Source organism: Emydura macquarii, unplaced genomic scaffold, assembly GCF_026122565.2.
Source record: "Emydura macquarii macquarii isolate MOO-44397 ecotype Brisbane River unplaced genomic scaffold, CSIRO-AGI_Emac_v2 contig_3372, whole genome shotgun sequence".
Taxonomy (NCBI): Eukaryota; Metazoa; Chordata; order Testudines; family Chelidae; genus Emydura; species Emydura macquarii.
In genome coordinates this window covers 739,967-865,425 of record NW_027133509.1, presented here as the reverse complement: position 1 = coordinate 865,425, position 125,459 = coordinate 739,967, and the positions used below count along the sequence as shown (strand labels likewise).

The window sequence follows — 125,459 nt, the reverse complement described above, 5'->3', positions numbered from 1 at the left end:
GCACAGCAGAGGATCTGGACAGTGGGAAAGACACAACCAGGAGTGTAGGGGCCTAACGCTTCCCCCCACCCACATTCCCTGGGGATGGAAAATAGCTGGACACTAGGAAGGGAGCTGGGGAATGCTTATTTGGCTGACTGAGCTGTTGAGAGTGAGAGCTCCCTGCTGGGGACCAGGGGGCTATGAGCACCCCCCAAACTGAAAGAGCTGAGGGAGGTAGGAAGCAGTCCAGGGGCGGTTGGCCAGATGGACCAGGAAGAGCAACCGAGTCATTCCATGGCTCTCCCTCTAGGTCCCTGGGCTGGGACTCAGTGGAGAGGGAGGGCCCGGTACCCACTACCTTCCCTCCACCTCAGTCCAGGAGAACCCCTGCACCGGGAATTGATGGGCAGCAGTTTCACTGTTAGGCCTGCTGATTTCCAGGCGGCTTGCCCCCGTGTCATTCCAAGTACAGTCATTCTCCCACACACATTTTGTGTCGACCAGTGACCACACATGCACAGGGGACTAAAGGGGTGAAAGGACTGTCGGGTCAAGGCCTACCAGCCTGTGAGTGAAACCGGTTACAGGTGGATTGAGGTAGTTTTGTGGATGCTTAGAACTTTTCCCAAGCATAAGGGACTGCATGGGAGTACGGTGCTTGTTTGGAAATGTAACAAGTCGGTGATGGAGGCTGGTCACATGGGCCGCTCAGAAGCTGGAGTCAACTTTTCAATACTGAATGAGGACCCAAGGAATTCTAGACCAGTCAGCCTACCTTCAATCCTGGAGAGTTGCTGGAACAACCCATTAAGCAATTTGTTTGTAAGCAATAGGGTTATAAGTAATAACCAGCATGGATTTGTCAAGACGTGGTCATGCCAAACCAATCAAATTTTCTTCTTTGATGGGGTTATTGGCCTGGAGCATGAGGGGAAGCTGTACACGTGATACGTCTTGATTTTAGTAAGGCTACTGGTGCAGTCCCATGTGACATTCTCTTAAGCAAACTAGGGAAATGTGGTCTAGATGAAATTGCTATGAGGTGGGTGCAGCACTGGTTGAAGGACCGACTCAAAGAATAGTTTTCAGTAGTTTACCCGTAGCTGTCAAACTGAGAGGATGTTTGAGTGAGGTCCCACAACGGTTAGTTATTAGTTGGCATTTTCATTAATGACTTGGATAATGGAGTGGAGAGCATGCTTATAAAATGTGCGGATGATGCAAAGCTGGGATGGTTTGCTAGCACCTGGAGGATAACATTAGAATTAATAACAGCCCCGACACATTGGAGATTGGTCTGCATTCAACAAGATGAAATTCAATAAAGACAGTTACAGAGTACTTCGCTTACAAAGAAGAAAATGAAACGCACAACTACAAAATGGGGCATCACCCGTGAGACAGGACCAGACCTGATGGCTATAGAAGGATGCCAGAAGACACATATATTAGCCCCAGGCTCATTAAATCCTTATTCCTGGGTGATTCAGCTGGGGTTACTCCGGGGCAATTAGGCCAGCTGAGGCCAATTAAGGAGCTTGCCCCAGCAGTTAAAAGCCTCCATTTCAGGCAGACAGGGGCAGCTGAGAGGGAGTTGGGTGAATGAGCAGAGCAGCTACAACACTTGGAGCTAGTGTTGGTGTTGCGACAGCACCAAGCCACGGGAGTTAAGGAGAAGTCTGTCCAGGCAGGGCCGGGGGATGCAGGCCCCAAAAGCCTAAAGGAGGACCAGAACTGCTCAAGCAACTGGACAGAGAGTCTCGAGGGGGGGGAAGAAGGAAACCCGCCTACCCGATTCCAGGCAGTGGACTGCAAGCAGAGGGGCCACGAACAAGCAACCCAAAGAAGGTAGTATAGCTGATGAACTAAGCCGTTTGAGGCTACTCCTCGCAGGGTCCCTGGGTCGAGGCCAGGGGTAGAGGGTGGGACTGGGCCCCTCCTGTTCCCACCCAGTTTCCACCCAGCCACACCACCGGCGTAGCCGAAGGGAGCGTAGACCCACGGGGCCGAATAGGCCTACCTCGCCACACCAGTGAGACAGTAGTACTGCTGAAAAAGATCTGGGGGTTATAGTAGTTCAGAAATTGAAGATGAGTCAAGAGTGTGATGCAGTTGTGAAAAAGGCTAATATCATTCTGGGATGTATTAACAGGAGTGTCGTATGTAAGAGACCGGAGGTAATTGTCTTGCTCTGCTCTGCACTGATGAGGCCTCAGATGTTGACAAACTGTAGAGAGTTCAGAGAAGAACAATAAAAAAGATTCTGAACATCTGACCTGTGAGGAAAGATTAAAAATAACTGGTATGTTTAATCTGGAGAAAAGAAGCCTGAGGGGGACTAGCATTGCAGTTGAGGGCCTGAGAGGCCACCTGGGATGAATTCCCAGCTCAGGCTGACTCCTTGGGCAAGCCACTCAAGATGAGATTTTTAAAGGTGCCTAAGGCATTTGGACACCCAATTCTCATTGCAATTAAAGTTTGGCATTTTTGAAGATCTCAGCCTGAATCTCTCTCTCCTTCAGTCCCCATCTGTAAAGAGAGATGATAACACTTCCTTTTTCCTACTTCTTTCCATTAATTTCTATTCAGACTGAAAGCTCTTCGACCGAGACTTTCTTGTATTCTATTCCATATTGGTGCATTATACCTCGCTTGTCACCGTAGTATATGAGCATCTTCCAGTAGTGCATTAAGCAACATAACTGTACATCTGTCACATGATGTTTGTTCTCTCATCGTCTCCCCAGAGGGAGACGTGTATGGAATGGAATGACTTGCTTTGGTAGGGGTTTTTATTATTATTATTTGTTCAGCCTACCTATTGCTGCAGAGAAGGCAAGGCCAAGGAAGTGCGTTTTGCACTTGAAACAGAAAGTGGTGAAATTTGTTATGGTCGTCCGTTCTCTTGGGGGAGTTCATTCCACAACCTCGGACCACCCCTGGAGAAAGTTCTGTTTCCTGCACAGACAAGCTTTGCTTGTGTTGTCGAGCGTTCCATTGTGCAAGAGGAGCGAAGTTACCAACCACGGTCTTCGTCACAGAGCTTTAGATGCTCTTTTAGGTATCCTGGGCCCAGGTCATGGTGCGTCTTGAAGATAAGGACTGAGACCTTAAACTTGACACTAGCTTCTATGGGAACATAATGTAGGGAACAGAGGACAGGTGTGATGATGTGCTGCAGCATTTTGTACTAGTTGGAGTGTCCTAAGTGCTGAAGGTTTCATGGCCTGCTTTATTGCATTCCTGTGTCCAGCCAAGAAGAGATGAAGGCATGGAGTCAAATTAAGTAAAGATCTTAAATGAACCAAACTGTGCTGTAGAATCTTTATGGATAGTAATTCCATGCTTGAATAATAAGAATATAGCAGTAGGGATATACTACCGACCACCTGACCAGATTGGTGATAGTGACTGTGAAATGCTCAGGGAGATTAGAGAGGCTATAAAAATAAAAAACTCAGTGATAATGGGGGATTTCAACTCTTCCCATATTGACTGGGTGCATGTCACATCAGGACTGGATGCAGAGAGAAAGTTTCTTTACACCTTCAATGACTGTTTCTTGGAGCAGCTAGTCCTGGATCCCATGAAAGGAGAGGCAATTCTTTATTCAGTCCTTGTGTGGAGCACGGGATCTGGTCCAAGAGGTGAATCTAGTTGAATCGCTTGGTAATAGTGATAATAAGTAATAGTAATAATAGTAATAATAATAATAAATAATAATAACCCTAAAATAAATAGGGTTAAATAAAATAATAATAATAATAATAATAAAGTAATAATAGTAATAATGAGCTGTTCTTATGTTCATATGAATAACTGTGGCCAGGTCTTAATATGTATACAGCACCTAGCACAGTCCCGGCCTCTACCAGTACTGTAATGCAAATAACAGTGATGGATTTATACCCATAAGTGGATCAGTGTCTTCTCATGCCATCTGTACTGAACCTCAGGTCATTAGCGAGCCTTGTAACCTATGTCCATCTCTAATGTGATTGTGCTAACGAGGACGCCTCTTTAACCTGAAAAGGTGCCGAGTGGGAAGATATAAATGCACCATCATCTGCCAAGAAAAAGAGGAAGTTGGACAAGTATCGAGCATTCGAGTTGGAGGAGCAAGAGTCCCTGAAAACCTGTAAGTATGAAAACTGCCAGCCCCTGCTGACAGTGGGGAGCTGTGCCTGCAATACTCAGGGCTTTGGGGAGAGGGCAAAACTGGACCCAGCCCTGGCTGTGGTGGAGGCACAGAAGCCATTTTCCCTCCCCAGGGGTCGGGTGCAAGGCTGCACAGCCCATATTCATGGGGCTGCTCTGTGGCACTTGCAGCAGGGGGCATCAGGGCCGCGGCATTCCATCGAAGGTGTGAGGCTTCTCGGGTCACCCAGCGCTGTGAGCTGGGCGTTGGCCCTGGAATACAACCAGCCTGTCAGCTGCCCAAGCACCCGCCTCTGGGCTACACCAGTCTGCCCTGCCCTGCAGACTGACCATATACGCATGCCAGCCCCCGAGTGCCTTCAAAGTGTCCCCACTCTGGTATCCAGCCCCTGGTCACTGGACCCCCACAGAAATCCCAGACCCTCTGTTCCCAGCCCAGTTTTACCTTAGCCCAGCTCTCCATCTCCTCACACAGCACTTCAGTTCAATCCTAGCAAAACAAAAGGGAATTAGTTTAAGAAAGCCTGGAGATTCCACTGGAAACAAGTGTGAGGGATGGAAACAAATGGTGACATAAAAGAAAGTCGTAAGACACGAACTAGGGCCTGTAGGCAGTTGTTCTTTGTGCTACATTGGCTCTGTGCAGATAGCCAGCCCAGCAAACCTTGCTCGAACTGCCCAAAGAGATGACAGATCCCTTTCATTAACAAAGGCACATTGGCAGGTTAATTATCGATGAAGCAGAATCTTAGTATCCCGTAGACTCAACAGGAACACTGACACGTATGCCCGTAGCAATGGACCAGCTCAGTGAATGGCAGGACTTTCCATTCCCCCCTCGGCCGGACAAAGACATCCCCTTTGAGATTCCGCTTATATACATTGGTACAAATAAATTACGTATTGCCCCTCTGACGTGGTGAGTGACCACTCTGTACCTTGTACCTGTCGATTTGATCAAAACATCTCTATCCATCCCCCTGTCATCCTGACCTTATCTTTAAGAGGGGTCAGTGTGTCCTTGTGTCACCTTCGGGGAGTGTGTTCACACCATAGCCGTATATCGGAGTGTTCTGGTACCACCCTTCTGGAACGTGTTTCTGTGAATACTTAGTGCCCAGAAGTCCTGGTGTTTTTGCAACACCAGCCCTGTTCTTGCCAAGTTCATGTAGTGGGTAGTGAATCTGACAGCAGACATCTGCTTTGTAACAGGGCAGGGCCTGACTTTTGCTAACTCTTCTTTGTATTAGCAGGGCTTGACTTGAGTTCAGCCTTAGGCCTCATACCAAGCCTTGTGTCTCAGGCTCTCTTTGTACTACAGGGCCTGCACTTATTAATAGCTGCCACTTTCCTAGCTACTAGAGTACAGTCTCACCCCAAAGTTCAGTCTTTCGCAGTGCTTGCTAGTCCCAGGTAGCCAGGACCAAGTCTTCCATGACCCACCCCCACTCATCCTGTGATCTATGGAATCAGTCTTTTGTCTTTATTCACAGGCCGGGCCATCCCCTCACTGCCCTGTTGTTCCTTTTTACTGCCAAGTGGTTTCAAGGTTTACAGTTTGTCTTTGGTTTTTCCATTGACTTTTCTGAGTTTAGGGAAAGGTAGACAATTAAGTAACGCATTACATAATTGGCTAGCCTGGGAAAGGTGACAACTCCCTCCTGCTTGACGGGGCCATCGCTGAGACATATGGTTCATTTTCACTCGAAGACCCAAGGGCACCAATGTTCAATATACCAACATTATTCATTAAATATCACTCGAACACATCATCTCAATATGATGATAAGTATCGATAAGTTACAAACGTCCAGTAGAGATCTCACATGTTACCATTTGTGGATAAATACCATGAAAGTGGGGTATTAGATGCAGTGAGTTGTCAGGTTACTTGTAAAGAACAGCGAATCCTTTGCCAATTGGCCCCAGTGGGCCTCACTCTTAAAGCTCACCTGAAATAGCCTCTAGCACATTAGTCCTCAACCTACTTACCATTGTGAGCCACATACGCAGCTCTCTATTTGTTATGTGGGCCAGATCCACACAATATATATATACTGCCTGTATGGGCCTGAGGATCTAGTATGAGCCACAGCTGTGTGCTGGTTGGGCCTCAAGCAGCCCGCAGGCGGCAGGTTGAGAACTACTGCACTAGCAGAACAGCACCTGCTAGCATCATGCTGGGACATTGGCTCAGGGGGATAAAGGGCCATCTATTGAATCACCACTGCCATCTCACCCTGGGTTTTCCCAGGAGTTCTCCCCTTCTTGCTCTGAGTTGGTACAATGCAGCGTAGCTGGTGAGAGCTGACTCTAACCCTAGCATGTAATTGTATCCTCCTTCCAGATGAAAATATGGAATCCAGGATCAGGAAAGTTGTGAACATCATGTACGAGAAGCTGACCGCCTCTCTGCCCCAGGAAAATATGTCGGACGAGATTAAATATCTCATGTGAGTCTGCAGCCCAGTTTCTCCCTTAAAGACTAATGATTTAGACACCATAGCCTGTGCTCACACAGGCCTCTGCTTACCTGCTCTATGGACAGACCCACCTCACAATGTGCAGATCTAGGTCTGAACTCCTCGTGCATTCGAAGGGTTTGGGTACAGACCTGTCTCTTGATAGCACCATTGGAAATGACACATGGACTGGATCATGGTCCCTCTTCAGGAAGGAGAGACAGGGGCGAAAGGGTGGAGGAGTTGCACTGTATGTAAGAGAGCACTATGACTGCTCTGAGCTCCAGTATGAAACTGGAGATAAGCCAGTTGAGAGTCTCTGGGTTAAGCTTAAAAACAAGAACAATAAGGTTGATGTCGTGGTGGGTGTCTGTTACAGACCAGGAGGACGCGGTAGATGAGGCTTTCTTCAGTCAGCTAGGGAAAGTTTCCAGTTCACAGAACCTGATTCTCCTGGGGGACTTCAGTCACCCTGACATCTGCTGGAAGAGCAATACAGCAGAGCACAGACAATCCAGGAAGTTTTTGGAGAGTGTTGCGGACAACTTCCTGGTGCAAGTGTTGGAGCAACCAGCTTGGGACTGTGCTCCTCTTGACCTGCTGCTCACAAACAGGGAAGATTTGGTGGGGAAGTAGAAGTGGGTGGCAACCTAGGCAGCAGTGACCATGAGATGGTCGAGTTCAGGATCCTGACAAAAGGGAGAAAGGAGAACAGCAGGATATGGACCCTGGACTTCAGAAAAGTAGAGTTTGACTCCCTCAGGGAGCAGATGGGCAGGATGCCCTGGGAGGCTAATATGAGGGGGAAAGGAATCCAAGAGAGCTGGCTGTATTTTAAAGAAACCTTCTTGAGGGCACAGGAACAAACCATCCCGATGTGCAGGAAGAATAGCAAATATGGTAGGCGCCCAGCTTGGCTTAACAAAGAAGTCTTTGGTGAGCTTAAACACAAAAAAGAAGCTTACAAGAAGTGGAAGCTTGGTCAGGTGACTAGGGAGGAGTATAAAAATACTGCTCGTACATGCAGGAATGAAATCAGGAAGGTAAAAGCACAATTGAAATTGCAACTAGCAAGGGATGTGAAAGGGAACAAGAAGGATTTCTACAGGTATGTTGCCAAGAAGAGGAAGATTAGGGAAAGTGTGGGCCCCTTACAGAATGGGGGAAGCAACGTAGTGACAGAGGGTGTAGAGAAAGCTGAGGTACTCAATGCCTTTTTTGCCTCTGTCTTCACACACAAGGTCAGCTTCTAGACTACTGCACTGAGCAGCACAGAATGGGAAGAAGGTGAACATCCCGCTGAAGGAACAGGGTCAGGACTATTTAGAAAGATTGGCCATACACAAGTCCATGGGGCGAAATACAACGCACCCAAGGTTGCTGAGGGATTTGGCTGATGTGATTTCAGAGCCATTGGCTATTATCTTTGGAAGCTCGTTTCAATTGAGGGAGGTCCCTGATTGGAAAAAGGCAAATCTAGTGCCCATCTTCAAGAAAGGGAGGAAAGAGGATCCAGGGAACTACAGACCAGTCAGTCTCACCTCAATCCCTGGAAAAATCATGGAGCAGGATCTCAAAGAATCCAAGTTAAGGCACTTAGAAGAGAGGAAGGTGATCAGGAACAGTCAACATGGATTCACCCAGGGTAAATCATGCCTGACCAACCTGATTGCTTTCTATGAAGAGGTGACTGGCTCTGTGGACGTGGGGAAAGCGGTGGGCGTGATATACCTTGACTTTAGCATGTTCTTTAGCAAAACTTTTGATACTGTCTCTCACAGTATTCTTATCAGCAAGTTAAAGAAGTATGGGTTGGATGAATGGACTATAAAATGGATAGAGAGCTTGGCTAGATCATTGGGCTCAATGGGTAGTGATCAATGGCTCCATGTCTAGCTGACAGCCGGTCACAAGCAAAGTGCCCCAGGGCTTGGTTTTGTTCAACATCTTCATTAATGATCTGGAGGATGGGGTATATTGCACCCTTAGCAAGTTTGCAGATGACACTAAGCTCTGGGGAGTGGTAGATACTGTGGAGGGCAGGGATAGGATACAGAGTGACCTAGACAAATTAGAGGATTGGTCCAAAAGAAATCTGATGTTCAACAAGGACAAGTGCAGAGTCCTGCACTTGGGACGGAAGAATCCCATGCACAGCTACAGACTGGGGACCGAGGGGCTAGGCAATAGTTCTGCAGAAAAGGACCTGGGGGTTACAGTGAATAAGAAGCTGGATATGAGTCAGCAGTGTGCCCTGGTTGTCAAGAAGGCTAATAGCATATTGGGCTGCATTAGTAGGAGAATTGACAGTAGGTCGAGGGAAGTGATTATTCCCCTCTATTCAGCATTGGTGAGGCCGCATTTGTAGTATTGTGTCCAGTTTTGGGCCCCCCACTACAAAAAGGATGTGGACAAGTTGGAGAGAGTCCAGCGGAGGGCAACAAAAATGATGAGGGGGCTGGAGCACATGACTTATGAGCAGAGGCTGAGGGAACTGGGCTTGTTTAGTCTGCAAAAGAGAAGAGTGAGGGGGGATTTGATAGCGGCCTTTAACTACCTGAAAGGGGGTTCCAGGGAGGATGGAGCTAGGCTGTTCTCAGTGGTGGCAGATGACAGAACAAGGAGTAACGGTCTCAAGTTGCAGTGGGGGAGGTCTAGGTTGGACATTAGGAAAATGTTTTTCACTAGGAGAGTGGTGAAGCACTGGAATAGGTTACCTAGGGAGGTGGGGGAATCTCCATCCTTAGAGGTTTTTAAGCTTTGGCTTGACACAGCCCTGGCTGGGATGATTTAGCTGAGGTTGGTCCTGCTTTGTGCAGGGGGTTGGACTAGATACTTCCTGAGGTCCCTTCCAACTCTCATCTTCTATGATTCTATCATTCCCACTAGCCCAGGGTCCAGTCTCTGATCCAGTGTTCATTGAAATCAGTTGGGGAGGGAGAAGGGGGGCATCTTTCCACTGACTGCAATGGGTCTCTGTTTGTGAGGCAGGGAGCTGCCTGGCCCTTCCCAAATACATGAGTCTGTCTAACCCTTCCTCCTTCTCTCCTTCTTCTCAGGAACCGTCTCCTCACTTTGAAGACCAAGTCTTCCTTGGACCCTATTTATATCGGGCTCTTTGGCAGTACTGGGGCCGGGAAGAGCACGCTGTTCAATGCCATCATCGATCAGCAATTCTTCCTGCCAGTGTCAGGGAGTGAAGCCTGCACCTCATGCATTGTGCAAGTCAACAACACCCGGGGTGAAAACTACGAGGCAAAAATTCACCTTCTCTCACTAGAGGCAAGGCTGATTCCTCTGCATGGCACAGGGGATGGGACAGATGTGTTCTTTAGCAGAGTATCCTGGCTGCTCGGTGTGTAACCCTGCCCCCTCCACAGTGAATCTCTGTCTTATGGAGAGGGCGGCTGGCTGCCTGGCCCACATGGCCCCTGCTGGCTGCTTCTTACACTGAGGCTCATTCCTGCCTGATGATGGCTGTGGGCTCCAGGAAGGAAGTCATGTGCTCTAAGGACAGGGCTGAGGCTGGTTCTCTGCTGCTTAGGAGGCCCAGAATGGACAAGAGGAAGCAACAGCACTTCCCTCCCTGCTTTGCTTGCAGTTGGCCAGAGGGGATTCCCACTGCTGGAACCACAGCTGGTTTGTCTGCTGCATAATCCAGGGAATCACTTGTGCTGCTTCTGCAGTACTGCTCCCCACACCTTCTCCTGCAGCACTGAGCCACTTCTCAGCTCCCCTACCACACCCTCTGCTCAGCATTCAAACAGCTCTTCAGTCACTTTAGTTGGACTGCTGTTACACCACTCCCACCCAGCCCGAGTTCCAGGCACCCCCATCGCTACTGACATCCACGACCGCTGTCTGTACAACCCTAATCAAATCCAGCCCAAGCACCTGCATTATCCCATAATAACAACCTGGATCACCTCCCAGCCCAGCGCCCAAATGCCCAAGATAATAATGGCCTGTTTGCCCTGCTCTGCCCTGGCAGGAATGGAAGGAGGAACTGAAGAATCTGGTGGAGCTTGTGAAGAAACCCGAGGAGGAGGAGGAAGAAGGGGAGGAAGAGGGTGATGTAGGTGAAGCTGTCCAAAAGATTCAAGCGCTCTATGGGAAAGATGCTGAAACCAGACCTTATGGAGATCTGTTGAGAGCGAAGCTACTAGTAAATATCCCTGCCAAAAAATTTATTCTCCTCAAAGCAGCGCAGGTGAGTGACTGTCTGCTCATAAAATCCAAATCCATTGTGGGTTCAAAAAAGAATTAGATAAATTCACGGAGGACAGGTCAATCAATGGCTATTAGCCAAGGTGATCAGGGACAAACCCCATGCTCTGGGTTTCCCTAAACCTCTGACTGCCAGAAATTGGGAGTGGATGACAGGGGATGAATCACTAGATAAAGAGCCTTGTTCCATTCACTCCCTCTGAAGCACCTGGCCCTGGGCCACTCTTAGAAGACAGGATACTGGGCTAGATGGACCATTGGTCTGACCCAATATGGCAGTTCTTATGTGGGGGGAATGGGTGAAGAGGGTGGGGCCAGAGCAGAAGGAGGCTGGGGAGGGGAGGGGATAGGTGGGGTCCAGACAGGGGTGGGATGGGGAGGGAGGTGCTAGAGCAGGGGGAGGAATGGGTGGGAAGGGGGGTTCTGGAGCAGCAGGACTAAGTGAGTACGGCCCAGTCTCAGACAGTGAAGGTGGGTGCGGAGAAGGCGGGGAGGAGAAGCAGGGAAATATTGCTTCTTGTCATCAGCTAAATGAACTCCACATTGTTTTTCTTGTTACATCACTTATATGAAGTCAACAATGCTGAACAATTCTACAAGTTCTACATGCGAGTGTGAATCATGCTGCATGAATTAGGGCAGTGGTTCTCAAACTATTTACCATCCAGTCGTTCTTTTATCAGAGAAACAAAAGTAGGAGGGGAGAGATTCAAGACAGTGATAGGAAATGGGTGATTGTGCAGTGGGGGATGAATAGTGTGGGATGAAACTTGGTCTCACAACACCCCCCGTGGAAGGTTGTTCAGTTCATTACTGTTCACAGAGGACTTCAAGGTCCTATCACCATAGAGGGGCAGAGTTTGATTTATTTATTGTGTCCCAGGCAAAAGAACTCTCTGACAAACTGGACTCTTTTATCCGGTGTCACAATGACAAGGATGTGGAGGAACCAGCACAGGATGACGTGAGAACCAAGATGCGACTCTGGCCACTAATCAAATACGTGGAAGTGACGATTCCGAAGTCAGATGTGATTCCGGAAGGTGTCGTGTTTATGGATATTCCCGGGACAGGAGATTACAACAGCAAAAGGGATGAAATGTGGAAAGAGGTGACTTGCCAGCTCTGCGCTGTGTGGGAGGAAATGCTGAGACATTATTTGGCTGGAGAGTGTTTAAACACTGATTGTAACATCACCATTCCAGTGTAACGAAGGGAGCAAAGCTCTGGAGAGGGCAATGTGCTCTTGGGTCTGGGGAAGGCTTTAGTGGTATGGACAGAATCAGCACCTGAGGGTGCACCCCTGCTATTAGCTAAAGGTGCTTCCCAGCTGGGATCATTGCTGCTGCTGGATTCCCATAGCATCACAGGCCCATAGCACCTCCGCACGTGCCTGGGGGACTGATGGTTTTCTTCTGAAGTGCAGACCCTGCAGAGATCACATGCTCCTTTATCTTCTCTCCCCTAGGGCTATCCCACTGAATGTCTGCACAGCAATTACACGCCCGCAGCTGGCCCAGGTCAGCTGACTCCAGCTCGGGACATGGGGCTGTAAATTGCTGTGTAGACGTTCACTGCAGCCCAGACCCCGGGACCCCGCCCCCCTCCTGTGGGGTCTAGAGCTCAGGCTGTGGTCCAAATGCAAATGTCTATACAGATATTTTATAGCCCAAGCCAGCTGACTCAGGCCAGCCACGGGTGTCTAATTGCTGTGTAGACATATCCCTAGAGGTGAACTTCGAACTCCTGCTAGTGCTGTCCTGAATGGCACAGTTGCATCATAGCTGGGGGACTGGAACGAGGGGCTCAAATTACTAGCACAATCCTGCAGAGACTGAGCGCTCCTCATTGCCATGGCCGTCAGTGGGGAATCGAGGGTGCTCCACTTATTGCAGGATGGCACCTGGCTGCCTTTTCCCTTCCAGATATAATTCTCTCTCTCACGCTCTCTCTCTGTTGTTCTCCTTAAGAGCATCAATAAATGTTCAGTCATCTGGGTTATCAGCGACATCGAACGAGTTGTGGGGGACAAAGTGCATGAAGTGCTGCTGACTGAGAGCATCAAAGCTTACCAAGGCGGGATGTGCAGCGACATCGCCCTGGTGGTCACCAAGTCTGATAAGCTGCATCTGAAGGAATACCTGAGGTAGTGGAATAGTCTATCCCCGGGCTTCAGGAAGTGCAAAAGTCCTTCCTTCAGATATGTACAGTCTGTCTGCCCGTCTTCCTCCTGCAGCCCCTCCTTCTAGCTACCGGCCAGTCCATGTTCACCCATCGGCTTCTGAAGCATCTGGCGTTTGTTCTGGCAGGTGTTTTCAGTGTCTAACAACAGTCTTGGTCTAGACCAGTGGTTCTCAAATGTATTTGATAACGCCTCCCTTCTTTGCGTCTAGTAATAGTTTACACCCACCCTTCTGCCACACAAGTGCATGTACAGGGAAAAAATAAATCAACATGCAAATCTCACTAAACATGACATTCAGTAAGGCATTGATTCAGCCAGACCCAACGATCCATTGCAATAAGAGCAAAAGCAAAACTGCGAGTTTGCTTACAATTAAATGTGCACACTGCATCGCAGCAAATGGATTAACGGGCAGATGGCAACGACTTTGTATAACGCTATGCAAACGTAACAGAAATCCATCAGAATGCACAGCGCCATCTAGAGTCAGATGCACAGCACCATCTGAGGACTTTATATGTCTGGAGGAATCAGCTTTGCTAGTTATTCATCACTGTGGGTAAAATGTGCGCAGGAAGTTTATTTTTTCCTAAAGCTTCTCATGGCCTCACTAGAATATATTCCACACCCCCAGTTCAGGGGGGCCCTCCTGTAGTTTGAGAACCTCTGGTCTAGACAGGATGAAAGTGTAGGTATCTGTGTGTATAACACTGTGCCCCTGGGAGAGTCGGCAGCAGGAACTGAACGTGAGAGCTGAGGATTGAAAAGCATCCTCTACTTTGCAATTAAACTATGTGAAATCTGCCATCGCAGTCTTTTCATTTGAATGTACCCAATGTCTCACCACCCAACACTTCACCAATGTCACCTGCCCAGCTGCAGTAACCACCCAGAACGTCACAGCAGTAGCAGGGATAGAACTCTGATCCTCTTCTTCCGAAAATAACACTGGAGCTATAGGAGAATCAGTGTGTCAGGGGGAGCCAGTATGTCAGGCTGACGAGAGCTGTGAACCACCAATTCACCTCTGTGTCACAGGCATTAGGAAGAAACAGGTCATTCTGTAATTGTCCTCTACAGGGATTCTTGCACCTTCCACTGAAGCACCTGGTGCTGGTCACTGCTAGGGACAGGATGCTGGGCTAGGTGGACTTTGGGTCTGATCCAGGCTGGCAATGTCTATGAACACACTAAAGCCCACTTTCCAGACTGTGTATTTTCACCTTCCAATAAACCCTTGCACAGATTTATGTGCAAGGGGCATGACAGGATATTTGTCAAACCTGGTTAAATGTGTCCTCTTCATTTTTTTCCAGGGAAAGAAAAGTGAATAACGTGAGTATTTGCAGACTTAAAAAAAAAAAAAAAAAAAAAAAAAAAAAAGGTAGTCTTAAAATTGAAGACACTCCATGAACAAAACTGAGAGGTAACTGATTTGTCTTCTGAAGATGGTGTTATCCCCTAGGCTCCTAAATACAAAGGGCTGCACCAGCAAGACTCCTGCTTACTGTAAGAGGAGCTGCAGGGCTAATTTTTTTTTTAAATTAGGCATTTATAGCATCCATGGGGCCCAGTCTAGGTATCGCCTGCTCACGCTCCACACATGAGCACCCCCATTCGCCTTGTGTGGCTAAGAAAAATGCAGTTTAGCCCACAGTCAGGATAAAATTACAAGAACTATCAGCATTTGTAGTTCAGAAAGGAAGTAGATCATCAGCTGGAATCAGGTAAATATCCTAAGAGCAGCCTGGTCCAGTGGTGTGAAAGCCAGGCAGTCCCTTGTTCTTATCCCATCTCACAGATTCGTAGTGTATTCCTTGGCATGTCTCTGTGCCTTAGCTTCTCCATCTGTAAAATGGGAACAATAGGGTTGTTCCTAAACATGTGAACCCTGAGGAATGCAAAACGTTAGAATTTAGGCAGCCTTCATAACAAAGTTAAGTGAACTCAGCCATATGGGTTTATTTATTTATAGTCATAATCCTAGTAGTCTCTGAGCATGTCACAAACATTATTCAATTTATCCCCTCACCCCTGTGAGGCAGGGCTGTTATTCCCAACTTACCTAGGGTGGGATGGTTACTTAGTCAGTCTTGATGTAAAGACTCCATCTTTCAAAGGGCTTGTCTACACAGAGCAATAATGTGGACTATGGGGTTGTGTGTGATTCCTAAAGTGCACTAACATGCTACTCATTAATTGGTCCATGTGCATCCTGCCAGCATGCACTAGAAGTTCCCTGTGGGCTTCAACATAGAATCCTATAAGTGTAGGACAAGCAGGGACCTCGAGAGGTCATCGAGTGCAGTCCCCTGCACTCAAGGCAGGACTGAGTAATAACTAGATCATCCGTGACAGGTGTTTGTCTAACCTGTTCTTCAAAACCTCCAATGATGGAGACTCCACAACCTCTCTAGGCAATTTGTTCCAGTGCTTAGCTACCCTATAGGAAGTTTTTCCTAATGTCCGTCCTAAGCCTCCCTTGCTGCAATTTAAGCCATTGCTACTTTCCTGTCCTCAGACATTAAGGAGAACAACTTTTCTCCTTCTTCCTTGTAACAACTTTTTATGCACTTGAACTGTTATGTCCTTCCTCAGTCTTCTATTTTCTAGACTAAACAAACCCAATTTTTTCACTTTTTCCTCATGTCATGTTTTCTAGACCTTGAATCATTTCTGTTGCTTTTCTCTGGACTTTCTCCAATTTGTCCACATCTTTCCTGAAATGTGGCACCCATATTGGACCCAATACTCCATTTGAGGCCTTATCAGTGCTGAGTAGAGCAGAATTACTTCTCGTGTCTTGCTTACAATACTCCTGCTAATACATCCTAGGATGATGTTCGCTTTTTTTGCAACACTGTTGATTCAAATTTAGCTTGTGATCCACGACAACCCCAGATCCCTTTCTGCACTACTTCTTCCTAGGCAGTCATTTCCCATTTTGTACGTGTGCAATTGATTGATCCTTCTTAAGTGGATACTTTGCATTTCTCCTTATTGAATTTCATCCTATTTACCTCAGATCATTTCTCCAGTTTGTCCAGATCATTTTGAATTTTACTCCTATTCTCCAAAGCACTGGAAACCCCTCCCAGCTTGGTATCGTCTGCAGACTTTAAGTGTACTCTCTATGCCATTATCTTCATCATTTATGAATATATTGAAGAGAACTGGACCACGGACCCCACTCGATATGCCCTTCCATCTTAACTGTGAACCGCTGATAACCATTCTCTGGGAACAATTTTCCAACCAGTTATGCACCCACCTTATAGTAGAACCATCTAGACTGTTTTCCTGGTTTGTTTATGAGAAGGTCATGTGAGACAGTATCAAAAACCGAACTAAAGTCAAGATGAACCACATCTACCACTTCTCCCCATCCACAAGGCTTCTTCCCCTGTCAGAGAATGCTATTAAATTCGGCTGATGTGACTTGTTTTTGACAAATTCATTCTGACTCTTACTAACGTAGTACTGTTTCAAACAGCAATATGTTAAATCACACTAGGGAATTTCTAGTCCAGGCCGGCAGAGTCCACAAGGACTAATTCATGTGCAACATGTTAGTAGGCTCTAGAAATCACATCCCTTTAGTTGACATTACTGCTTCATGTAGACAAGCCCTAAAACATCTGCTCTAGCTCAAACAGAAGTTCTGGGCTTGATGTAGAAATTGGTGGGTAAAGATTGTCCTGTGTTTTGTTGGAAACCAGATTAGATGGGGTCAGCTGGCTTCAAAACCTGTGGGAACATTTTGGGGTACTACCTATAGTAACTTCATTACCTTTCCAAATGTAGATACCTATCGAAACCAAACATGATGCCATTTTAGAGAGGAACACAACCGTGAAAGTGAAGAAAAGCCGTGGAATGAAGAAAAAACTCGAGGTAAAATATATAGCAGTGGGTTTTCCAGTTATTGGAAACCTATTCCTATTATATTTCAATAGCAAATGTGATGGTCCTTGGACTAATATTTATTACCAAGTGTTTTCCCATGAGATGTGATGACTTCTAGATGGTCTCAATTATAGTATAAAAACCTCAATGTTAACATACAAAGTTCCAAGTCCTAATGAATTCTGGGGCCAGATCTATCTCGGTCTTCACTGCCTAATTCCCACAAACTTTCAATGGATTTAGTTGCCTAACCTTGTTAGATGCTTCTGAAAACTCCATCAGGGATCTCTTCTTTACCTCAAGTGATGAAAACCTGTGTGTTTGGAACTGACCATCCTTTCTGATTTGATTCTGAGTCATAAATAAGGGATCGAGGCACTAAAGTCAATGCATAGACAAAGATGAGCCTCAATTCAGTCTTTGCTCAATGAAAAATTGACAACCCACATCAAATCGCTCCACAGTAATACAGAATTAGGAATTGAAGATGCAATGTTTGTCTGCAGCACAAAGCATTCCTTAAACAAAGCCAGTAACGTAGGGAGAGAGGAAAGAAGACCTCAGAAAGGAAGATAGATGAGCTGGGACACTAATGAGGCAGAGATGTTCACGAAACTGTTCTTAGTGGCAGAAGATGCAGAGGAAGAGGCTCTTGCACCAACAATGGTGAGATTGTGTGATGAGACAGAGGAGTATGCTGCTAAAGGGAGTGAGGGAGTGCAGTTTTGAACTGGACCGTGATGTGAATGGGTAGGTTGAGGATTGTGGAAGAATCCAAACTCAGGGGTCCTTACTAATATGTCCATTGCCTTAGCGGATGGTTCAGAATTAGCCAAAGAACAGATTAGCAAAATCAAAGTTTATTCTTTACGTAAAGAAAGTGGTCCCTTCAAATGTAAGGAATGACAGCTTAAAACTAAATTCTAACAGCTTATATAGTTCCACAGAAATTTTTATACGTCACAACTTCCATGGTCATACACACTAAACAAACTACCCATTCAGGAATTTTTTTAGCTCAGTACTTGCAACTTTCCTTATCTAAGTTACAAGGTCTTTCTCTGCATTCCATTCCTGCTGGCGTCTAAGTTCTATAACTATCTTGTTAACCCTTAACATGCTAAGATTTAAACTTCTGCTAGAAAGGCACTTTCAATCTCAGGCTTTTGCAGCCATTTCTAAAAATCAGTTCTCAGCAGAAACAGAGACCCCATCTTCTTTTCCCTTCACAGGATGCACAACTGATTAAATTAACACTCATTGCATCACTTATTGCGCTAACTGGGGTGCAATTAGACAGTGACAATAGGGTTTTTCTAAAGCTGATTCAATAACCCCACTTTTTAAATAGTCTCTCTCTGTTTTTTTTAGAAAACACTGCCGAGTGATTCAGAAATTCTGCATAAGCCTGATCTAGTTTACACAGTCAGTGCCAAAGAATACTGGCGAGAGAAGTATCTCACTAAGGAAGAGACAGGTAACATGCAAATGTTCTTTCAACATGAATTGCTAAGATTTCATTGTGTAAGGCACTTACTCTGCATCTCCCATGTGCACCTCTTACTGGTGATGGGCGAACTTCACAGGTGCAGGAATTTGGTTCCAAGCAGCCTCTAAATGTGCAGAAGTTTTTCCCCAAACTGTGGGGATTACATTTATTATTATTATTTGTATTACAATTGCACCTGGCGGCCACAACCACAATCAGGGCTCTGTGCTGCTAGGTGCTCTATATGCACATAAGAGACAGTCCCTGCCACATTGTCTCTGCCCTTACAGAATGGGGGAGGCAACCTAGTGACAGATGTCGAAAAAGCTGAAGTATTCAATTATTTTTTGCCTCTGTCTTCGCATACAAGGTCAGCTCCCAGACTACTGCACTCGGCAGCACAGAATGGGGCAGAGGTGAGCAGCTCTCAGTGCTGAAAGAACTGGTTCAAGACTATTTAGAAAGGCTGGATATGCACAAATCCATGGGGATGGATGCAATGCATCCGAGGGTGCTGAGGGAATTGGCTGATGTGATTGCAGAGCCATTGGCCATTATCTTTGAAACCTCGTGGCGATTGGGGAATGTCCCAGATGATTGGAAAAAGGCAAATATAGTGCACGTCTTCCAAAAAGGGAAGGAGGAGGATCTCAGGAACTACAGGCCAATTAGGCTGACCTCAGTCCCTGGAAAAATAATGGAGCAGATCCTCAAGGACTCCATTTTGAAGACATGGAAGAGAGGAAGGTAATCAGGAACAGTCAGCATGGATTCACCAAGGACAAGTCATGTCTGACCAACCTGATTGCCTTCTATGATGAGATGACTGGCTCTGTGGATGTGGGGAAAGCAGTGGGTGTGATGTTCCTTGACTTTAGCAAAGTCTCCCACAGTATTCTTATCAGCAAGTTAAAGAAATATGGATTGGATGAATGGACTATAAGATGGATAGAAAGCTGCCTAGATTGTCGGGCTCAACGGGTGATGATCAACAACTCGATGTCTAGTTGGCAGCCGGTAATAAGTAGAGTGCCCCAGGGGTCAGTGCTGGGACTGATTTTCATTTAAAGTTGAAGTAGGGGAGGTCTAGGTTGGATATTAGGAAAATCTTTTTCACTAGGAGGGTGGTGAAACACTGGAATAGGTTACTGTTATATTAAATCCTTGGAAAGTACTTGTATTTAGAGAGAAATCAGTACGGAACACAGAGAGATGCAAACCCATGAAAAGTCTTTATTGAACTACATTAAAACCAGCCAGGACTGGCTGAGCTATCCCCTAATAGTTGCACTCTATTGCTATGGCAATAAGCTAAACTCTGTTGCTACAGAAACCTAGGGAATAAGGCAAGACACAAAATACACAATATATTCCTCCTCCCCTAATGAAAACGGCCATTTAACAGAACAACCACTAAACTAGGGAATGTGGGTAGCCTGCCTCATATTCTGGTTACACCCCAGGGATTATTCTGCCCCATAATGTGGGTTTACCCTAGCTAAAGATCCAGCCACTGAGGAGGCCTTCTCTCTCTAGGTGGATTACGGCAGACTTCTGGTCTTCTTGCATCGTAAGGTGTTATTGGTGCAAGTCTAACAATGGGCTCAGGACTCGTAGCTCGAACAGGGGAGGATGTTGTATCTGCTCGAACAGGGGAGGGGGCTGAATCTGCTGCAGAGGTGGATGGAGAAGGGTAGTCGAGAATGGATTACTCTCAGCTTGATATCTCACCTGTAATGGTGAGATCAGGCAGTTCAACTGGAGATGTGTCTTTGGGACATGTATGACCTGGCAACAATTGATCTACATGCCGCTGACAGGTGAGATCATCTGCAGTCGGACAATGTAGGAAACTGGTCCTGTTTGGGCCATGACTGTCGCAGAGACCCACTGAGCTCCAGAAGCAGAGTTACAAGCTAGGACAGGCTGTCCAGGACTGAAGATTCGGTCTTTTGCTCTGTGTGCACCTCTGATGACTTGGGTTTGCTGTTGACGTTGCACAACTTGTTGTGCTTTGGCCGGTTTCAGCAGATCAAAGAATGTGCGCAGCTGTCGTCCCATCATTAGAAAGGCCGGGGACACTTTAGTCGTAGCATGAGGTGTGTTTCTATAAGAAGGTGTCCAGACGCTTTTGAATGGAGGAATGTCCCCTTGCAGAACTTAAAGCTGGATTCATGGTCTGCACAAACCTTTCTGCTAATCCATTGGTGGGTGGATGATACGGTGCTGAAGTGATGTGAGGTATCCCATTTTCTTTCATAAAATTTTCAAACTCCTGAGAGCCGAACCGTGGTCCGTTGTCGCTTGCAAGTTGTTCCGGCAGACTGAAACAACTAAAGATTTCACATAGTTTCTGGATAGTACTTTCAGCAGTAGTGGACGGCATTACAGAGACTTCTGGCCATTTAGAGTGGGTGTCTAAAACAACCAGGAACATGCTTCCTTCAAATGGGCCAGCAAATTCAGCGTGAATACACTGCCATGAGTTTTCAGGCCAGTCCTCAGGGTGTAGGGGCACCAACTGAAGCACGTTCCTCACACTCTGACATGAAGTACAAGCTCTTGCCTTCGCTTCAATGGCACTGTCCAGGCCAGGCCACCAAAAGTAGCTTTGTGCAATTTCTTTCATGCGCACTACTCCACAGTGACCTGAATGTACTGTTCTAATATCTGTGATCTCAGTAGTGGTAGAATAATGACGCACAACAACAAGCAACAAGAATGGATTGATAACTCCATCCTCCTGGACATGTAGGGAAGAAGGTCGGGTGAGACCTGAGGGTCCTGAAGAGATGTTCCATGCATCAGTAGGTCATTACTTGGGGTAGTACTGAATCAACACAAATTGCCTTCTTTACTTGAGTAGCAGTGATGGGTGTGTTCTCTACCTGTTCAAAGTAGATTTCTTTCTGGCTAATATCTTGATGTTTAACTGGTAAAGGTAACCTTGAGAGACCATCTGCATTGCAGTGCAGAGTGGATTTCGATATTTGATCTTGTGTGTGTGTAAAGCAACAATACCCATCGTTGCATATGACTAGCAGCCATTGGTGAAATGCCTGTGCATGGTCCAAAAATTTGTTAGAGGTCGATGGTCAGTGAGAAATGTGAATTCCATCCAAACAGGTACTGGTGAAATTTCCGAGTTCTGAAAACGATTCCCAGTGCTTCACTTTCAATTTGAGCATAGTTAGTTTCTGCTTTGCTTAAGATTCATGAGGCAAAATGTGTGACATGACCACTCCCACTCCAAAAGGGGAGGCATCTCAGGCCAGAAGTAGAGGTAAGGACAGATCAAAATGCCTCAGAACCTCTGAATTTAGCTATGCGTATTTAGCCTTGTTAAATGCAACATCACAGGCTTCAGTCCACTTCCAGACCTTGTTCTGGTCAAGGAGTTCATGTAGTGGTTTTAATAGTGTTGCTAACTATGGAATAAACTTTCCATAATAGTTCAATAGTCCTAAAAAAGAGTGAAGCTGGCTTACATTTTGAGGAGGTGGAGCTTCCACAATAGCCTTTACTTTTGCAGGAGCCTTATGGAGGCCAGTAGCATCTATGATATGTCCCAAATATTCCACAGAGTGCTGGAAGAATTCACATTTGTCTTTGCGGACTCGTAGGCCATACTCTTCCAGTCTTTGAAGGGCAGCCTCCAAGTTCTTAAGGTGATCCTCCTCATTCTTGCCAGTGACCGGTGACCAGAATGTCATCAAGATAGCACTGGACTTCTGGCAAACCACTAAGATCTGGTCCATAGTCCTCTGGAACAAAGCTGGAGCAGACATTATTTGAAAGGGAAAGCGACAGTATCGGTACAGCTCTTTATATGTCACGATAGTCAACAGCTCTTGGGACTTCTCATCGATGTGCATCTGTAAATACGCCTGACTCAGATCAATCTTGCTGAATTTTTGGCTGCCAGCGAAGAGGTCATCAATGGGGGGAAGAGGGTATTGCTCTGCATCCAACACCCGGTTAACAATGACCTTAAAATCCCCACAAATCCGAAAGGAGCCATCTTTCTTCAATATTGGAATGATTGAGGTTGCCCATTGGCTGTGAGTAACTGTTACTGGGCTCCATTTTTGACCAGGAACTCCAGGTCCGCTTCAACTTTTGGCCTGATGGCATATGGCACAGTTCTGCCTTTCAGACATTTTGGTTGGCTCTCAGGCTTAATGTTCAATTTCACAGTGATTCCCTTCATACTTCCCAGGTCCTCTCCAAAAACAGCAGTATGTTTCTTTAATACAGCTGCCAGACCTGTTTCTTCTTTATCCATCCTGTGCACTTCTGCCCAGTTCAGCTGGATCTTCTTAAGCCATGACCTTCCATTAAGGCTGGGTAACTGCCTTCCACCACAAACAGTGGCAATTTAGCCGTCTGTCCATTGAGCTCCACCTTAACATCAGTAGTGCCCTACATGGGTACAGCTTCTCCAGTGTACGTCTTCAGAACAATTTTTTGTCGGTTTAAGCGGGAGATGCTTTAGCTTCTACTTATACACCGTGTCTGAGACCAGCGATACTGCTGAGCCGGTGGCCCTGGCTGGCGCTCTGGAGCTGGGGTGGGCATTGGGCCAGTGCTGGGGTGGTCAGGCCTGGCACTCCAAGGCTGCCTGATCTGGCCCAGAACTGTGGGCCTGGAGCCGACCTGGGCTGTCGGCCTGGGCGGGAGTGGGGCCCGGGACTCAGGCCATCTGGGGCGGGGCTTCTCTGGCCACCACAGGGGCCTCGACACGGTCCGGCAGGAAGAGGGCGGGGCCTCGGTCAGAAGCGGGGAGATGGGCAGTTCTTGTGCCCCACCCAGGGCTGTCAACCTAGCCGTGTCTACAGTGAGGGTTAGGTCGACCTCACTACATCACTCAGGGTGTGAAAATGTTCACAGCCCTGAGTGCTGTATCTAGGTCATCCTAGCTATAAACCAGGCCTAACTCTGCCTATCTGTGCTATTCCAGAGATCCCCAAGCTGAGAGAGTACGTCAGGAATATTTATCTGAAAGAGAAGAAGCAGCTGCTAATGGATTATGTGACACAGGCTCTCGGCATTGTCCTGCTGGCTGAGAATTTCAACTCCACACAAGACATGGTGGTACGGCTGGGACAGCGTTGGGTGCTACGATCTGCCTCACTGCTAGCATAGCGATGGTGCAGTGGATATTCCCCTCGCTTCCCACAGCAGCAGTTTCTCTGCACGCTGCCTTCTCCCCATTCCATCCCTGATCCTTTGAACCAGGCCACATGCCCCATGGTTCCTCACAGGAAAGAAATGCAAATCTGCTCCAAAAATCTAGCAATGAGCTGGTTAGAGTATAAATACACTATAGCCCCGTGGAGCTTCTCAACTGTGTGTCATAGTCCCCATACTCTTCACCACTAATGGGCTTAGTTCTGTACTCAAACTAGGCAGAGGGACTATAGTTTGTGATGCATGAGAATCTGAGTTCGAGCTCCAGAGCAGGACTAGATGACGAGGGGTAGAAATCTCTGCATCCTTTCTAAACTACAACTTATTCTGTGGGAAGCATCAGTGAAGCTGTGTCAGAGCTGAAACTTGCAGTTTTCCCTCATGTAGACATGCCCATGTTGTCCAAGGCCATGTTCTCATTGGCCGGTTGGGTTTTTTTATATGATCACACCAGGTACTACCTCCCAATTGCTCACTGCTAGACCCGTATCGCTGGAGGATAAGACGTATCACTGTGCCCATTGTGTTCTGTGGGGGGTTAAAACAGTGAAAGGAGGAAAAAAATACAGAGATTCTCTTCTTTTCTCCTTATCTGTAATTGACATTAAAAGCATGACTGGCTTTACCTGCAAAGGAAGCCACACCCTGGAACCTATCCTGTAGCCCAGCTGTCACTTACTCCCCTCCTTCCTGCAGCCTCCAGCATCAGGCCACGCTAGGGCTTTGGTTCAGTACTGACTCAGAGCACCACCAGCTGGACTGGTGACACCGCCTCTTCCAGCACAGTGTTCTTTAGATGCCTCCTGTCCAGGTGCTGACCTGACCCAAGCCTGCGCTGCATTTTCTAGCCAGAAGAAATCTTGGCGTGTATATATATTTTGCCTCCAGCATCAGCTGCCCAATGAGGTGTCCTGTGCTCTTCTGCCATTCCAGAATCACTATCGGCAGAATGACTTGGAGACCTTTGTGGAAGAGAGGATCAAGGCTCTGGAGAAGGAGATTGAGAAATGTTTTGCCCAGCTGGAACAGCCTCTTAATGAAGGCGTGAAGAAAGCAAAATCATCTCACCAGAACGTGTACTCTCAGCTCCTTACAGTGAGTAGCAAGCTCTTGATTTAGACCTAATGTGCAGCTTTCACTCTCTGGCCAGCAGCTGTCCCACCTTTGCTTCCCTGTTGCTTATTAACTTTTGAAAAGTGTTTTGAGAACCAGGGGGGAAAGTCCTTACCATCTAAGACTTTAAGGCTCCTGAAGTGTTAAGTTTAGTTTAGAATGTGATTTGCTTTTACTTCTTCTAGATCAAATCTGATTTATATTCTTCTGGCTTATAATCACTTAAAATCTTTCTGTACTTAATAAAATTATTTGTTTGTTTTATCTAAAGCAGTGCATGTGGTTTGAGTGTATGTAAAGAGCTCGTTTGGAGTGACAGAGCTGGTTCATATCAATTTCTTTGATACATTGACTAACCAATGAGCTTGCAGAGTCAGTGGGCAGCACTGAACTCTGTAAAACAGCAGTTCCTTGGGTTGCATCTGGGACTGGGGATGGTGACTGGGGGTCACACCACTGCATCATAATCCCATGAGTGGCTGACCAGAAACACTCATTCACTAGATCAGAGACCGCTTGCTTGCAGGTGGATGGGTGTGGGTTGCCACAGGAGTGGGAGGGTTCACACAGTATGTCTAGTGCAAGATGGGCCCCAGGAGAGAGGGTATTGGGATGACACAGCAATATACCAGTTCAGATTGAAAAGAGGAAAGTCACAGGCAGCCCGGGTGGGGTGGGGATGTGGAGTTAGCTGCCCGAAGTACATACCATGGGTCTTGGACAGGTCAGAGTTAGTGTGGATATGTCTGTTTGAGCGGAAATTACACCTTCCAGCTCCGTGTAGACATATGTTTGTACAGATCACAGCACAATGGGGCCCTAGGCTCAGCTGAGGCCTATAGGTTCTCCTGTAATACAAATTGTAAGTGATGTATCCCATACCCACTTCATTACAACTGTGTTTCCAATTATCCAGCGAGACACCGGCTACCAAGGCTTCCACAGGACCCTGAAAGCTGTATGCCAGAACAATGGCGTATACGCGTCCCGGATCTTCGCCCGCATAGACCTCAACAGTGCCCTCGCTCAGCCCATCTATGACAAAATCAACCCCATGTTCGCAAACATATTCAGGTGAGAGGAGCCCTGCCCCATGCAGGCTGCAGAGATGCTGGGCCTTCTTTGGTAGGGCAGCCTGGGCTCCCCACTGGCCCCACGTTCCTGTAGAACCCAGTTCGCTGGCACTCCTGGGTAACCCAGCCTGGTGGAGTCCCCCACCAGCTCCCCTAGCTCGACTGCAGCTGGAGCATGATGTGAAGTTCTGTGTGAACTAGAACGCTACGCGGCAGCAATGGTAGGGCCGCATGCGTTATTACAGAGATCCTGGGGAGATAAACACCACAGGAAGTACCACCCTGCAAAGTCAGACTGACAGTTTCCATTGTGGTCCCTGATTGGTGTAGGCGCTCCATTTAAGCCCGGGAATTTGTGCCAGGAAGTGTCTGTGTCTGTGCAACAAGATGAGCTCCACAGCTGTAGTGATAGTCCTGTCTCTTGGCTCACTCTTGGACTCAGACCCAGGCTCTGACCCTTGGCTCTGAATCCTGGCCTCCGACTGCCCCTGCTCTGACTGCTAGGCCTGACCACCCACGCCCCAGCTGGCACACATTATTATGACTTTAGAAAAGGATATTGGCCCTGATTCTCATCTAGTTTACACCACTTGTCATTGTTGTGGTAGAACCTTGGAAGTCCAGTGAAGTATCCTGGCTCCCGCTGTGCTAGGCACTGTGTGGACATGTTAAGAAGACAGGCCCTGTCTAGAGTCTGGGCGTCAGACAAACGGTGGGAATGGCTAGGAAGAAGAGTAAAAAAATGAACAGGGTTGAGCAAAAAGCAGAAGTCTGAACCACCACTAACCTGGCACAGGCCAGAGGGGTGATGTGCAGGTCCCAGCAGAGGTGGGTTTAAGGACGGATTAAAAAGAGAATAAGGTAACACCTTGATGAATTTTCAGCCCCAGTTGTTTTCAGTGGGGCTGCTCCCACCTGCCATTCACCTGGAGGATCAGGCCCGTTGCACTTCCATTGGTTGCACTGTCCGTAAGTAACTTAGAGAAAGGTCACCTTGTGCCCCTTTGGGGTTTAAATGGCTTTGGATACTGGCACACAAGGAAATGAAGAGAGCCTGGTTCAGTTCGGGGCTGACTGGCAAAGCGGCAGGAGCTAGCTGTCTCCCTGCCTGAAAGGACGGAGCACTAGCCTGCCAGGCAGGGCAGCCACCTGGAAGTCAGCACTGGCTCCCCAGCCAAGAGAAACTGCGAAAGAATCTCTTGCACTGGAGGTAATTGACTGAGCGAATTCCAGAGACATTGTGGGGCTCGCCCTCATCATCTTGCGGCTGTCCTGCCTGAAGGAGCCTGGACCACAGCAAGGTGGAACCCAGGACCCAACAGGGCATCCTACGGGAAACAAACCGCCCAGCAAATTGCACTAAAGGCGTCATGCCCAAACTGAACAGACTGATAGGAAGTAGCCCAGGGCAGCAGATTCTGACTCCCTGCTGGGAGGAACCCCCTGTTCAGGGGTTGACATACCCAGGGCCCTGAGCTGGAACCTAGTGGAGAGGGAGGACCCAGGTCCCCTTACCCACCCAGCCTTAAAGACTGCAGGGGGCTGAGAGCAAGATTTTATAATCAGTAGGCTTCCTGGCCATCCAAGCTGCCTGTTCAATATTGATGGAGACTGTGGACAGATGCCGTGGGGGGGGGGAGGGGGAGACAGAGAGAGAGGAAGAAACTCTCAAGCAATTAGTGCTTGAACCCCACCCGCTAAATAGAGCTGGGACAGCCACTAAAATGGATGGCCGAACAAAAAACCCATCAGCAGCAGCAGCAACTGCTTCAGCAAATGACCAACCAGCAGCAGCAGCCGATCCTGAGCGAGTGGCCCAGCAGCAACAACAACAGCAACAGCTGGTCCATCAGGTGGTCATGATATTAGGGCCACACACTCCAGCGGAGGCAGTAATCCCTGCCCCAGCTGTGGCTGTCTCCCTATCAGGCTTACCGAGATCGGGCCCAATGATAATCCTGAGACCTTACTTGAAAACTTCCTTGAATCCGTAGCCCTCTGGCCCGGAGCCCAATAGGCCATGGTGTGGGCCCCATTCTTAACCGGGGTAGCACAAACCGTATATTGTGCATTAGAACCCAGTGAGGCCCAAGATGATACATGTGTCAAGGCAGCCATTCTCAATACTTTGGACATCTCAGAAGAGACATTCTGGCAGTGTTTCTGTAACGAGCAGCACCCGGTGGGGACAAGACCCTGTTTGGTCACCCAGAAGTTACAGGACATACGCTGGAGGTGGCTCAAACCTGAAATAAAAATGGGGGTGCGGGTAGTAGAGCTGGTCTTACTTTAGCAGGTCACCTAGATACTGCCCCCTGGAAAAATGAAGTGGGTATTACAGCACAATCCCAAGACAATAGCTGACACCATTTGGATCGTTGAAAACTACCTGGCTGCCCAGACCCCCATTATGACACCACACCAATAATCTGAGAGGATTAAGAGCCGCACACCACCAAAGGAGGGAATAACCAATGGAAACCAGGATCTCGATAGGCTGAAATCTACTCCCACTTCACCAGGACACTGGAGGGTCTTCTGACACAGAAACCTGGGGTTATCAACTCACAACCCAGTTTCAGAGACCACTGATCCACCAGAAGTGAAGAGGAGGGTATTGCTAGAGCCTGAATTCGGGGGATCCATAAGAGATAGGACTGCTCAAATATTTGGGGGTGGGGCTGTTTACCACAGTTAAGACCAAGACCGGTGTTTCGCTTCTGGCCATCCTGGGCACTGGCTCCAAGATGGACCCTACATGTATTGCAGCTTTGGGGAGATCTAGACCCCAGAGGCCGGAGCTCAACAAGGCAGACTTGCAAAGTTGACCATCCCTGTACGAGTGAATGGGATAGAAATAGTGGGACTTATTGACTCAGGGTGTGCCCAGACCATCATCCAGACCTTGGTGATTCCTAAACCAGGACCTACCCAGGGCTCCATCCCTGTTACAAGGTGTGCATGGGATTATGAAACCATACCCATACATCCAAGTCACTCTAACAGTGGGGGAACACACAGTCCTAGATGGTCGGCCTGGCACCGCTGCTCACCTATCCTGTTATTGTCAGCTGAGAGTGGAACTATTGTGGGGAGCTGCTAAAGGAGCTTGTGGGACCCCTTCCAGACAGCAGGACCTCCCTGCCTCCAGCCACAGGTCCATCTAAGCCAATGATCCTTGTAGGCACGGGCGAGAGCCCCAGTCTGGAGGAGGGGACATCACACGCATCTGGGCCAACCCAGCAAAACCAGGCCCCGTCCCAGCCCCTCCATTACCTAAGTCAGAGGTTCTGACCCAGTTCTCCATCTTTGTAGTGGAACAACAGGCGGACAACGAGTGTACACCCAAGTGGTGGTAGTAAATAGGGAGATCATCAAGCCCCATCAAGCAGGAGGGTTCTCACATTTCAAAATTGAGGGAGACTGCCTATACCGCATTGAGTAGTACCAGTAGAATGGAGAAGTTCAGAATCAGCTTCTGATACCCCGCTTCTGTCAGAGGGAGATGATACGGCTCATCCATGCCATGACGTTCGTGGGGCACTTAGAGAAGGAGAAGACATTAGCCCAGATTCTAGCTTGTTTTTCTTGACCTGGGGTCTACAAAGATGTTCAGATTTCTGTGCCTCATGCCCAGAGTGTCAGTTCATAGCCCCTCAGCCCACAAAGAGAGCTCCCTTGATCCCTCTCCCACCAGTAGGTATGCCCTTCAAGCGGATTGGAATGGACATACTTAGCCCCATGGAGAAGAGTGCCTTAGGCTACTGGTTCATTTTACTTATAGTAGACTATGCAATCAAGTACCTTGAAGCGGTATCATTACGTTGTATGAATGCGAAAACGTTGGCCACTGAACTCATGAAAATCTTCACTTGGGTTGAGGTGCCGTAGGAGATTTTAACGGATAAGGGAACGAACATTATGTCCCAGACAATCAAGCAATCGTGCCAATTGCTGAAAATCAAGGCTCTCAGGACATTTATTCAGCACCCCCTATCAGACAGTCTGGTGGAAAGATTCAACAGAACACGAAAGAAGATGCTCTGGAAGTTTGTCCTTATGGATCAGTTACTCCCTCCTCTGCTGTTCGCCATGCGAGAAGTCCACCAGTTCTCCACTAGCTTCTCAGCATTTGAGCTGTTATATGGGAGACAACCCCAAGGGAATTTAGATCTTGTTTGAGAAATGTGTGAGGAATAACCATCTCAGGCCAGTAACGTCGTACAATACATCCTGGATCTATGGGAGAAGCTTGACGCCCTGGGTTCATTCACCAGGGAGAACCTCCTACACGCTTTCAGCACACAGGAAACAGCTTATAATAAAAGTGCTCGCCTCCGGGAGTTCCAACCTGGTGATTGGGTTCTGCTGTTATTACCTAGCTCAAAATCAAAACTCCTAGCCCACTGGTACGGGCCCTATGAGGTGATGCGATGAACGAGGCCAGTAAACTATGAAATTTGACAACCAGACAAACTAAAGGTACACCAAATCTACCATGTAAACCTGTTAAAGTCTTGTGGAAAACCCACGGAAATCTCCTAATTTCCCCTAACCCTCCTGACCCTGAATTAGGCCTACAGGTTGCTGAGGCCTTAGAGCCAATGATGGTCAAGATTGGAAACAATCTCACCCCAGATCAGAGAGCCCAGGCTCAACGGATGATCATCACCTTCTCTTACATGTTTTCTACTCAACCTGAACAGACCTATTTAATAACCCATAACATCCAGACAGATGATGCATAATGTTGACAAATGCAAAATGGCTCAGCTTCCTGGAGGTCTTCATGCCTTGAATACCATTGATAAGTATGCTGTGGATTGGCTTGACTGGATTGCGTAGGCCAAATAATAAATCTAGACAGAAACAGGGCACAAAGTCAGAGAAAATCCTCGACTCCTTCCCCAGAACTTGAAGGAAACCATGAAGCGAGAACTCCAATCAATGCTAGAAATAGGAGTAAATGAGGAATCATTCAGTAATTGGAAAAGCCCCATAGTCTTGGTCCCTACGCCTGTTGGGATTACCCAGTTTTGTATTGACTTCCAAAAGGTAAACATAGTCTCAAAATCTGATGTGTGCCTGATGCCTCACATTGATGAATTACTTGACCAGCTAGGGGAAGCAGAATACATCACCACTCTGGATCTAATGGAGAGATATTGGCAGATCCTCCTCACACTAGAATCCAGGGACAAGACAGCTTTCTCTACTCCCTTTGGGCTCTTCAATTCTGGACAATGCCCTTCGTGTTCAATGGGGCCCCAACCATGTTCCAATGGCTAATGAACCAGATCCTCCAACTCCATAGACAATATGCTGCTGAGTACCTAGATGATATCATAATCTGCAGTCAAAATTGACAGAACCACCTAAGACATGTGATGACTATGTTACAATCTCTCCAGGAAGGTGGCCCGACTGCAAATCCTGCTAAATGTCACCTGGGCAAGGATGAAACAACCTACCTTGGGTACATTTTAGGAAAAGACACAGTGTGACCCTTGGTTAATAAGGTCTAGGACCTCCAGACTTGCCCCACACCATTGTGAAGGACACAAAAAGTCAGTTTTTAGGACTGACTGGGTACTACTGCCAATTTATTCTGGGTTTCTCAACCATCGCGGCACCTCTCACTGATCTTCTCAAGAATGGTAGCCCCCCAAAATTCCAGTGGACCAAAGATTTTGAGGAGGATTTTCAAGCCCAGAAGACATAGCTCTGCCAAGAACCCGATTTATATACAACCCTGACTTCACCAAGGAGTTCCTGCTAAAGATGGATGCATCGTACGTGGGTCTGGGAGTCGTTTTCTCCCACGTATCATAGAATCATAAAAGATTAGGGTTGGAAGGAACCTCAGGAGGTCATCTAGTCCAACCACCTACTCAAAGCAGGACCAACCCCAACTAAACCATCCCAGCCAGGGCTTTTTCCAGCTGCATCTTAAAAACCTCTAAGGATGGAGATTCTACCACCTTCCCAGATAACTCATTCCCATGCTTAACCACCTTCCTAGTGAAAAAGTTTTTCCTAATATCCAACCTAGACCTCCCCTATTGCAACTTGAGACCATTGCTCCTTGTTCTGTCATCTGCCTCCCCTGAGAACAGCCTAGCTCTTTCCTCCCTGGAACCCCCTTCAGGTAGTTAAAGGCTGCTGTCAAATCTCCCCTCATTCTTCTCTTCTGCAGACTAAACAAGCCTAGTTCCCTCAGCCTCCATTCATAAGTTTTGTGCTCCAGCCCCCTAATAATTTTTGTTGCCCTCCTCTGGACTCTTTCCAACTTCTCCACATCCTTCTGTAGTGGGGGTCCCAAAACTGGACACAATACTCTAAATGCAGCCTCACCAGTGCTGAATAGAGGGGAATAATCACTTTCCTCGATCTGCTGGCAATGCTCCTATTAATGCAGCCCAATGTGTCATTAGCCTTCTTGGCAATAGGGGTGCAATGTTGACTCACATTCAGCTTCTTGTCCACTGTAACCCTCAGGTCCTTTTCTGCCAAACTGCGGCCTAATCAGTCAGTCCCCAGTCTGTAGCTGTGCATGGGATTCTTCCGTCCCAAGTGCAGGACTGTGCACTTGTCCTTGTTGAACCTCATCAGATTTCTTTTGGACCAATTCTCTAATTTGTCTAGGTCACTCTGAACCCTAACCCTACCCTCCAGTTTATCTACCACTCCCCCCAGCTTAGTGTCATCTGCAAACTTGCTGAGGGTGCATCCACCCCATCCTCCAGAGCACTAATGAAGATGTTGAACAATACCGGCCCCTGTACAACCCCTGGGGCACTCCGCTTAGGACTCATAGCTCGAACAGGTGAGGATGTTGTATCTGCATGGCCCATGTCCCCCTACCCACCCAGCCTTAAAGACTGAGGCTACACAACCCAGCAGGGGGCTCAGAGCCAGGCACTCTAAGTACTAGGCTGCCTGACCATCCAAGCTGCCTGTTGCTGAGAGGTTATAGGCACGTGTGTGCACTGGGGTCATGTGATCCTGAGCTGACAGAACAGTTCTTCAGGGATCAGTCCAGATAGCATATTTTAGAGCAGCTCTGTGACTGCTCTAGCTTATGCCAGGGTCAGTGTGGCACCTGGCCAGCCCTGGGATTTGGGGGGGAAATACAGATGGCTTAAAGCCACCTTTGTCTCTCCTCCTACCTCCCCCTCAGCTGTTTCGAGTATGGGAGGAATTGAGCCCATTTGTTTTTTTAATGATTCATATTTTATTATCCAACTAGGATCCAAAGGGGCACCAGATCCTCACTGAAACCCTGCCTCGATATGTTCAAAGACTCGGTACAGGAGAAAATCCGTGATGTTGGGAAGAGGAGCAAGGTGGCCAATGACAACTGCAAGCTCAAGTTCTTTATTGAGGAAGTAAGTTGAGGTTAAGCTAAGAGTGAGTGCTCTGCGCTGCCAGCCAGCGCATCTGGGGTGAGAGTCATCCAGCTATGCTGCTCCTCTGCCTGGCAGGGCCGAGGAGGGCTGTGGAATAAGGATAACAATGGGTGAAGCCTGAAGGGGACTCTCAGGGAGAGCAGGACTGGCTCTGTGATGAACTCTGCCTTCTGGCCCACTGATAAGAGACATGAAGAGCTCTACGTTATAGGCAACACGTACAGTGTTTAGCATTTATTACCTGGCATCCATGTAGGGCCAGACTCTCAGCTGCAACAGAGCATATTAGCGCAGGATGCAAATGAGGAAACCGCCTTGACTCCAGGGCTCGTTTGGCCCTGGTGTAACTTCGAGCACCCTAAAGGTCTTCAGCAACACTGGAAGTAATGATTCCCCTAGGGACCACTCTGACTGCCAAGGACAACCAAAGCACAAGGCAAGGTGCTCCAACAACCCCTCCTCCCATTCTAACATACCTCCTGTGCTGGGGCTGGCCAGGACAGTGCAGTGTGTACAGCCAGCAATGTCAGCCGGGGATTCCCATGTGCCAGGGAAATTCCCAGCATCCTTGCACTGCCGGAGAAGTCCCATGGGAGGGCCAAGGATCAAGCCCCCAGTCTGTAAGATAATCAGACATCAAATCTCTGTGTACCCCAGAGAAGCCTGGTTAGGCTTGAAATAAATAGGATGGATTGAAAATGATCCTGGTCCAAGGCCTGGGACAGTTACACTCTGCTCAGCACCAGTTCCACCATAGCACCGTAGCTAGACTGATGATATATTTAAGATCCGATCTCTTGTGAATTACCATGGCTAGAACCCCAAAACATTATACCATTGGAAAGCAATTGGGCATCCCAAAGTATATAACCGATTAGGTTCCCATGCCTGTAGCTAATGAGAGAACCTACCGCCTTAACTGGCTGGTGATTGTAGTGAGCTGGAGACACTGGGGCAAAGATTGGCTCTGTTGACTGGACCAGGTTGCAGAGAATGAAAAGACGTCAGAGACTCAAATTCTGCACCCCCAACCAGGGAATCTTTAGATACCACATAGAACCTACGGGCTCTGTGCACGACGCCGAGGAGTGATGAAGCTAGGAATGAGTTAGAAGTACCAGGCGCTATGTAGTCTTTAAGCTGGGAAAAGGTTTGTGGAGCTCACAGACTGTTTGAATTCACATATTTGTATCTAAACTCTGACCTTAAAAATCCCACCCTGCATATTCCACCTTGTTTGTGGGTCTAACCAATAAGCAGTCCACACAAACCCTGATCCCTGATCAGCTCCAATATTCCAAACCAGTTATTTAGATTGTTTTTTACAAACAAGGGATTGGAAAGATCATGGCAAATGCTTTAAATTCACTCTTGCAGACAAACATCATCCTGAGCACACTGGAAAGAGAGATCCTTAAGAAGAAGTTGGATATCTACCAGTCCCTTCCACTGTCCATCCAGAGTGACCTACAGCCTTATTATAAAGGTAGGACCCTTCAACTGGGTGGTCCTACGTTTTGTGATGTTGGCATGAGGCCATGAAGGAGCGATGAGGATGACAAACATTTTTAATTTCATCCTCCAAACTGGAAAAATGCCTGACAAAGGAAGAGCACATTGGTCTCTGTCTTCATGCATAAAGGGGATGTGCAAACATGTAGCAATTACTGACCCATCCAGTATATGAGTCACATGATGAAATGTCTGGAAAGAATTATCGAGAAGAGACTTCATAAGGGACTGGGGCATCAAGTAAGCGACAACCAACGTGGTTTATGCCAGGAAGGTCAACAACAGATGCAGTGTCTGCAGCCCAAATACTGCGGGAGAAGCTCAGTGAATTGCATTTAGTGTTTGTGGACTGAGAGTTGCCCTAGAACTGGAAACTCACCTGGAAGCTGGGGAGCAGGGTGGGGAGTCTCAGTGTGTCTGGGATCGGGGCTGGTCTGAGGCATACCTATGAAACAGGAAATGGATGCTTGGTGATGGTCATTGTGGGAGGGATGACAGGGCGTGGGGTGACAGGGTGAGTACTTGTTTGTCTCTGGCTAGAAGGACTGGCAGTGGGGAATCAGACTGGGATCCTTGTGGATGGTTGGAGGAGTTCCAGGAGGATTAAAGAGGAGTAGAAGAAGGGACCAGGATGTTACATGTTGGCAGAGGACTGGGATGGGGAAAAATTTGGAAACAGGGGTTGGCATCTGGCACAAATCAATTCCTGCTCAGCGTTTCACTGGCATCTCTTCAGCGTCCTGCGGCAGTGGGGCCCCTCCCACTCAGAGCTGTGGTATGTGTGGGCATCGGGTGGAGGGGTCATTTGCATTAAGGAATATGAGAGAGCTTCATTCTCTGGGGCAGCCAGACTGGCTCTTTCCTCCAGCACAATGGCCATTGTCACTGGAAGAGCCAGACGGACGTGCCTTTGAATGCTGCTGACACTACCCTTGGCTGCCATTATTTTTCTCACCTAAACCCCACCCCCAGCATCTCCTCTGCCAAATCTTTCCTAGTCTTGTCCAGCACTGTGACCGCTCCCATCTTTCAACAGAGGCGGATAAGATCCAGGGGCAGCAAGCCTGCAAAAAGATGCGAAATATTCTCAAGGAGAACATTGAAAGAGAGATGAACAGGGGATTGTTTGAGCGCGCAAAGGAGAAGATGAAGATGCGGCTCCAGGAACTCAAGGTGAGGGACGCTTCCCCCTGCTCGGTAGGGCTGTATTTATGGGTTTGGATGGTGCTATCTGGGAACAGCACAATATCCAAAGAGGGACTGCCCCAGAGCAAGCTACCCAGCCAGAATTTAGGCCAAAGATATTGGAGCAAACTCCCTGCTCCATGGGATGTTTAATTTACACCTAGAGCAGCAACAACGTGACCTTGAATTTCAAGGTGTCCTTTAAGGCCCTGATCTTGCAAACACATTTGTCTAACTGAACAGGACCTGACTCCAGTGGAACCACACATGGGTTAAAGGTCAGTGTATGAATCTTTGCAGAATCGTTATTATGTTTGTTATTTGTGTTACCCTAACGCTATGGAGCGCTGGTCCTGGGCCAGGCCCCACCGGCCACTGTATAAATACAGAACAAAAGGACAGACCCTGCCCCCGAGAGCTTACGATCCAAGTACAAGACAAGACACGACAGGTGATTAGGGCGTAAATGATCTCTCTGCAGTGAGCTGCTTGGAACCCAAAGGCTGTCCTAAGAAATACTAGTGATTGCACCATTTTCCTGAGAACAGGCGAATGTTCTAGCAACTCGTACCTTCTTTGTATAGAATAACAAGCGTTTTTTTAACACCTGGTACAGTGGAATGAACAACACTTTCCACAAGCCCCTTAAAACTATGTGCCCCTGGTACCTGTGAGCACATCTGTTTGTAGATGAATCCAAGTATTTTTTTGCAGGATGCTGAAAGATGCCAGCAAGCATTTTGATGCTGCTCTCTATTTGCACACCTGCAATCTGATGGGGTCTGCAGTGAGTGTAAAGGCTTGTTGAACCGGCTCTAAGTGCCTCTGTGGATTGTACTGACCTTAGCTACTGCCTAGATATTACAAGAAGCAACTGTGAGATGCAAGCGGTTCTGGTGACACTGTAAATGTTATTCCCTGATATAGACAAGGTGGGTGAGATAACCTTCTATTGGACCAGCTCCTGTTGGTGGAAGAGACAAGCTTTCGAGCTTCATAGAGCTCTTCTTCAGAGCTGGGAAAGGTAACCAGAGTGTCACAGCTAAACAGAAGTGAGAAGGATGGTTAAGCATAAGGGTTTACCATGTGGCAGTCGACCACTTTAGATGAAGTGGGTTGGTCATAGAACCAAGGAGGGTTAGTAGGTTACAGATTGTGGTAATAAGGCATAAATCCAGTGTCTCTACTCTAGCCGTGATTTTTGCTGTCTAACAGAGTTATGTATTTAAGGTTCCAGGCTCGTCTTTTGAATGTGTTGTGCAGGTTTCCTTTGAGAAATAGGACTAAGAGAGCAGATGTGGAGTGATTGGGTGATTTTGGCTTTTACCATTTTTCTGTGTGAGTTCATTCAAGGGTGCAGTGATTGTCTGGTGTCACCCATGTGGTTGTTGTTGGGGCATTTGATGCACTGAATGAGGTACACCGCTGTTGTGATAGGCATGGGTAGGACCCATCGATCTTGAAAAGGGAATTGTGGGGGGTGCTGATCATTGTAGCAATGGAGATGTGTCTGCAGGTTTTGCATCTGTTGTTCTGGCAGGGTTTATTGCTTCACCCTGATGGGTGGGGAATTTGTTTCCGATTATGAGGTTAGCAAGTTTGGGGGTTGTTTGGAAGCCAGAAGAGAGAATTGGGAAACATTTCTTTTAGGATGTGGTCCCCACCAAATATGGGTTGTAGTTGTCTGATGTTTATGGATTGATTGTGTCAGCCACTCCATTGTCTTGCACAGGATCAATGTCAGACAGACAGACACCCATCATTACCAGGATGGCTGCCCCAGAGAATGAAGCTGTTTCATGCTCTTTTTTACATGTTGGCACAACATTAGCTTTCTTCCAGTCTTCTGGAACTTCCCCAGTCTGTCAAGACTTATTGAAAATCAATGTTAATTGTCCAGTGAGCTCCTCAGCCAGTTCTTTTAATATTCTTGGATTCAAGTTATTTGGACCTGCTGATTTAAAAATGTCTGACTTTAGAAGCTGCTGTTTAACATCCTCCTGAGATACTAGTGGACTGGAAAGAGTGTTCTCATCCTTGTATGCTATGTTGTGGGTTTTTCACCAAATACACAACAGAAATATTACTGCCTTTTCTGCATTAATATCCATAGTTTTATCATTTCCATCTAGTAACGATCCAATACTGTACCTCCATTTAATAATAGATAATAATGAATAATATCATTGTTAGGATTCTTTTTGTTCCTAATGTATTTTAAAAACTCCTTATTGTCCTTATCCCTGCTGACCATAGATTTCTCCTTGTGTCCTTTTGCTTTCCTTATCTATTTTCTACAACTCCTAGCTTCTGATTCATATTCATCATTATCAACGTCCCCTTTCTTAGATATGTATAGGTATATTCAGTTTCATGCACTTCACTATATTCGGCTTTCTTTGATGAGACCTTAACAGATGGTTCTTCTCTGAAAAGTGACTATAAAATGACATTCTTAGCATCATTGGTACTGTCACTCCAGATGAAACATGCTCTGTTTACAAGCCACCTGCCAGCTCTGTAATTCCCTTTGGAATCTGGGGATCAGGTTGGGCTCTTTCCTCCCTGCCTGTCATAACCAGCAATAAAAGCGCTCCAAGGTGACCAAGACCCATCTTTACACCTGTTCAGCCCCACAGCCTTCACATGATGGCCTCAGTGGTACCTGCATGACCCGTTGGTGGGATTGCACGGGTGTAGTTGATTGTGACTGAGAGTTCAGCTGGTGCTGCTCCAGATGACGCAGACTCCGGCTCCCTCTCCCCTCTCTGAGCTAGCTCCCAGGAGCACAAGTTGTTGGATCACTTCCATGCTCACGTGCTCTGGCAATGTGTTTCCTGCAGAACATGATCATGACGAGGCTGCGGATGGACATTTCCACTATGCTCAAACTCGCCTTATCTCACCGGGAAGAACTCAGCGAGAGGCTGCCAGGTAACACTCTGAAATCTTCTCCTGGGTATAGTCGGAATCAGAACCCCTCTGCCCCCTGATGATATGAAATGATCTGACTAGGGGCTCATTGGTCCATGTGCTAGCTTCTCTACAGGGGTAGATATTTGGTCTGTGTGTATGGGGAGAATTCCATCACCTTAGTACATGGAGCTGCAGGGTGGGGGATGCAGTGTGTCCTCCCAGCAAGGGCTGGATGGCTCCATGGGGCTGGGGGAATGAACTTTGGAACACGGCTACTCCACCCTCCCTCTGTGAGGGCAGAGGCTGCATTTCATGCAGATTCAGTGGCCCCAGTACATGCCCCATACAACCATCATGGAGGGGTTGTAGATGGAGCAGGAAGGGCTGCATGGCAACCTTGCACCCTGAGGACCTACTCTACCTCCACACATACAGCAGAAATACTCAGGGAGCTTTCTGTTGACTTCACTGGCTGTGGGGTTGGGATAAGTGACTTGCTCAACGGCTCAGAGGGATGCTAGCAGATCTGGGAATCACACCAAAGTCTCCTGAGTGCCAGTGCAATGCCTTAACCACAAGGCCGTCTGTTCCATTGATGCCTCTGCTGCATACTTCTGTGTAGCCTTGGGTAAATCACTTAATTGCTCTGTGCCTCAGTTTCCCCATCTGTAAAATGGTAATAACAACACTTTACCAACCTTTCCAAAGTACTTTGAGCTCTATGGATGAAAAATTGAAGGTGAATGCTAAGTACGATTAACTCAAGAGTTCATAGATTAATAAGAGTGAAGGTTGTCTACAAAGACACATGGCCCATCCACGACTGTAACTGGCAAATGTCTCCAACAGCCAGAGATGGGACACCAGATGGGAAGGGCTCCGAATCACTACAGAGAATTCTTTCCCATGCGTCTGGCTGGTGGGTCTTGCCCACATGCTCAGGGTCTAACTGATCGCCATATCTGGGGTCGGGTAGGAATTTTCCCCCAGGTCAGATTGGCAGAAACTCTGGAGGTGTTTGCCTTCCTCTGCAGCGTGGGGCACAGGTCACTCGCTGGTTTGAACTAGAGTAACTGGTGGATTCTCTGTCATTTGAAGGCTTTAGATCAAGATTTAAAGACTTCAGTAACTCAGCCAGAGGTTCTGGGCCTACTACAGCAGCAGGTGAGTGAGGTTCTGTAGCCTGCAATGTGCAGGAAGTCAGACTAGATGATCATGATGATCCCTTCTGGTCTTGAAGTCTGAGTCTATGAGGTATTAAGGCCCTGATCTAGCAAAGAACATCAATACATAAAATGGCCACCCTTGTTTTCCTTCATTTGCCTGGAGGATTAGAACACTTTCCTTGCTACAAAATACAGGGAAATGGACACTTGTTTTTCAAAAGAAAGACAACTAACCATGTTTTAATCTGCTGTTCTTTTTGCAGACTTCCAGAATGAATACACAGAAATTGAGAGGATTCATGTAGCTCTGCAAAGAATGCGACGTTCATAAAAAGAGACAACAACAATCAACACTGCTCAGGACATGATTTTTTTTACATTTTTAAAAAAAATTTGCAAGTGTTTTTTTTTAGGGGGGAATCTGCAAATTTTCTTAGTTTCTAAAAACAAAAAGAAAAAGCCAGTTTTTGGTTTTTTTCTGTGTCTTCCTAAAAATCAAAAATGTTCCATGCAATGGACTTTATTCTCTAAAATTTCTGGTTCATCAAGAAAACGTTTTGATGGAAACTTTTCTCCCTGCTCTGGTGCTGTCCTGTGCCTTGACTTGTTCAGGGGGGTTTCACTCTACCCTCTCCAAAGCCTCACTGTCCGGTTAATTTCAGCTTTGCAGCCAGAGCAATAAAAGCTAGCACCGCAAACTGTTGTGTGTCTATCAGCTCCATCTGTGTCTGTCTGTCTGTCTACCGAAATATAACACTTGACAACGAATGTGATGGGGTTCCTGGGGTACAACCTGGACTGTGGGACCACTGAGTCTTTTGTTCCACCAACCCTATCCTTCTCACACTATGATTGTGTGTCAAGTCATAAACCTCTGGCCGGTACTTCACTTATAAAGACATCCACAGGCAGGGACACACCTGTCACACGGTCTGGATAAGGGAGCCCCTGAGGTGTATTCAGGAGCACTGATTACTCCTTTCTACACCAGTCTCGCGTTGGGGGTGTCATACGGGCTGGTTTGAGTGGGGGGCATTTAGTATATTGGGTGACATCAGCATGGCAGAATCATAATAATCCATGTGGATATGCCATGTCAGGTACTGTTAGGAAGGTTATAATGTGCTAAGTAAGATAATAATACTTGTGTTCATGTGTGATATTTGAAATGGAAGTTATAGATGTATTTGAGATATCTGTGTTTCAAACTGCTCTGCCTGGGCAACACCCCAGCTAGGAAGGCTGCAGAACAATGGCCTGCATAATGGCCCATTAAGGCATTCCCAGGTGCGAGGGGCCCTGAGGGAGAGGCCAGCATCACCACTGAGTCACCAGAACCTGCTGACGTGACTCTGGACTCCATGGCAGGCAGCCTACCTGATGAAGCATCAGGACTGTCCCATGTGACTATGGACCCCAGGCACACCAGAGGAGTCACCAGGATTGGCCCCTGTGACTATGGACTCCATTTTGGGTCTTGTGACTGCCCACAGGCCGCATGGCCGGAGGAGGGGGTTTATAAGATCAAACCACAGGATCCATCTTGGTCTTTGTTCCTGTCCAGTCTGCAGACACACACCTATCTCTGGACCAATTCATCCTGCAACTGAACCGAAGGACTCAGACCCATCCAGGTACTGGATGTGAACCAGAGAGAACTACACAAGTCTGCAAACTCCACATTTCCTCCAGAAACCTGAAGTATATGGACTTTTAATCATTTGTATATCTGTGATTTACTTTAACCCTTTAACATTTCTCGCATGGTTTATTTCTTTCTTTGTACAATAAACCTTTAGTTTAGATACTAGAGGATTGGCTGGCAGCGTGGTATTTTAGGTAAGATCCAAACTCATATTGATCTGGTGCTGTGGCTGACCCCTTGGGGTCAGAGGGAACCTTTTTAGCAAAGAGCAGAGAGTTTAAGTAACTGGTCTCTTTGCTGGACCTAGTGCTGATTTGGGAGCCTGGAGCTGAAATACAGTGAAGGGGGCTGCGGGCATTTGTGGACTGGCTTCGTGATATCCAGTGTGGGGTAATCAGAAGCAGTTCGTGGCTGGTTGGGAAGCCGGACTTCAGTGTCACCCCCCAGCCTGGGGAGAATCTGCTCTCCTTTTGCAGCCTGCCCTGACCTTGGCATTATCAGTTGGCTCCCCTGGGCACAGGTCGTATCACAACACCCATGAATGCTTCTCCCAGCCACTCATGAACTAACAAGAGAGAGGCCCCAGACAATTGCCCCCAGTTCCCAGCCTTGCAAATCAGAACTGTACCGCCTTGCACTGGTCAAAAGCCTGGCCAGTGTGAGTTCATTACTCAGTCCACCTCTCCATCAATGTAGGGAGGACAAGCACTAGCCTTTGTAAACTGAGCTGAGGTTTCCCAAGCACTTCAACCAAAACACACTGTTTTAGGTAAAATATAAAACAGATTTCTTAACTACAGAAAGATAGATTTAAGTGATTATGCTTGCTACTTATAGAGATCAGAGTTGGTTACTTAAGAAACAAAAATAAGTTTGCAGTCTGAGTTCTACAAACTAAACCAGATTTCAATCAATGCTAGTGAGCTGGGGTCTGCTCTGCCCCCACTGGTAAAGCAGTGTCCATTGACTACGTGCTCTCTCTGTGAAGTCTTCATTGTATAGTGGATTCTTTCCTTGATAAAATCATAGAAGATGAGGGTTGGAAGGGACCTCAAGAGGTATCTAGTCCAACCCCCTACTCAAAGCAGGACTAACCTCAGCTAAATCATCCCAGCCAGGGTTTTGTGAAGCCGCAGCTTAAAAATCTCTAAAGATGGAGATTCCACCACCTCCCCAGGTAACCCATTCCAGTACTTCACCACCCTCCTAGTGAAAAACTTTTTCCTAATGTCCAACCTAGAACTCCCCCACTGCAACTTGAGACCATTGCTCCTTGTTCTGTCATCTGCCACCACTGAGAACAGCCTAGCCCCATCCTCTCTGGAACCCCCTTTCAGGTAGTTAAAGGCTGCTATCAAATCCCCCCTCACTCTTCTCTTCTGCAGACTAAACAAGCCTGGTTCCCTCAGCCTCTCCTCATAAGTCTTGTGCTCCAGCCCCCTAAAAATGTTTGTTGCCCTCCTCTGGACTCTCTCCAACTTCTCCACATCCTTTCTGTAGTGGGGGGCCCAAAACTGGACACAATACTCCAAATTCAGCCTCACCACTGCTGAATAGAGGGGAATAATCACTTCCCGCGTCCTGCTGGCAATGCTCCTACTAATGCAGCCCAATATGCTATTAGCCTTCCTGGCAACCAGGGCACACTGCTGACTCATATCCAGCTTCTTATCCACTGTTACCCGTAGGTCCTTTTCTGCAGAACTGCTGCCTAGCCCGTCGGTCCCCAGTCTGTAGCTGTGCATGGGATTCTTCCGTCCTAAGTGCAGGACTCTGCATTTGTCCTTGATGAACCTCATTAGATTTCTTTTGGCCCAATCCTCCAATTTGTCTAGGTTACTCTGTATCCTATCCCTACCTTCCAGCATATCTACCACTCCCCCCAGCTTAGTGTCATCTGCAAACTTGCTGAAGGTGCAATCCACCCCATCCTCCCGATCATTAATGAAGACGTTGAACAAAACCAGCCCCAGGACTGACCTCTGGGGCACTCCGCTTGTGACCAGCTGCCAGCTAGACATGGAGCCATTGATCACTACTCGTTGAGCCCTATGATCTAGCCAGTTCTCTATCCATTTTATAGTCCTATCATCCAACCCATACTTCTTTAACTTGCTGATAAGAATATTGTGGGAGACTGTATCAAAAGCTTTGCTAAAGTCAAGAAACATCACGTCCACCGCTTTCCCCACATCCACAGAGCCAGTCACCTCTTCATAGAAGGCAATCAGGTTGGTTAGGCATGACTTGCCGTTGGTGAATCCATGCTGACTGTTCCTGATCACCTTCCTGGATGGTTGTTGATGAGCCATTAACGCTGTCTGGCTACTCCATTGCTATACCTGAGAGGCTGGCTGTGGGTGTTCCTAACCTCCCAACGTATTTCAGTAGCACAAACATAGCAAAACTTCACATACAGTCGTGGCACACGCATTCCAACAGGATATTAATGTTCAACAGAGCGAGACTGTTTCGTACGATACCTCACAAGGCATACGTGGTACAAAACATATCAGAATGATACGACAGTGGTGAATATGGGGGTTCCAGGGTGTTGCTCTGAGGTACAGAGTGCCACACTGAGAAATGTATACTCCATATAGGGTTGCCAAGCAGACATTTCAGCAGGAGTGCCAGAACCTCCCCATCCTGCCTCTTCCCCTAAGACCCCACCCCTGCCCCACCTCGTCCCTCCATGATTCTGCTCCCTGTTTACTTGTCTTCCCCTCAGCCCCAGTCACTTTCTGCTCTTCCCTCCTCCTGCTCAGGTCAGGAGGGGCTCTCACCTGCGGAGCCGGGACTGGGAGTGCAGCCACCCGCTGCAGGCGGGAGGCAGCCTTGGCTGAGTAGGGGCTGGCGTGGGCGATGAGCTGGCACCTCCATGCCTCCCCCGCCCGCAGTAACGGGACTTTCGGTGTCCGGTCAGTACATCTGACCAGACACTGTCAGGTCCCCTTTTCAACTGGACTTTCCGGTTGAAAACCGACACTTGGCCACCCTATCCCAGGCGTCTCCAGTGTTCCCACTGCCTAACCAAGAAGATGGAAAAAGTAAGCAAATAATGCACTAAAAAAGTGGTTCAATTCACCAAGAGGCACAGACGAGCTGAAGAGAAACCGGCGTAAGCAGGCAGGCAGATTGAATGACCTCTTGATTTATTGCAAGATTTTAATCGGGCTTCTAAGACTTGTAACTTTGTTCCATAACCCAGACAAGCTCTCCCAGAGAACCTGCACCAAAATAGCCTTTTCCTTATCCTGGGAAAACCTGGACGTGAAGAAGGCTTCCACTCACCCCTGGATGGCTGGCCAGTCCTGACGTCCCCCGGGAAGCACCCCCGCCTTCCCTACCGTAAAGGGCCCGTCCAACATACCCATATCCATGGCAAGGAGTGGTGATCAGGCACTTCTCTCACATTGGGGTCCTGTTTGTGATGCCAGATGTTTGGTTATTTCTAACAGGTTGTCCCTGGGGTGAACTGGGAGACGGAACCTGCTCGTTCCACCTCGACGCCGCGAGTGAGCGAAGGGGGGTTACTTTACAATATTGACACCTATAAAATGAATATTAACAATTACATTATAAATACAATTATACCCACCCCTGTGTGTTGTTTACAGGATCACTATACAGAGGGCAGGCACATCACCTCAAAACCTATTAATTTTACCATAAGGTTTTTTGAAGTAAAGGCATGCCAGAGGGGAGGGAAAATAAGCTTTTTTTCCCACCCAAGGCCTTGTGTAGGAGTGGTGATAGACTCACCCCCTGCGCAGATGGCCAGGAAGGGAGGAAAAGAAGAGAGAGAGAACAGACTCTAACTCGAATTCACACCAACTAGCAGAAACAAGGGTTGCCCATGCCATGACCCTGTTCCCTGTAGCTTAGGCCAGACCACTTATCCAACTTTTAACTCTTTACTCTCCTACAAACGTTTCAGTGAAGTTATGGAACAGGATTCCAAGAGCAGCAAGTAGGGCCAAAAACTCTATCTGGCTTCAAGACTGAGGTTGATAAATGTATGGAGGAGACGGTATGATGAGACTGCCTACAATGGCACATAGAACATCTGCAACTGCTAATGGCAGATATCCCCAATGGCAGGTGATGAGACACCTAGATGGGGAGCACTCTGAGTTACCACAGAGAATTCTTTCCAGGTGTCTGGCTGGTGAGTCTGGTTGAAATTCTCAGGGTCTAATTGATCACCATATTTGGGGGCTGGAAGGAATTTTCTCTCAGAGCAGATTGGCAGAGAGACCTTGGGGGAGGTTTAGCCTTCCTCTGCAGCATGGCTCATGAGTCACTTGCAGGTTTAAACTAGTTTAAATGGTGCAGTCTCTGTAACTTGAAGTCCTTAATTCATGAATTGAGGACTTCAGTAACTCAGCCAGAGCGTAGGGGTCTATTACATGAGTGGGTGGGTGAGGTCCTATGGCCTGCAATGTGCAGGTCAGAGAAGATGATCCCTTCTGGTGTTAACGTCTGAGTCTAAGAGGACTTTGTTATTATGCCAACAGAAAAACTCCTTCTGTGCATGTAGGCTGCATCTAAGCTAGGAGGCTGTGCTGGCACAGCTGTGTCAACATGGACTCTGTAGTGCAGACATTCCCTCAGCTCTCCTTTAAAAGGTAAGTTTCAAACTTTCAGGTTAGCAAAGAAAAGGCTGAAAACATGACCTGGGTGTGTCCTAAAGGCTCAGAAAGCAAAAGCCAAATAAAAAGACCCAAATGTTGTCATCTTTAATCTCGATTTTAAACCAATCCCGTGATCTTATTTGACTCATGACGTTGGGATGCCTGCAGTTGGCAATGATCCCAGGAAGAAGAATTTGGCACAGATGTGACATTTGATCTTAGTTAAGTTTCATTTCTGCTGTTCCAGGAAATTAAGGCGTAGGCAGCAGCCAGCCGGAGGATACGGAGTTAGAAGGAGGTTGTATAAATTCATGTTTTAATTATATTTGTATTTCTTTTGGGAAGCGGTGGTAACTTTTAGGCTGCTTCTGGGTGATACAAGTGGGATGCAGATACAATATTTTTGCTCCTGGGTAAGTGACAGGTTTTTTTTACTGGTAAAGGTGTCTAGATTCAGTCGGGCTTCGAGGCGGATGTTGGTAAGACAAGCTGCTCATTATCTAGCCTAGAGGGAGTTGCTGCATGAGTTGCTTTACTGTACGTGGTGCATTGTCTCTGATGTGTTCGGGTGGTTTGGTCTGGTGCTCTCAGTGGCTATTTTTGGTTTTATGTACACAGATGTTTCATGGCATTGATTGAAATTCTGTTTGGGCAAGTTTGGTCACTTCAACAGTCGTGAAAAATTCCTGGTTCCTGTCAATCTGTGGGTGCACCCCACCTCTTCTGCCCAGTTAATTTAGGTGCCTTAATATGGATTTAGTTACCTAATTTAGGAACATGGGAATTGACAGCCTGGATCAGATCAGGGTCCATATAGTCATTCTCTCATCGGACAATGGCCAGCACTGGCTGCTGCAGACAGGGCCGGCCCTAGACCAAACGGTGCCCCACGTGAGGAGTATCTTCAGTGCCCCCCCTTCATTTATTAAACTTTTGAATACCTAATTTTTATTGCATTTGTAGCCCGTTTCAAGACTTCGGGGCACAATTTGCATGCATGATTTATCCTTATCATATATGACGATCCATTTGCATGCTAGAATCTGTAAATCTGTAGTTGTTCATGCAATATATAAGCAAATAGACACGTTTTTATTAATATTGAGCTTTGTATTTGAACAATTTTATTCATCTTTTTAATTAAAAGGGCTATTTTGATCTGAAATTACCACCCAGTGTCTCTTTAAACTTAAATCTCCTTTTTAGGGGATGGGAATCATAAGACATTTCAGCCCCAAAGCATGTTTCTGGTGAAATGTAGAAGTAGGCAAAATAGATCACATGTCGAAAAGGACATGGCCGAATTAGCCAGGGTTCAGAGAAGGGTGATGAGAATTATTAGGGGCATGGCAAAGCTCTCACATGAGGTGAGATTGAAATGATTTGGATTGTTTACTGTGGTCACTGTATAGCTGGTACCTCGTTTTCCACCTGGACTCTCAGACCCTTTCCCTGCCTCATCCCTGACTGCCCACACTGTCCTCACTCTCCACCCTACTTGGGGGGAGAGGTACAGCACACTGGGAAAGGCAGCCAAGCAGTATCCAGAAGAAGCGGGATACACACCGGGGTCATCATGAGTAGGGGAGCCAATGAGAGGTGGGTCTTGGGATTGAGCAGCAGCGTGATTGGCCAGTTGGCCTGCAGGGCCTGGGTTGGGTGAGTGAGTGGCAAGCGGCCTGGCCAATCAGAAGGCAAGGGAGAGTTTCACTGTGAGTGCTGGCTTGAGTGGCCAATCAGCAAGAGATGCAGAGCTAAGATTTGTAATAGTTTTATTAGTGCAGTCAGCAGTCACCAACCCTCTAACCCAGCACAGTGGACAGATAATACAGAATGTGCATCCCTTGCAGAACAAGCTGAAATGTTAACCATTATCTTCCTCATCACCATCACCTTCCTCATCACCATCGCCAGTGGCTGTCATCCTGGCACCTCTCAAGGGCCACCTCTTCCCCCACACTGATTATCAAGAAGCCCAGAAAGAAATCAGACAGCCCCCTTTATTGCGTTTCAGTCTCTGGCTCCCAATCAGCAACTAGGGCCAGTAAAGAGAGACGTTATTGAAAACTCAAATCCTCTTTACAAAATATTCTTCTGATCTCTAGGGATCATCCACATTACCAGATTACTATACGTTTAGATCTTACCCAAAGTACTGAAGGGTTGGCTGGCAGCGTATCTAAAACTAAAGGTTTATTTTCAAAGAAAAGAAACAAACCAGAAGAGATGTTAAAGGATCAAAGCAATCAGATATATACATATGGCTTTATAGTCCATATATCAGGTTCTTAACAGCACTGGTGAGTTTACTGGCTTGTAAATTTCCTCAGGAGCGATGGGTCTGTCAGTCCTTTGTTCACAGCTTCAGATGTAGAGAAGTTGATCCAGAGGTAAGAAGCAGGAATGAAGACAAAATGGAGATGGTGAAGCTGCCTTTTATGTCCTTTGCCATGTGGCTTGTCCCAAACACAAGCACACAGCACCTGGGCATGGAAAAGCACTTGGAGTCCCCTGTCCCCAGGCGTGTCCTGCTGACTCATGGCTTTTCGCCATGTGCCATCATATAGCTGATTGCCCTTGATGGGCCATCAAGCAGTCTGGACAATGCTCTTTGGGTAGCTGTGGGTAGGGTTAAGTCTGTCTCTAACTGTAGTTGCTGTGAAATACATTGGTGCAGTTACACTGCTGGCTGGAATTGGTGAAATTCCCAGTGTAAACATGGTCTAAGCATCCCATGTAATAAGAGAATTGCTGTGGAAATGCTGAGAGGGTGTAAATGCTGCAAGCTAATTGTGCAGCAAATCAGTTAAGAATGTGACTCATTTTTTCTCCACCTAAGGCAGCTCTTTTCATACCTACGCCTTGCAGAGTCATCCTCAATCTTCTTGAAATCTGAATACATCCTGGTTTTGAAAAGCACTAACAACCCAGTGTCAGCTCATAACTTTGGAACTGGTCTACTAGAATGGCGAGCAGCAGACCTGAATTCTCAGGTAAGATGATGCTCTCTACCACCGTACTCTTAGCGTGAACAGTGTTACATGTATAGGAACAGATCCCCAGTTGGTGTAGATCTGCACACGCTGATTTACAGTCACTGGAGATCTGGCCCAGGATTTCAGTGTTAACCCCTTGCTCTCACTTGCTCATAACTGTCTGAAATGGGAGATTTTTCCCTGCTTGGTCAGAGCACGGGGGAAGCTGGAAGTGTGAGGACAATCTGTTCAGCCATTCTGGAATAAAAGACCTCTCCCAGGTCAGCTGACGCAGGCTGAGGGGCTAAAAATTGCCGTGTAGATGTGGACTGAGGCCCTAACCTCTGGAGCGTTCTGAATGGCCCCTTCTGGCCTTGATGGGCGATGCTTATATGGAGAAGAGGCAGGACAGGGAGGACAGTAGAATGTTGTGGTTGGTTAGGAGGATTGTCACTCCATATAAACGCCGCTGCTGATTGGTGGAGGCAGACGAGGGGGAGGTGTGTGTGAGCTAAATCAGTTGTGGAAACTGACCACGGGAGCCAGGGCTCATAGAGGAGGGGACCTTGCTTCACGGTGCTGCAGGTAAGAGTTCCATATAGGACTGGGACGTGGCCACAAGCAGACCTCTGGTACGAAACTCGTAGGGGGCAAGTGTCCCCCCCGCCCTCACTAAATGGCATCCCTGAGAGGCTCTGAGCTACCACAGTGATGGGTGCCAGGACAAAACCTCTAAGCCCAGCAGTGAAAACAAAAAAGTGTTCTGTTTCCAACTGTGTTAAGCTTTTCAGAGAGCAAGAGCTGAGCTGTTAATGTCAAATCAAGGGTGAAACCTATTTAAGATCTGGGCTAGATCCTCAGCGGGTACAAATTGGTGTGGCTGCATTGAAGACAGCAAAGCTCTGCCAAGTTAGCTGAGGATCTTGCCCCTGACATTTGAATCTGGTGTTTTCAACCCCATCTCTTCGTAAAACTTGGAATAGATAAGGTTGTTATAGCTAAGGTTAATCATTGCATCCGGGAGTCCCAGGCATTGAGCAGGACCCCATGGTGCTGGGTGCTGTACAAACACAAAGAGCAAAATAACAGTCTCTTTCCCAAAGATCTGACAATGTAAGCATACAATTAGAGACAACACGTAGATACAGATAGATGAGGAAGTGCAAGGAAACAATGAGGCAATACTGGTCACATGACAGGTTGTGGTTTCAGCACAGCAGCACCAAACTGCAGTCAGGTGTTTCCAAGCGTTACAGCACAGCAGATCATTAAGGATGGTTTTGAAGATGGTGTAACAGGATGTACAGACTCTAGCAGAGACTAAGGGAATGAAGCAATACTGGGCAAAGAGAGCCCCACCCTTTAGCAGCTGCAAAGCAGGCTCCAAATGGAGAATCTACTCAAAAGGGGATCCTGACAGCCGGGGGGAGGAGTGAAGGGGAGGCCGTGCAAAGGAAGGAAGCCAGTTTTCAGTTTCTGGGGTCCATGCAATGCCCAGCGGAGGATCTGGACTGTGGGAAAGGCCCAACCAGGAGTGTAGGGGCCTAACGCTTTTCCCTCGCACATTCCCTGTGGAGGGAAAACAGCTGGACGCTAGGAAGGGAGCTGGGGAATGCTTATTTGGCTGCCTGAGCTGTTGAGAGTGAGAACTCCCTGCTGGGGACCAGGGGGCTATGAGCACACCCCAGACTGAAAGAGCTGAGGGAGGTAGGAAGCAGTCCAGGGGCGGTTGGCCAGATGCACCAGGAAGAGCAACCGAGACATTCCATGGCTCTCCCTTTAGGTCCCTGGGCTGGGACTCAGTGAAGAGGGAGGTCCCGGTACCCACTATCTTCCCCCCACCTCAGTCCAGGAGAACCCACTGCACCAGGAATTGATGGGCTGCAGTTTCACTGTTAGGCCTGCTCATTTCCAGGCGGCTTGTCCCCATGGCACTCCAAGTACAGTCATTCTCCCACACACATTGTGTGTTGGACCAGTGACCACACAGGACTAAAGGGATGAAAGGACTGTCGGGTCACGGCCTACTAGCCTGTGAGTGAAACCTGTTACAGGTGGATTATGAGGTAGTTTTGAGGATGTTTAGAACTTTTCCCAAGGACAAGGGGCTGCATGGGAGTACGGTGCTTGTTTGGAAATGTAACAAGTCGGCGATGGAGGCTGGTCACATGGGCCGATCAGACGCTGGAGTCAACTTTTCAATACTGAATGAGGACCCAAGGAATTCTAGACCAGTCAGCCTACCTTCAATACCTGGAGAGATGCTGGAACAACTTATTAAGCAATTAGTTTGTAAGCAATAGGGTTATAGGATACAGAAGGACCTAAACAAACTGGAAGATTGGGCCAAAAGAAATCTAATGAGGTTCAACAAAGAAAAGTGCAGAGTCCTCCACTTAGGAAGGAAGAATCCCATGCACAGCTATAGACCGGGGACCAATGAGCTTGGCAGCAGTTCTGCAGAAAAGGACCTGGGGGTAACAGTGGATAAAAAGCTGGATATGAGTCAGCAGTGTGCCCTGGTTGTCAAGAAGGCTAATAGCATATTGGGCTGCATTAGGAGGGGCATTGCCAGCAGGATGCGGGAAGTGATTATTCCCCTCTATTCGGCATTGGTGAGGCCGGATTTAGAGTATTGTGTCCAGTTTTGGGCCCCCCAATACAAAAAGGATGTGGACAAGTTGGAGAGAGTCCAATGGAGGGCAACAAAAATGATGAGGGGGCTGGAGCACAGGACGTATGAGGTGAGGCTGAGGGAACTAGGCTTGTTTAGTCTGCAGAAGAGAAGAATGAGGGGGGATTTGATAGCAGCCTTTAACTACCTGAAAGGGGGTTCCAGGGAGGATGGGGCTAGGCTGTTCTCGGTGGTGGCAGATGACAGAACAAGGAGCAACGGTCTCAAGTTGCAGTGGGGGAGGTCTAGGTTGGACATTAGGAAAGTTTTTTTCACTAGGAGGCTGGTGAAGCACTGGAATGGGTTACCTAGGGAGGTGGTGGAATCTCCATCTTTAGAGATTTTTAAACTGAGGCTTGACAAAGCCCTGGCTGGGATGATATAGCTGAGGTTGGTCCTGCTTTGAGCAGGGGGTTGGACTAGATGACCTCCTGAGGTCCCTTCCAACACTAATATTCTATGATTCTATAAACTCTGGCAAGTGAAGTATAAAAACATAATTAGGATGGCCAAAAAAGAATTTAAAGAACAGCTAGCCAAAGACCCAAAAAGTAACGGCAAAATATTTTTAAAGTATATCAGAAGCAGAAAGCCTGGTAAAGAATCAGTGGGGCCACTGGGAGATCGAGATGCTAAAGGAGCACTCCAGGATGATAAGACCATTGCAGAAAAATTAAATGAATTCTTTGCATCAGTCTTCATGGCTGAGGGTGTGAGGGAGATTCCCAAACCTGAGCCATTCTTTTTAGGTGACAAATCTGAGGAACTGTCCCAGACTGAGCAGTCAGAGGAGGAGGTTTTGGAACAAATTGTTAAATTAAACAGTAATAAGTCACCAGGAACAGATGGTATCACCCAAGAGTTCTGAAGGAACTCAAATGTGAAATTGCAGAACTACTAACTGTGGTATGTAACCTATCATCAAATCAGCTTCTGTACTAGATGACTGAAGGATTGCTGATGTGATGCCAATTTTTTTAAAAAGGTTCCCGAGGCGACCCCAGTAACTATAGGCCAGTAAGCCTAATTTCAGTACTGGGCCAATTGGTTGAAACTACAGTAAAGAACAGAATTATCAGACACACAGAGATGAACACAATTTGTTGGGAAAAGTCAACATGGTTTTTGTTAAGGGAAATCATGCCTCATCAATCTACTAGAATTCTTTGAGAGAGTCAACAAGCATGTGGACAAGGGTGATCCAATGAATATAGCGTTCTTAGATTTTCAGAAAGCTTGTGACAAGGTCACTCACCAAGGGCTCTTAAGCAAAGTAAGTAGTCATGGGTTAAGAGGGAAGGTCCTCTCATGGGTCAGTAACTGGTTAAAGGATAGGAAACAAAAGGTAGGAATAAATGTTCAGTTCACAGGGCGAGAGGTAAATAATGGTGTCCCCCAGGGTCTGTACTGGGACCAGCACTGTTCAACATATTTATAAATGATCTGGAAAAAGAGGTAAACCGTGAGGTGGCAAAATTTGCAGATGATACAAAACTACTCAAGATAGGTAAGTCCAAAGCAGACTGAGAGGAGTTACAAAGGGATCTCACAAAACTGGGTAACAAAATGGCAGATGAAATTCAATGTTGATAAATGCAAAGTAATGCACATTGGAAAACATAATCCCAACTGTACATATAAAATGATGGGGTCTAAATTAGCTGTTACCACTCAAGAAAGAGATCTTGGAGTCATTGTAGATAGTTCTCCGAAAACATCCACTCAATGTGGAGCAGTAGTCAAAAAAGCTAACCGAATGTTGGAAATCATGAGGAAAGGGATAGATAATAAGACAGAAAATATCATATTGCTTCTATATAAATCCATGGTACACCCACATCTTGAATACTGCAAACAGATGTGGTTGTCCCATCTCAAAAAGATAATTGGAAAAGGTACAGGAAATGACAACAAAAATGACTGGGGTATGGAACAGTTTCCATATAAGGAGAGATGAATAAGACTGGGACTTTTCAGCTTGGAAAAGAGATGACTAAGGGGGGATATGACAGAGGTCTATAAAATCATGACTGATGTGGAGAAAGTAAATAGGGAATTGTTGTTAACTCCTCATAACAAAGAACAAGGGGTAACCAAATGCAATTAATAGACAGCAGGTTTAAAACAAGCAAAAAGAAGTATTTTGTCTTCGTCAACCTGTGAACTCCTTGCCAGAGGATGTTGTGAAAGCCCAGACTATAAGAGGGTTCAAAAAGAACTGGATAAGTTCATAGAACATAGGTCCATCAATGGCTATGAGACAGGATGGGCAGGGATACAAAGCCATGCTCTAAAGTGTCGCTAGCCTGTTTGCCAGAAGCTGGGAATGGGTGATAGGGGATGGATCATTTGATGATGACCTGTTCTGTTCATTCCCTCTGAAGTACCTGGCATTGGCCACCGTCAGAAAACAGGAAACTGGGCTAGATGGACCATTGGTCTGACCCAGTATGGCTGTTCTTATGTTCTTATGAATAACTGTGGCCAGGTCTTAATATGTATGCAGCACCTAGCACAGTCCCAGTCTCTACCAGTACTTTAATGCAAATAAAAGTGATGGATTTATACCCATAAGTGGATCAGTGTCTTCTCATGCCATCTGTACTGAACCTCAGGTCATTAGCAAGCCTTGTAACTCATGCCCATCTCTAATGTGATTGTGCTAATGAGAATGCCTCTTTAACCTGAAAAGGTGCCGAGTGGGAAGATATAAATGTATCATCATCTGCCAAGAAAAAGAGGAAGTTAGACAAGTATCGAGCATTCGAGTTGGAGGAGCAAGAGTCCCTGAAAACCTGTAAGTATGAAAACTGCCAGCCCCTGCTGACACTGGGGAGCTGTGCCTGCAATACTCAGGGCTTTGGGGAGAGGGCAAAACTGGACCCAGCCCTGGCTGTGGTGGAGGGCACAGAAGCCATTTTCCCTCCCCAGGGGTCGGGTGCAAGGCTGCACAGCCCATATTCATGTGGCTGCTCTGTGGCACTGGCAGCAGGGGGCATCAGGGCCGCGGCATTCCATCGAAGGTGTGATGCTTCTCGGGTCACCCAGGGCTGTGAGCTGAGCGTTGGCCCTGGAATACAACCAGCCTGTCAGCTGCCCAAGCACCCGCCTCTGGGCTACACCAGTCTGCCCTGCCCTGCAGACTGACCATATACGCATGCCAGCCCCGAGTGCCTTCAAAGTGTCCCCACTCTGGTATCCAGCCCCTGGTCACTGGACCCCCACAGAAATCCCAGATCCTCTGTTCCCAGCTGAGTTTTACCTTAGCCCAGCTCTCCATCTCCTCACACAGCACTTCAGTTCAATCCTAGCAAAACAAAAGGGAATTAGTTTAAGAAAGCCTGGAGATTCCACTGGAAACAATTGTGAGGGATGGAAACAAATGGTGACATAAAAGAAAGTCGTAAGACACGAACTAGGGCCTGTAGTCAGTTGTTCTTAGTGCGACATTGGCTCTGCGCAGATAGCCAGCCCAGCAAACCTTGCTCAAACTGCCCAGATAGACGACAGATCCCTTTCATTAACAAAGGCACATTGGCAGGTTAATTATCGACGAAGCAGAATCCTAGTATCCAGTAGACTCAACAGGACCACTGACACACGTATGCCTGTAACGATGGACCAGCTCAGTGAATGGCAGGACTTTCCATTTCCCCCTCGGCCGGACAAAAACATCCCCTTTGAGATTCCTCTTTTATACATCGATATAAATAAATTATGTATTGCCCCTCTGACGTGGTGAGTGACCACCCTGTACCTTGTACCTGTTGATTTGATCAAAACATCTCTATCCATCCCCCTGCAATCCTGACCTTATCTTTAAGGGGGGTCAGTGTGTCCTTGTGTCACCTTCGGGGAGTGTGTTCACACCATAGCCGTATATCAGAGTGTTCTGGTACCACCCTTCTGGAGCGTGTTTCTGTGAATATTTAGTGCCCAGAAGTGCTGGTGTTTTTGCAACACCAGCCCTGTTCTTGCCAAGTTCATGTATTGGGTAGTGAATCTGACAGCAGGCATCTGCTTTGTAACAGGGCAGGGCCTGACTTTTGCTAACTCTTCTTTGTATTAGCAGGGCTTGACTTGAGTTCAGCCTTAGGCCTCATACCAAGCCTCGTGTCTCAGGCTCTCTTTGTACGACAGGGCCTGCACTTATTAACAGCTGCCACTTTCCTAGCTACTAGAGTACAGTCTCACCCCAAAGTTCAGTCTTTTGCAGTGCTTGCTAGTCTCAGGTAGCCAGGACCAAGTCTTCCATGACCCACCCCCACTCATCCTGTGATCTATGGAATCAGTCCTTTGTTTTTATTCACAGGCCAGGCCATCCCCTCACTGCCCTATTGTTCCTTTTTACTGCCAAGCGGTTTCAAGGTTTACAGTTTGTCTTTGATGATTTTCCATTGACTTTTCTGAGTTTAGGGCAAGGTAGACAATTAAGCAATGCATTACATAATTGGCTAGCCTGGGAAAGGTGACAGCTCCCTCCTGCTTGACTGGGCCATCGCTGAGACATATGGTTCATTTTCACTCCAAGACTCAAGGGCACCAATGTTCAATAGACTGACATTATTCATTAAATATCACTGGAACACATCATCTCAATGTGATGATAAGTATCAATAAGTTACAAACGTCCAGTAGAGATCTCACATGTTACCATTTGTGGATAAATACCATGAAAATGGGGTATTAGATGTAGTGAGTTGTCAGATCTGAGACAAGAGTTACTTGTAAAGAACAGCGAAGTCTTTGCCAATTGGCCCCAGTGGGCCTCACTCTGAAAGCTCACCTGAAATAGCCTCTAGCACATTAGTTCTCAACTTATTTACCATTGTGAGCCACATACGCAGCTCTCTATTTGTTATGTGGGCCACATCCACACAATATATATACTGCCTGTATGGCCCTGAGGATCTCGTATGGGCCACAGCTGTGTGCTGGTTGTGTCTCAAGCAGTCGGCAGGTTGAGAACTACTGCACTAGCAGAACAGCACCCGCTAGCACCATGCTGGGACATTGGCTCAGGGGGATGGAGGGCCATCTATCGAATCACCGCTTCTGTTTCACCCTGGGTTTTCCCAGAAGGTCTCCCCTTCTTGCTCTGAGTTGGCACAATGCAGCGTAGCTGGTGAGAGCTGACTCTAACCCTAGCATGTAATTGTATCCTCCTTCCAGATGAATCTATGGAATCCAGGATCAGGAAAGTTGTGAACATTATGTACGAGAAGCTGACCGCCTCTCTGCCCCAGGAAAATATGTCGGACGAGATTAAATATCTCACGTGAGTCTGCAGCCCAGTTTCTCTCTTAAAGTCTAATTATTTAGACACCACAGCCCGTGCTCGCACAGGCCTCTGCTTACCAGCTCTATGGACAGACCCACCTCACAATGGGCAGATCTAGGTCTAAACTCCTTGTGCATTCGAAGGGTTTGGGTGCAGACCTGTCTCTTGATAGCACCATAGGAAATGACAGACTGGATCATGGTCCCTCTTCAGGAAGGAGAGACAGGGGTGAAGGGGTGGAGGAGTTGCACTGTATGTAAGAAAGCATTATGATTGCTCTGAGCTCCAGTATGAAACTGGAGATAAGCCAGTTGAGAGTCTCTGGGTTAAGCTTAGAAACAAGAACAATAAGGGGGATGTCGGAGTGGGTGTCTGTTATAGACCACCAGACGAGGAGGACGAGGTAGATGAGGCTTTCTTCAGTCAGCTAGGGAAAGTTTCCAGTTCACAGGACTTGGTTCTCCTGGGGTCTTCAATCACCCTGACATCTGCTGGAAGAGCAATACAGCAGAGCACAGACAATCCAGGCAGTTTCTGGAGAGTGTTGCAGACAACTTCCTGGTGCAAGTGTTGGAGCAACCAGCTAGGGCCGTGTTCCTCTTGACCTGCTGCTCACAAACAGGGAAGATTTGGTGGGGAAGTAGAAGTGGGTGGCAACCTAGGCAGCAGTGACCATGAGATGGTCGAGTTCAGGATCCTGAAAAAAAGGAAGAAAGGAGAACAGCAGGATACGGACCCTGGACTTCAGAAAAGCAGACTTTGACTCCCTCAGGAAGCTGATGGGCAGAATGTCCTGGGAGGCTAATATGAGGGGGAAAGGAATCCAAGAGAGCATCCCGATGTGCGGAAAGAATAGCAAATATGGTAGGCGCCCAGCTTGGCTTAACAAAGAAGTCTTTGGTGAAGTTAAACTCAAAAAAGAAGCTTACAAGAAGTGGAAGCTTGGTCAGGTGACTAGGGAGGAGTATAAAAATACTGCTTGAACATGCAGGAATGAAATCAGGAAGGCCAACGCGCAATTGGAGTTGCAGCTAGCAAGGGACATGAAAGGGAACAAGAAGGGTTTCTACAGGTATGTTACCAACAAGAGGAAGCTTAGGGAAAGTGTGGGCCCCTTACAGAATGGGGGAGGCAACCTAGTGACAGAGGATGTGGAGAAAGCTGAGGTACTCAATGCCTTTTTTCCCTCTGTCTTCACACACAAGGTCAGCTCCCAGACTACTGCACTGGGCAGCACAGAATGGGGAGGAAGTGAACATCCCGCAGTGCTGAAGGAACAGTTTCAGGACTATTTAGAAAGATTGGCCATACACAAGTCCATGGGGCAAATGCAATGCATCTGAGGGTGCTGAGGGAGTTGGCTGATGTGATTTCAGAGCCATTAGCTATTATCTTTGAAAGCTCGTTGCAATTGAGGGAGGTGCCTGTTGATTGGAAAAAGGCAAATATAGTCCCCATCATCAATAAAAGGGAAGAAAGAGGATCCATGGAACTACAGACCAGTCAGCCTCACCTCAATCCCTGGAAAAATCATGGAGCAGGTCCTCAAGGAATCCATTTTAAGGCACTTGGAAGAGAGGAAGGTGATCAGGAACAGTCAAAATGGATTCACCCAGGGCAAGTCATGCCTGACCAACCTGATTGCCTTCTATGAAGAGGTGACTGGCTCTGTGGATGTGGGGAAAGCGGTGGACGTGATATACCTTGACTTTAGCAAAACTTTTCATATAGTCTCCCACAGTATTCTTATCAGCAAGTTAAAGAAGTATGGGTTGGATGAATGGACCATAAAATGGATAGAGAGCTAGCTAGGTCATCGGGCTCAATGGATAGTGATCAACGGCTCCATGTCTAGCTGGCAGCTGGTCACAAACAGAGTGCCCCAGGGGTCGGTTTTGTTCAACATCTTCCTTAATGATCTGGAGGATGGGGTAGATTGCACCCTCAGCAAGTTTGCAGATGACACTAAGCTGGGGGGAGTGGTAGATACCCTGGAAGGTAGGGTTAGGATGCAGAGTGACCTAGACAAACTGGAGGATTGGGCCAAAGGAAATCTGATTGTGAACAAGCACAAGTGCGAAGTCCTCCACTTAGGATGGAAGAATCCCATGCACAGCTACAGACTGGGGACCGATGAGCTAGGCAGCAGTTCTGCAGAAAAGGACCTGGGGGTAACAGTGGATAAGAAGCTGGATATGAGTCAGCAGTGTGCCCTGGTTGCCAAGAAGGCTAATGGCACATTGGGCTGCGTTAGTAGGAGCATTGCCAGCAGATCGAGGGAAGTGATTATTCCCCTCTATTCAGCATTGGTGAGGCCACATTTGGAGTATTGTGTCCAGTTTTGGGCCCCCCAATACAAAAAGGATGTGGACAAGTTGGGACGAGTCCAGCGGTGGGCAATAAAAAAGATTAGGGGGCTGGAGCACAAGACTTATGAGGAGAGATTGGGAGAACTTGGCTTGTTCAGTCTACAGAAGAGAAGAATGAGGGGGGATTTGATAGCCGCCTTCAACTACCTGAAAGGGGGTTCCAGGGAGGATGGAGCTAGGCTGTTCTCAGTGGTGGCAGATGACAGAACAAAGAGCAATGGTCTCAAGTTGCAGTTGGGGAGGTCTAGGTTGGACGCTGGGAAAAATGTATTTCCTAGGAGGGTAGTTGTAGACCCCTCTTGACAGTCTGGGAGGGAGGCCTCACCCCTGCACTACCCTGCCTCAGCAGGGATAGTCCCAGCTCGGGACTGGGGGAACAGTCCCCGAGCTTTACCTAGTTCAAGTCCCCCAGGAGGGGCAGCAAAGCAGTCTAAGGGTTACTGGTGTGGTGGGGGAAGGGAGAGGGGGACGCAGGCCCACCCAACTCCACTGCGTCCCAGCCCAAGTCCTTAGCTGTGGCTGAGAGGTATGCCACGGGGTCAGTGGGGTCCCGACCGAAACACGCTGACTTACTGTCCGGCTCCCCAGTTCCCAGACCGTGTGCCCCTCTCCTGGGCCACTTCCTTCCCCCTGTCCCTCAGGTACCTGGGATTCTGGAGTCCAGTCACCCTTGTCAGGGTGGGTGCCCAGGGGCAGATTGTAGAATCCCTCAATCTTGTTGGGGGGTGGCAGGTCGGGCAGCTCTTCGGGGCCGTTGGTGGGGGGTAGCTCCTTCAGGTTGGGCCCAGTCAAGGCCCACGCCTCACCCTTGTTCGCCTGTCCTTCCAGGGACAGCTCCTCCAAGTCTGGCCCGCGTAGGGCCCCTTCCTCCACATCTGCATCGGGCAACTCCTCCAGGTCCTCGACCCTCGGAATCCCCTGGTCCGACAGGGTGGGGGTATCTGGGGGTACCGTGGGGCCCCAGGCCTCGCGCTGGTCCTTCGCCTGCTCCCGGATGCCGGCCCTGGTCCGCTTCCCTGGATACCTGGTCTCAGTCGGCTCACCTGGGTACCAGGCCGCCAGCAACCCTGAAGGACCAGGAGGGACATCCTTCCCCTCCCGGAGCCAGCTCCTGACTGAGCTCCTGGGCCTCCCCTTTGTACTTCCTGTCCCGCCCCCTCGCTTCCGGGTTGGTAGACAGGCAGGCTCTAGCTCCGCCCCCACCGGCCCGGTCTGGTTCTCCCTGGCAGTCTGGGAGGGAGACCACACCCCCTCACTACAGTGGTGAAGCACTGGAATGGGTTACCTGGGGAGGTGGTGGAATCTCCATTTTAGAGGTTTTTAAGCTGCGGCTTGACAAAGCCCTGGCTGGGATGATTTAGTGGAGGTTGGTCCTGCTGTGAGCAGGGGGTTGGACTAGATACTTCCTGAGGTCCCTGCCAACTCTAATCTTCTATGATTCCCACTAGCCCAGTGTCTTGTCTCTGACAGAGGCAGCACCAGCTGCTTCAGAAGAAAGTATAAGGACCCTGCAGTTATGGGATATCCCTGCTGCACGGCCCGTTCATTCCCCCAGCTGTGTACAGCTCCTGGAAAAGATAACACCACTGCAGGTATCTTCTCAACACAGGTCTCTGCACAGGGCTCCAAGAGAAAATTGCTGACGGGTGGGGCATCCCCAATGGTGCAAGTTCTATAGACTCTTGCTGCTCAGGAACCAAGGAGGAGCAAAGAGCTGGTGTGATGGCGCAAGACCTTTGCGCAGGCTGCTGTGGGCTTACACAGCTCCCTGGGGATGCTCCCAGTTTGAGATCAGGCCCCACTGCCTTTTCCAGCCAGGGTGAACCCTGCCCCCTGAACAGGATGATGTGGGGAGATCAAGGCCATTGGGGTATGTCTGCAATGTAGTAAACCTGACCCATGCCTACAGACTAGGGGTTTCCAAGCCTGCGCTTGTGCGTCCACATGACGTTGTAAACCCGGGCTTACGATGGTTGGACCCAGGACTCACAACCATTACACAGACCTGAGTCAGACTGGGAGGTGCTGCGTCAGTGCAAAGATGCCCCCACACCAGCCAAACGAGGGAGGGAGCCATGACTCTGGCTCACTCAGCTCAGCGGGGCTGTCAGTCCACTCCTGGTGTGCAGGAACCTGGAACCCCTCTCTGTTCTCAGGTCTGTCGGGGAGCTGACAGGGAAATCCAGGTCCACCCGGTCCTCTGGGTTCCAGCTCAGAGCCCTCCAGCTAGACAAGGAGAGTCAAGATTTGCTGACTCTGACAGAGCCCTGAGATCCTTCCTTCCTACCTTCCCTTGGGCATCTGCAGCTCATCACTCTGTTGGCCGGCTGCCCCTTTCTGGGGTGGTGTCCCTGGGCAGCTCTGTAGCAGTCTGATGACGGAGTTCCTTTCTCCAACATGCTCACTCTGCTGGTCTGCCAAGCAGCAGTGGCTGGCAGTGCCTGGATTAACCCTTTGGTTGTTGGGCTAGCGTGGGGTACACACACCCATGACACAGACCTTCTGCTTCTGGGGGCGTAACCCAGGGTTCCTCACACCCTCGCCAGCTGTAGCCGCTCTCGGCCTTGGTTCATGGCGTATGGTGCTGACACTTGTCTATCCATCCCGCCAAACCTTCACGATGGCGGAGCCTGATCCAGTGTTCATTGAAATCATTTGAGGAGGGGCATCTTTCCATTGACTGCAATGGGTCTCTGTTTGTGAGGAAGGGAGCTGCCTGGCCTTTCCCAAATACATGAGTCTGTCTAACCCTCCCTCCCTCTCCCCTCCTCCTCAGGAACCGTCTCCTCACCTTGAAGACCAAGTCTTCCTTGGACCCCATTTACATCGGGCTCTTTGGTGGTACTGGGGCCGGGAAGAGCACGCTGTTCAATGCCATCGTCGAGCACAAGTTCTTCCTGCCAGTGTCAGGGAGTGAAGCCTGCACCTCATGCATAGTGCAAGTCAACAGCAACCAGGGCAAAAACTACGAGGCAAAAATTCACCTTCTCTCACGAGAGGCAAGGCTGATTCCTCTACATGGCACGGGGCATGGGGTGGATGTGTTCTTTAGGACAGTATCCTGGCTGCTCGGTGTGTAGCCCTGCCCTCTCCACAGTGAATCTCTGTCTTATGGAGAGGGCGGCTGGCTGCCTGGCCCACATGGCCCCTGCTGGATGCTTCTTACATTGGGGCTCATTCCTGCCTGATGATGGCTGTGGGCTCCAGGACAGGGTTGGGGCTGGTTCTCTGCTGCTTAGGAGGCCCAGAGTGGACAAGAGGAAGCAACAGCACTTCCCTCCCTGCTTTGCTTGCAGTTGGCCAGAGGGGATTCCCGCTGCTAGAACCACAGCTGGTTTGTCTGCTGCACAATCCAGGGAACCACTCATGCTGCTTCTGCACTATTGCTCCCCATATCTTCTCCTGCAGCACTGAGCCACTTCTCAGCTCCCCTACCACACCCTCTGCTCAGCATTCAAACAGCTCTTCAGTCACTTTAGTTGGACGGCTGTTACACCACTCCCACCCAGCCCGAGCTCCAGGCACCCCCATAGCTACTGACATCCACGACCGCTGCCTGTAGAACCCTAATCAAATCCAGCCCCAGCACCTGCATTATCCCATAATAACAACCTTGCCCAGCTCCCAGCCCAGCACCCAAATGCCCAAGGTAATAATGGCCTGTTTGCCCTGCTCTGCCCTGGCAGGAATGGAATAAGGAACTGAAGAATCTGGTGGAGCTTGTGAAGAAACCTGAGGAGGAGGAGGAGGAAGGGGAGGAGGAAGAAGAAGAAGGGGAGGAGGAGGGTGATGTAGGTGAAGCTGTCCAAAAGCTTCGAGCGCTCTATGGGAAAGATGCTGAAGCCAGATCTTACGAAGATCTATTGAGTGCGAAGCTACTAGTAAATATCCCTGCCTCAAAATGGATTCAACTCAAAGCAGCGCAGGTGAGTGAGTGTCTGTTCATAAATTCCAAATCCAGAAGACCATTGTAGGTTCAAAAAAGAATTAGATAAATTCACGGAGGACAAGTCTATCAATGGCTATTAGCCAAGGTGATCAGGGACAAACCCCATGCTCTGGGTTTCCCTAAACCTCTCACTGCCAGAAATTGGGAGTGGACGACAGGGGATGAATCATTAGATAAAGAGCTTTGTTCCATTCACTCCCTCTGAAGCACCTGGCCCTGGCCACTGTCAGAAGACAGGATACTGGGCTAGATGGACCATTGGTCTGACCCAGTATGGCAGTTCTTATGTGGGGGGATGGGTGGGGTGGGTCCAGAGCGGGAGGAGGCTGGGGAGGTGAGCGGATAGGTGGGGTCCAGACAGGGGTAGGATGGGGAGGGAGGTGCTAGAGCAGGGGGAGGCATGGGTGCAAGGGGGGGTGCTGGAGCAGCAGGGCTAAGTGAGTACGGCCCAGTCTCAGACAGTGAAGGTGGGTGAGGGGCAGGCGGGGAGGAGAAGCAAGGAAATATTGCTTCTTGTCATCGGCTAAATGAACTCCACATTGTTTTTCCTGTGACATCACTTATATGAAGTCAACAATGCTGAACAATTCTACAAGTTTTACATGCGAGTGTGAATCATGCTGCATGAATTAAGGCAGTGGCTCTCAAACTATTTACCATCGAATCATTCCTTTATCAGAGAACCAAAAGTAGGAGGGGAGAGATTCAAGACAGTGATAGGAAATGGGTGATTGTGCAGTGGGGGATGAATAGTGTGGGATGAAACTTGGTCTCACAACACCCCCAGTGGAAGGTTGTTCAATTCATTACTGTTCACAGAGGACTTCAAGGTTCTATCACCATAGAGGGGCAGAGTTTGATTTATTTCTGGTGTCCCAGGCAAAAGAACTCTCTGAGAAACTGGACCCTTATATCCGGTGTCACAATGACAAGGATGTGGAGGAACCAGCACAGGATGAAGTGGGAACCAAGATGCGACTCTGGCCACTAATCAAATATGTGGAAGTGACGATTCCGAAGTCAGATGTGATTCCGGAAGGTGTCGTGTTTATGGATATTCCCGGGACAGGAGATTACAACAGCAAAAGGGATGAAATGTGGAAAGAGGTGACTTGCCAGCTCTGCGCTGTGTGGAAGGAAATGCTGAGACATGATTTGGCTGGAGAGTCTTTAAACACTGATTCTAACATCACTATTCCAGTGTAACAAAGGGAGCAAAGCTCTGGAGAGGGCAATGTGCTCTGGGGTCTGGGGAAGGCTTTAGTGGAATGGACAGAATCAGCACCTGAGGGTGCACCCCTGCTATTAGCTAACGCTGCTTCCCAGCTTGGATCACTGCTGCTGCTGGATTCCCATAGCATCAAAGGCCCATAGCACCTCCGCACGTCACTGGGAGACTGATGGTTTTCTTTTGAAGTGCAGATCCTGCAAAGATCACATGCTCCTTTATCTTCTCTCTCCTAGGGCTATCCCACTGAATGTCTACACAGCAATTAAACACCCGCAGCTGGCCCAGGTCAGCTGACTCCAGCTCGGGACATGGGGCTGTAAAATTGCCGTGTAGACGTTCACTGCATCTCAGGCTCCGGGACCTCGCCCTCCTCCCGTGCGGTCTAGAGCTCAGGCTCCAGTCCAAATGCAAATGTCTATACAGCAATTTTACAGCCCCACAGCCCAAGCCAGCTAACTCAGGCCAGCCACGGGTGTCTAATTGCTGTGTAGACATATCCCTAGAGGTCAACTCTGAACCTCCAGCTTGTGCTGTCCTGAATGGTACAGATGCATCATAGCTGGGGGGCTTGAACGAGGGGCTCAAATTGCTAACACAATCCTGCAGAGACTGAGCACTCTCCATTGCCATGGCCGTCAGTGGGGAATCGAGGGTGCTCCGCGTGTTGCAGGATGGAGCCTGGCTGCCTTTTCCCTTCCAGATATAATTCTCTCTCTCTCTCTCTCTCTCTCTGTCGTTCTCCTTAAGAGCATCAATAAATGTTCAGTAATTTGGGTTATCAGCAAGATCGAACGAGTTGTGGGGGACAAAGTGCATGAAGTGCTGCTGACTGAGAGCATCAAAGCTTACCAAGGCGGGATGTGCAGCGACATCGCTCTGGTGGTCACCAAGTCTGATCAGCTTCATCTGGATGAATACCTGAGGTAGTGGAATAGTCTATCCCCGGGCTTCAGGAAGTGTGAAAGTCCTTCCCTCAGAGATGTACAGTCTGTCTGCCCGTCTTCCTCCTGCAGCCCCTCCTTCTATCTCCCAGCCAGTCCATGTTCACACATCGGCTTCTGAAGCATATGGCATTTGTTCTGGCTGGTGTTTTCAGTGTCTAACAACAGTCTTGGTCTAGACCGGTGGTTCTCAAACGTATTTGATCACGCCTCCCTTCTTTGTGTCTAGTAATAGTTTACACCCACCCTTCTGCCACACACGTACATATACAGGGAAAAAATAAATCAACATGCAAATCTCACTAAATATGAAATTCAGTAAGGCATTGATTCAGACAGACCCAACGATCCATTGTAATAAGAGCAAAAGCAAAACTGCGGGGATGCTTACAATTAAATGTGAACACTGCATCGCAGCAAATGGATTAACAGACAGATGGCAACGGCTTTGTATAACACTATGCAAGCATAACAGAAATCCACCAGAATGCACAGCGCCATCTAGAGTCAGATGCACAGCACCATCTGAGGACTTTATATGTCTGGAGGAATCAGCTTTGCAGTTATTCACCACTGTGGGTGAAATGTGCGCAGGAAGTTTCTTTTTTCCTAAAGCTTCTCAGGGGCTCACTAGAATATATTCCACACCCCCAGTTCAGGGGGGCCCTTCCCCGGTTTGAGAACCTCTGGTCTAGACAGGATGAAAGTGTAGGTATCTGTGTGTATAACACTGTGCCCCTGAGAGAGTCGGCAGCAGGAACTGAATGTGGGAGCTGAGGATTGAAAAGCATCCTCTATTTTACAATTAAACTACGTGAAATCTGCCATAGCAGTCTTTTCATCTGAATGTATCCAATCTCTCCCAACCCAACACTTCACCAATGTCACCTGCCCAGCTGCAGTAACCACTCAGAACTTCACAGCAGTAGCGGGGATAGAACTCTGATCCTCCTCTTCCGAAAGTAACACTGGAGCTATAGGAGAATCAGTGTGTCAGGGGGAGCCAGTATGTCAGGCCTGACAAGAGCTGTGAACGACCAATTCACCTCTGTGTCACAGGCATTGGGAAGAAACAGGTCATTCTGTAATTGTCCTCTACAGGGATTCTTGCACCTTCCACTGAAGCACCTGGTGCTGGTCACTGCTAGGGACAGGATGCTGGGCTAGGTGGACCTTGGGTCTGATCCAGGCTGGCAACATCTATGAACACACTAAAGCCCACTTTTCAGGCTGTGTATTTTCACCTTCCAATAAACCCCTGCACATATTTATGTGCAAGGGGCATGACAGGATTTTTGTCAAACCTGGTTAAATGTGTCCTTTTCATTTTTTCCCAGGGAAAGAAAACAGAATAACGTGAGTATTTGCAGACTTAAAAAAAAAAAAAAAAAAAAAATTAAATTGAAGACGCTCCATGAACAAAACTGAGAGGTAACTGATTTGTCGTCTGAAGATGGTGTTATCCCCTAGGCTCCTAAATACAAAGGGTTGTACCAGCAAGAGTTCTGCTTACTGTAAGAGGAGCTGCAGGGCTAAATATTTTTAAAAATTAGGCATTTATAGCATCCACTGGGCCCAATCTAGGTATCGCCTGCTCATGCTCCACACATGAGCACCCCCATTCGCCTTGTGTGGCTAAGAAAAATGCAGTTTACCCCACAGTCAGGATAAAATTACAAGAGCTATCAGCATTTGTAGTTCAGAAAGGAAGTAGATCATCAGCTGGAATCAGGTAAATATCCTAAGAGCGGCCTGGTGCAGGGTGTGAAAGCCAGGAAGTCCCTTGTTCTTATCCCATCTCAGAGATTCGTAGTGTATTCCTTGGCAATTCTCTGTTCCTTAGCTTCTCCATCTGTAAAATGGGAATAATAGGGTTGTCCCTCAACATGGGAGCCCTGAGGAATGCAAAATGTTAGAATTTAGGCAGCATTAATAACAAAGTTGAGTGAACTCAGCCATATGGGTTTATTTATTTATGGCCATAATCCTAGTAGTATCTGAGCATGTCACAAACATTATTCAATTTATCCCCTCACCCCTGTGAGGCAGGGCCATTATTCCCATTTTACAATTGGGGAACTGAGGCACAGAGAGACTCAGTTACTTGTACAAGGTCACACAGGGAGTCTGTGACAGAGCTGGAAATCCAGTCTGGATCTCCTTAGTCCCAGTCTAGTTTCGTAGCCACTAGACCATCTTTTCTAGCCTTCTATGGTTTATTTCTGAATCATAAACAAGGGTTCAAAGAACTAAAATCAGTTCACAGACAAAACAAGCCTTGATCGAATGTTGTCCAATGTAAAATGACAGAAGATCAAATTAGGAGCTGAAGATATGCTTCAGATTACAATACAAATTAACTCCACTAGAGCTGGATTTTGTGTTTCATGTAGCAATGTCTGCCTCACTAACTAACCTGGGAGAAGCAGCTTACGAAAAGATAGTTTTAAATTACATGAACCAAAACCAAAATGAATGTTATTGAAAGCAATAATGCTGTTTAATTCTTTTGATAGTTCGCAGTTAGTTCAATTAATATAATTTAGCCAAGAGAAGGTTAAGAGGTGACTTGATCACAAACTACAAATGCCTACATGGGAAAGAGATTTCCGAGAGCAGATGACTCTTCAGTCTAGCAAAAAAAGACCTAACAAGATCCAGTGGCTGGAATCTGAAACAGGATAAATTCAAACTATGAATAAGGCAAACAATGTTAACAGTGTGGGTAATTAATCATTGAACCAATTTACCTAGGATGGGATGGTCACTTGGAGACTTTACATCAAGACTGACTATCTTTCAAAGGGCTTGTCTACACAGAGCAGTAATGTGGACTATGGGTGTGTGTGTGATTTCTAAAGTGCATTGGTCCATTGGTACCTGTGGGCTTTAACATAGAATCCTATAAGTGTAGGACAAGAAGGGACCTTGAGAGGTCATGGAGTCCAGTCCCCTGCACTCAAGGCAAGACTGAGTAATAACTAGATCATCCTCAACAGGTGTTTGTCTAACCCATTCTTAAAAAGCTCCAGTGATGGAGACTTCACAACCTCTCTAGGCAATTTGTTCCATAGCTTAGCTAATCTACCGGAAGTTTTTCCTAATGTCCATCCTAAGCCTCCCTTGCTACAATTTAAGCCATTGCTACTTTCCTGTCCTCAGACATTAAGGAGAATAATTTTTCTCCTTCCTTGTAACAACTTTTTATGCACTTGAACTGTTATGTCCTTCCTCAGTCTTCTATTTTATAGACTAAACAAACCCAGTTTTGTCACTCTTTCCACATAAGTCATGTTTTCTAGACCTTGAATCATTTCTGTTGCTTTTCTCTGGACTTTCTCCAATTTGTCCACATCTTTCCTGAAATGTGGCACCCAGATTTAGACGCAGTACTCCAATTGAGGCCTTATCTGTGCTGAGTAGAGCAGAATTACTTCTTGTGTCTTGCTTTCAATAATTGATTGTTCCTTCCTAAGTGGATACTTTGCATTTCTCCTTATTGAATTTCATCCTATTTACTTCAGACAATTTCTCCAGTTTGTCCATATCATTTTGAATTTTAATCCTATTCTTCAAAGCACTGGAAACCCCTCCCAGCTTGGTATCATCTGCAGGCGTTAAGTGTATTCTCTATGCCATTATCATAATCATTTATGAATATATTGAACAGGACCAGGACTCTGGAGGACCCCACTCGTTATGCCCTTCCAGCTTGGCTGTGAACCACTGATAACCATTCTCTGGGAACAGTTTTCCAACTAGTTATGCACCCACCTTATAGTAGCACCATCTAGGCCGTTTTCCTAGTTTGTTTATGAGAAGGTCATGTGAGACAGTATCAAAACCTTACTAAAGTCAAGATGAACCACATCTACCACTTCTCCCCATCCACAAGGCTTCTTCCCCTGTCAGAGAAAGCTATTAAGTTCGTCTGACATGACTTGTGTTTGACAAATTCATGCGGACACTTACTAACGTAGTGCTGTTTCAAATAGCATTATGTTAAAAGCACACTAGGGAACTTCTAGTCCAGGCCGGCAGGGTCCACAAGGACTAATTCATGTGCAACATGTTAGTAGGCTGTAGAACTCACATCCCTTTAGTTGACATTACTGCTTCATGTAGACAAGCCCTAAAAGATCTGCTCTAGCTCAAACAGAAGTTCTGGGCTTGATGTAGAAATTCGTGGGTAAAGTTTGCCCTATGTTATGTTGGAAACCAGATTAGATGCGGTCAGCTGGCTTCAAAAACTGTGGGAGCATTTTGGGGTACTACCTATAGTAACTTTCATTACCTTTCCAAATATAGAAACCTATAGAAACCAAACATGATGCCATTTTAGAGAGGAACACAACCGTGAAAGAGACGAAAAGCCGTGGAATGAAGAAAAAATTCAAGGTAAAATATATAACAATGGGTTTTCCAGTTACTGGAAACCTATTCCTATTATATTTCAGTAGCAAATGTGATGGTCCTTGGACTAATATTTATTACCAAGTGTTTTCTCATGAGATGGGATGACTTCTAAATGGTCTCAGTTATAGTATAAAAACCTGAATGTTAACATACAAAGTTACAAGTTCTAATGAATTCTGGGGCCAGATCTATCTCTGTCTTCACTGCCTAATTCCCATAAACTTTCATTGGATTTAGTTGCCTAACTTTGTTAGGCACTTCTGAAAACTCCATTAGGGAGCTCTCCTTTACCTCAAGTGATGAAAACCTGTGTGTTTGGAACTGACCATCCTCTCTGATTTGATTCTGAGTCATAAACAAGGAATCGAGGCGCTAAAGTCAATGCATAGACAAAGATGAGCCTCAGTTCGGTGTTTGATCAATGAAAAATTGACAACCCACATCAAATTGCTCCATAGTAATACAGAATTAGGAATTGAAGATGCACTGTTTGTCTGCAGCACAAAACATTCCTTAAACAAAGCCGATAATGTAGGGAGAGAGGAAAGAAGGCCTCAGAAAGGAAGAAAGATGAGCTGGGACACTGATGAGGCAGAGAGGTTCATGAAGCTGTTCATAGTGGCAGAAACTGCAGAGGAAGAGGCTCTTGCACCAACAATGGTGAGATGAGACAGAGGAATATGCTGCTAAAGGGAGTGAGGGAGTGCAGTTTTGAACTGGACCCTGATGTGAATGGGGTAGGTTGAGGATGCACAACTAATTAAATTAACACTCATTGCATCACTTATTGCGCTAACTGGGGTGGAATTAGGCAGCGACAATAAGGTTTTTCTAAAGCTGCTTCAATAACCCCACTTTTTAAATAGTCTCTCTCTGTTTTTTTTAGAGAACACTGCCGAGTGATTCAGAAATTCTGCACAAGCCTGATCTAGTTTACACAGTCAGCGCCACAGAATACTGGCAGGAGAAGCATCTCACTAAGGAAGAGACAGGTAACATGCAATTGTTCTTTCAACATGAATTGCTAAAATTAATTGTGCAAAGCACTTACTCTGCATCTCCTGTGTGCATCTCTTACTGGTGATGGGCGAAAATCACAGGTGCAGGAATTTGGTTCCAAGCAGCATGTAAATGTGCAGAAGCTTCCCCCCAAACTGTGGGGATTACATTTATTATTATTATTTGTATTACAATTACACCTGGCGGCCACAACCACAGTCAGGGCTCTGTGCTGCTAGGTGCTCTACATGGACATAAGAGACAATCCCTGCCACATTGTCCCTGCCCTTACAGAATGGGGGAGGCAACCTAGTGACAGATGATGTGGAAAAAGCTGAAGTATTTTTTTTGCCTCCGTCTTCTCAAATAAGGTCAGCTCCCAGACTACTGCACTGGGCAGCAGAGAATGGGGCAGAGGTGAGCAGCTCTCAGTGCTGAAAGAACAGGTTCAAGACTATTTAGAAAGGCTGGATATGCACAGGTCCATGGGGATGGATGCAATGCATCCGAGGGTGCTGAGGGAATTGGCTGATGTGATTGCAGAGCCATTGACCATTATCTTTGAAAGCTCGTGGCAATTGGGGAAGGTCCCAGATGATTGGAAAAAGGCAAGTATAGTGCCCATCTTCAAAAAAGGGAAGGAGGAGGATCCAGGGAACTACTGACCGGTCAGCCTCACCTCAATCCCTGGAAAAATCATGGAGCAGGTCCTCAAGGAATCCATTTTGAAGACTTGGAAGAGAGGAAGGTGATCAGGAACAGTCATCATGGATTCACCAAGGACAAGTCATGTCTGACCAACCTCATTGCCTTCTCTGATGAGATGACTGGCTCTGTGGATGTGGGGAAAGCGGTGGACGTGATGTTCCTTGACTTCAGCAAAGCTTTTGATACAGTCTCCCACAGTATTCTTTTCAGCAAGTTAAAGAAATATGGATTGGATGAATGAACTATAAGATGGATACAAAGCTGCCTAGATTGTCGGGCTCAACGGATGATGATCAACGGCTCGATGTCTAGTTGGCAGCCCGTAACAAGTGCAGTGCACCAGGGCTCGGTGCTGTGACTGGTTTTCGTTTCAAGTTGAAGTGCGGGAGGTCTAGGTTGGATATTAGGAAAATCTTTTTCAGTAGGAGGGTGGTGAAGTACTGGAATAGGTGACTGTTATGTTAAATCCTTGGAAAGTATTCAGAGAGAAATCAGCACGGAACACAGAGAGATGCAAACCCATGAAAAGTCTTTATTGAACTACACTAAAACCAGCCAGGACTGGCTGAGCTATCCCCTAATAGTCTAACTCTATTGCTATGGCAACAAGCTAAACTCTGTTGCTACAGCAACCTAGGCAATAAAGCAAGACACAAAATACAGAACATATTCCTCCTCCCCAATAAAAACACCCGTTTAACAGAACAATCACTAACTGAGGTAATGAGGTTTGACCGCCTCATTTCCTGGTTAAACCTGTGAAGGGAAAACAAGATGGGGTCTCTGTTTTTGCTGAGAACTGATTTTAGAATTCACTGTAAAAAGTCTGAGATAGAAAATGTTTTGTTAGCAGTTATTTAATCTTAGAATGTTTTGTAGTAATGAAATAGTTAAGAGATCTAGACACTAGTACAGATGGAATGCAGAGAAAGACCTTGTAACTTAGATAAGGAAAGTTGCAAGGATTCAGTTAGAAAATTCGTAGATAATACTTTTTAGTATGTATGACCATGGAAACTGTGACGTGTAAAAACTTGTTTATACCATCCTATAAATATGGTCAGTTTTTTGGAAGCAGGTGTCATTCCTTATATTTGAAGGGATCACCTTCTTTACGTAAAGAATAAACTTTGACTTTGCTAAATCTGTTGTTTGGCTGTTTCAGGACATTCCGCTGAGCAAGAGAACTTGTAAATAAGGACCCCTGAGTTTGGGTTCTTCCACAAATTGGCACCCAGATGGGACACGCCCAGCGCGCATCCTCCTCGTCCCGGCTCCACTGAAACTACCCAGCCGGCACCAGGTGAATTCACCTATTGGGATAACTTCTGCGGAGCTGAGACGGTGGGGAGGCGATAAGGTAAAGTCCCTTGTTTATTTTATTAGCAAAGTCTACTGGTATAATTCCAATCTGTAATTCCCTGTGTGGGTGAGGGTTGGTGTGCAATGTTATAATTCCAATCTGTAATCCCCTGTGTGGGTGAGAGTTGGTGAGCAACTTATGATCAGAAAACCCAGTTATGGGTGCGGGGCAATTTTCTCCCATCCCTGGGAGTCCTTTGGACTATATGGTTAAAAATTTTAAGTCTATTCCAGGTTCTAAGGGTTTGTCTGTAAAGCGCTTAATTTTGTTATGTAAAATGATATGGCCAGGTTGTTTTTCTGGAGATTCCAGTAAACAATGGCCACAGGAAGGTACCTTTGATCTAGATAAACTGCAGTGTTTGAAGGGGTTAATAGAAGATCCACACCCTAAGCAAATGGAATATTGGTATCTGTGGGATAATGTAGCTTTTAAACGCCGTACGGAGAGTCAGCTAGCTAGCTATAAATCAACTGTGAAGAATTTAGAAAGGAAATTGGCAACTGTTGCGCCGTCATCTGCACCGCCGATTTCTAATACTGGTGAATTTATTTCAAAAATCTATCCTTCTCTTACTAATCCTCTGCCTTACAATGAAAAGAATTTACAAGCAGGGAAAGCAGAGGAGGAGGATTGGCCACCCCCTCCTTGCTGTGTGTTTGAGGGAGAGGGAGAGTATAGGACTGGACAGGAATCTTCATTTTCCCCTACCGCACCCCCTGCTAGTACTTCCAGACTGTCAGATAAGCCTGTCAGTAAGGGAACTAGAGCTCAGGTTCGTCGTAGACTAAATGAAGAGCCTTCCTCTTCTGATTTATATCCTAATTCTTCTATTCCTATAATTCAAGCTCCATTAAGAACTTATCCTGTCCCTACTGGAGATGGAAGTATTCAGGAATCTCTTGTTCACATTCCCTTTGCTCCACATGATCTGCTTTTATGGCAACAAAGTATGCCACGTTTACGTGATGATCCAGAGACAGTGTATAAAAAGTTTAAAATTATTTTTTCTACTTATAATCCATCTTGGGCAGATGTTACTCAGTTATTAGATGCTCTTTTGACAGAGGAGGAAAAATTGAAAATTATTCAGGAAACTACTAAGCAAGAGGGAGGACAGGTTACTCGCCCATGGCCTATGGAAGATCCCTTATGGAATTATAATAGTGATGCAGGAAGGAATAATTTAATTAATCATCGTTTGGCTTTATTGGAAGCAATTAGAAGAGCAGCAAAAACCGGAGTTAATTGGACTAAGGTAGAATTATGTACACAGGGTCCTGATGAACATCCAGGAGATTTTTTTGAGCGATTGAAGAAAGCCCTTAGACAGCATGGAGGATTAAATCCTGATTTACAGGAAAATCAATCTATGGTTGCAGGTTTTTTTGTGAGACAATCAGCTGGAGATATTAGATCTTATTTTTATCATAATGCTCCAGGTTGGCAAGGGAAACCGTTGTCTGAGGTTATTTCCATTGCTACATATGTGTTTAATGGGAGAGAAAAGAAAAAGCAGAAAGAAACTTCCAGCTTACTAGCTCTTTCTCGGTATCCTAATAGGGGAGCCCCCCCTCAAGAACGCCGCCTGCAAGGCATAAGACAGACTGGCCGGGGACAGCCTAATGTAATTTATCAGAGGCAAGGGAGAGAAAATGCAGATGCTTGTAATTATTGTGGGGAATTTGGTCACTGGAAACGTGAATGTCCAGTAAGATTTAGAGGGCTTCAACCGCGTTTAAATCAACGACCCCAAAGTGAAAATGTTTCGGCCATTCGAAGGGAGGATGATTTAGAAGATATAGACTAGGATGAAGAGGGAGACTTCACTCTGCTAGCTTCGCTTGCTGTTTCATTTAATTTAGATTCTTCTGATCCGCAATTAAAAATTCAGGTAGGAGAACAAGTTTATAGTTGTTTAGTTGATTCTGGAGCGGAGTCAAGTTTACTTAAAAATTTTGAGGTCCCTCTGGACCCTAAGCATTCTATTCTGGTCGTGGGAGTGTCAGGAAAAATACACCGTGTTTCCCAGACTAAACCTACACTTGTTCGTATAGGACCTCTTACAGAACAACATGCTTTTTTGATTTCTCCAGATTGTCCTCATCATTTGTTTGGGAGAGACTTGTTATGTAAATTGAATGCCACTATGATTTTTACACCAGAGGGAATTTCTTTATCTTTTCCTGGTTCACTGGTTCCTTTATTTCAAGCTTTAATTACTGAAGTTGTAGTTAAACCTTCTCTTCCTCATCCTGCATTAAGTGAAGTACCTGAAGGGTTATGGGCTCATACTTCTACTGAAGTGGGATTATTAAAATCTGTAGATCCAGTTAAAATTACTGTTCGTCCTGGTCCACCGCCTTCGGTGCCTCAGTATCCTTTATCTCGGGAAGCAATAGAAGGAATTCGCCCAGTGATTCAAGAGTTTTTAAAGCAGGGTATTTTAGTACCTTGTCAATCTCCTTGTAATACTCCTATATTACCTGTTAAGAAACCTAGACCAGGTCCAGACGGAAAACCTGTGTATAGATTTGTACAAGATCTTCGTATTATTAATTCTTATGTGGTCCCACAACATTCAGTGGTTCCAAACCCAGCAACTATTTTAACTTCAATTCCACCCTTTTCCACTTATTTTACATGCATTGATCTTTGTGCTGCATTTTTTTCTATACCTATTCATAAAGATTCTCAATATTTGTTTAGTTTCACATGGCAAGGGGTCCAATTCTGCTGGAAACGTTTGCCACAAGGTTTTGTAAACAGTTCTACGATTTTTTCTCAAGCTCTTACTAAAGATTTACAGTCTATAACATTTTCTGAAGGTTCTGTTTTGATTCAGTATATTGATGATTTGCTTTTGTGTTCTTATTCTGAAAAAGCATGCATTGCTGATTCTGTGTTTCTGTTAAAGGCACTGTATGAGAAAGGGCATCGTGTTTCTTTGATAAAATTGCAGTTCTGTAAATTAGAGGTTCAATATCTGGGGTATCTTATTTCTTATCAAACACGTTTGCTTTCACCAGAGAGTATAGAAGCTGTTTTAAAAATTCCTAGACCTAAAACTAAAAAAAAATTCATGGGTTTTTGGGAATGGTTAGTTATTGCAGGCAGTGGATTCCTAATTTTGCAGTTATGGCTAAGCCTCTGGTCGCACTTACTAAAGTTTCTGAGACTGATCCACCTCTTTGGTCAGAAGAAGCTGAGGCTTCTTTCATTTCTTTAAAGCAAGCCTTGTCAATAGCCCCAGCATTAGGGCTCCCAGATTATAAAAAACAATTTAATCTTTTTTGTCATGAGCATAAAGGTACTGCATCTGGAGTGCTTACACAACCAATGGGAGGCTCTCAAAGGCCATTTGTTTATTTTTCATGTCAGCTTGATTCTGTGACACAGGGTTATCCAGCCTGTCTTAGAGCTGTGGCAGTTGCTGCTTTATTAGTTCAAAAAGTACAAGATCTGGTGCTTGGACATTCTTTAACTCTTTATGTGCTACATGCTGTAGAAGCCCTGTTAATTAAAGGAAAAACTCAGCATATTTCAGCACAACGCCTTACCCAATATGAAATTGTGCTTTTAGCAGCTGATAATATTACTATCAAACGTTGTGCATCTCTAAACTAGAGATTATTCTGCCCAATATTGTGGGTTTGCCCTAGCTAAAGATCCAGCCATTGAGGAGGACTTCTCTCTCTAGGTGGATTATGGCAGACTTCTGGTGTTCTTGCCCCGTAAAGTGTTATTGGTGCGGGTCTAACAATGGGCTCAGGACTTGTAGCTCGAACAGGGGAGGATGTTGTATCTGCTCGAACAGGGGAGGGGGCTGAATCTGCTGCAGAGGTGGATGGAGAAGGGGAGTCGAGAATGGGTTACTCTTGATTCGGTATCTCACCTGTAATGGTGAGATCAGGCAGTTCAACTGGAGATGTGTCTTCGGGACATGTATGACCTGGCAACAACTGATCTACATGCCGCTGCCAGGTGAGATCATCTGCAGTCTGGACAGTGCAGGAAACTGGTCCTGTTTGGGCCATGACTGTAACAGAGACCCATTGAGCTCCAGAAGCAGAGTTCCAAGCTAGGACAGGCTGTCCAGGACTGAAGATTCGGTCTTTTGCTCTGTGTGCACCTCTGATGACTTGGTTTTGTTGTTGACGTTGCACAACTTGTCGTGCTTTGGCGGGTTTAAGCAGATCAAAGAAAGTGCGCAGCTGTCGTCCCATCATTAAAAAGACCGGGGACGCTTTAGTCGTAGCATGAGGTGTGTTTCTGTAAGAAGGTGTCCAGACGCTTTTGAATGGAGGAATGTCCCCTTGCAGATCTTAAAGCTTGTTTCATGGTCTGCACAAACCTTTCTGCTAATCCACTGGTGGGTGGATGATACGGTGCTGAAGTGATGTGAGGTATCCCATTTGCTTTCATAAAATTTCAAACTCCTAAGAGACGAACTGTGGTCCGTTGTCGCTCACAAGTTGTTCCAACAGACTGAAACTACCAAAGATTTCACAAAGTTTCTGGATAGTACTTTAAAAAGTAGTGGATAGCATTACAGAGACTTCTGGCCATTTAGAGTGGGTGTATACAACAACCAGGAATATGCTTCCTTCAAATGGGCCAGCAAAATCAACGTGACTGTGCTGCCATGGGTTTTCAGGCCAGTCCCAAGGGTATAAGGGCACCAACTGAGGCACGTTCCTCACACTCTGACATGAAGTACAAGCTCTTGCCTTCTCTTCAATGGCACTGTCCAGGCCAGGCCACCAAAAGTAGCTTTGTGCAATTTCTTTCATGCGCACTATTCCACAGTGACCTGAATGTAGCTGTTCTAATATCTGTGGTCTCAGTAGTGGTAGAATAATAACACACAACAACAAGCAACCAGAATGGATTGATAACTCCGTCCTCCTGGACATGTAGGGAAGAAGCTCGGGTGAGACCTGAGAGTCCCGTAGAGGTGTTCCATGCATCAGTAGGACCATTACTTGGGATAATACTGGGTCAATGCGAGTTGCCTCCTTTACTTGAGTAGCAGTGATGGGTGTGTTCTCTACCTCTTCAAAGTAGAAGATTTCTTTCTGGATAATATCTTGATGTTTAACTGGTAAAGGTAACCTTGAGAGACCATCTGCTTTGCAGTGCAGAGTAGATTTCTGATATTTGATCTCATATGTGTGTGCAGAACGCAACAATACCCATCATTGCATACAACTAGCAGCCAATGGTGGAATGCCTGTGCGTGGTCCAAAAATTTATATTAGAGGTCGATGGTTGGTGATAAATGTGAATTCCATCCAAACAGGTACTGGTGAAATTTCCGAGTTCTGAAAGCGATTCCCAGTGCTTCACGTTCAATTTGAGCATAGTTAGTTTCTGCTTTGCTTAAGATTCATGAGGCAAAATGTGTGACATGGCCACTCCCACTCCAAAAGGGGAGGCATCTCAGGCCAGCTGTAGAGGTAAGGACAGATCAAAATGCCTCAGCACCTCTGAATTTAGCTATGCTCATTTAGCCTTGTTAAATGCAACTTCACAGGCTTCAGTCCACTTCCAGACCTTGTTCTGGTCAAGGAGTTCATGTAGTGGTTTTAATAGTGTTGCTAACTATGGAATAAACTTACCATAATAGTTCAATAGCCCTAAAAAAGAGCGAAGCTGGCTTGCATTTTGAGGAGGTGGAGCTTCCACAATAGCCTTGACTTTTGCAGGAGCCTTACGGAGGCCAGAAGCATCTATGATATGTCCCAAATATGCAGGAGAGTGCTGGAAGAATTCACATTTGTCTTTGCGGACTCGTTGGCTGTCAGGCTTAATGTTCAATTTCACAGTGATTCCCTTCATACTTCCCAGGTCCTCTCCAAAAACAGCAGCATGTTTCTTTAATACAGCTGTCGGACCTGTTTCTTCTTTAGCCAACCAGAACTGGTGGCCTGGGTGGGAGTGGGGCCCAGGACTCAGGCCATCTGGGGCGGGACTTCTCTGGCCACTGCAGGGACCTGGGCAGGGTCCGGCGAGAAGAGGGCAGGGCCTCTGTCAGAAGGTGGGGGCTAGCCTCCCCGAACAGGCAGTTCACATGCCCCACCCAGGGCTGTCAATCTAGCTGTGTCTACAGTGAGGGTTAGGTCAACCTTACTACATCACACAGGGTGTGAAAATGTTCACAGCCCCGAGTGCCGTATCTAGGTCATCCTAGGTATAAACCAGGCCTAACTCTGCCTATCTGTGCTATTCCAGAGATCCCCAAGCTGAGAGAGTACGTCAGGAATATTTATCTGAAAGAGAAGAAGCAGCTGCTAATGGATTATGTGACAAAGGCTCTCGGCATTGTCCTGCTGGCTGAGAATTTCAACTCCACACAAGACATGGTGGTACGGCTGGGACAGCTTTCGGTGCTACGATCTGCCTCACTCCTAGCATAGCGATGGTGCAGTGAATATTCCCCTCTCTTCCCACAGCAGCAGTTTCTCTGCACGCTGCCTTCTCCCCATTCCATCCATGATCCTTTGAACCAGGCCAGATGCCCTATGGTTCCTAGCAGGAAACAAATGCAAATCTGCTCCAGATATCTAGCAATGAGCTGGTTAGAGTGTAAATACACTATAGCCCCATGGAGCTTCTCAACTGTGTGTCACAGACTCCATATTCTTCACCACTAATGGGGTTACTTCTGTACTCAAACTAGGGAGAGTGACTATAGTTTGTGATGCAGGAGAATCTGAGTTCTAGCCCCAGAGCAGGACTAGATGACGAGGGATAGAAATCCCTGCATCCTTTCTAAACTACAGCTTATTCTGTGGGAAGCATCAGTGAAGCTGTGTCAGAGCTGAACCTTGCAGTTTTCCCTAGTTTAGACATGCCCATGTTGTCCAAGGCCATGTTCTCATTGGCCAGTTGGGTTTTTTAATATCACACCATGTACTACCTCCCAATTGCTCAGTGCTAGACCCATATCGCTGGAGGATAAGACGTATCACTGAGCCCATTGTGTTCTGTGGGGGGTTAAAGCAGTGAAAGGAGGAAAAAAATACAGAGATTCTTTTCTTTTCTCCTTATCTGTAATTGACATTTAAAAGCATGACTGGCTTTACCCGCAAAGGAAGCCACATCCTGGAACCGACCCTGTAGCCCAACTGTCACTTACTCCCCTCCTTCCTGCAGCTTCCAGCATCAGGCCACGCTAGGGCTTTGGTTCAGTGCTGACCCAGAGCACCACTAACTGGGCTGGTGACACCGCCTCTTCCAGCACATTGTGTTCTTTAGATGCCTCCTGTCCAGGTGCTGACCTAGCTACAAAATGCAGCGGAGGCTTGGGTCAGAAGAAATATTGGCGTGTATATATATTTTGCCTGCAGCATCAGCTGCACAATGAGGTGTCCTGTGCTCTTCTGCCATTCCAGAATCACTATCAGCAGAGTGGCTTGGAGACCTTTGTGGAGGAGAAGATCAAGGCTTTGGAGAAGGAGATTGAGAAATGTTTTGCCCAGCTGGAACAACCTCTTAATGAAGGCGTGAAGCAAGCAAAATTATCTCACCAGAAAGCGTTCTTTCAGCTCCTTACAGTGAGTAGCAAGCTCTCGATTTAGACCTAATGTGCAGCTTTCACTCTCTGGCCAGCAACTGTCTCCACCTTTGCTTCCCTGTTGCTTATTAACTTTTGAAAAGTGTTTTGAGATCTGTGGGGGAAAGTCCTTACTATCTAAGACTTTAAGGCTCCTGAAGTGTTAAGTTTAGTTTAGAATGTGATTTGCTTTTACTTCTTCTAGATCAAATCTGATTTATATTCTTCTGGCTTATAATCATTTAAAATCTTTCTCTACTTAAGAAACTTATTTTTTTGTTTTATCTAACGTAGCGCATGTGGTTCGAGTGTGTGTAAAGAGCTCGTTTGGAGTGACAGAGCTGGTGCATATCAATTTCTTTGATAAATTGACTAACCAATGAGCTTGCAGAGTCCAGTGGGCAGCACTGAACTCTGTAAAACGTCAGTTCCTTGGGTTGCATCTGGGAGTGGGGATGGTGACTGGGGGTCACACCACTTCATAATCCCATGAGTGGCTGACCAGAAACACTCATTCACTAGCTCAGAGACCGCTTGCTTGCAGATGGCTGGGTATGCGCTGCCACAGGAGTGGGGGGGTTCACACAGCATGGCAAGTGCAAGATAGGCACCAGGAGTGAGGTTATTGGAGTGACACAGCAATATACCAGTCCCAATTGCAAAGGGGAAAGTCACAGGCAGCACGGGTGGGGTGGGGAGTTAGCTGCCTGAGGTACATACCATGGATCTTGGACAGGTCAGAGTTAGTGTGGATATGTCTGCTTGAGTTGGAAATTACACCTTCCAGATCCAGTGTAGACATATGTTTGTACAGATCACAGCACAATGGGGCCCTAGGCTCAGGTTCTCCTGCAGTACAAATCGTAAGTGATGTATCCCATACCCACTTCATTACAACTGTGTTTCCAATTATCCAGCAAGACACCGGCTACCAAGGCTTCCACAGGACCCTGAAAGCTGTATGCCAGAACAATGGCGTATATGCGTCCCGGATCTTCGCCCGCATAGACCTCAACAGTGCCCTCGCTCAGCCCATCTATGATAAAATCAACCCCATGTTTGCAAACATATTCAGGTGAGAGGAGCTGTGCCCCACGCAGGCTGCAGAGATGCTGAGCCTTCTTTGGTAGGGCAGCCTGGGCTCCCCACTGGCCCCACGTTCCTGTAGAACCCTGTTCGCTGGCACTCCTGGGTAACCCAGTCTGGTGGAGTCCCCCACCAGCTCCCCTAGCTCGATTGCAGCTGGAGCATGATGTGAAGTTCTGTGGGAACTAGAACGCTACATGGCAGCAGTGGTAGGGCCGCATGCGTTATTACAGAGATCCTGGGGAGATAAACACCACAGGAAGTACCACCTTGCAAGACCAGACCGACAGTTTTCCTTGTGGTCCCTGATTGGTCCAGGTGCTCTATTTAAGTCCGGGAATTTGTGCCAGGAAGTGTCTGTGTCTGTGCAACAAGATGAGCTCCACAGCTGTAGTGATAGTCCTGCCTCTTGGCTCGCTCTTGGACTCAGACCCAGGCTCTGACCCTTGGCTCTGAATCCTGACCTCCGACTGCCACTGCTCTGACTGCTAGGCCTGACCACCCAAGCCCCAGCTGGCACACATTATTATGATTGTAGAAAAGAATATTGGCCCTGATTCTCATCTATTTTACACCACTTGTCATTGTTATGGTACAACGTTGGAAGTCCAGTGAAGTATCCTGGCTCCCGCTGTGCTAGGCACTGTGCGGACATGTTAAGAATACAGGCCCTGTCTAGAGTCTGGGCGTCAGACAAATGGTGGGAATGGATAGGAAAAAGAGTAAAAAAATGAACAAGGCTGAGCAAAAAGCAGAAGTCTGAACACCACTAACCTAGCCCAGGCCAGAGGGGTGATGTGCAGGTCCCAGCAGAGGTGGGTTTAAGGACAGATTAAAAAGAGAATAAGGGAACACCTTGATGAATTTTGCAGCCCCAATTGTTTTCAGTGGGGCTGCTCCCACCTGCCATTCAGCTGCAGGATCATGCCTGTTGTGCTTCCATTGATTGCACTGTGCCTAAGTAACTTAGAGAAAGGCCACCTTGTGCCCCTTTGGGGTTTAAATGGCTTTGGATACTGGCACATTAAGGAAATGAAGAGAGCATGGCTCAGTTCAGGGCTGACTCGCAAAGAGGCAGGAGCTAGCTGTCTCCCTGCCTGAAAGGAAGGAGCACTAGCCTGCCAGGCAGGGCAGCCACCTGGAAGTCAGCACTGGCTCCCCAGCCAAGAGAAACTGCGAAAGAATCTCTAGCACTGGAGGTAACTGACTGAGCGAATCCCAGAGACATTGTGGGGCTCGCCCTCATCATCTTGTCGCTGCCCCGCCTGAAGGAGCCTGGGACCACAGCAAGGTGCCACCCAGGACCCAACAGTGCATCCTACGGGAAACAAACCACCCAGCAAATTGGACTAGAGGCATCATGCCCAAACTGAACAGACTGATAGGAAGTAGCCCAGGGCAGCGGATTCACCAGGGAGAACCTCCTACACTCCTGCAGCACACAGGAAACAGCTTATAATAAAAGCGCTCGCCTCCGGGAGTTACATCTGGTGATTGGGTTCTCCTGTTATTACCTAGCTCAGAATCAAAACTCCTAGCCCGCTGGCAAGGGCCCTATGAGGTGATGCGATGAGTGGGGCCAGTAAACTATGAAATCTGACAACCTGACAAACAAAAGGTACACCAAATCTACCATGTGAACCTGTTCAAGCCTTGTGGAAAACCCAGGGAAGTCTCCTAATATCCCCCGAACCCACCTGACCCTGAATTAGGCCCACAGGTTGCTGAGGCCTCAGAGCCAGTGATGGTCAAGATTGGAAACAATCTCACCCCAGACCAGAGAGCCCAGGCTCAACAGATGATCATCACCTTCTCTTCCATGTTTTCTATTCAACCTGGACAGACCCATTTAATAACCCATAACATCCAGACAGATGATGCATATTGTTGACAAATGCAAAATGGCTCAGCTTCCTGGAGGTCTTCATGCCTTGAATACCATTGATAAGAATGCTGTGGATTGGCTTGACTGGATTTCATAGGCCAAATAAATCTAGACAGAACCGGGGCTCAAAGTCAGAAAAAATCCTCGAATCCTTCCCCAGAACTTGAAGGAAACCATGAAGTTAGAACTCCCCTCAATGCTAGAAATAGGAGTAAATGAGGAATCATTCAGCAATTGGAAAAGCCCCATAGTCTTGGTCCCTATGCCTGTTGGGATTACCCAGTTTTGTATTGACTTCCAAAAGGTCCACATAGTCTCAAAATCTGATGTGTACCCAATACCTCACGTTGATGAACTACTTGACCAGCTAGGGGAAGCAGAATACATCACCACCCTGGATCTAATGGAGAGATATTGGCAGATCCTCCTCACACTAGAATCCAGGGACAAGACAGCTTTCTCTACTCCCTTTGGGCTCTTCAATTCTGGACAATGCCCTTCGAGTTGTAAGGGGCCCCAACCATGTTCCAGCGATTGATGGACCAGATCCTCCAACCCCATAGACAATATGCTGCCGCATACCTAGATGATGTCATAATCTACAGTCAAAACTGACAGAACCACCTAAGACATGTGATGGCTATGTTACAATCTCTCCAGGAACGTGGCCTGACTGCAAATCCTGCTAAATGTCACCTGGGTAAGGATGAAACAACCTACCTTGGGTACACTTTATGAAGACACAGTGTGACCCTTGGTTAATAAGGTCTAGGACCTCTAGACTTGCTCCACACCTTTGTGAAGGACACAAAAAGCCAGTTTTTAGGACTGGCTGGGTACTACTGCCAATTTATTCTGGGTTTCTCAACGATCACGGCACCTCTCACTGATCTTCTCAAGAATGGCAGCCCCCCAAAATTCCAGTGGAACAAAGATTGTGTGGAGGCTTTTCAAGCCCGGAAGACATAGCTCTGCCAAGAACCCGATTTATCATAGAATCATAGAATATTAGAGTTGGAAGGGACTCAGGAGGTCATCTAGTCCAACTCCCTGCTCAAAGCAGGACTAACCTCAGCTATATCATCCCAGCCAGGGCTTTTCCAAGCCTCAGCTTAAAAACCTCTAAAGATGGAGATTCCACCACCTCCCTAGGTAACCCATTCCAGTGCTTCACCACCCTCCTAGTGAAAAACTTTTTCCTAATGTCCAACCTAGACCTCCCCCACTGCAACTAGAGACCATTGCTCCTTGTTCTGTCATCTACTACCACTGAGAACAGCCTAGCTCCATCCTCCCTGGAACCCCCCTTTCAGGTAGTTAAAGGCTGCTATCAAATCCCCCCTCATTCTTCTCTTCTGCAGACTAAACAAGCCCAGTTCCCTTAGCCTCTCCTCATAAGTCCTGTGCTCCAGCCCTCTAATTATTTTTGTTGTCCTCCACTGGACTCTCTCCAATTTGTCCACATCCTTTCTTTAGTGGAGCTCCCAAAACTGGACACAACTCCAAACGCAGCCTCACCAGTGCTGAAGAGAGGGGAATAATCACTTTCCTCGCTCTGCTGGCAATGCTCCTACTAATGCAGCCCAATGTGTCATTAGCCTTCTTGGCAATAAGGGTGCAATGTTGACTCATATCCAGCTTCTTGTCCACTGAAACCCGCAGGTTCTTTTCTGCTGAACTGCAGCCTAATAAGTTGGTCCCCAGTCTGTAGCAGTGCATGGGATTCTTCTGTCCTAAGTGCAGGACTCTACACTTGTCCATGTTGAACCTCATCAGATTTCTTTTGGACCAATCCTCTAATTTGTCTAGGTCACTCTGTATCCTATCGCTACCCTCCAGCTTGTCAACCACTCCCCTCAACTTAGTGTCGTCTGCGAACTTGTTGAGGGTGCAATCTACCCCTTCCTCCAGATCATTAATGAATATGTTGAACAATAGCAGTACCAGTACTGACCCCTGGGGCACTCAGCTTAGGACTCGTAACTCAAACAAGTGAGAATGTTGTATCTGCATGGCCCATGTCCCCCTACCCACCCAGCCTTAAAGACTGAGGCTATGCAACCCAGCAGGGGGTTGAGAACCAGGCACTCTAAGTATTAGGCTGCCTGACCATCCAAGCTGCCTGTTGCTGAGAGGTTATAGGCACCTGTGTGCACTGGAGTCATGTGATCCTGAGCTGATAGAACAGTTCTTCAGGGATCAGTCCAGTTAGCATATTTCAGAGCAGCTCTGTGACTGCTCTAGCTTATGCCAGGGTCAGTGTGGCACTTAGCCAGCCCTGGGATTTGGGGGGGAAATACAGATGGCTTAAAGCCACCTTTGTCTCTCCTCCTACCTCCCCCTCAGCTGTTTTGAGTATGGGGGATTGAGTCTATTTTTTTAAAATGATTCATATTTTATTATCCAACTAGGATCCAAAAGGGTACCAGAGCCTCGCTGAAACCCTGCCTCGATATGTTCAAAGTTTCAGTACAGGAGAAAATCCGTGATGTTGGGAAGAGGAGCACGGTGGCCAATCACAACTGCAAGCTCAAGTTCTTCATTGAGGAAGTAAGTTGAGGTTAAGCTAAGAGTGAGTGCTCTGTGCTGCCAGCCAGCTCATCTGGGGTGAGTCATCCGGCTATGCTGCCCCTCTGCCTGGCAGGGCCGAGGAGGACTATGGAATAAGGATAAAAATGGGTGAAGCCTGAAGGGGACTCTCAGGGAGAGCAGGATTGGCTCTGTGATGAACTCTGCCTTCTGGCCCACTGATACAAGACATGAAGAGCTGTACGTTATAGGCAACACACACGGTGTTTAGCATTTATTACCTGGCATCCATGTAGGGCCAGACTCTCAGCTGCAGCAGAGCATATTAGCGCAGGATGCAAGTGGGGAAACCACCTTGACTCCAGGGCTCGTTTGGCCCTGGTGTAACTTCGAGCACCCTAAAGGTCTTCAGCGACACTGGAAGTAATGACTCCCCTAGGGACCACTCTGACTGCCAAGGACGACCAAAGCACAAGGCAAGGTGCTCCAACAACCCCTCCTCCCATTCTAACATACCTCCTGTGCTGGGCTGGCCAGGACAGTGCTGTGTGTACAGCCAACAATGTCAGCCGGGGATTCCCATGTGCCAGGGAAATTCCCAGCAGCCTTGCAGTGCCAGAGAAGTCCCATGGGAGGGCCAAGGATCAAGCCCCCAGTCTGTAAGATAATCAGACATCAAATCTCTGTGCACCCCAGAGAAGCCTGGTTAGGCTTGAAATAAATAGGATGGATTGAAAATGATCCTGGTCCAAGGCCTGGGACAGTTACACTCCGCTCAGCACCAGTTCCACCATAGCACCGTAGCTAGACTGATGATATATTTAAGATCCGATCTCTTGTGAATTACCATGGCTAGAATCCCAAAAGCATTACACCATTGGAAAGCAACTGGTAGTCTCAAAGTAGGCGCTATGTAGTCTTTAAGCTGGGAAAAGGTTTGTGGAGCTCACAGACTGTTTGAATTCACATATTTGTATCTAAACTCTGTATTTGTATCTAAATTTGTATCTAAACTTAAAAATCCCACCCTGCATATTCCACCTTGATTCTGGGTCTAACCAATAAGCAGTCCACACAAACCCTGATCCCTGATCAGCTCCAATGTTCCAAACCAGTTATTTAGATTGTTTTTTACAAACAAGGGATTGGAAAGATCATGGCAAATGCTTTAAATTGACTCTTGCAGACAAACATCATCCTGAGCACGCTGGAAAGAGAGATCCTTACGAAGAAGTTGGATATCTACCAGTCCCTTCCACTGTCCATCCAGAGTGACCTACAGCCTTATTATAAAGGTAGGACCCTTCAACTGGGTGATCCTATGTTTTGTGATGTTGGCATCAGGCCATGAAGGAGAGATGAGGATGACAAACCTTTTTTAATTTCATCCTCCAAACTGGAAAAATGCCTGACGAAGGAAGAGCACATTGGTCTCTGTCTTCATGCATAAAGGGGATGTGCAAGCATGTAGCAATTACTGACCCATCCAGTAAATGAGTCACATGATGAAATGTCTGGAAAGAATTATCGAGAAGAGACTTCATAAGGAACTGGGGCGTCAAGTAAGCGACAACCAGTTTGGTTTATGCAGGGAAAGTCAACAATAGATGCAGTATCTGCAGCCCAAATACTGCGGGAGAAACTCAGTGAATTGCATTTAGTGTTTGTGGACTGAGAGTTGCCCTAGAACCGGAAACTCACCTGGAAAGTGGGGAGCGGGGTGGGGAGTCTCAGTGTGTCTGTGATGGGGGCTGGTCTGAGGCATACCTATGAAATGGGATGGATGCTTGGCGATGGTCATTGTGGGAGGTATGACAGGGTGGGTCCTTGTTTGGCTCTGGCTAGAAGGACTGGCAGTGGGGAATCAGACTGGGATCCTTTTGGATGGTTGGAGGAGTTCCAGGAAGATTAAAGAGGAGTGGAAGAAGGGACCAGGATGCTACACCTTGGCAGAGGAGTGGGATGGGGAAAAGTCTGGGAACAGGGGTTGGGATCTGGCACAAATAAATTCCTGCTCAGTGTTTCACTGGCATCTCTGCAGCGCCCTGCGGCAGTGGGGCCCCTCCCACTCAGAGCTGTGATATATGTGGGCATGGGTTGGGGGGTCATTGACATTGAGGAATATGAGAGAGCTTCATTCTCTGGGGCAGCCAGACGGGCTCTTTCCTCCAGCACGACGGCCATTGTCCCTGGAAGAGCCAGACGGACATGCCTTTGAGTGCTGCTGACACTACCCTTGGCTGCCATTATTTTTCTCATCTAAACCCACCCCCAGCATCTCTTCTGCCAAATCTTTCCTGGTCTTGTCCAGCACTGTGACCGCTCCCTTCTTTCAACAGATGCGGCTAAGACCCAGGGGCGGCAATCCTGCCAAAAGATGCAAAATATTCTCTTGGAGAACATTGAAAGAGAGACGCAGGGGGGGATGTTTGAGCGCGCAAAGGAGAAGATGAAGATGAAGCTCCAGGAACTGAAGGTGAGGAGCGCTTCCCCCTGCTCGGTAGGGCTGTATTTATGGGTTTGGATGGTGCTATCTGAGAAAAGCACTGTATCCAAAGAGGGAGTGCCCCAGAGCGAGCTACCCAGCCAGAATTTAGGCCAAAGATATTGGAGCAAACTCCCTGCTCCATGGGATGTTTAATTTCCACCTAGAGCAGAAACTACGTGACCTTGAATTTCAAGGTGTCTCTTAAGGCCCTGATCTTGCAAACACATTTGTCTAACTGAACAGGACCATTGACTCCAGTGGAACGACAAATGGGTTAAAGGTCAGTGTATGCATGTTTGCAGAATCGTTATTATGTTTATTATTTGTGTTACCCTAACGCTATGGAGCGCTGGTCCTGGGCCAGGCCCCACCGGCCACTGTATAAATACAGAACAAAAGGACAGACCCTGCCCCTGAGAGCTTACGATCCAAGTACAAGACAAGAGACGACAGGTGATTAGGGCGTAAATGGTGTCTCTGCAGTGAGCTGCTTGGAACCCAAAGGCTGTCATGAGAAAGACTAGTGATTGCACCATTTTCTTGAGAACAGGCGAATGTTCTAGCAACTCGTACCTTCTTTGTGTAGAATAACAAGCGTTTTATAACACCTGGTACAGTGGAATGAACAACACTTTCCACAAGCTCCTTAAAACTTTGTGCCCCTGGTAACTGTGAGCACATCTGTTTGTAGATGAATCCAAGTATTTTTTTGCAGGATGCTGAAAGATGCCAGCAAGCATTTTGATGCTGCTCTCTATTTGCACACCTGCAATCTGATGGGGTCTGCAGTGAGTGTAAAGGCTTGTTGAACCGGCTGTAGGTGCCTCTGTGGATTGTACTGACCTTAGCTACTGCCTAGATATTACAAGAAGCAACTGTGAGATGCAAGCGGTTCTGGTGACACTGTAAATGTTATTCCCTGATATAGACAAGGTGGGTGAGATAATCTTCTATTGGACCAAGTTTTCGAGCTTCACAGAGCTCTTCTTCAGGGCTGGGAAAGGTAACCAGAGTGTCACAGCTAAACAGAAGTGAGAAGGATGGTTAAGCATAAGGGTTTAACATGTGGCAGTCGACCACTTTAAATGAAGTGGGTAGGTCATAGAACCAAGGAGGTTACAGATTGTGGTAATAAGGCATAAATCCAGTGTCTCTACTCTAGCCGTGATTTTTGCTGTCTAACAGAGTTATGTATTTAAGGTTCCAGGCTCGTCTTTTGAATGTGTTGTGCAGGTTTCCTTTGAGAAATAGGACTAAGAGAGCAGATGTGGAGTGATTGGGTGATTTTGGCTTTTACCGTTTTTCTGTGCAAGTTCATTCAAGGGTGCAGTGATTGTCTGGTGTCACCCATGTGGTTGTTGTTGGGGCATTTGATGCACTGGAACAGGTACACCGCTGTTGTGATAGGCATGGGTAGGACCCATCGATCTTGAAAAAGGAATTGTGGGGGGTGCTGATCATTGTAGCAATGGAGACGTGTCTGCAGGTTTTGCATCTGTTGTTCTGGCAGGGTTTATTGCTTCACCCTGATGTGTGGGGAATTTGTTTCCGATTATGAGGTTAGCAAGTTTGTGGGTTGTTTGGAAGCCAGAAGAGAGAATTGGGAAAACTTTATTTTAGGATGTGGTCCCCACCAAATATGGGTTGTAGTTGTCTGATGTTTATGGATTGATTGTGTCAGCCACTCCGTTATCTTGCACAGGATCAATGTCAGACAGACAGACACCCATCATTACCAGGTTGGCTGCCCCAGAGAATGAAGCTGTTTCATGCTCTTCTTTAATATTGGCACAACATTAGCTTTCTTCCAGTCTTCTGGAACTTCCCCAGTGTGCCACGACTTATTGAAAATCAATGTTAATTGTCCAGTGAGCTTCTCAGCCAGTTCTTTTAATATTCTTGGATGCAAGTTATTTGGACCTGCTGATTTACAAATGTCTGACTTTAGAAGCTGCTGTTTAACATCCTCCTGAGACACTAGTGGATTGGAAAGAGTGTTCTCATCCTTGTATGCTATATTGTGTGTTATCCACCAAATACACAACAGAAATATTACTGCCTTTTTTGTGTTAATATTCACAGTTTTATCATTTCCATCTAGTAACGGTCCAATACCATACCTCCATTTAAAAATAGATAATAATGAATAATATCATTGTTAGGATTCTTTTTGTTCCTAATATATTTTAAAAACTCCTTCTTATTGTCCTTATCCCTGCTGACCATAGATTTCTCCTTGCATCCTTTTTCTTTCCTTATCCATTTTCTACAACTCCTAGCTTCTGATTTATATTAATTATTATCAACTTCCCCTTTCTTAGGTAGATATACATATCTAACTATACATATGTATAGATATATTCAGTTTCATGCAATTCACTATATTCGGCTTTCTTGGCTGAGACCTTAACAGATGGTTCTTCTCTGAAAAGTGACTATAAAAATGACATTCTTAGTGTCATTTGTACTGTCACTCCAGATGAAACATGCTCTGTTTACAAGCCACCTGCCAGCTCTGTAATTCCCTTTGGAATCTGAGGATCAGGTTGGGCTCTTTCCTTCCTGCCTGTCATAACCAGCAATAAAAGCTCTCCAAGGCAACCAAGACCCATCGTTACACCTGTGCAGCCGCACAGCCTTCACATGATGGCCTCAGTGGTACCTGCATGACCCGTTGGTGGGATTGCACGGGTGTAGTTGATTGTGATTAGAACGTCATTGAGAGTTCAGCTGGTGCTGCTCCAGATGGCGCAGACTCAGGCTCCCTCTCCCCTCTCTGAGCTAGCTCCCAGGAGCACAAAGCTGGTTGATCACTTCCATGCTTATGTGCTTGGCAATGTGTTTCCTGCAGGACACGATCATGACGAATCTGCGGAAGGACATTTCCACTATGCTCAAACTTGCCTTATCTCACCGGGAAGAACTCAGCGAGAGGCTGCCAGGTAACACTCTGAAATCTTCTCCTGGGTATAGTCGGAATCAGAACCCTTCTGCCCCTTGATGGTATGAAATGATCTGACTAGGGGCTCATTGGCCCATGTGCTGGCTTCTCTACAGGGGCAGACATTTGGGCTGTGTGTATGGGGAGAATTCCATCACCTTAGTACATGGAGCTGCAGGGTGGGGGATGCAGTGTGTCCTCCCAGCAAGGGCTGGATGGCTCCGTGGGGCTGGGGAATGAACTTTGGAACATGGCTACTCCAGCCTCCCTCTGTGAGGGCTGAGGCTGCATTTGATGCAGATTCAGTGGCTCCAGTACATGCCCCATACAACCATCATGGAGGGGCTGTAGATGGAGCAGGGAGGGCTACATGGCAACCTTGCACTCTGAGGGCCTACCCGACCTCCACACATACAGCCGAAATACTCAGGGAGCTTTCTGTTGACTTCACTGGCTGTGGGGTTGGGATAAGTGACTTGCTCAAGGGCTCAGAGGGATGCTAGCGGATCTGGGAATCACACTGACATCTCCTGAGTGCCAGTGCAATGCCTTAACCACAAGGCCATCTGTTCCATTGCTGGCTCTGCTGCATACTTCTTTGTGGCCTTGGGTAAATCACTTAATTGCTCTGTGCCTCAGTTTCCCCATCTGTAAAATGATGACAATGACACTTTACCAACCTTTCCAAAGTACTTTGAGCTCTATGGATGAAAAGTTGTAGGTGAGTGCTAAGTACGATTAACTCAAGAGTACACAGATTAATAAGAGTGAAGGTTGTCTACAAAGACACATGGCCCATCCACGACTGTAACTGGCAAATGTCTGCAACAGCCAGAGATGGGACACCAGATGGGGAGGGCTCTGAATCACTACAGAGAATTCTTTCCTACGCGTCTGGCTGGTGGGTCTTGCCCACATGCTCAGGGTCTAACTGATCGCTGTATTTGGGGTCGGGTAGGAATTTTCCCCCAGGTCAGATTGGCAGAAACTCTGGAGGTTTTTGCCTTCCTCTGCAGCGTGGGGCACAGGTCACTCGCTGGTTTGAACTAGAGTAACTGGTGGATTCTCTGTAATTTGAAGGCTTTAGATCAAGATTTAAAGACTTCAGTAACTCAGCCAGAGGTTCTGGGCCTACTACAGCAGCAGGTGAGTGAGGTTCTGTAGCCTGCAATGTGCAGGAAGTCAGACTAGATGATCATGATGATCCCTTCTGGTCTTGAAGTATGAGTCTATGAGGTATTAAGGCCCTGATCTTGCAAAGAACTTAAATACATAAAATGGCAACCCTTGTTTCCCTTCATTTGCCTGGAGGATTAGAACGCTTTCCTTGCTACAAAATACAGGGAAATGGATGCTTGTTTTTCAAAAGAAAGACAACTAACCATGTTTTAATCTGCTGTTCTTTTTGCAGACTTCCAGAATGAATACAGCGAAATTGATAGGATTCATGTAGCGCTGCAAAGAATGTGAAGTTAATAAAAAGAGACAACAACAATCAAAACTGCTGACAAAATAATTTTTTTCTGCATTTAAAAAAAAAAATTTCAGGGTTTTTTTTTTAGGGGGGAATCTGCAAATTTTCTTAGTTGCTAAAAACAAAAACAAAAAGAGCCAGTTTGGGGTTTTTTAATGTGTTTCCATGAAAATAAAAAATGTTCCATTTGCTAAATTTTCTCTTTCACCAAGAAAACGTTTTGATGGAAACTTTTCTCCCTGCTCTTGTGGTGTCTTGTCCCTTGACATGTTCAGGGGGGTTTCACTTTACCCTCTCCAAAGCCTCACTGTCAGGTTAATTTCAGCTTTGCAGCCAGAGCAATAAAAGCTAGCACAGCAAACTGTTGTGCGTCTATCAGCTCCATCTGTGTCTGTCTGTCTGTCTACAGAAATATAACACTTGACAACGAATGCGATGGGGTTCCTGGGGTACAACCTGGCCTGTGGGACCACTGAGCCTTTTGTTCCACCAACCCTATCCCTCTCACACTATGATTCTGTGTCAAGCCATAAACCTCTGGCCGGTACTTCACTTATACAGACATCCACAGGCAGGGACACACCCATGAATGCTTCTCCCAGCCACTCATGAACCAACAAGAGAGAGGCCCCAGTCAATTCCCCCCAGTTCCCAGCCTTGCATCCCAAAACTGTACCATCTTGCACTGGTCAGAAGCCTGGCCAGTGTGAGTTCATTGCTCAGTCCACCTCTCCCTCAATGTGGAGAGGACAAGCACTAGCCTTTGTAAACTGAGCTGAGGTTTCCCTAGCACTTCAACCAAAACACACTGTTTTAGATAAAATATAAAACAGATTTCTTAACTACAGAAAGATAGATTTAAGTGATTATGCTTGCTACTTATAGAGATCAGAGTTGGTTACTTAAGAAATAAAAATAAGTTTGCAGTCTGAGTTCTCCAAACTCAACCAGATTTGAATCACGCATTGTCTCACCCTGACAGATGGTATGAACAGGATTCTGTTCCTCAATACACAGACTGGAATTGCCTTCTGGCCTGGGGTCATCTTTCCCCAGTTCAAAGTGTTTGTCCTCCAGATGTTTCTTTCAGGTGTTGAGCTGTGGGGAGAGAGATGCCAAGTGGTGACATCACTTTCCCCCTTTTATAGTTTCTTCCAGCTTGCTGGAAAAATCTATGCTTGTGAGCTGGGGTCTGCTCTGCCCCCACTGTGCTCTCTCTTTGAAGTCTTCATTGTATAGTGGATTCTTTCCTTGATAGAATCCTAGAAGATGAGGGTTGGAAGGGACCTCAAGAAGTATTTAGTCCAATCCCCTGCTCAAAGCAGGACTAACCTCAGCTAAATCATCCCAGCGAGGGCTTTGTGAAGCCTCAACTTAAAAACTTCTAAAGATGGAGATTCCACCACCTCCCTAGGTAACCCATTCCAGTGCTTCACCACCCTCCTAGTGAAAAACATTTTCCTAATGTCCAACCTAGACCTCTCCCACTGCAACTTGAGACCATTGTCCTTGTTCTGTCATCTACTACCATTGAGAACAGTCTAGCTCCATGCTCCCTGGAACCCCCTTCAGGTAGTTAAAGGCTGCTATCAAATCCCCCCTCATTCTTCTCTTCTGCAGACTAAACAAGCCTAGTTCCCTCAGCCTCACCTTATAAGTCTTGTGCTCCAGCCCCCTAATCATTTTTGTTGCCCTCCGCTGGACTCGCTCCAACTTCTCCACATCCTTTTTGTAGTGGGGGGCCCAAAACTGGACACAATACTCCAAATGCGGCTTCACCAATGCCGAATAGAGGGGAATAATCACTTTCCTTGATCTGCTGGCAATGCTCCTACTAACGCAGCCCAATATGCTATTAGCCTTCTTGGCAACCAGGGTACACTGCTGACTCATATCCACCTTCTTATCCACTGTAACCCCCATGACCTTTTCTGCAGAACTGCTGCCTAACCTGTCGGTCCCCAGTCTGTAGCTGTGCATGGGATTCTTCCGTCCTAAGTGCAGGACTCTGCACTTGTCCTTGTTGAACATCATCAGATTTCTTTTGGCCCAATCCTCCAATTTGTCTAGGTCACTCTGTATCCTATCCCTACCTTCCAGGGTATTTACCACTCCCCCAGCAAAGTGTCATCTGCAAACTTGCTGAGGGTGCAATCTACCCCATCCTCCAGATCATTAATGAAGATGTTGAACAAAACTGGCCCCACGACCGACCCCTGGATCACTCCACTTGTGACCGGCTGCCAGCTAGACTTGGAACCATTGATCACTACTTGTTGAGCCCTATGATCTAGCCAGTTCTCTATCCATTTTATAGTCCATTCATCCAACCAACCCATATTTATTTAATCTGCTGATAAGAATACGGTGAGAAACCGTAACAAAGGCTTTGCTAAAGTCAAGTTATATCACGTCCACCGCTTTCCCACATCCACAGAGCCAGTCACCTCTTCGTAGAAAGTAGTCAGGTTGGTCAGGAATGACTTGCCGTTGGTGAATCTCTGTTGACTGTTCCTGATCACCTTCTTTGATGGTTGTTGATGAGCCATTAATGCTGTCTGGCTACTCCATTGTTATACCTGAGAGGCTGTCTGTGGGTGTTCCTAACCTCCCAACATATTTCAGTAGCACACATAGCAAAACCTCACATACAGTGATGGCACAAACATTCCAGTGAAACAGAGCAGTGAAATGGCACCTTTTGCGGGCAGTGTTGGTTAATTCAACAGCTGCGAATCATGGGCGATGCACCGCCAACATCACGAGGAATTTGTAACCTGCAACACCATTCCAGGCAGGCAGTGAGTCTCCACCTTGCTGTCAGTGATGTGTCCGGAGGCACATGGACAGCAGCCTCCCGCGTGACCTGTTGTCTCCAGCTGTGCCTGGAACTGCCACTGGAGGGGCTGGAGGGGCTGGAGGGGCTGGAGGGTCAGGAGGCCTCGTGCTTGGTGCGCCTGACTTCCGGCCCCTTGTTTCCCTGCTCAAGGTGCTCTGGTCTTTCAGGCAATGGGGGTAGGAGGACCCGGGTCCTCCCACTCCACCATGTCCCAGCCAAGGGCGCTGTGTGAGCTGAGCCCTGAACAGAGGGCACTCTGAGCCAGGGGTCTAAATCTACTGCCCTGGACTACTTCCTACCAGTGCGCCTTCAGTTTGGGGCATGGCCCTTACAGTCCAATTTGCTGGGCTGGCTTGCCTCCCGTGGCACCCTCTCATGGATCTTGGGTGGCGTCCTGCCACCGTCCCAGGCTCCTTCAGCCAGGGCAGCTAGAAGTTTGGTGGAGCCAAACCCTTCAATGTCTCTGGGCTGCAGTCACCCAGTTACCTCAGTTGTCGGGGGCTCCAAGGTCTCCTCCACAGTTTCCCTTGGCTGAGAGACAGGACGTGCTCCCTGGGAGCTGCCTTGACCTGCAGGCTAGTGATCCTTCCTTTCAGGTAGGGAGACATCTCGCTTCCGCCTCTTCACCAGTCAGCCCTGAACTGGGCCCAGCTCTCTCCCTTTCTCCCCCCTCCAGGCCTGGCATTGGTTGCAGGTATAATGGGGCAGGGCTAGCTGGGCCTAAAGGCTCCCCCTTAACCCCTGCCGTGCTGACAGGCAGTTTCTCCTTTTCAGCAGAATATAGCTACACAGGGAGATTGATCTGGCGTCTTGCAAATATCTCACAATCAACACACAAAAAGGCTCATTGAGTTACAACAGGTTGCCTTTCAATATTGCATCGGCACCCGCCCCGCTCCAGAAAGCGGTGGATGAGATTCTGAAGGGACTGAACTGAGTTCAGTGCTATTTGGATGACATCCTTGTTACAAGAAAGGATCGAGATGATCATCTTTGAAATGCGGACGCTGTCTTGCAAGAGTTGGAAGACCGTAGACAGAGAGTACATCAAGAGAAATGTGAGTTTTTCAAACCTTCAGTTGAATACCTTGAACATGTAATGCCAATTTCATTGGAAAAAGGGCCCATTTTTTTTCAGAATAGCAGTAAAAATTTCTGGGGACAAAAACATGGTAGTAGCCACTACCTGACCCCCTTGTATAATTTGTTTAACTATTAGGGTTCCATTCAATGTGACTGGACCAAGTTATATATATATAATTATTTTACTGAATGTTGTTAAACCAAGAACTCTTTTTATAGCACTGTTACCATTTGAACATTTCCACAACTGTTACCTTTGAACATTTTTCACATCTCTCAACCGTTTAATTTCCTTCAACTTTTGTAGTATTAATTTTTATAAAAGCTACTTTTTTAACTCCTTTTTTTTAAGTTACTTACTTTTGCCTTTAATTTACTATATTTATTATATCATTTTTGGCTGCCATAATTTTTAACATTTTACTGGCAACATGGTTTTGTAATTGTAAAACCCTCCATTTTTTTACTTAGAATGCTGTGTTTTTCAGCTACTGTTTTTACTGAGCTGATTCATTATGCATTTTATTTATGTCTTGAGGTGGCATATTGTGCTTGTAAAATTTGAGCCACCAAGTACAATATTTGCAACACAGCTGTCTTAATCTGTGCTTTGTTAAAAACTTTTTACATTTAAAGTTTATTCAAAGTTCCTTCTATTCAAATCTTAGAAAAACAGAGGTGCAAGTATCTGTGGGGGGAAGCAACCACTTCGCCCTGTAAGATCATTTTAAGGTACAGGCTAACAGCAACAACATTCCTTAACAGTTATTTAGGGATTCACAATGGCTGTGATTAGCAGGTGCTCTGCCCTTCTCCAGGGTCAGTCTTTTTACTATCCCCTGCACTGCTTGATTTTCCCTTTCAATCGTATCTTTAGACTGAATTATTTCTTTTAAGGATCTTTGTCTTGTATCACCTCTCGGAGCATTTCTTGAAGGGAGTTCAATTGGCTCTGTACCCCTGTGGAAGATGCCTTTCAATGTCTTATTTCCTTATTGGCCTGATCCAAATTTTCATTTAGGGAGGCTATTAACTCCTGATCTGCTCTTGCCAAAACTCTGGTACAGTATAAGCAAAGGAGAGGGTTTAACACAGTGAAGCCCCCTTTGTGCACTCAATTTTGTCAAGAAAATTTCCCTGCACAGATTCTCCAGGTTCCAATGTGTAAACAGCACCAAGTGTGAACTCCTAACATGCTGGCAGCATAAGTTCACACACTCCACATGCAGTGTGAGCTCTTAACATGTGAGTGGGGACCTGCTAAATTCAAAACTCAACACGCAGTGCGAATTCCTAATGTATGAGTAACAGTGACCATCACGTAGTACGAGCTCCTTCGTGTGGTGACTGTAGTTATAATATTGGTGCAGCTACAATACCCTGCCCATGGCAATTTGCAAAACGAGGTACCTTTTTTAATGGTGTGCACACCAGCTTCACAATAACTGAGATGTATGCCAATGTTCCCCCTTCCGCAATTCTCCACCAAAATGTTATACTGATCAAAGAAACAGCAGGATCTTATTTAGGGGGGCAAGGCAGTACGCCATGTTTATTGTGAATGCAAAGATTTCAAAAAGCAATTGCCTACACACACACACAGTTCTACAAAGATGGAGTATAGTTACCAGCCTCAGTGGCTCGTGTTAGTCCACTGGCTGGGTGGCTAAGGCTCGAGGGAGGGAGCAGGGGTCTGCCCGTGTGCACCGATGCTCGTGGAGGATGATTGTAGAACCAAACCCAAAGTCCTCATCTTTTTGTCCCCCTTTTATAGGGGTAAACTCTTATGCCACTCTATGGGTTTTGCTTCGTCATGTTGTGTCTGCATCCTGGTATGATTATTAATCACCCATGGTTTGCAAGCATGACCATTATTGTTATTTATTACAGTTCATTCCATTTTTGTCCTTCGAGGTGGACCCAGGGTTATTAGGGTGGGCATTCTTCAGCCCTCTGGGTCGTCAAACTTGTTATTTTTACTCCCTTAAAACTTCCGAGGCTGGTGCCTTTCTCCATTATTTTTTAGTTTAATATATATATTAAATAATTATAATTTATTTATTTATTTTTTAACATTTATTTAAAATTTGTAACTGGAGGACACAAGTATCCTTCAGAAACAATAACTTTTTTTTTATTTAAAACATTCCCTGCTATTACAAAATACAATCATTTAATAATGAATCTTTCTGTTTCAGTTCATTTGCTGATGTTGCTTTAAACAGACATCTTAAAACACATGTACTTTAACAATAGCAACAGTTTCCCAGGATGATCTTTGGTAACTTTACAAACCGGATAATCAATGGCCAGATGTTAGTTTCAAATAAACAGATGGTGGTTTCATACAAACTTATCAATAGTGAACAGATCACCCTACATGGCCAAAATTTAAAGCCCCACAGAGATGGCTGTGGTGGTTTGTCATGTACTAAAAGAATAAGCGTATTTCTCATAGAATCAATGTAATAGAATCAAGCTTTGGGCCTACACATGGTGGGGACATGAACAAATTGCACATGAGTGACTGGGAACAAGGTGACTTCCCCAATGCAATGTTCTCCACCCCATAATATCAACTCCCCCCCATAATTTTTGTGCCTAGTTTCAGATTTCCACAGTCCCGCACTAGATGTGTTTCTGTCCGCCATCTCTGACTGAAGCCCAGAGCCAAGTGTGAACGCGCACAAGGAATGTATCAACTGTGGCAGCTGTTTGCCACCACAAGAGAACGCCCAGGGAACATGGTGATTTTTTGAAGGACAAATTGCTGTGGGACACAGCGCAAACCAATTCACCGCTGCTGGCAGCATTCACAGAGCAACTGCCAATGGTGCCGTGCAGGGGGACAACTAAAAGAAGGGGGGACAACTAAAGGGGGGCCATGAGCGCCGAGGGGGCAGTAACACAGGGTCCGGGGGGAGGGGCAGCAAGGAAGCAGCTGTGGGCGGGGGGCGGGTAGTTTTGGGGCTGGAGCAGGACTGGGAAGGCTCAGGGGCAAACTTCCAAGGCTGGGCGGGGCAGGGAACAAATTAACACAGGGGATGGGGCAGGGCAACCACACGGACCTGAAGGCCAAAGCAAGGAGGGCGGGAGAAACAAACCAACACACAGACAAAAAACCCAACAAACAAACCACGGGGGCAGCAAAGGGAGGGCAGGGGCTGGTGCGTGGGGGCAGCTATAGGGAAGGGGGCAGAGAAGGGGAAGGGCAGGGGTGCCCACGGGTGGTTAGGGTGAGGGGGAGGCAGCAGCAGCAGGGAGGGGCACTCACAGCCGCAGCAGCAGCAAGGATCCAGCCAGACAGGCCCCGCCACAGGTGGTGGTGGTGGTCGTAGCCGAGGCGGTGCAGGGGCCACTCACCCACTGGCTCCCTCCCGGCCACGGGGAGGGCAGGAGGCCCCCACGCAGCAGCAGCAGCAGCAGTGAGGGGTGCCGGGCAGTCTGGGCCTGCAGCAGAGCGGGAGCTCCACAGCTCCCTGTCGCAAGGTGCTGGGCCGTCCTCGCAGTCTGGGCCGAGGAAGGGCCGCGACGCCCCCCTGGGCAGAACAGGGCCCGACCAGCCAAACTGCCCGGCAACGGAGGGGCGGAGCCAAGGCAGGGAGAGGGACTATAAAAGGCCGGCCTAGCCACTGAACAGAGGGGATGCTGCTGTTGGAGGCAGACGTGTTTTCCTGGAGGCTGCAGCCTCGGCCTGACCCAGGCCCAGCAGCTGTTTGGAGCAACCGCCCCAGCGAGTGGAGCATCCAAACCCTGCCTGGATTGCTGGGCCCTAGTGACTGGACAGGGCTGCTGAGGCCTAGTGATGGGGGGCTGCCAGGCCAGGCCCTGGTAGCTGGAATCAACCACCTGAGACTGAACTGAGAGTTGGCTGAACCCCGTGGACCGGAGGAGCCCCTGGGACCTGGAGGAGCTGCGCTCTGCTGACGATGCAGAGGAGTTCCCGGACCGGTCGCCGGGGAGGGACTTGTGGGGCTGCCGCTCGCCTTCTACCCCAGCGACCCGGAGGCAGCCTGCTTCCTGCAGGTACCTGGGGACAGGGCGGGAGGAAGTGGCCCAGGGACAGCCATAGCCAGAGGCTGGGACAGGGGCTAAACCCCGTCAGCGTGTTGCGGCTGGAGCCCCGCTGACTCACTGGCACACGGCTTTGTCACTGCTGGGCCTGGGATGGGACGCAGGGAGTCGGGTGGGCCTGCGTCCCCCTGCCCCCTTCCCTAGCCACCCCGGCAGGGAGTGCTGCCCTCTGCGTTTGGCAGACAGAGGATCCCGAGCTCTACTGGCCCTGCCTGCCTGCCAGGCCGGGGGCACCAGACCACTTGCTAGCCCGCCCCACTGGGTGCTGGGGCTAAAGACGTGTGTAAACGGGCCCTGGTTATTGCCCTGAAGGGAGACACTGGGGCCTTCCTCGGAGCCTGGGCCTGAGGAAGGGTTGTGACGCCCCAGCCAGACCGTGCCACCAGCTCACACGGCCCAATCAGCAAAGGCCATTGGCTCGACCCCTGGGCTGGCTCGGGGATGTCATGGCGAGAGCCTGGCAAGCGGGGCTGGTGCTGGCAGAAGCCGTTATCAGCACTAAGTAAGTAGCAGTGGGAGCGACAGCCAGGTGCCGGGTGTCGGGGGTAGGTAGCAAAGGCAGGGCTTGTTCCCCAGCAGAGAAGCAGTGAGGAGCTCAGGGAGGGAGGCCAGCCTGGGGGGTCTGTTGCTCCAGGGGTCTGATCTCCGGGATCCCGTGTGGGTTGTGCCTGGCGTTGGGGAGTTTCACAGGGTGATCTCAGGGGGAGGAAACGGAGTGAGGAGGGTTTATAAAACCGATTGGCACCGTTTTCCATCTCTTGTTTGCCATCTCTCGGACTGTTTCCAGCCGTGATGCCGGTGTCTTCTCGTGGGTGGATTTTGGTGGCTGTTGAAAGTGCCTGGCTGGGTAGCGCCAGCTACAGCTGTGCACGGCGTGGACGTGTGTCGTTCGCATTGTCCTCACACAACTCTACTGATTTGCGACAGTCCTTCCCTGGCATCCCCCTGCTATCCCTGTCCTGGGCTGTCACCTCACTGCATGGACTGTCAGAGCCCCTCCCGACTGGTAACTGGGGCGGCCCCCTGTGGCATCAGCCCCACGTGGGATCATCCTGCGCCCCGCTGCTGTCATGGGGGAAATCCCCCCTGGCTCAGACAGCAGCAGCCTGGCTCAGGGGAGCAGTGGGTCTGGTAACTGTGATCTGCGCTGCCACAGCACCTGACTTAGCCTGGCGCTGGGAGCGAGGGGGACTGAGGGGTTGATGACTCCTGCCCTGTTCAGCTAGTCTAGGTTTTCTAGCCTGCCTGTCCCAATCACAGCTGGGTTCAGTCCTGCGGTGACACACGTGTGGTGCTCAGACCCCAGTGTGAGCCTCTCCCCACCGTTAGCCCCTTGGCCACGTGGCCCGGCCTATCGTGGTTAGCGTGACCTCCCTGGGGACATCCCTGCTCTTTGAGGAGCCCTGACTGCGTGGCTGGGGCTGGCCAGGAGATGGCCGAGTTTTAAAGAGGGGTTTCCGTGGAGAGAGGCCAGGTGCCTGCAGAGGGCAGGGAGCTTCCCTCCAGAGGAGCACAGAGGAGTCAGGCATCGCCCTGCGGCCTCACCGGCCATTGTAGCCTAGGACAAGCCATTGGGCTTTGAAGCACCTGTGGCTTCTGGTGAGGTACATCACGGTCACAAGGCTAAACATGGAATTGGCCGTTCAGAATAACGCTGCTGGTGGGGAGCGGGCTGAAGCCAGGCCCCACTGATCACTGCAGCTCGAAGGGGAGGGCAGAGCCAGGCTGAGCGGGCTGGCCAGGGTCTGTGAAGGGCGCAAAGCCCGGCCCCAGACCCCAGCTGGTGGGGAATCCCTAGAGCTGGGTCCCCAACTCTGCCATGGCTTTATGGGAGACAGTCCAGGGCCGGTTTTTCTTTTCTCCTGAGGATGACTTCAGTTGTTCCCCTCTATCAACGTATACAGTTGGGGGGGGGGAACACCCCCCCGGCTGCCCCAATCTCCACCCATGCATCGCCCCTCTCCTAAGTGACCACGACAAGACGGGGGTTCAGCCTTTCAGGAATCCTGGCTCGGCCTTGTCAGGGTTACGAGGACTCTGCCCCACGAGTCAGGCAGGGCTCTGGGGGAAGGGTGCTGGAGCGAGGACTCAGATCCTGTCACTGTCCAATTGCACGGGGCGACGCTGAAGCCAGGAAAGGTTCCCACCACCGCAGGACTATTCCCCCGCTTACATCTGCCCTTCTCCCAAAAGCTCCTAGTGTTTGTCAGCGCTGAGGACTGAGCCCAGCACGTCCAGAGCTAAAAGCATAAGTCTCTGCAGCTCGAGCGAAAGGATGGCATCTCCCTGCTTGGGAGCTGTATCAGATGGTGTCCTCTGCATCAGGCACCGCAGGGCCTGTGTAGCACAAACACGTTACACTGGAATCAGGGCTTTGGTTGGGCCTGACTATTTTATTTAGCAGAAAATATTTTTACATTGTTGCCTGTTCTTGTGGTTTTATCATGAGTAGCCTGATAGATGGTATTTTTCTTACAGCCCCAGCACCCGCAGTCCTGTGATGACATGGACTCTCGGACTTGGTCTACACGTGAAAGTTACGTATGTGTAGCGACAGTCGTCAGCGATGTGAAAAAGCAGCACTCTGCTGATTGGCATAGTATGCGGCCCTAACCCCCAGTGTGGACACAGCTAGAGGGGCTGCTAGGAGATCAGAGGAATGGAAAACCTACCTTATAAGCAGAAAAACAAGTCTGGCTTGTTTAGCCGAACCAAACAAAGGCTGAGAGGAGATATGATCGCTCTCTGTAAATACATCTGAGGGATAAATACGAGGGAGGGGAGAGGTGGTATTGTAAGTCAAGCACCAATATTGACACAAGAACAAATGACCATCAGCAAGTTTAGGCTTGAAATTAGACAAAGGTTGTTAGAAATAACTAAACAGGTTGTCCCTGGGGGGGATGGGGGAGACGGAACCCTTTATTGCCTGCTCGTTCCACCTCGACGCCGTGAGTGAGCAACGAGGGGTTACTTTATAATTCTTTTATTTAAACGGTATGTAAATGTATACAGTTCCAGCAATTCCCCATAGTCCCTTATTTGGTTATATTGACACCTATAAAATGAATATAAATAATAATGAATATAATTATACCCACCCCTGTTTACAGCATTACCATACAGAGGTCAGGCACATCACCTTAAAACCTATACATTTTACACCAACATTTTTTGAAGTAAAGGTATGCCAGGGGGAGATGGAAGATAGTGCTTTCTTCCCGCCCAAAGGCCTTGCACAGAAATGGTGATAGTTATTTTATTAGCCTTATTTTTAGCACAGATGGCCAGGAAGGGAGGAAAAGAAGAAAGAGAACAGACTTTAACTAGAATTAGCAGAAACAAGTTTTGCCCATTACTTGATCAGGCAATTTAGTGGCTAGTTGGAATGCATTGGTTCCTTGGAGGGCCTGCGCTTCCAAAACCTGTGTTCTGCGTTGCTCAATTTGGAGTTGTGTTAAAAGCTGTGTCAGGCGGTCCCAACTGATCCAGGAGGGTTCTGATACAGCCTTAGTCCAGTTCGTTGGAATTGTTGGGTGTCCTGTTATATTAAGCTGTTTTATGGCTGGTATGCGGATTTGATAGGTGGAGTTTCTTAGTTGCAGGGAAAAGTTTTCTGGTCCAAACCCCACCCATTCCACACACCTTCCATTTTTTAGCCCCTGATTCCTCCCAGCAGATTTTATTTCCCTGTTTTACCCAGTGCTGGGGGGATACTGGTTCTATACATTGTAATGGTGGTGGTTTTGGTGACCATTCTTCCCATGTGTTTCCTTGTGCTGCCCAAATCCTGCCACACCGGCTTTCGGGACCATTCCCATTTGCACCCACCCTCAAAACCTGCTTGCAATAGGGTGCCAGAGGCCCAATTCCCCCTAGCTATTTCTTTTCCCCGAGGGTTGTTTGCCAGGTGGCTCTGAAAGGCCAATAGCTTTTTAGTTGCTTTGCTACAGTAGTACCCTCTAATTCAGCAGGCCGTACCCCCAGACAGGCATCCCATAAGATGTTTACAAAATGATTTGTTAGTTTGCTGAACCTGGTCACAAGCCTCTTCCCATAAAATAGTTGTGACACTTTTCACCAAATCTGTTATAAGGCTTTTGGTGATTGTTTCCAAGGGTTAAAAGAACTGTTTTTAGCAGGTGGTTAGTGGAGCTCAGTGCAGATCCCTGCACTTTTTTTCCCTCCCCTCTTCCCCCCACTGTTTAGCAGTCCCAGGACATGTTCCAGGCATTGGACTTGAGCGGCTGAGTCAGATTTCTGTAAAGAGTTCCACCCCTCCCACAAATAATTAACAACATTTTGTCATTTTTGGAGATAAACCCCTCCTGAGCTTGTAATAGCCAAGAGCAGCATTTTTTTTTTTTACTCTGGTAAATTATGTTGCACCCTCCCCTTACACACCATACCCCTCCCTCCTGCAGCCACACGCCCTTTGAGGCTTTATACTTTATGTTTGGGGGGTTGGAGAGTTGAAGATTGAGTTTAATGATTGCAGCAGAATTGGGGGTGGAAACTCTGGAAGTACAGACACTGCGCTGTTGGTCCGGAATTGAGTGTTTACAATAAATGTTTGAAGGCCTTTGGCGTATTGGGGTAACCAGCTTGCGCAGAGCAGCACGGTACAACCCACGTTCCAGTCCTGGAGGTCTGAGCAGAAATTTGTTACTTGCTCTGTCCCCTCCAGCTTCCCAGGTTCACATTGTGAGCGGTCAATTACCCAGGGACCGTTCCCATTCTCAGGCTGTGTAACCACAGCCGACCATTAGCCATATTAATTGTACAGCCCCGGAGGATCATAGAATCCTAGAATATTAGAATTGGAAGGGACCTGAGGAGGTAACTAGTTCAACCCCCTGCTCAAAGCAGGAGTAACCTCAGCTAAATTATTCCAGCCAGGGCTTTGTTAAGCCGCAGCTTAAAAATCTTTAAGGATGGACATTTCACCATCTCTCTAGGTAACCCATTCCAGTGCTTCACCACCCGCCTAGTGAAAACTTCTTAAAAATATTTAACCTAGACTTTTCCCACTGCAACTTGAAACCATTGCTTCTTGTTTTGTCATTTACTACCACTGAGAACAGCCTAGCTCCATTTTACTTGGAACCCCCTTTCAGGTAGTTAAAGGCTGCTATCAAATCCCCCCTCACTCTTCTCTTCTGCAGACTAAACAAGCCTAGTTCCCTCAGTCTCCCCTTATAAGTCATGTGCTCCAGCCCCCTAATTATCTTTTTTGCCCTTTGCTCTACTCTTTCCAACTTGTCCACATCCTTTTTGTAGTGGGGGGCCCAGAACTGGACACAGTACTCCAAATGCAGCCTCACCAGTGCCGAATAGAGGGGAATAATTACTTCCCTTGATTTGCTGACAATGCTCCCCACAATGTTAATAGTTAAATGGGGACCCACTGCCCAGGTACCGTGGACACAGTGGCCCAAGGAAGCCTTCTTGAACCATGCCGGTATTAGCGGAGCACTTTCAAGAAGCCCCTGCCAAAATTATGTCCTTTTGTTATTGAGGTATCCAAAAAAATTAAATACTTAATAAGAAAGCCAAGCAACACTAGGTGTCCGTGTTTGCTTAATATTCCTTACACTACTTTAATTGTTTTCTTTATATACGTATATTTAAATTTGTAAATGTACAAAATAAAAACAGTCAAGTTTTAATGGAAACCCCTGATTCCCTTATATAAATTTGACTAATTGTGAAGTAATTAAATGATTTAAATTTAATTGTTACTTTGCCTGCTGCCCGCAGCAGTTATTTACAATTAATTGTTTACAGACAATTCCTTTGGGAAAAAGGCTAATTTTCCTTCAGAATAGCTGTAAAGGCTCCTGGGGACAAAAACATGGTAGTAGCCACTACCTGACCCCTTTGTGTAATTTGTTTAACTATTAGGTTTCTACACAATGTGACTGTACCAAATTATACATAATTTAACACCATTACCTTTATACTATTTTACAACTATTTCTTTTTAACAATTTTACAACTTTTAACTATTTAACTGTTTTTAACCTTTGTAATATTAATTTTACAAAAGCTACTTTTAACTCCATTTCCCCCCTAAAATTACGTACCCCTGCATTTAATTAATCATATTTTAGCTTTATTTTATTTTTTTTTTGGGTGTGAAAAGCAAACAATTAGTTCTGTGAAATCATGTTAAAGCACAGGCTAACCGCAACAATATTTCTTAACATTTCAACTGCGGCTTTAACCCTTAGCTCTCAAACCAGAAGAAAAAGTGACAGGAGGGGGAGGAGGGAGAAGAAGTAGGGAAAAATGTGGGGGGGGGGGGGAGAAAGAAAAAGCAGAGAGACTTTGGAAGAAGAAAAACCAAAGCCAAAAAGGTACAGAAATCAGTGGGGCTCCTTGGAAGTGGAGCTCCTTGGAAACTCGCACCCCTAAACCTTTCTCCTGGCCCTGAGAGAAGAGTGGAAGTTGCTGCCACAGCCACTGGAGTAAAACTGGGGGTGTCAGCAAGCCTTGCCAGCCATCCCACGGCTGTGCTCCAGGATTTTTCTGCTAACATTCTTTGCTGATTTATTCCCTCCTCCAGATGAGATTGACTGTCCCCGTTTTAACGGACGGTGGGGCCCTCTTCTCCGTCCAATTGGGGACCAGCGGGAATTTGGATACCAGGCCAGCGGAGAAGATCTGCGTTGGGGGGGGCATTGGGAACAGTCACGATAGGACAAACAGGGTTATTGTGACTGAGTTTATTCTCATAGGCTAGTGGCACAGGGACTAGATGGAAGGGAAGGATAAAGAGGGGACGGGGTAACAGAAGTTTGCTTGAAGGCGGTTCCTTGATCCTTCAGGGCCAGGTTCTCTGACTTAACACAGTTAAAATCTTCCATATGGCTCTCAGCCACTCTAACACAAGCACACTGTGATGATTAACTGTGTGCTGCTCCTCCGTGATTTGTTGCGAGATTTTAATCGGGCTCCTAAGACTTGTAACTTTGTTCCATAACCCAGACAAGCTCTCCCAGAGAACCTGTACCAAAATAATCTTTTCCTTATCCTGGGAAAACCTGGACGTGAAGAAGGCTTCCACCCACCCCTGGATGGTTGGCCAGTCCTGACGTCCCCCGGGAGGCACCCCCGCCTTCCCTACCGTAAAGGGCCCGTCCAACATACCCATATCCATGGCAAGGAGTGGTGATCAGGCAGTTTTCTCCCCTTGGGATCCTGTTTGTGATGCCAGATGTTAGAAATAACCAAACAGGTTGTCCCTGGGGCGAATTGGGGAGACGGAACCCTTTATTGCCTGCTTGTTCCACCTCAACGCCGCGAGTGATCGACGGGGGGGTTACTTTACAATTGTTTTATTCATAACAGTATGTAAATATATACATTTCCAGCAACTCCCCATAAACCCTTATTTGGTTACATTGACACCTATAAAATGAATATTAACAATTACGTAATGAATACAATTATACCCACCCCTGTTCGTTGTTTACAGAGGGCAGGCACCTCACCTCAAAACCTATTAATTTTACCATAACGTTCTTTGAAGTAAAGGCATGCCAGAGGGGAAGGAAGATAAGCTTTTTTTCCCCACCAATGGTCTTGTGCAGGAGTGGAATAGACTCATCCCCTGCGCAGATGGCCAGGAAGGGAGGAAAAGAAGAGAGAGAGAACAGACTCTAACTCGAATTCACACCAACTAGCAGAAACCGTGCCCGTTTCCCTGGCATGCCTGTGCCATGAGCCCGTTCCCTGTAGCTTAGGCCTGACCACTTATCCAGCTTTTCACTCTTTAGTCTCCTTACAAAGGTTCAGTGAAGTTGTGGAACAGGCTTCCAAGACTTGAAACTTACTTTTTAAGGGAGAGCTGACGGAACATCTGCACTACAGAGTCCATGTTGACACAGCTGTGCCAGCACAGCCTCCTAGCTCAGATGCAGCCTACATGCACAGAAGGAGTTTTTCTGTTGGCATAAAAACAAAGTCCTCAGACTCGTGGACATTGAGGCCAGAAGAGATCATCATGATCATCTTCTCTGACCTGCACATTGCAGGCCACAGGACCTCACCCACCCACTCATGTAATAGACCCCTAAGCTCTGGCTGAGTTACTGAAGTCCTCAATTCATGAATTAAGGACTTCAAGTTACAGAGACTGCACCATTTAAACTAGTTTAAACCTGCAAGTGACTCATGAGCCATGCTGCAGAGGAAGGCTAAACCTCCCCTGAGATCTCTCTGCCAATCTGATCTGAGGGAAAATTCCTTCCAGCCCCCAAATATAGTGATCAATTAGACCCTGAGAATTTCAACAAGACTCACCAGCCAGACACCTGGAAAGAATTCTCTGTAGTAACTCAGAGTCCTCCCCATCTAGGTGTCCCATCACCCTCCATTGGGGATATCTGCCATTAGCAGTCGCAGATGTGCTACATGCCATTGTAGGCAGTCTCATCATACCGTCCCCTCCATACATTTATCAACCTCAGTCTTGAAGCCAGATAGGGATTTTGGGGCAAATAAAAAGACCCAGATGTTGTCATCTTTAGTCTTTTGATTTTAAACCAATCTTGTGATCTTATTTGACTCATGACGTTGGGATGCCTGCAGTTGGCAATGATCCCAGGAAGAAGAATTTGACACAGATGTGACAGCTGATCTTCGTTAAGTTTCATTTCTGCTGTTCCAGGAAATTAAGGCGTAGGCAGCAGCCACCGGAGGATACGGAGTTAGAAGGAGGTTGTATAAATTCATGTTTTAACTATATTTGTATTTCTTTTGGGAAGCGGTGGTAACTTTTAAGCTGCTTCTGGGTGATACAAGTGGGATGCAGATACAATAATTTTGCTCCTGGGTAAGTGACAGTTTTTTTACTGGTAAAGGTGTCTAGATTCGGTAGGGATTCAAGGCAGATATTGGTAAGACAAGATGCTCATTGTCTAGCCTAGAGGGAGTTGCTGCGTGAGTTGCTTTACTGTATGTGGTGCATTATCTCTGGTGTGTTCAGGTGGTTTGGTCTGGTGCTCTCAGTGGGCTATTTTCGGTTTATGTACGCAGATGTTTCATGGCATTGATTGAAATTCTGTTTGGGCAAGTTTGGTCACTTCAATAGTCACGAAAAATTCCTGGTTCCTTGCAGTCTGTGGGTGCGCCACACCTCTTCTGCCCCTTTAATTTAGGTGCCTTAATATGGATATAGGTACCTAATTTAGGAACACTGGAATTGACAGCCTGGATCAGATCAGGGTCCATATAGCCATTCTCTCATCTCGAACAATGGCCAGCACTAGCTGCAGCAGACAGGGCCGGCCCTAGACCAAACGGTGCCCCACGCGAGGAGTATCTTCGGTGCCCCCCCTTCATTTATTAAACTTTTGAATACCTAATTTTTATTGCATTTGTAGCCCGTTTCAAGACTTTGAGGCATAATTTGCATGCATGATTTACCCTTATCATACATGACGATCAATTTGCAGGCTAGAATCTGTAAATCTGTATTTATTCATGCCATAGATAAGCCAATAGACACGAGAGAGCTTGGTTGACAACATTGTAGGAGGTTCGAGGAAAATGTAATTCTCAGAAAGTCTGGAAGGTTCCCCAAGATTCTACAAAGGTCCAGAACATTCGAGGTGTTCAAGGAAAAATGAATCCACATACAGAATACCTGACACATTTTACTTCAGACATTCTATTGTCCCTTTTGTCGCTAACAATAAAAACAGCACCAGGTCCCAACGCCTCCCAAGGCCAGCATCCCAGGCAGGTGCTTGGGTTGCCTGACCCTAAATCTAGACCTGGCTGCAAAAGAAGGTGCAACAAATTCTGAAGTAGACAATTGTAAAATACCCTGTCCACAGGGAACATTATTCCTGATCCCGGTCAATTAGAGGCCAGACTATGCCCTGAAACATGAAGGTTTATATCCCTTTCAAAATTTCTGGTTGATCTTTTTTAATCCTTACTTGTGTCACCCTGGAGGTTACCCTTATGTATATAAAGGCCCAATCCTTTTTTGTATATTGCTAAGCTCTGGCTCCTAATGATATCTTGTGGCAATGAGTTCGACAGGTCCGTTGTGTGTTATGTGGAAAAAAATTGGATTTCCTTCTTTATCTGGTTTAAATCAGCTGTGATTCAAAGTCCTTGAATGTTGCCTTGCTTTTGTATTATGACAAAGGGTGAAAAGAAGTTCCTGCTCCTCTGCTCCAGAAGATCACCTATGATTTAGTATACTGTTATTGTGTCCCTTCTTATTTGTCTTCTCTCTAAAGTAAAAAGTCCTGATCTCTTTCATTTTTCAGCACTGTAGGCCCCGATCCTGCAAACACACACACATAAATTTAAGCACGTGCATAAGTATCTGCAGGGTTGATGTAGTGAATGGGGGTCTGGGGACATGACCCAAGTTTGAAAAGGTTGGCCCTAAAATCATAACACGGTAGCAATACAAGTTAGGATTTTATGTTATTCTGACCGCAAGGGGAGTGCAGATTTGGGAATTACAGAACGATTCTGGGAAGGATCCTGCAATAATTTATATAGAGATAAAATTGCCCAAGATAAGATGAGGTTTAGGAGGCTTGTTTAAGAGTGGTTCTGTTGCAGAGAAACTGAAACCAAGGTAGCTGCAAATTCTCCCATCATGACCAGTATAAAAAAGGCCTTTCCCCATTTCTGCACTGCTTTTTGCACTACATCTTTCTGTTGAAGGGACACTGTTACTTTGAATTCTGGGCCTAAATCTTCAAGCCTGACTAGTGACTTTGGGTATCTCAATTTGAGACACTGCAAAGGGTCCTGATGGTCAGGGAGTGGGTTTTTAAAAATCAGGCCCCATTAAGGTGCATCAGGTTAGCCTCCCCAGAATCACAGAGCACTTCTGAAAGTTCTGTCTTTGTAATGATGTAAACAGATGTAGACAGATTCCGTGCCTCGCTCCAAACAGCTTGTAAAGAATTCAAAGCTGACTGTAAGTCACACAGGAAAGATTTAGAACTTGAGGGCTTTGAACTAAAGATGTTTTCAATTTTCAGTGCATTTGACTGGATTGTTTCTGGGAAATTTCTCCTTACTTAGCTGTACACGTTAATTATTAAACACTGAAATATAGTGACAAAAGCAAGAAATCTATGGACTTCATTGACAACAGAAAATTCTCTGAATGTTCAGTTTCTAGGAGGTTTACGGGAAATCCTTTCGATGGGCTCTAATTCAGCAGCAAGTTATTGGGCTGGAGAACTTATTTTAAGATTTTAATGATGAACCCATTTTTAAGACCCGGATCCTGCAATTTGCATGGGCAAACCCCAGCCCCATTGGCTTTGAACTGATATTGATTGTTGGGTTTTGCGTTTGGGTGCCAGATGGCATTGATGGCCCGTGCTATACAGGAGGTTCCATTAGATGATCTGGTGATACTTTCTGGCCCTAAACTCTGACTATGACTTGGATGCCGCTCTGCATTGGCTTGGGTTCTGCGTATGCTGAACGTTTTGTAGGGTATAGGCCTTTAACATTTCATTACCTTGAATCATAGAATATTAGAGTTGGAAGGGGCCTCAGGAGGTCATCTAGTCCAACCCGCTGCTCAAAGCAGGACTAACCTCAGCTAAATCATCACAGCCAGGGCTTTGTCAAGCTGCAGCTTAAAAATTTCTAAAGATGGAGATTCCACCACCTCCCTAGGTAACCCATTCCAGTGCTTCACCACCCTCCTAATGAAAAACGTTTTCCTAATGTAACCCTTCTGCCAGACAGAGTCAGCAGCAGCAAGGGCCAGGTTCATCTAGGGGTCCCTGTCAATGATACCATTCCACACTGGCTCAAGCCCTCACCCAGTTACCTGGGAAATCACACACTATCCCCTGGGCACCGCAAGGGGCAATACTTCCCCTCTCTGAGTGTATAAAGTAAACCTTTTAATAAGAGAAGGGAAGTAACACAGCACCGGTTTGGGAAACAGTGCAAACAGAATTTATTAACTCAATGAGCCAAACCCATGGGGCATGTCCTTCGCCTCTCCTTTCTTGCTTTCCCCTGTACTGACCATCGTAGTTGCAATGTCCACCTCTCGGTTGGCGGTCAGCCAGTCCCCCTGTGCAGGCTCCTGACGGATGCAGGCTTGACCAGACCTCCTCTGCTGCTGCCTTCCGCCACCTTTGGGACTCACCGAGTCCCCACTACTGGCTTTCACCGTCTGCCGGCACCAACCGCTCCTGGCTCCCGCTGTCTGCTGGCCCCCCTCTGTCTACACATGCTCACCGATCCTGGCATATGCAGGCGCCGACCGCTCCTGGCTCCCGCTGTCTGCTGACACCGACCGATCCCACCATCCACTGGGATTGATCGCTGTTGCTCCTGCCAGCTACTGGTGCTGACCGATCCCGCCATCTCAGGTGCTGCCCACTGCTGGAACCTCTCTGGTGGTTGTCAGTCAAGGTTTCCCAATCTCTCTAGTGATTCAGCTCTTAGTGTACCACTCAGACCTTGCATACACTAATATCCAACCTAGACCTTCCCCGCTGCAACTTGAGACCATCACTCCTAGTTCTGTCACCTGCCACCACTGAGAACAGCCTAGCTCCATCCTCCCTGGAACCCCCTTTCACGTAGTTAACGGCTATCATCAGTTAAAGGCTGCTATTGACACCAGTTACGTTTTTATTAGTATTAGTATTTTATTAGTATTGAGCTTTGTATTTGAACAATTTTATCTATCTTTTTAATTAAAAGGGCTATTTTGATCTGAAATTACCACCCACTTAAATCTCCTTTTTTGGGGGATGGGAATCGTAAGACATTTCAGCCCCAAAGCATGTTTCTGGTGAAATTTAGAAGTAGGCAAAATAGATCACATGTCGAAAAGGACATGGCAGAATTAGCCAGGGTTCAGAGAAGGGTGATGAGAATTATTAGGGGCATGGCAAAGCTCTCACATGAGGTGAGGTTGAAATGATTTGGATTGTTTACTGTGGTCATTGTATAGCTGGTACCGCGTTTTCCACCTGGATTCTCAGACTCTTTCCCTGCCTCATCCGTGATTGGCCCACACTCTCTTCACTTTCCACCCTACTTGGGGGGAGAGGTACAGTACACCGGGAAAGGCAGCCAAGCAGTATCCAGAAGAAGCGGGATGCACACTGGGGTCATCATGAATAGGGGAGCCAATGAGAGGTGTGTTTTGGGATTGAGCAGCAGCGTGATTGGCCAGCTGGCCTGCAGGGCCTGGGTGGGGTGAGTGAGTGGCAAGCGGCCTGGCCAATCAGAAGGCAAGGGAGGGTTCCACTGTGAGTGCTGGCTTGAGTGGCCAACCAGCAAGAGATGCAGAGCTAAGATTTGTAATAGTTTTATTAGTACAGTCAGCAGTCACCAACCCTCTAACCCAGCACGGTGGACAGATAATACAGAATGTGCATCCCTTGCAGAACAAGCTGAAATGTTAATCATTATCTTCCTCATCACCATCACCTTCCTCATCGCCATCGCCAGTGGCTGTCATTCTGGCACCTCTCAAGGGCCACATCTCTCCCTCCCCAAGCCACAGGCTGGGATACAATTTATTATATGTTTTGCTGTCACCACTATGCCTAATGAATATTCAGTAGGGGTTTCTCCCTTTCTTTCTTATTGTATTTCCTCACCCTACTAATATCGGGGTTCCCTTTCCCTATAGGTTACTAGGCCTTTTACCTCAAGCTTATTAGAATAAACGTCAATTAGTTACCATGGCTCTCTTGTGGTCAGACATCTGTGGACGTTCCTATCCTAAACTATCCAAAAGCTAGTTCAGTTCATATTCCGGTGTACCTGATACCCATCTATACAAAAATCCCCTTCATGTAAAGTGACCCGATGTACCTAGGGTAGTCCACCTGAAAATATGAAGGTCAGGGCAGATTGCAAAAGGAGATCAGATTCTCTCAAACTGGTGGCAAACACTAAAGTCAGATTCACCAAATAGTCACAAACAGTGCTCCTGATTCCCCTCACTGATTATCAAGAAGTCCAAAAAGAAATCAGACAGCCCCCTTTATTGCATTTCAGTCTCTGGCCCCAACCAGCAACTAGAGCCAGTAAAGAGAGACGTAATTGAAAACTCTAATCCTCTTTACAAAATATTCTTCTGATCCTAGGGATCATCCACATTACCAGATTAATATATGTTTAGATCTTACCCAAAATACTGAAGGGCTGGCTGGCAGCGTATCTAAAACTAAAGGTTTATTTTAAAAGAAAAGAAACAAACAAGAAGAGATGTTAAAGGATCAAAGCAATCAGATATATACATATGGTTTTATAGTCCATATATCAGGTTCTTAACAGCACTGGTGAGTTTGCTGGCTTGTAAATTTCCTCGGGAGCGATGGGTCTGTCAGTCCTTTGTTCAAAGCCTCAGATGTAGAGAAGTTGATCCAGAGGTAAGAAGCAGGAATGAAGACAAAATGGAGATGGTGCCTTTTATGTCCTTTGCCATGTGGCTTGTCCCAAACACAAGCACACAGCACCTGGGCATGGAAAAGCACTTGGAGTCCCCTGTCCCCAGGCATGTCCTGCTGACTCATGGCTTTTCACCATGTGCCATCATATAGCTGATTGCCCTTCATGGGCCATCAAGCAGTCTGGACAAAGCCCTTTGGGTAGGTGTGGGTAGGGTTAAGTCTGTCTCTAACTGTAGTTGCTGTGAAAGACATTGGTGCAGTTACACTGCTGGCTGGAATTGGTGCAAATTCCCAGTGTAAACATGATCTAAGCATCCCATGTAATAAGACAATTGCTGTGGAAATGCTGAGGGGGTGGAAATGCCACAAGCTAATTGTGCAGGTGATTAAAAACAAAGCAAATCAGTTAAGAATGTAACTCATTTTTTCTCCGCCTAAGGCAGCTCTTTTCATACTTACGCCTTGCAGAGTCATCCTCAATCTTCTTGAAATCTGAACACATCCTGGTTTTGAAAAGCACTAACAACCCAGTGTCAGCTCATAACTTTGGAACTGGTCTACTAGAATGGCGAGCAGCAGACCTGAATTCCCAGGTAAGATGATGCTCTCTACCACCGTACTCTTACTGTGAACATTGTTACATGTATAGGAACAGATCCCCAGTTGGTGTAGATCTGCACACACTGATTTACAGCCACTGGAGATCTGGCCCAGGATCTCAGTGTTAACCCCTTGCTCTCACTTGCTCATAACTCTCTGAAATGGGAGACATTTCCCTGCTTGGTCAGAGCGCAGGGGGAAGCTGGAAGTGTGAGGACAATCTGTTCAGCCATTCTGAAATAAAAGACCTCACCCAGGTCAGCTGACTCAGGCTGAGGAGCTAAAAATTGCCATGTAGATGTTCGGGCATGAGCTTGCTGTCAGGGACTCTCCCTCCTCACGGAGGCCCAGAACACAGGCTCCCACTCGAGCCTAAATGTCGACCAAGCAAATTCACAGCCCTACAGCCTGAAGCAGCAGACCCGGGCCAGCCGCTTGTATTTAATCGCTGTGTAGATGTACCTTTTGAGACTTACAGAGCCCACTAGGGGCCTTGCTTTGTTAATCGAATTAACCTGGGAGCCAGGGCACCATTTTAGATTGGAGGGGGGATTACAACTTTAACCATGATTCCAGAGACAATTTAGGCACCTGAAAACTCTCGGTCTTTTTGCAGATAACTTAGAAACTAGCTGACAGGAGCCAGTATCTAATTCCTGTGTAAAGAAAGAAAAATATATACTAACAACAATTCATGCCATTTATACGTAAGTTTAGAACAATCAGATTCCCTTTTGTTCCCTATCCCAAGCCTTGAAGTATCCGTTTTAGAGCCTTAACTCAGATATCGGATACACAAGTTTGCTATTTTGTGCACTCCCATACTCACTGCCTCCTCCCTCAGGGCACAACCCTATGCCCTCACCTGTCCCTTCTCTTGGAGATTGACTCCCCTTTCCCACCCCACTGCCCCGCCCAGATTCAACACCTCCCCACTGGGAGCCCTCCCCCTCTCCTTCCCACCACCATCACGGAGGACCCTCTTTTCCCTCTGCTCCCCACCACCACCACAAGGGACCCTCTGCTTCTTCCCTCCCACCACCACTGAGGACACTGTGCTCCCCCCTCCCACCCTGACTGACCCATTCCTTGCCTGCCCCACCCCCAGAGGCCCTGCTCACTGCCCCCCCCCCCAGGGGCTGACCCCCTTCTCCTTGCTCCAGGCTGGTTAAGTCACCTGCATCAGCCTGCTGCCGTTAGACCCCAGTGGGTTCGGCTGTGCGAGTCCCCTTCCTCACTTCCTATTGGAAGAGCATGGAAGCATCCCTAGTGCCCGATTGCAGGGATCGGGGCAAGATCCACTTCTCAGAGTGGCTAGGACACACCCCCTCATCTCCTAATTGGAGGAGCCAGCCCTCTCCTCCTAGTTTTCTCATGGGGTCCTGCCTCTGTTGCTTCTGATTGGCCCATGGTGGGAGTATATTTGCATCTATCCCCACACCCCATAAGTTACGGCCCAGTGGACTGAGGCCCTAACCTCTGGAGCGTTCTGAATGGTCCCTTCCGGCCTTGATGGGCGGTGCTTTTATGGAGAAGAGGCAGGACAGGGAGGACAGTAGAATGTTGTGGTTGGTTAGCAGGATTGTCACTCCATATCAACTCAGCTGCTGATTGGTGGAGGCAGACGAGGGGGAGGTGTGTGTGAGCTAAATCAGTGGTGGAAACTGACCACGGGAGTCAGGGCTCATAAAGGAGGGGACCTTGCTTCACGGTGCTGCAGGTAAGAGCTCCATCTAGGACTGGGACGTGGCCACAAGCAGACCTCTGGTACGAAACTCGTAGGGGGCAGGTGTCCCCCCACCCTCACTAAATGGCATCACTGAGAGGCTCTGAGATACTACAGTGATGGGTGCCAGGACAAAACTTCTAAGCCCAGCAGTGAAAACAAAAAAGTGTTCTGTTTCCGACTGTGTTAAGCTTTTCAGAGAGCAAGAGCTGAGCTGTTAATGTCAAATCAAGGTTGAAACCTACTTAAGATCTGGGCTAGATCCTCAGCGGGTACAAATTGGTGTGGCTGCATTGAAGACATCAAAGCTCTGCCAAGTTAGCTGAGGACCTTGCCCCTGACATTTGAATCTGGTGTTTTCAACCCCATCTCTTAGTAAAACTTGCTATAGATAAGGTTGTTATAGTTAAGGTTAATCATTGCATCCGGGAGTCCCAGGCATTGAGCAGGACCCCATGGCGCTGGGCACTGTACAAACACAAAGAGCAAAACTACAGTCCCTTTCCCAAAGGGCTGACAATGTAAGCATACGATTAGAGACAAGTAGATATAGATAGATGAGGAAGTGCAAGGAAACAATGAGACAATACTGGTCACATGACAGGTTGTGGTTTCAGCACAGCAGTACCAAACTGCTGTCAGGTGTTTCCAAGCGTTACAGCACAGCAGATCATTAAGGAGGGTTTTGAAGATGATGTGACAGGATTTACAGACTCTCGCAGAGACTGAGGGAATGAAGCAATACTGGGCAAAGAGAGCCCCACGCTTTAGCAGCTGCAAAGCCGGCTCCAAATGGAGAATCTACTCAAAAGGGGATCCTGACAGCCGGGGGGTAGGAGTGAAGGGCAGGCCATGCAAAGGAAGGAAGCCAGTTTTCAGTTTCTCTACCGGGTAGCGCCTGACCAGGACCAGGAAGTGCGCCAACTCCTAGTCCCCGCAAAGCACCAGAAGGCCGTATTAAGCCTGGCCGACAGCCATCTTTTTGGGGGACACCTGGGAGCAGAAAAAACCCTCACCCGAATTCTGCGGAGGTTTTTTTGACCAGGCATACACGAGTCCGTCCAGCGCTACTGCGCCTTGTGCCCCGAATGCCAGCTACACAGCCCCCGACCCCAGCTGAAGGCACCCTTAGTGCCATTACCAATTATCGAGGTCCCGTTCAAGTGTATAGCGATGGACCTGGTGGGGCCCCTCGAAGTTGGCCCAAGGACACCAGCACGTACTCGTAATCCTGGACTACGCCACCCGCTACCCCGAAGCCATTCCCCTGCGGAGCGCAACCTCCAAGGTAATAGCAACAAAATTACTGGAGGTATTTGCCCGAGTAGGGATTCCTAAGGAGATACTGACGGACCAAGGGAGGTTAATGAAGGACCTGTGTGCTCTACTTCATGTGCGGACCCTATGGACCCTATGGACCTTGGTGTATCACCCCCAAACCGACGGCCTGGTAGAAAAATTCAACCGGACACTCAAGTCCATGATCTGGAAAGTGGTGAGTCATGATGGGAGGGACTAGGATGACCTACTGCCATACCTTATGTTCGCAATCTGGGAAGTGCCCCAGGCCTCAACTGGGTTCTCCCCTTTTGAGCTACTATATGGACGGCACCCCTGTGGAATCCTAGATATAGCTTGAGATGTCTGGGAGGCAGAGCGAACCCCTGGGAGGAACGTAATAACCCACGTGCTCCAGATGAGGGACAGGGTAACCCGTGTTACCCCTATTGTTCGGGATCATCTAGAGAAGGCCCAAGAGGCTCAGCGCACCTCCTATAACCGGCTAGCAAAGGTTAGGTGATTCCAGCCCGGTGAGCGGGTAATGGTCCTAGTCCCCACGGCGGAGAGCAAGCTTCTGGCCCAGTGGCAGGGACCTTATGAAGTAATCGAGCTAATAGGAGAGGTGAACTACAAGGTGCGACAACCAGATCGGTGAAAGGGGGAGCAGATCTACCATATTAACCTCCTGAAAGCCTGGCAGGCCCCAGACGCAGGTATGGTCGCCCTCAACTTTCCGGGGGACAATGTCCTCCGACCTGATGCTGACACAAAAAGCTGAAGTACAGGAGATGGTGAGCCAAAATCGGGATGTATTCTCGACGAGACCGGGCCACACGACAGAGACACACCACCACATCCTCACGAGCCCTGGTGCTAAGGTCACAATGCAACCCTACCGAATCCCGGAGACCAAGAGGGAGGAAATCAGGGCTGAAGTAAAGAAGATGCTGGAACTGGGGGTGATTGAGGAGTCTCACAGCCAGTGGTCGAGTCCGATCGTGCTTGTGCCAAAACCGGACGGCACCACATGATTTTGCAATGACTTTCGACGATTGAATGAGGTTTCCTAGTTTGACGCGTATCCCATCCCCCAAATAGACGAACTGGTGGACCGGCTGGGTAAGGCCAGGTTTTTGACCACACTGGACCTAACGAAAGGTTATTGGCAGATCCCCCTGGCGGACAAGGCTAAAGAAAAGACCACCTTTGCCACCCCAGATGGGCTGTTTCAGTATATGGTCCTCCCGTTCGGGCTACATGGGGCCCCGGCCATCTTCCAGCAGTTCATGGATAAGTTATTGCGACCCCATGGCCGCTATGCCACCGCCTATCTTGATGACATAGTCATCCACTCCTCCAACTGGGAGACCCACCTTAGAAAAGTGGAGGCAGTGCTAGAAACCTTAAGGCGAGCCGGCCTTACCGCGAACCCCGCCAAGTGTGCTATCGGGCTAGCGAAGGCTAAATACCTGGGACACATTGTGGGGAGGGGCGTAGTGAGACCCCAGGTCAATAAAATAGAGGCAATTCAGACATGGCCCCGACCGAATTAGAAAAAGCAGGTACGGGCATTCCTGGGCGTGGTCGGCTACTACCGGCGTTTCATCCCACACTTCACCACCAGGGCGAGCCCCCTGACAGAACTGATCAAGGCTCGTGGCCCCGACATGATAAAGTGGAGTGAGGCGGCAGAAGCAGCCTTCGAGGACCTGTGTATGGCCCTCTGCAGCGACCCAGTGTTGATCGCCCCAGATTTTCAAGAACAATTCATTTTACAGACCGATGCCTCAGAAGTCGGGTTAGGGGCAGTCCTATCCCAGATGGTCCAGGGCGAAGAACACCCGATCCTATATCTAAGCCGGAAACTCCTTCCCAGAGAACAGAAGTATGCGGTTGTTGAGAGGGAGTGCCTCGCCGTAAAGTGGGCTGTGGAGACCCTACGATACTATCTTCTGGCGCGCGAGTTCTCCCTTGTCACCGACCATGCCCCATTGCTGTGGATGCACCGGAACAAAGAAAAGAACGCCAGGGTAACCCGCTGGTTCCTGTCCCTACAGCCCTTTCGGTTCACGATTCAGCACCAAGCGGGCCACAGGCACAGCAATGCGGATGGCCTTTCGAGGGTCCACTGCCTCACGACCCAAGTAACCCAACCCCTGGGTGTTGAGTGGGCGGGGGGATATGTGACAGGGGCTACTGGAGGGTGGTAGAAGGGTGCTATGTTAGCCTAAGAATGACCAAGGCCCTGTTCCCCTAGCAGCCGCCCAAGGCTTCCTCCAGGCTAATCAGGGTCAGCTGAGGCCAGAGCCAGCTGAGACCAATTAGGGTCAGCTGAGGCCAGAGTCAGCTGAGACCCATTAAGCACTGCCTGGGAGCAGATATAAGCTCCCTGCCAGCCAGGCAGGGTGCTCTTGGAGTTTGGAGGTCTGGAGCTTTGGGGAGAAGGAGAAGGAGAACAGTGAGTGGCTGAAGCCAGAGGAAAGCAGAGGCTTGCCCGGTGGAGTGGCTACTTAGCCCCAACGGGGACCAGGGTAGGGAAGCAGCCCAGAGAAAAGACTTACACAGTGCCTTATAGCAGCAGCCAGCCACTGCTGTCAGCCAGGGTCTCTAGGCTGGTGTCCGAAGAAGAGGGTGGGCTCGGACACCCCCTACCCCAAACCTTAGAACCTAAGGTCCTGAGGGCACTACTCGGCCTGCGAAGGCCTGAGGGAAGGCTGGGCAGAAGAGAGATGGCCGCCATCTTGAGACTGGTGGGAGCCCTGGGCGGCCATTTTGTGCCCACCACAGTAAAAAAGCTCTCGGACCACGGGAGCATGAAGGCCACTCCATCACACTGGACACTAGGAAGGGAGCTGGGGAATGCTTATTTGGCTGCCTGAGCTGTTGAGAGTGAGAATTCCCTGCTGAGGGTCGGGGCTATGAGCACCCCCCAGACTGAAAGAGCTGAGGGAGGTAGGAAGCAGTCCAGGGGTGGTTGGCCAGATGCACCAGGAAAAGCAACTGAGTCATTCCATGGCTTTCCCTCTAGGTCCCTGGGCTGGGACTCAGTGGAGAGGAACGGCCTGGTACCCACTACCTTCCTCCCACCTCAGTCCAGGAGAACCTACTGCACCAGGAATTGATGAGTTGCAGTTTCACTGTTAGGCCTGCTGATTTCCAGGCGGCTTGCCCCCATGGCACTCCAAGTACAGTCATTCTCCCACACACACATTGTGTGTCGGCCAGTGACCACACATGCACCCGGGACTAAAAGGATGAAGGCCATGACCCGACAGTCCTGTCAGCCTGTGAGTGAAACCTGTTACAGGTGTATTATGAGGTAGTTTTGTGGATGCTTAGAACTTTTCCCAAGCACAAGGGGCTGCACGGGAGTACGGTGCTTGTTTGAAAATGTAACAAGTTGGCGATGGAGGCTGGTCACATGGGCCGCTCTGAAGCTGGAGTCAACATTTCAATACTGAATAAGGACCCAAGGAATTCTAGACCAGTCAGCCTACCTTCAATACCTGGAGAGATGCTGGAACAACTTATTAAGCAATTAGTTTGTAAGCAATAGGTTTATAAGTAATAACCAGCATGGATTTGTCAAGACATGCTCATGCCAAACCAATCAAATTTTCTTCTTTGATGGGGTTATTGGCCTAGAGGATGAGGGGAAGCTGTACATGTGATACGTCTTGATTTTAGTAAGGCTACTGATGCAGTCCCATGTGACATTCTCTTAAGCAAACTAGGGAAATGTGGTCTTGATGAAATTGCTATGAGGTGGGTGCAAAACTGGTTGAAGGACCGTACTCAAAGAATAGTTATCAATAATTTACCAATAGCTCTCAAACTGAGAGGATGTTTGAGAGCGGTCCCACAATGGTTAGTTATTAGTCAGTATTTTCATTAATGACTTGGATAATGGAGTGGAGAGCATGATTATAAAATGTGCGGATGATGCAAAGCTGGGATGGTTTGCTAGCACCTGGAGGATAGCATTAGAATTAATAACAACCCCAACACATTGGAGATTGGTCTGCATTCAACAAGATGAAATTCAATAAAGACAGTTACAGAGTACTTCGCTTACAAAGAAGAAAATGAAACGCACAACTACAAAATGGGGCATCACCCGTGAGACAGTAGTACTGCTGAAAAAGAGCTGGGGGTTATAGTAGATCAGAAATTGAATATGAGTCGAGTGTGATGCAGTTGTGAAAAAGGCTAATATCGTTCTGGGATGTATTAACAGGAGTGTCGTATGTAAGAGACCGGAGGTAATTGTCTTGCTCTGCTCTGTACTGAGGAGGCCTGGGATGCTGACAAACTGTAGAGAGTTCAGAGGAGAACAATAAAAAAGATAAAAGATTTTGAACATCTGACCTGTGAGGAAAGGTTAAAAATAACTGGGCATGTTTAATCTGGAGAAAAGAAGCCTGAGGGGGACTCTGACAACAGTCTTCAAATATGTTCAGGGCTGTTGTTATAAGGAGGACAAATAAATATCTCATAAAAGACCTGACACAGAAGATCCCTGGCTTTGATCTCCTCTGTTACTTTGGTGCTGCTGGTTTTTGAATGGAGACATGTTGGCTTTTCCCCCCAGGCAGGGCTGTTTGGATTAGACTAATTAGACTTGTCAGAAGGGTCAGATTGTTTTGTGATTTGTGAATGTCAGGAGCTGTAGATTGCTCCACCCAGAAACCCATAAAGGGTGTGTGTGCCTGCAGTACTACAGACTTATCCTGCTGGAGTCAGCCTCAGATTAGGTACCTCACCCCAGCCTAATCCGAGAGGGTGCAGACACACCAAAGAAGAGCAATCAAGTTCCATTAATGACCTGTGTCCACACTGGTCCTGCAGCTGCTCACAGAAGAGATAACCCAGTGACTTGTGTGTGTTATGAGTCCTCCTCTTAGATTCACAGATTCCAGGTCGAGAAAGGACCATTCTGATCATCTTGTCTGACTTTGTGTGACACGGGCTTTACACAGGATGTGAGCGTGTTTTTATGTGGCAAAGCAATGAGTATGGAAGTAATTAATGATGATCAGTGTTTGGATTTCATTTCGAAAGCTGTTATGAATCTTGCTGATTATATTTGATTAGGCAGTTACCTAATTCGTTCTTTTCACTCGCTGCTAATGCAGAAATTAAAGCTGGCAGGGTTTGAAAGACACACCTGGAAACTAATATAAACTAAAATTCATGAAGAATAAAATAAAAACAATCAAATTCCCCGAATCCTTGTGATAAACTGCAGAAAGAGAGTGTGCAGATGCACATTCTTTTCATCTGTTTAAGGAAACCTTTTAGTTAGCAAAATAAATAAATAAATCCAATACAAACGCAAAGCTGAGCTGTGATAGATACATGTAGATTAGTTGTTCAGCACCACAGGAAAGGTTAATTTAGGGAGCTGACAGAGAGGGAGAATGGCACCACAGCTAATATCAAGTATTCAAAAATCATGAGTCAGGTCTGATATATGAGAATATAAAAAATGATAATATATTTTGTCTTCCTTTTTACATCTACTTTTTGAACCTCTGGGTTGCATTTGGGATGTGTTTTCAAACTTCTCTTTGCTATCAGGAAGGCTAGAAACTTTTTAAAATTTACAAATGCAAGTTGAGGTGCTTGTGAAATCACATGCCTCCAGGAGCTGGAGCTTTAAGAAAAACACCAGATATTATGAGAGTCAGCAACACTGGAATAGCATTGCAGTTGAGGCCCTGAGAGGCCACCTGGGATTAATTCCCAGCTTAGGCAGACTCCTTGGGCAAGTCACTCAGGCTGAGGTTTTTAAAGCTGCATAAGGCATTTGGACACCCAATTCTCATTGCAGTTAATGTTTGGCATTTTTGAAGATCTGTCTGAATCTCTCTCTACTTCCGTCCCCATCTGTAAAGAGAGAGAACACTTCCTTTCTCCTACTTCTTGCCATTCATTTCTATTCAGACTGAAAGCTCTTCGACCCAGACTTTCTCGTATTCTATTCCAGATAGGTGCATTATACCACGCTCGTCACCATAGTATATGAGCATCTTCCAGTGTTGCATTAAGCAACATAACTGTACATCTGTCACATGATGATTGTTCTCTCATCCTCTCCCCAGAGGGAGAAGTGTATGGAATGGAATGACTTGCTTTGGTAGGAGTTATTATTATTATTTGTTCAATGTACCTATTGCTGCAGAGAAGGCAAGGTCAAGGAAGTGCGCTTTGCACTTGAAACAGAAAGTGGTGAAATTTGTTATGATAAACTTCTGTTACTTGGAGCAGCTAGTCCTGGAACCCACAAGAGGAGAGGTAATTCTTGA

The 125,459-nt window shown here is 47.3% G+C and overlaps 2 protein-coding genes across 5 annotated transcripts; both read left to right on the top strand.

Annotated features, from left to right (window-relative positions):
* Positions 1-4,019: 4,019 nt before the first annotated feature.
* Positions 4,020-41,757, top strand: LOC137143949 (nuclear GTPase SLIP-GC-like). The gene is made up of 17 exons (XM_067534027.1): positions 4,020-4,120; positions 6,488-6,593; positions 9,662-9,884; positions 10,594-10,812; positions 11,713-11,940; positions 12,800-12,975; positions 14,331-14,349; positions 16,819-16,908; positions 18,292-18,397; positions 23,370-23,503; positions 24,533-24,694; positions 25,629-25,786; positions 33,035-33,173; positions 34,572-34,680; positions 35,743-35,879; positions 38,735-38,825; positions 40,237-41,757. The coding sequence occupies exons 2-17, from the start codon at positions 6,496-6,498 to the stop codon at positions 40,302-40,304; spliced, it is 2,157 nt and encodes a 718-aa protein (XP_067390128.1). The 5' UTR covers positions 4,020-4,120; positions 6,488-6,495; the 3' UTR covers positions 40,305-41,757.
* A 4,743-nt stretch (positions 41,758-46,500) lies between these two features.
* On the top strand, positions 46,501-93,498 carry LOC137143947 (nuclear GTPase SLIP-GC-like). Of its 4 annotated transcripts, none has more exons than XM_067534021.1 (19): positions 46,501-46,553; positions 49,095-49,248; positions 54,597-54,701; positions 57,077-57,182; positions 62,331-62,553; positions 63,241-63,480; positions 64,383-64,610; positions 65,482-65,657; positions 67,013-67,031; positions 69,984-70,073; positions 70,978-71,083; positions 79,396-79,529; positions 80,559-80,720; positions 81,637-81,794; positions 86,102-86,240; positions 87,406-87,514; positions 88,559-88,695; positions 91,559-91,649; positions 93,060-93,498. In XM_067534021.1, the coding sequence occupies exons 2-19, from the start codon at positions 49,221-49,223 to the stop codon at positions 93,116-93,118; spliced, it is 2,310 nt and encodes a 769-aa protein (XP_067390122.1). In that variant the 5' UTR covers positions 46,501-46,553; positions 49,095-49,220; the 3' UTR covers positions 93,119-93,498. The 4 variants fall into 4 exon arrangements, with proteins under 4 accessions (XP_067390122.1, XP_067390125.1, XP_067390124.1 ...); XM_067534024.1 differs by having other exon boundaries at positions 46,526-46,553; positions 49,124-49,248; XM_067534023.1 differs by having other exon boundaries at positions 46,536-46,668; positions 49,124-49,248.
* Positions 93,499-125,459: the final 31,961 nt, after the last annotated feature.

What these genes read in the sequence shown, in the direction of transcription:
- LOC137143947 (XM_067534021.1), top strand. Translation starts at nt 49,221, where the DNA reads ATGGCGAGCAGCAGACCTGAATTCTCAG. An exon ending in CAGCAGACCTGAATTCTCAG is followed by an intron (nt 49,249 to 54,596) that starts GTAAGATGATGC and finishes TAACCTGAAAAG; the next exon opens with GTGCCGAGTGGGAAGATATA. An exon ending in ACTCCACACAAGACATGGTG is followed by an intron (nt 79,530 to 80,558) that starts GTACGGCTGGGA and finishes CTGCCATTCCAG; the next exon opens with AATCACTATCAGCAGAGTGG.
- LOC137143949 (XM_067534027.1), top strand. Translation starts at nt 6,496, where the DNA reads ATGGAATCCAGGATCAGGAAAGTTGTGAACATCATGTACGAGAAGCTG. An exon ending in TGTACTCTCAGCTCCTTACA is followed by an intron (nt 24,695 to 25,628) that starts GTGAGTAGCAAG and finishes CCAATTATCCAG; the next exon opens with CGAGACACCGGCTACCAAGG. An exon ending in TCAAGTTCTTTATTGAGGAA is followed by an intron (nt 33,174 to 34,571) that starts GTAAGTTGAGGT and finishes TCACTCTTGCAG; the next exon opens with ACAAACATCATCCTGAGCAC.